Raw genomic sequence first — 112,288 nt, forward strand, 5'->3', positions numbered from 1 at the left:
ATAACCATAATAACAATAATAATAACACTAATATCAACAACTATAATACTAATCATAATTAAAAATATTAATAATAGTACTACTAATAACACTAATAATAATATTATTATAACAACAACAACAAAAAAAAAAAAAAATTAAACAACAACAATAACCATAAAAACCCTAATATCAAATTAGTTTAATAATAATACTAATCATATTTTTAAAAATAATAACACTAATAATAATAATAATAATAATAATAACAATAATAACAACAACAATAATAATAATAATAATAATAATATCAACAATAATAATAACAACAATAATAATAATACTAACCATAACACTTCAAAATAACAACAAAAATAACAACAAAAATAACAAAATCCAAAAAAAAAAAAACAAATTAACAACAACAACAATAACCTTAACATTAATAATAAAAACCTAATATCAACAAAATAATAAAAATTATCATATTTTTTAAAATATAATAAGCACAATAATAACAACAACAATAATAATAATATCAACAATAATCACCATAACACTTCAAAATAACAAAAAAAAAAAAAAATCCGAAAAAAAAAATAAAATTAACAATTTTATTAACGGGCCAAAAAAAAAAAAAAATTGGAACTTCCGCCCAAAATTTCCGGAAGTTCCATGGAGGATCCGCCTGGAATTTCCGGATCCTCCATGGAACATCCGGAAATTCTGGGCGGATGTCACACTTCCGCCCAGAATTTCCGGATGTTCCATGGGGGATCCGGAAATTCCAGGCGGATCCTCCATGGAACTTCCGGAAATTTTGGGCGGAAGTTCCTGGGATCCGAAAAAAAAAAAAAATACCTCGTCTCCACCATCGCCGCCGCCTACGCCCCTGCCACCAGCGCCGCCGAAGGTCCTCCCTCCGAATCTCAGCCTAATCCGCCTCGAATCACCCATTTTCTTTTGTGTTTATGATGATTGTTGTTTTTTTAAAAAATGAAGAACAATTTTGGAATTTTTTTTTTTTAAAAAAAAAATTGTTTTAGAGAGTTAGAGAGTAAGAGAGTTTGAGAGTAAGAGAGTTAGAGAGAGAAGTAAAGAAGTGAGAAATGTTGGTCGGGAAGGAAAAAACTGTATTTATATATTAGGGGTAAAATTGGAATTTCAAGAAAAAAGGGAGCGTTACCCGGTAAAATGGGAGCGACAAATAACAACACCCTATCTTTATTATACGAAGTTACCATGGGTAGTTTATAACAATATTTTTCTTTTTTTAATTATTATCTCCGTTTTATAAAATTTACAACGATTTATTTTAAGTGTGAGTGGAAAGTGTTTAATCGTTGCAAATAATATGAAATGGACGTTATACTTAGCTTGCAATTATACTTGTACCTCATGATTTTTATCAAATTTAAGGTTTAGACCCCGTTCACTTCACCTTATTTTTGCTGAACTGAAATTATTTTTACTGAAACAAAATTATATTTGCTGAACTTAAATTATTTTTACTGAACTTAAATTATTTTTACTGAACTGAAATTATTATTGCTGAATTGAAATTAGCTTTACTGATTTTCTATTATATTTCTTCTTTAAGAAAACTAAATTTTACTGAACTGAAATTATTTTTACTGAACTGAAATTAATTTTACTGAACTGAACTTATTTTTACTAAACTAAAATTATTTTTACTTAATATTATTTTTTTAAGGTGAAATGAACAGGGCTTTAGTCACATTAAAGCTAAAATTAATTAGTTAAAAAGAGAAAAGTGGTGTATAAAGTCTTAAGAAATGCATATAATAAGAAGCTAAAAGTTTAAATAATAAGTAGAAATAAAACATTAAATACATAATACGGAGTATATATTCATTGATATATACTCCATCTGTCTCTTTATTAGAAGCCTATTTCTCTTTATTATGTGAGTAATAAATATTAGAAATAGACTTATAATAAAGATACGGAGAGAGTAGTAATAATTTTATCATAAGTAAAAATGTTTTTGAAAAGACTTGTGATTTGGAACAAATACATATTTTAAAAGTTTTAATTAGTAACTCAAATGAAAGAAAACAACACAATCTCAAAGTTGCAAATAAAAAGTACATGGAATGATACTCAATTTACTTACTAGTATTAAGGAATTTTCAATCTTAAGTTGGCTCTAACGGAAATTGGTCCTATAATCTTATGATAGTATGACTCATCCGTAACACTAGATCAAATAACATTAGGAGACTTCTCACAAGGGGAGCTCATGATATTGATACAAAAATAAATAATAAAATTATTGCAAGGTACAATGTCTATATACGAGTATATTATAACTATCAAAATTATGATTGACATTAACTATTCAATCAAGTGGTTGATTTGCCTCATGATATACATGTCAATGCTCTCAATATTAAGGAGAAGACACTTTGTTCGTGATAGTATGATCGATCTGCCAACCAAGAAGGTAGTGATTGTCCATATGAAAAATATTTAATACATAAAATTCACTTAAAACTTATTGGTGAATCTAATATATAATTGTAGAGTAAGTGAATTAGGAGCCTCCAAACTCCAACCTAGCCTCCTCATTCACTCTCACCTAAAAAACTACTCCCTCCTTTTCCTTTAATTCAAAAAAAAAAAAAAAAAAGGAATATACATAAATACACCCAACTACTCATCTACTAACTACCCTTCAATCAAATTAATCTTATCTAAAACTAACTACTATAGTTTCAACTTCAAAAAAAAAAAAAAAAAAAAAAAAAAAAAAAAAAAAACAAAACAAAACAAAAAATAAAACAAAATGTAATAGACTAAATGTAGTTATATCAACAAGTCATCATCATTTAACTCTACTTTCATTTACACTACCCACACATACACTATTCCTTAACTATACATAAATTATTAAAGTTTAGATCACTACTATAGTATTCAATATCCGTAGTTAACCACAAAAACAACAAAAAAAAAAATCAACTTTGGGATAGAATACATTATTGTATTGGGTTTTATGTAGTGCGATTTGGTAAGCAATCATCTTTGCTTTAAATCTTTGTTTAGTTCTGATTATCTAAAATTTTAATTTTCTTTAAGTCCTTATAATTACTATGGTTCCATTTTTATGGTTTTATATTTGATTTTTCACGGTTATTTTGATTTGATCACTACCAACTAGAGATGATGAGGCAATTGAAAAACAAAAAAGGTTTTTTTTTTCTTTTTTTAAACAAATAAGTAACTGTAAATGTAATCTTATATATAATTGCAGAGTCGTTTTAACGAGAAGCCTCCAAAATCCAATGCTAACTCTAATTCAATCCCGCCTAATAACTCTAATCTCTCCAAAAATAAGTATTACTATCTAATTTTAAATTTCAAACAAAAAAAAGAAAAAAACACACAAATGCTTGGATGCAAACTGCTAACTTAAGAAGTACTACAATCCAACTAATATCGAACAGATTTCAAAAAAAAAAAAAATAAACAAATCCTTATCAACTGCTCGGATAACTAAAAACTTATACCCATAACCCACTTATAATTACTCTGGTTCCATTTTTATGGTTTTATATTTGATTTTTGAGGGTTATTTTGATTTGATCACTACCAACTAGAGGTGCTGAGGAATTGAAAAACAAAAAGGTTTTTTTCTTTTTTAAACGAATAAGTAATTGTAAATGTAATCTTATATATAATTGCAGAGTCGTTTTAACGAGAAGCCTCCACAATCCAATGCTAACTCTCATTCAATCCCGCCTAATAACTCTAATCCCTCCAAAAATAACTATTACTATCTAATTTTAAATTTCAAACAAAAAAAAAAGAAAAAAACACACAAATGCTTGGATGCAAACTGCTAACTTAAGAAGTACTACAATCCAACTAATATCGAACAGATTTCAAAAAAATAAAAAATAAACAAATCCTTATCAACTACTCGGATAACTAAAAACTTATACCCATAACCCACTAAATTCTCCATTCCATCAACTCTTGATTGAATAACTACACACTTACACAGTTATAGTATACCCACTAATCACATACTTTTCTGTTGCAATAACTCTGGTAAATCGAAGTAATTTGGTTGAATATATGCCCTAAAGATTTTTGATTAATTGGTTGTCCAAAATTGGTTTAAAATGCTTTGGGGAATTTCTATTAATATTTTGTTAGCTTAATTTTTCTGGGATTCTAGAATCTTTACATAGTATGTTTTTGGCTTTTAGTTTATGGGATTTGCTTATCCTTCCAAGTAGAGGTAACAATATAATTTACATATATTTTAACTTTATTATACTTTATTATATACATATATGATATATCATGCAAGTTTCATGTTTACAGATAAAGTATAGTTGTTTTTTCTGCTCTAAATTTGATGTGTGTATGTTTCATCATTTCATGATTTATTGATTTATATTTCAATTTGTTTGTGTAAGTAATCATTAATTATTTGGTTTTTTTCTACTATTATTTTAATATTTTTCCTAATAACACATACTACCCAAAAAACTACTTATTTAATTATATTATCCAATAAATTTCTTTTTAGAAACACCAATGTTACAAGGAATCCATATTATAACTGCACATTTTTTTCCCTAAATTATGTGCACTTCAATTTTTTAATTTCATTATAAGTTCCACTACTTTTTAATTTTCTTTTTTAATTTCATACATTCCTATCAATAATTTAAAATGTGAACACGTCTTTTTTTAGGAGGCCTACAACCGTTTTTTATTACCTCAAAAAAAAAAAAAATGTACGTCATATTTTTGTTTTCTTTTTAGTTATATTTTTTAATTTTAATTTTTTTATGTTATATTTTTATTTTTTAAATCTCATTAATAATTATAACCCGTGCATTAGCACGGGCGCATACTAGTATTTAGAAATTTAAAGCATGCATCATGTATATATAAAGCCAGTGTAAACTTAAGAAAAGAAGTATCAAGAGCCAAAGTGCAAAATCTTGTATCCAGCTTGTAAACGTGTATTTTATACAAAGGAATTAATTACTTCAAATCTCACAAATGTAACTGATCTAAATAATTTACAAGCATAAGGACGACAATATTTATGTATGTATTTTGACTTTTTGAGTTGACTAAACTTGTTGTCTACAAACACGCATGTACGTTACATATCAGAAATACATTGATACAACAACACATCACTAAACTTAAATAACAATCCACAAAGTACACTTTTGTTAAATATTTAAAAGAATTGAAAACCATTTTATTAAGGCCCTCATTAACAATAAACTATAGTAGATGACTAGATGAGGCACTAATTAACAAATGCAAGTTAAAGAAGTGAGACAACAAAAAAGTGTCTTTGACAAAAATGCTAATATCGTTTAATATCGTTCGTTAAGACAGCTGTATGATTGAGAAGTACAAGGAGTAATATATATGCAGTATTTTGATTCTGATTTCTGATAACTTAGCAAAATAAAATAACCTAAGATTATCAGAAAAGAAAAAGAAGCATGCATTAATTTATCACCCTTTTATAACTTGAAGAAAACTAAACTAACATTATCACGTGATAGATCACATGACTACCTCTGAGATTAATCAGATTATAGTAGTATTTAGTTAGTAGTTAATCCAATGGTCAGACTACAAACATGCATATAGTCAAACAAAGTAGCACATGATCCCACCTTCTTCAGATCCCCAAGAGTATACTAAGATTCTACTATCGGTATTTAACTAAACCTCTAATCACTTCATATGATTTGAGAGTGTATCTTTGTTCAATCAGCTTGATTTATACTTACTAAAAACATGAAAGTCCAATGTAAGACCTTTGTTCTTGTTCTTGTTTTTGCACTGGTGTTGCTGTCGTGGTCGAGTGGGGCGCAAGCGAGGTTACTTGGTGTCTCCTCTCAAACATTGAAACACCTTCGATCCGATACGAAGAAGCCCTTCAAGAAAGTAGACTCGAGTTTTCGAAGGATACCGCCAAGTAGATCGAATCCTACTCAAAACAAGTAAAGTCTGGTTTTAATTCTGATCAGGTCTTCAGAAAGAACAGTTGCATGCTTCTTAGTTGTCTCAGATAGTGTGTTTCTTGTTCTGTTTTTTTTGCTAGGTTGAAGCCTACCCTTCATGGATGAAGAATGAAGGTTTACAATCCATAGTCTATTAGTCTATAGTTTTGTAGAGTAGTATCTTTTTTGGTTTGTAATGGACAGCTTTTAGCTTACTGTATATGATGAGCTTTTCTTATATCTCTAAAAACAAATTTTCCTGATATAATATAGTGAAATACCACAATTTTGCTGTCTCAAATCTCTTATGCTTTTGACAACATTTTCTGATGATATTGAATTATACTCTCTCCAAGTCTCCATCCCAATTGTACATTAACAATGATTCATGACGCGAATACTTAGAGTGCATGCATTGTAGAATATGCTGTTAGAATTCTCAAAGCCAAGATCAACTAATTTAATTCATAAAACTTTCCAATGTCAAAATTTCCTAGATATTATTGTTACACAGAAAAAGGGAATTGTTACAAAGATAATTTTCTACAAAAACAATTACAATACAGAGCAACAAAATTGTAAGCAGATATAGCTGTTACAGCATCTGCAAGTTCAGGATTTGAGCTTCTTCTGAGAAGACTTTGACAGGTCATCTTTCTGGCGATGCTTACGCTTTTTCTTGTCAGCAGACGGTTTCTGTTCAACATCATTATCACCCAGTTCTTTACCCGATTTTTTTCTGTTTTTTATGCTTCTTTGAAGAATCGGAGCTCGTGAATGATGCCAAGACAGTGTCAATCTCTTGCCTCATCTTCTTTATATTCGTTTGCTGGGTTGCTTTCTTAGAAAGATCAGTAGTAGGAGGATTCTTTTTTTCCCAGGAAACACTTTCTTCTTCAACAAATTCGGCTAAAAAGTCCTTGTAAACAGTGAGTTTAGACTTCTGTCTAGATCTCCATTGTTCAGGTTGTCTTGAGAAACTGGACAGGAGATGATAATAAAAAATATATATATATATATATATATATATATATATATATATATATATTCAGGAGCCAAAAAAAGGTAGAAATGCATCGGTCTTAAAAATTTCACTTAAATGCTTGAGTTAAAGCTTAATCTTAAATTCACAATTTCTGAACCAGATGGTCCAGCATGCTTAATCAAAATCGCTTTGCAATTCAATGACGAGGATCACAAGCATCCAATTTTGACTTAAGAAGCTTAAGCTGATCATATAGATTGCAGCAACTGACTTTCCACTGCCACATACTTAAACCTTTTTTTCATAATTATGCTCCTTAATCAACCTAACATAATACTGCTCAAAGAATGATAGAAGAGCTAAGCAAGCTTACCCATCAACATCAAGATTCCTCAAGAGAAGAGGACCCTGCCTTGTCTTAGAAAGTTCTTTCTGTACACCAAGCATATCAGAGACTATCACTTCTCTCAATGGAACATCACTAGCATTAAAGCACTTTTCAACAGTGAAAGAGCCCGATGGGTGCAATGCAAGCTCTCCAAAATGACCCTTCAACCTTCATAACATATACAGAAATGATGTGCTAATCAGAAAACTGGCTGGCTGAAAAAAAACAAAATGCTAACTCTCCTATACACTTTGTTACTCAGTCTTCTATAGTTTCTCTTTGGTCACATCATAGAAATAGATAAAGTTAAACAGAAAGCTTCTTTATCATATTTTATTGAATGTAGAATGCAACGTCAGGGAACAAGTGGATAATTAGTTCAACAGAAAATAGGGCTAAGACTGTACTTGCTAATCAACTTCTTCTTCTGTTTTTCAGGAGCTTTTGAACCCAGAAACGCTTCAATAACACGTGCGCCTGCAGAATCTTTCAAAGCTTCCAGGACATGAGAGCTGTCCATTGATGTGATGCTTGTGATGTAAGGTTGTATACAGTCCTGCAATAAACAAGCTATACTGATTCAAGAACTTCACATACAAATTTCAGCTATGAAGGAATAAGGTTTCTTCCAAGTACTATGAAGACATAGCAATAACAATTTTTTAAAATCTGAAGGTTGTAAGAAATAAAAATGTGAAGTTATAGATGATCATTATATTTGCTACATTACTACTCATTTATGCTTGCCATAATTAACCCGGGAGAGGGGGGGGACTAATGTATCTTGACCTCCCGAGTCCTACTTTCCCTAGCTTAAAGCTAAAAACAGTGCTGCAGTTGATGTTTTTCTTGTTTGGGAAACATTGCAATAGATTCTTGAATCTTTCTGAAAAGAATTACAAAGTAAATACAATGCATAGCATGAGAGAAGCATTTTCATCTAACATGCACTATTTATTTTCTCCAGATACATAATAGTATGAAGAAAAGAAAGCAGGAGGCTACATACACTTGGATATTTAAATAGTGATTGCAGAATTAGAGAGCCCATAACATGTACTCTACAGCCACTTGTCCAGCTCCAGTTTGCTTTATCCTTGGAGAATAAGTAATTATCAAGTAATAGAAATCGAGGTACAATGCAATTCGGATCCTCATTAGCTATGATTACAGCAGCTGCAAGCTCCTTAGAGCACTGTCAGTCAAACAAAAAAAATAACTATAATCAAATCTACTGAAGCCTAAATAAATTTTACAGGAAGGAAAACCAAAATAAATTATTAGTGCACTGCTTAGACATAGTTGACATCATCATTGCTGCAGCTTGCTACAAAACTACTGCAGCACAACATAAGATATACGAGACGCTCTCTGTGAAGTTTGTACCTTGTGCTCACAAGCATGGTGTCTCTGACTTGCTGCAATCAAAGATGCAACAACGCCTGCTCTTCCCATTTTCAGGAGATCCCTCATTCTGGGTCCAAGCTCCTCACACATTGCACCTACCTAGAGGATAACATGAATGAATTACGCAAGGTATACAACAAGAATTGCTACAAGACTTGGCATATGTTTGAGGGACTCAAGAAACAAAATGACAAGATATAGTTATCTGTAAAAAAGTAGAGGATAAGATTTAAACATTAATGCACAAGCATTTTATGCAGCACTATTGTAAGTTTGTAACCAATATTCCATGTACAATAGAAAGTGACATACTTGATCTTGGTTTCTTGCATAAGATATTAAGGCTTGCACAGCAAAGTTGGCGTAGTGATGGCATGAAATATCATACAACGAACCCTTGAAGATTTTCATGAATATCTCATCATACAGAGTATCTGGAGCCACTTCCAATATGACCTGCAAAGTATGGCAGCTTTTTTCAATTAAAAAAGGAGGATGGAGGGAGAAATAAAATACACCCAGAAATAATATGTTTAAATCCTTCAATCTACCACCTGCAATAAACCACACCTTTGCCTCCTAAAGAAGCCCGAAACAGTGAACACTATTGGATTCTTTCACTCAATTTCTTCAATATATCTTATGAGCTTGCCTTAAACTGAACTGGTAATTTCTAATACAACCACTGACATGAAAATATGTAGCAAGCTGCACAACAAGACAACATAGGCCAGGTTGCTAAATCCTTTGATAACTATCACTGTGTCCAGCAGTGACAAAATGGGTACATTGCCATATATTGGGAAGAGGATGAGTATATAAAGGAAAGAGGATGAAGAACGTATACAGGAAACACTAAAATGAAGTAAGAATTTATTGGTTCTGTACCTTTACAAAATTACATTAAACTGAAAGTCTACTACAACTTAAACTGAAACAAAACCAAACAGGTAAAATCAGTTTCTACTCCCAAGCATGGGTGTATAAGAGGGCAAACTAGGTGGCACCTTCTTATAGCAGATTTTTCAGTTATTAGTCCAGATTTCTTAACTAAAGTTTAGTAACATTGCGAGTCACAAAGGATAACCAAGTCATTATAGTGGGTCTCTATCAAATAAGAAGAGTGGTAATTTTAACATTATTCATCTGTTTACCTTCTAACTTCAAAAATTTAGACAAAAGCTTAACATTTCAGTCACAAACTCACAATTCTTGATTGATCCAGGAAGGAAAATAACTTTCAATCAGAATTGGATCCTATTAAAATCAAAATTAATAACAGTGGTATTTGAAGCAGAAATTACTGTTCATGAACAAAAATCCAATAATTTTCATACATAAAATCCTACCTCCATCAAATGGCTAAATGCACTTTCTTTTACCAAATCTCTGATGTTCTGAACCTCAGTTGTCTCTATGAAGTAACTTTGATCTGCATTCTCCACATTGCAACCCATAATAACAGGAATGATACGGAGGAGCTCTTGCTCTTGTCCTGCTAACAACTTCAGAGCTGTCTGCACGGTACAGAATCCACAGAATTATGGAAAGTAGACAAGTATTCAAGTTATAGAGTTGTAACTAGATAACTCTAACAGAATCCTAGGCTATACAAATTTGCACAGACAGGTGACAAGCAGCCAACAATTGAAGCCGTATAAAGTTTCCAGCCTTTTGCATGGAAGAGTCAGGTTTATTCAGGCTACCTGGCCATCTTAATCAGGTTTCCACATAAAATTCACACCAAATCAAGTTATCCTACAAAATGGGACGATTGGATGACAAGATTACAAGAGCAAGAGGCCAAGAGGAATGAAAAAAATATGGAATAACTAGTACTTCAGATTATAATGCCTAAGGCTCTTGGAACATACCTGCAGAACCAAACTGCTATACTGGTCCACTTGTAGGGCAGCAATATCCGTTGCGCTACACTTTAACATTTCAGACACAACAAACTCGAGTAAATCTGGAAACCCTTGATGGACAATCAGTGTCTCATTCTTGTGCTCTTTATCAGAATAAAGATTCAACCTTCGAGATAAAACCGTAGATGATTTAGCAGAATGGAACTCTGAATCCAATGGTACTCCTTTGCATAAACATAGAAGACTTCGGATCACATGAGATCCATGACAGTTGCACATAACAACTACAGGTTTTCGGACTATTTCCTGGCAAGTAAAAAGTAGAATGATGCCTGTCAGTCAACAGAGAAATAAATGCTAACAAAAAAAAAAAAAAAAAAAATCCAAGACAAGTATTTAAGCTACAACCTAGGAAAAAAAAAAAAACTATGCACTACAAGATCTACTTTGCATTGATAGCAACCATGTTACCTCGCACCATAACAAATCTAGAGAGCATATCAGTAAGATAAAGAAGTATCATCAAGAAAAGGCAATAAAAAAATAATAGCAAATGACAAAACTAGAAAATCCTATTTGTTCAGCATAAGAGTAGAAATAAGAAGAATAAAAGAAATAAAAGACTACCTGGCATAGCAAGGTTAAAGTATCTTTGATTAGATTGTAGAAGTCTGCATCTTGGAGATGACTAGATAAAGAATTGAGAGCCGTTTCTGCAACATGAGAGCCACACCTATCTATAGCAATCCGACCAAAATCCTTTGCACAACTACGGAGAAAACCACAAAGGTGGTCCGCGTCACAGCCATCCAACAATGTTTGCATTGTGTGACTGATAATATGGTCAGTCGCAAGTTCCATTTCTTTCCCTCTGCTTTCCTCCAAAGCATTACCACATACAACAGGACGCTCCTCCAACTCTACTTCACCACTTTCTAGTACATTCGCAATCTCAGAGAAGTATTTCACTGTTTCAGCATCTATCTGCTGCCTATGTGTATATTAGACTCATGTTAGCATTTCAGTAAGCACTCAAAACACCAAACGAAATGGCAACAACAAGATACCACAACATTATCATCTTAAAAGGTGAAAAAGTATGAACAGAACAGACACCTGATATATGAGGTCTCAGCATACTCCGAAAAATCTTGCTTCTCTTGATATTTCTTATCGTTAAAAGCCCCATCAGATTCACTTCCATGGGAACCTTTAGACTGGTAACTCCCATCAGAATTTCCACGTTTCCCATCTGCCTTTCTCCGCATACTTCTACTTCCTCCCTGCCTAACAATGCCTACGTCTTCTCCAAATAACCGACAAGTCTCAACAACAGTATGATCCTTCGTCCTTCTAAGAGGTAAAGCTTTCGAACCAACAGCAACCATACGAACCCAAAGCTGCCACAGGACCATAATCAACAACAAGCATTTTAGCAAATTGACAAACCATAAGAAGTGTTCAACAATACAATAACCCCGGTTTCGGCGCATAAATTGTTTTAAGTTCTTTTAATGTAACTCTTGTTACCAATTGAACACAAATTTGGAAGCCTACAACTATACCTAAGTAATAAGTATCACCACACTCCTAACCTAACCTGCCACAGAACCATATTTCTTAATCATTTGAGCATTTCGGCGAGACAATAAGCATTCGCCTCGGCTCATGTGCTTAATTAGGCTTAAAAATACAACACATTAGCAACAAAATTTGACTCAATCAACAGATTAGGCTCAAAATATCACATAAATTCCTTTTCGTTTAAGAATATCAACGTAAAATGCACATAACAATGTTCTAGCAATTAAATTAACAACTTCAGCAATAATAATAAAATCTAAGCCCTAAATTGACTATACTGCCAGTAAAATTAATGGTATTGTGAAATTAAACCATGTATTGAGAAGGAAATTAATATTCGATGGTTAAAAGGAAGAATAAACATCATACCTCAGAAGTTGCTTCAATGGAGGAGAGAAAGCTCAGAGGCCGCTTCAATGGCGAATTCAGAGGACGTTTCAGTGGAAAAGAGAGAGAAGCACAGCGCAAGTGAAAAGCTTCAGGAAAATGGAAAGAAGGTTAATGATACGAGTACAGGGAAGGGTCAAAACCACACCCGAGTACCCGACCCACCCAATTCAAAACCCACCCAAAAAACATACGAGATAAATTTCGACTTGTATGAATAATTTAAACTTAATCTGACCCGACCTTACCAAACTCAAACCCAAAACAATTGAATTGACACAGTGAGTTGTTAGACACCGGTTTGCACGTGCGTGTCAGCCCACAAAAAGAATACACTTCCGTAGCCCAATCCAACACTAACCAAACAAAACTCTTAAATGTTAAAGCCACTCTTTAAGCAGGAATTGAGCAACAATTTTGTGATGCAGTCGAATCAATTAAATACTCGTAGCAATGAAGGTATTAATTACGATATTATCTAACAATTGGACCGCTCATGTAAAATGCAAAGTATATTACTTATTTTGTTTCAAATTAGATGACACTTTTTTATTTTACTTGCATTTGTTGATGTATATATTCAAGTCTAAATATCTCTAATTATTGTGTCATAAAAAATATCTCTAATTATCAATAAGTAAAAATTATAAAAGTTGAAATTTCAAAAATACATATTAAGAGATTTTTTCCAATGAAATCTCGCATGACAACTACGTTTTTTTTTTAATCTATAAATCACAAAATAATTCAAAGTAGGGTTTGTAAATAGTGTCAAAAATCAAAACATGTCATCTATTTTAGAATCGAAGAAGCATACAACAAGAAAAATGAAGAAGACTACTGGCTTAGGTCTTAGGATGCAATGTAAGTTATGTTTAGCTAGTTAATAATTATTTGAATAAGTAATGTTGATTTTGTGAATAATTATTTGAAGACTTTGTCGAAAAAATTAAAAAATGTGATCTCCAAGTAGAAGCCCTAGAAGGGACAAATGAAGTATGAAGTTTTTGTAAAAAATACACAACCTTATTTTTATCATGTCTTTCTAATTTAATCGAGTTATTCCGAATTTGATGCTTTAGGAAAAGAGAAAGGTATGCTTTGATTCTTAAAAACGTGAATTGTTTTATTTAAGTTTCTTTAGGTTGTCGGTTCCCAACTTTTTACTCTAATAATTTGTACGATAAATGCTTTTTCGACTAAAATAAGTTTTTAGTGGAGGAGGTAAAGCAAAAAGACTCCTTATTGGTTGTCCACAAGAGATTTTGTTGGATTATCCTAACAGAGTAACAGTTAAGTTTATAATTTTACTTTTAAAACATGGTGAAAGATATATGTAGGGTTGTATATAAGAAGGTAAAAATAAAAAGAATTGATAATAAACAAACATTTATTACACCGATATACTTGTAAATTGTCGATATTAAATTCCCAACTTAATACTAAAAAATGAATTATATTAAATGCTTATATGCAGCATTACCCTTATAACATTAACATTTCTAATTTATGAATGTTGTTATAACCTAGGTACAATAACGAACATGCATGTATAATTGTATAAACGTACCAACGCCACTTAATTGTCAACCATGCAGGCATGCATTAACATGTGGAATATGGATTAGAATTGAATTAAGATTGTAGCAAGATATTATTAATAGTTTATAACGGATTATTATTAAACCAACTGTATATAAGTAATATTAGAATTAATATCATTAGTACTTCGTATAACTCAATTATTTTATTAGAGGTTCTCAACGATGTTGTTTGACCTTGATTGATTCCTAAGAACCCAAAGTAGTATTTTTTATTAAAGTTTATTAAGGGGCTAAATTATAAAATTTGAACATGTATATGTATATATGAATTTATTCGCAGTATTATTTGTGAGATTTATAAATTCTTTTGTTATAATAATAAGAAATGGAGGTAGTATATTAACATAGTTATTATATTACCTTATTACGGATGAAGTATCTAATTAGTTACACTCAATTATTGATCCAAATATATATATTGAGCATCTTATTATGTCAATATTACTTTTGAAAAGTACTTTAAACGATCATAACATTCCTATAATATATATATCTCCCCATGTATACTACCTCTTTCCCATCAAAACAACCACAACCTTCTTATCCTTTTCTCATCAAACATTCAAGCTAGAGAAAAGCCATAATCATGAAACAATTATCTAAAAAACACAAGAAACTACTCTTAATAGGCCTTCTTTCTTCCCTCTTACTCATAGCCACCACTGTCGGTGTCGGCATTGGAGTAAGATCATCTCACCAAAGAGACAATAACAACCCTAGACTCACCCCCGAAACACATTTGGTTCTTAAATCTTCGTGTAGTAGTACTCGATACCCTGACCTTTGTTACTCGGCCATTGCTTCCGCTCCTTCCATCACCACTACGAAAATCTCTTCTCAGAAGGATGTCATTGCTGCTTCCTTAAACCTCACTACTCGGGCCGTGGCGCATAACTACTTCACAGTCGAAAACCTCATCACTACACGTAAGAATCTTACGATTCGTGAGAGGAATGCCCTACACGACTGTCTGGTTTCTATAGATGAAACCCTGGATGAGCTCAGGATGACCTTACAGGACCTCCTGAGCTACCAGCATAATAACAATAACAATAACAACAATAATAAACGCGGTAAGTCCTTAAAAAACTACGCGGATGATATGAAGACACTCATATCAGCTGCCATAACCGATCAAGAGACGTGCCTAGACGGATTCTCCCATAATGACGCGGATAGGCACGTGAGGGAAACGCTCCAAAGCGGGCAAGTCCACGTAGAAAAAATGTGTAGCAACTCATTAGCAATGATCAAGAACATGACCGACACGGATATGGCTGCCGCGACAACCACTAAGAAGAACTCGAGGCAGCTTTATGCTAATAACGATCTTGGTCGTCATGAAGAAGAGTTCGGTTGGCCACATTGGATGTCAAGTGTGGATAAAAGGATCCTCCAAGAGGGTCCTACAAAGGTGGATGCCGTGGTGGCGGCTGATGGGAGTGGTGATCACCGGACAATAGGCGAGGCAGTGGCGGCTGCCCCGGTAATGAGCAAGAAGAGGTATGTGATTAGGATCAAAGCAGGAGTGTATCATGAAATTGTGGATGTTGGTAAGAAGAAGACAAATCTTATGTTTATTGGAGAAGGAAGAACTAATACTATTATTACTGGAAAGAAGAATGTAATTGATGGCAGCACTACGTACGATTCTGCTACAGTTGGTAAGCACATAAAACTACTTCCTTTTTTTTTTTTTTTTCTTTTAAACTATTTGATTTTGACACTATTTACAAACTACACATTAACTAACTTTTGTGATTTATAACTATGATAAAACATAGTCAAATGGGTTCTTGTTTGAATTGTCTTAATGTTTATTTCATTAACATTTAATTTTTATAATTTTACAATGTCATAAATTAAAGATATTAATAATTAATAAAATAGTGCATTGAAAAAAAAAAAAAATAGTGCACGCATTGACATGTGTAATAATATAATGATGCCAACTAAATAAAAATAAAAATGGAGGTAGTATATAGGACTCGGTACTCCACATATCGTCCCCATGTTATATTTTGCAATTTTCATGGCAAAAAGAAGAATATGATGTTTTTTTCTTACTTTTTTTTTAAAAGAAGAATATAATAATGTGGATAAATAAATGGAATGTCATTTACTTTAAAATTTTCATTTAGATTGGTGGCATACCCATGCATGTATATATATTGTATATACAATGATTTAGAATAAAGTAGTACATTATTAGAGAAAAAAAAATTATATATGGTTGTTTTGCGATAAATGGAAGGATTGATAATTAAAGTATTTTTTTTTTCAATCACAATATTAATTTGGACCATTTTTTTTTAATAAATTTATAAGTGAAGTAATGTTCATGTGATGGAATCCTATTATATTCATCTTCACACGTACATGCATATATACTTTTTTAATAACAATTTTTTTTTTAATAATTTTGTTATAAAGATATTATGCTGCAATTAATTAAAAAATAATAGAGGAAACACTTTAATAGCTTGGTACAGGTTGAATCACTAGAGTAATGAGTCATTATCGTGCACTATTAATGGCTTTATTTCCAATTGCCTATTTCAATCCATTTAGCTCGAGTATGACACATGCTTGTGTTAATTGTAATTTATTTCCACATTTTGTCCTCTCTCTTTCTTATAATCAATTTTCGGTTGAATAGTATATAAATGGACCAAAATTTTATTCAATATAATGTTTGTACAATGACGATTTTTGACATGTATTAATGTATTATTGTTGAAATTATTGTACATATGGTTGAATTTTCTCACCTTCTTTAATAACAAGAAAAGTAGTAAGATTATCCTTGATTGAAAAATTATATTTTTTTTTTTTTGAAGAAAACTTGAAAAATCATACTTGCATATACTATTCGGCTAAGCTATTCCCATTCATATTTTATAAAAAGAAGTATATTTCATGAAAAAAAGAAATTAAGTTAATTATTACCTTAGCTTAAAAAAGAGAATCTCAAAAGTAAGACTCCATTTAATTTATTTCAAAGTGATGATCTTAATTGATTTTCATGTCTTATTAGTCCTTTTCACTACTTTAATAATAAGCTAGTTAATTGATGACGATGCTAATTAATTAGAATGTATCATCAATTAGTACCATAAACAAAGTTGCAAATTGAAAAAGAAGCAAACAACATTATGGAATTGTCACTATTACTCTAGACTCTCTAATAATTAACTTGATTGAGCATTGCATTGCAGCGATTAATGGAGAAGGTTTCTTGGCGCGAGACTTGACCTTTCAAAACACCGCTGGTCCATCAAAGCACCAAGCCGTAGCACTTCGTGTAGGAGCAGACCTCGCAGCATTCTACCAATGTGACATCTTAGCATACCAAGACACATTATACGTCCACAAAAGTAGACAATTCTACGTCAAGTGTCTAATTGCTGGCACGGTAGATTTTATATTTGGTAACGCGGCAGTAGTGTTCCAAGACTGTGACATTCATGCACGTAAACCAAATCCAAACCAAAAGAACATGATCACGGCACAATCAAGGACAGACCCTAATCAAAACACCGGGATTGTGATCCAAAAATGTAGAATTGGAGCCACTTCGGACCTACTAGCCACAAAAAATAGCTTTCCGACGTATCTTGGTAGACCATGGAAAGAATACTCTAGGACAATAATCATGCAATCATCGATGAGTGATGTGGTTCATTCAGCAGGGTGGCATGAATGGGAAGGCGACTTTGCACTTCAAACTTTGCATTATGGAGAGTATAAAAACTCCGGTCCAGGAGCCGACACTTCGAAACGTGTACAATGGAGGGGTGTTAGAGAACTTACTGATGTTGCCGAGGCTCAACAATACACTCCAGGGAATTTCATTGCTGGAGGAAGTTGGTTAGCCTCCACTTCTTTTCCTTTTTCTCTTGGTCTCTAATGAACTATTTTACCATTCAATAATTTGATTTGATTAGCATAAACTCGTACTTCGTGTTTGTTGTACTGTTGTGTTAGTAGTTGGTTGATTGCAAGGGTTAAGCGCCTAAGCTAAGGGAATAAATAGGGCATGTTTGTTTCTACTTGTTAAGTCTCTACTTGTTAAAGGAGTTGATCATATAAAATGATGTATTAATCTATTGATGTAATAGTAATGTTTGTTAAATCAAGATAGAAATGTTTAATTTTACAACTTGTTTATAATCCGTTAAAATGTGTAAAACCATTTAATGAATTGAATTGGAGCTTATATGTTGTTCAAACTTTATCCGATGTTGTAATAGTTAAGCCCTTTACAAAAATGAGATTAAAGATGGGCACGGGTCGTGCCGGCACGATTCCGGCACAGCACGGCACGATTCCGGCACAGCACGGCACGATTCCGGCACAGCACGGCACGGCGGCCCACCTGTGGGCCGTGCCGTGAACATCTGGGAATCGGCACGGGCACGGCATGAGGGGCGGCACGCTGATCGGCCCGTGGGTCGGCACGCCGGCACGACACGTGGCACGAGGGCACGACACGAGGCCAACCATAATTATACACTATTTTACAATTCTTGTATTATCGAACCTCGTATTCCGTATAATAAATGAAGTTATTTACCAATTATTGTACGATTTTTAATTATCATTAATTATTTGTATTATCGATTTATCGTACCGGCTACCGGCATATAATAAAATAAGTTATTCTTCAATTTTTTGTGTTTTCGGCTTATCGCACTCGTAAATTTTTGTTTTTTTTATTATATGCATTGTTGTTTTTTGCTAAATTAATAAAATTATTTATATAAACTTAAATATAATTAGATAAATAATTTATATAACCTTAATTAAAATAAAGTTGTTCAAAACAAAATATATTAACATTAACATAAACATAAATTAAGTTGTACTAAAAAATACATATATATTGTTTTTTATTTACATTTATTATTAAAAAAAATGGCACGGTTTGGCCCGCGGCCTAGCCCGGCTCGCCAGTCACGTGAGTCGGGCCGTGCCGTGGGCAGGGGTATGCCAAATTTAGGCACGGCACCGCGGCCCGCGGCAGCACGACACGGCCCGTTGCCCATCTTTAAATGAGATCGAGAGGGGCAAAGGATATAAGTGGATCCTCATGTGATCGCTGACATCTAACTTGAGTTAGTGATAGAGAATATCGATAGAATATTCTCCTCCTAAGTTTAGGATATACTTCGTATTTTGTATGAGAATTAATTTATAATATCTTTACATATATTGTTAGTTACCTAGTATGATAATTACTCTCAATGTAACCCTATATACTACTTGTTCAATGGAAATCACTTTGATTGAAGAATTTCATAAAATCTAACAGTTAGTAATAGCGTGAAATCCTTAGTTGATATTTTAATTACAAGTATATAGCTTTGAGATCATTAAATTACTTGTACAATATCTCATATACATATATAAGACATTAACACATTAACACTAAGAATGACATGTTCGTTGATATCTAACACATGAGTTGATAATGCATGAATTGCTTATGATAAGTACAACTATAGCTAGGCCGCCTATAGCTTTGAGATATTAAATTACTTGTACAACTGTTCGTATACATATATAACACGTACATTAACACTAAGAATGACATGTTCGTTGATGTCTAACACATAATTAAGTTCGTAAGTACAACTATATATAGGTCTATAGCTTTGAGATTATTAAATTACTTGTACAATTGTACGCGTACATATAACACGTCTAATTGTAAGCCACAAACACTAGTATATGGACAACCCCAAATTTGTTTCCGCGTTAATGCACTTCACTACCCATCCAATTTTCCAATTTGCAACTGTATGTCTGTTTAATGGCCCTATCTTCTAGCTGTTATATTTGTATCTACCCGCCAAAAACAGCAAAATCAGAAATCTCCCCTTCTTTTTTTCTGTCTACGTTATTCTTGCCTTGTTAGTGGTATATTAGTAATCTATCTGTTAGATTTCGGGAAAACTCCTCAATCTGGAGTGTGTACCATTGATCATAATATATAGAGTTTACAATGCTAGGCCTAATTACATTAGGAAACCTAGTTACGATAAACATACAAAATATACATTTAATATATCCTAATCTGCGACAAATATTATCCTAAATATAATATCTATCACACCCCCGCAGTCGTAGCGGGAGGAGGTCGTACGCTAAGACTGGATCTAAACTCCAGAAATAAATCTCGTGGTAGGCCTTAGTGAAGATGTCTGCAAACTGATATCTAGTAGGAACATGGAGAACCCGTACTTCCCCCAAAGCAACCTTTTTTCGAACAAAATGAATATCCATCTCCACATGTTTGGTGCGTTGGTGTTGTACCAGGTTGCCAGAAAGGTAGATAGCACTGACATTATCACAATAAACTATAGTAGCCTGCCGTAGAGGATAATGTAACTCAAGTAATAAATTACAAAGCCAACATGCCTCTGAGACATCATTTGCGACGCCTCGATATTCTGCTTCTGCACTCGACTTAGACAATGTGTGTTGACGCTTAGATGACCAAGACACGAGGTTGTCCCCAAGGAAACAACAATAGCCCGAGGTAGAACGCCGGGTATCGGGACAACCTCCCCAGTTAGCGTCAGTGTAAGTAATCAATCGATGTGAAGCAGTAGGATATAAATGTAAGCCGTGATCAATGGTACCCTGAACATAACGCAGAATGCGTTTCAAAGCTTCATAATGAGGTTCCCGGGGATCATGCATAAATAGACACACCTGTTATACCGCATAAGAAATATCTGGCCTGGTAAATGTGAGATACTGAAGAGCACCTGCTAAACTGCGATACAAAGTAGGATCCCGAAAAGGTGGTCCTGCATCTGCACTAAGTTTGGACTTAGTGTCAACTGGAGTAGCTGCAGGCTTACAAGAGGCCATACCTGCACACTCTAAAATTTCCTGTGCATACTTTTCCTGTGAAAGCAGCATATAAGAGGGTTTGCGGGTCACCGTAATCCCCAAAAAATAACTCAAAGGACCCAAGTCAGTCATAGGGAACTCAGTTTGCAACTGAGAGATAACTCCTGTACGCAACCTGTCAGATGAGGTAGCTAAAATAATATCATCAACATATAAGAGCAAATATGCCATATCATCACCCTGCCGGAAAGTAAAAAGAGAGTTGTCACTCTTGGAAATGACAAAACCCAATTTGACGAGAAAATTTGCAAAGCGTTGGTACCAGGCTCTGGGAGCTTGTTTCAAACCATAGAGAGCCCTGCGGAGCCGACAAACATGAGTAGGAGCCCTCCGATCAACAAAACCCGGAGGTTGATGCATATAAAAAGTTTCCTGCAAATCACCATGTAAAAAGGCATTTTTGACATCTAGTTGATGTATCGACCACTTTTTAGCCAAAGCTAAACTGAGAACAGTGCGAATAGTGGCCGGTTTAACTACCGGACTGAAAGTCTCATCACAATCCACACCAATTTCCTGTGACCTGCCATTACATACAAGACGAGCTTTGTGCCTTTCAAGGTCACCATTAGACTTGTATTTATGCTTAAAAAGCCACATACAATTAACAATATTCACCCCCGTAGGCCTAGGCACCAATTCCCATGTCCCTGTTTTAATTAAAGCATTATACTCATCATTCATCGCCGCATTCCAATTTTGGTCATTTAAAGCTTGTTTATATGATTTCGGAAGTGGAGATTTATGGTGAGGTGGACCCGAGTTTTGAACGGTAAGGTTACAATACTTTGGGTTTGGCTTAAATATGCTCCGTTGACTACGGGTGACTCGTGGAGATGGGGGTGGTGGTCGAGTGGGCTGCAAGGGGGTAATACCACGTAAAGGTGGTGGTGAATACCGCAATTGGGCTGCTGGGCTAAGAGGTGATGTGGGCAGAGGTGATTGTGGGCTACCCGCGGCTGGTGAGGAAGTGTCGCAGGTCTGTTGTGGACTGGGCTGGCCGAAAGTTTGGTGAGAAGGGCTCACGGGGTGGGCCGCTGTGGAACCAGCGTGCGCTGGCCCAGCAAGTTGGGGAGTGGAGTGACGGGTTGGGCCAGGGGAGGTAAAAGGATGGGCCGAGTGAATTTATGGAGCTGGGCCTGGGTTTGTTAGCTGATTTCGGAGTTAAGGATGAGAAAGTAATGGAGATTGGTCATCATACCCTAGAAACTCATAATCTTTGAGTTTGAAATTAGCTAAATTTTTGTATGGGAAGGTAGACTCATCAAACACCACATGTCGAGAAATAATAATTTTATTATTGGAAATATCAAGACACTTATATCCACGATGGTTGGAAGGGTACCCTAAGAAAACACAAGGGGTAGATTTTGGAGCTAGCTTGTGAGGAGTAGTAGCGGACAAGTTAGGGAAACAAAGACATCCAAAGACCCGAAGGTGATCATAAGATGGGTTAGTGCGAAAGAGTGCTTGTGCCGGGGTCAAGTTCTTTAAGGACTTGGTTGGCAAAATATTTAATAAATATGTAGCGGTCTCTAAAGCATGTGCCCAATAATTAGGTGGTAAGGAGGCATGGAATAGTAAAGTGCGCTTGACATTGTTTATAGTCCGAATCATACGTTCGGCTTTACCATTTTGGGAAGAAGTGTGAGGGCATGAGAATCTAAAAACCATACCATTATCTAGACAAAACTTTTTAAAGGGGTCATTGTCGAATTCACGACCATGATCACTTTGAAAGGATTTTATGGGTCTTTCAAATTGAGTTATCACATATTGTCGAAACGAAAGAAAACTTTGGTAGGCTTGAGATTTAGATGCTAAAGGAATTGCCCAAACATAATGAGTAAAATCATCCAAAAGAACCAAATAATATTTGTGACCATTACTACTACGAATAGGAGATGTCCACAAATCGGCATGAACAATGTCAAAAGCACAATAAGTTTTACTATTCAAATTATAAAAAGGAAGTCTAACATGTTTTCCTAATTGACAAGAATTGCAAAAATTGGAGTCAAGCAAAAATTGCAAAAAATTTTGAGATCTAAAACCTAAGCTCTGATACCATGTTAGATTTCGGGAAAACTCCTCAATCTGGAGTGTGTACCATTGATCATAATATATAGAGTTTACAATGCTAGGCCTAATTACATTAGGAAACCTAGTTACGATAAACATACAAAATATACATTTAATATATTCTAATCTGCGACAAATATTATCCTAAATATAATATCTATCAAATCTGCGATAAATATTATCCTAAATATAATATCTATCACTATCTAATTCATTAAAAATCCAAACATCTAAAAAAAATAAAAATGGATAGAAGAAAATCCTTTAAAGGATATGGTAAGGTAGATGAAACAGAAGAAGCAATATTCCAAAAAAAATTAAAAAAACGAAGCATAATCATTTTCATCTCCATCATCATCCTCCTCGCGGTCATCATCACTGCCGCGGTTGCAGGAGTCATAATATCCAGCCAAGGCACGGACGACGACGGCGATAAGGCACCTGCACCTCCTTCTCCATCTCAGTCACTAAAAGCAGTATGCTCAGTGACTCAGTACCCTGACACTTGCTTCACCTCTTTATCTCCTCTTGTCTCCAACTCTACTACTTTTAGTAGGTAGTCCTAGTACACTCTGTAGGCACGAAAAATTTATAAAAGTGCCACATCGGATATTATAGGGTCAAAAGTCAAAGTATTGACTCCTTTTTATTTGACTATTAATTAAACTTAATTATTTTGGGTGAAATAAATTAAATTAGCCCATTTTAATTATTTTTAATTAATTTGTTTATTTAATAGTGAAAACCTATTAAAATGGGTTAAACTATTATAAATGAGTCATATTACCTCAAAAGCCCAAAGCATATCTAACCCTAACCCTAGGGATATCTCACTCTATAAATAGAGCTCTCTACTTCATTTAGAAGAGGGGGAGAAAAACTGAGAGAAAAACCTAGGAAGAAAAACCTAGAGAAAAAACTTAGAGAGAAAAAGAGAGAAAAACTTAGAGAGGAAATCAAACAGAGAGAGAAACTTAGAGAAAACAAGGAGATCAAAATACAGAGAAAGCCTCTCAAATATTCAAAACCTTTCCAAAGAAATCTCTCATCAAATACTCTAAACCTCTCCGGAGAAAGTCTCTCAAAACCTAGAAGAACAACAAGCATTCGTCGTGCGTTCTACTCTAGAAGATCACCCGTGGAAGAGATCAAGCCTCGACGGCCCTCAACACGAAGGAAAGAAGGAATTCAAATCATCAAGAACACCAGTTCAACCTCTACATCAAATAGTCATTGATCGAGATCAAATCATCAAGAACACCAGTTCAACCTCTACATCAAATAGTCATTGATCGAGATCAAGCCTTGTCGGCCCTCAATCAAGAATACAAGTCAAAAGTCTACATCAACAACAAGTCAAAGGTCTACATCAACATAAGTCAAAGTTCTGCATCAAATCTTCGATTGAGATCAAGCCTCGTCGGCCCTCGTTCAAGAATCAAGTCAATTTGTGAATTGCGTTAAAGTCAAAGTGGAGATCGAATCAGAGGATAAAATTAGAGATTGTACCCAAAATTATCAAATTAATAAAATTAACACTTTGTTGCATTTGATTTGAGTCTATATTTTACAGATTTAAAATTTGTGTTTACACACTCTTCAATCTTTCTCTTCAAGTGGCTAAACACTCGGTTTCGGAGCTTCGTTTGATCCTTCCCAAGCACCCGAACGACTCCGTCTTGGCTAAGGCATTAAAGGATTGTGGTGAGTTGTTTGATGATGCTGAGGATCAACTCCGAGAATCATCGGAGTTGACATTGTCGAGTAAGAAAGGGAATGATCTTAGGACGTGGCTTAGTGCTGTTTTGACTGACCTTGATAGTTGTGTGGAAGGCGTGTCGGAGATCAATGGAACGACGTCGTTGGTTGAGGATTTACGGTTTAAGATGAAGAACGCTACTGAACTAGTGAGTAATAGTTTGGCTATTGTGAGTAAAGTTGGATCTATTTTAGGTAAGTTTAAGGATAATTCTAATAGCAACGTTCCTTTCCATTTAAGGAAACTTCTCTGGAATGATGGGAATAACCAGATGTTTCCTGAGTGGGTGGGGTCTGTCGAGAGGCGGTTGTTATTAAGGGAAGGTGAGGAGAAGGGGGGAGCGGACGCGGTGGTGGCTAAGGACGGGAGTGGGCAGTATAAGACGATAATGGAGGCAATAAAGGCGGTGCCGTTGAAGAGTGTGAAGAGGTATGTGATATATTTGAAGGAAGGAGTGTATGAGGAGAATGTAGTGTTGAGTAAACATGTTTGGAATGTAATGATGTATGGTGATGGAATGGATAAGAGTGTTGTTTCTGGTCATTTGAATTTTATTGATGGCACTCCAACTTTCTCTACTGCTACATTTGGTATGTAACATCTAACTCTAATTTTGAGTTGAACTTCTTAATATTGAATATTGATTGTATTTACATAATACATATACACATGATATATTATCACCGTTTTGGTTATCAATTTTCAGATTTTGGTATTGAATTTCATGTGTGTTATGTTAAATGTTAATTTAATTCGATATCAAGAAATTTAGTTAGTCATGACAAAAACATGCTTGAGGTCTATAATTATTACTTGAGCAATATATTTTCTAGATTTTCAGAGTCTTGTACAATTTCTTGCTCACAAGGCCGGATAGTACTCCATGTAAACTTTAGATAGACATACGTGAAGTACTTTGTAGATGTTAATAACACTACGTATGCTAGTATATGTTACTCCCTTCGTTTCATAATGTTAGTCCCATATAAAATCAATCACATAAAATAAGAAAATAAATATATTTAGAATCTAACATTAAAGTACAACATAATTCATAATTAGTTTACCTTATTTAAATTTTTTGATTTTTTATTAGGAAAACACAAGTCATAATTGTATAATTTAAGGTAAATATTTCATTACTTAGAGTCATGTCATCAAGAATTAATAAATTGACTCCCGTTTTCTTCAACAAAAAAAAAAAAAGTCATGCCATCAGTCCACAACCAATTAATTCCAAAAAAATCAAGTTATAAATGAAATATATTCAATATGGGTAGATCTTTTTGAAACACCCAAAATAGTATATGGGACTAACATTATGAAACGGAGGGAGTATTATGTTTTGCTAGGAAACTAATTATAGTTAATTAGTTAGTTTAAGGATCTTAATTTAATCTACTTCATTCAATCAGCTTACTGTAATTGACCATATTTTGGATCATTTATATGGATGTTTAATGAGTTAGAAGAAAGTTGAAAAGCAAATAGTGTTACGTTAAGTTGGCTGCAATTGAAGGCGATTAAAAAATGATTCATAGAATCATAGTATATTAGCATTAGTGAATGCCATGTGGTTTGGGTCAGCAACATTTTGTCAATTTTTTGGACATTATTATGCAACAGCAATCTGAAATGAATGTCTTCTTTATTTATGGCCGTGGCCTAAACATGTGCCCGTCAATTTACACTAGCCTCGGCAACGGGGTATATTTTGAAGGCGAATTTAAAATTATTAAATTGATTGGACGCTAACTAATTATCAATTAAATGCATTCTCATTTATACCTTTTATTTTATATTTAACATGTCATATTTTTCGCCATGTACCAAACAAGCGGCTAGGCCCCTAACTCATACAATGATTACTTGATTTTAGTATAATATACTCATTAGCTAAAGACTAATACTTTCTTTGATAATGTTAATGTATAGCTATTGCCGGAAAAGGATTTATTGCCAAGGATATGGCCTTCAAAAATACGGCGGGAGCTGAGAAGCACCAAGCAGTGGCCTTACGGTCTCAGTCGGACCAATCTATCTTCTACCGTTGCTTGTTTGATGGATTTCAAGACACCCTCTATACACACTCTTGTCGCCAATTCTATCGAGAATGCACCATCACAGGAACCATCGATTTTATATTTGGTAACGCAGCTGTAGTGTTTCAAAATTGTAAGATCCAGCCTAGACAACCAATGGCCAAACAATTTAACACCATAACGGCCCAAGGTAAGAAGGACGTTAACCAAAACACCGGGATCTCGATCCAAAAATGCACCATCTCGGGTTTGGGCCAGGTGACAGCCCCAACTTACTTGGGCCGGCCTTGGCAACAATACTCCACTACATTGGTCATGCAATCTGTTATTGGGCCTGTTTTAAGCCCATTGGGCTGGATAGGATGGGTCAATGGAGTTGATCCTCCTTCGACGATTTATTATGCTGAGTACCAAAACACTGGGCCTGAAGCTGATCTTAGCAAGAGAGTTGAATGGGCCGGGTTTAAGCCCGATATTACAGCAGATGAGGCCTCGAAGTTTACAGTGGGCAACTTCATTGATGGGAGTTCTTGGTTAACAAGCAATGATGTGGCCTTCGAGACAACATTGTAAACAGTAAACAAGACAGTTCTTGGTACCACGAGAGACTTATAATTATCTTTCTTTAAATTTATAATTAATCTTAATGTAAAAAAGAGTATATGCCTAAATTTGTAGTTGGATAACATTAATAACAATTTTTAAAAAAACTCATAAAAGTTGAGCTCACCAACTCCTAGAAATATTCCCTCCTAACTCAAATAACAGCCAAGTACAAACTTGCAAGCTGCAACCTATGTTATATGAAATCGGGCTAGCATTTACACAGGTTTGTGTTCAAGTGTCAGAATTGACAAAATTATGACATTTTTTCATGATTATAGTCCAAAATAATGTGTTGGAATATCGATAACTTGACATGAGTACTTGAGTTAAAATGAAAAGTCAATAATACAACTTGCAACTACTATTGTTTAAGAGCCAATAATGTCTCTTGGTGTTGTATCTTGATTACAATCATATCAAATATTATTGTAATCACTAATTATATTAATTGATTCTTGCATTTCATATAGTGAATCATAAAGATTGTATTACAATGAATATGATTCATTTTTTTTTTCTTTTTAATCCTCTTTAAACTTTTCAACATTTTTTTTTATCGTAACTCTATTACTGAGAATCCGTATATAATTTACCAACTTTTTCATAACATACCAACTTATGTCTCAAATTTTAAATCACGAGTGGTATCAACTTTATTTTGACGGCACTAAAACATCAACTTCAACTTCAACAATCATCTGTCAAAAAAACTTCAACAATCATCGCAAAGCTCACTCAGCACCTGGTACTTGGGGTAAGTACGTTTGTGGCCCCATTGATTTTGCTCCAAAAAACAGATACTCCCAACACCCGCTTGATTGCTTGCTCTACTTTTAACAAAACAGTCAAGGGTCACATTTCTGCAACATTAATTTGCGACCATAATGAGGAGATTCTTTCCTAAAAATTCTAAGTATTTGCATTTCATCACAAGAAGTTTTTCTTCTTCTTCATTGGAATCTTCTTCTGGGTTATTTCCTCAAGTTACTCTTCAAACCATTAATCCAAAGGTTTCATCTTTTATCTCCCCACTTTGAGTTTCATTATTTTCTTAATCTTTGTCTGAATTTGTAATTGATTGATGGGTTTTTGTTTATATACGCGTTTTATTTAGTGCATTTTAATATGATATGCTACTAATTTATGATAATTTTACCTCTAGGTCTTGAAATGTGAATTTGCTGTTCGTGGAGCCATTGTTACCCATGCTATGGTAAGCTGATTTTTATTATTATTATTATTATTATTTGTTTTTTTTAAAAAAAAACTTGATTACTGTTAGTTTTGACAAGATAGTTCAGTACTGTAAGTCTGTACTACTGTTATTCTTAATTGCTTATACGTAGCTTTCAATGTCTTGTTATTAGATGTCCATTATGCTCTCGAGTCTCGAGTAGACCTAAAGCTAGGTGATGAGTCCGATGATTCCAAATGAACATAAAAATAGCCTTGGTATACTCGAGAATATTTAGCATTTTGTACTTGATTTTGATGTATAATGTGGACACAACTATAAATTAGAGTGGTTGTATGTAAGGAGTAAAAGCTCTTTCCTCCATCTTTTACAAGATGGTCCATTTGACTTTTTACGCTATCCACGTAATTTACTTTGACCATCTTTGTTGATTTATCAGGAAAACAGTATAACCATATGGGATCTTATAAAGTTTATCTCAATGTATCAACCTTGTATTATTTTTTCGTATGGGTTAGAGTAATGCATTGATAAACATGCCTAAATCAACCAAGTCATATATAGTGAAACAGAGAAAATATAATGTAGGTTGCATTAATTGGGATTTGATTCAGAAAAAAAAAAAAGTTTTATATACAGTATTATTTTGTATGATACGTAGTATTAAATTAAATCTAAACAAAGAGGACATGTAAGATGGCTTTAACCCACTTCCTTAATCTATGCTCAATATTTTAGAGCTACACTTATTCTGAAATGGAGGGAGTATGATTAATTGAAATGAGTTAGATCATTTCTTTTTTGGTAGATGAGTCTGTTACAAAGTTGTTGCTTCTCTGATTGTGCTATTGTATTGCTTCCCGCAGAGGTTGCAAGAACAATTGAAGCAGAATCCTGGCTCTCTCCCCTTCGACGAGGTATAATCTAGTCTCCTTGCTTCTCCGATCCCTCTAAAGGAATTTCACATAAGCTACTGTTGTTAATTTGCTAATGCAGAGAGTAACTGAGTTGCTGTCGTTTTGTTAAGGGAGTTCATTTAGCTATGTTATAGTGCATATGCAATTGATTGTTTACCTCTAATCTCTTCAATGCCACATGTGTTATAGTCTTCTAGATGTATCTTGCATTGCAATAATATCAACAATTATCATGAGACTATCTCACCTTTATGGTCAAAACTTGAATACCACTTTTCTTTTGTAATTTTAGACTAATTAGCGGATTGCAGTACTTCGTGTCTTGTCTCAAGCGTGCAGCATGAGCTTCTCATTGCCTGTGCAGATAGTTGTCTGTAATATGGGAAATCCTCAATCTCTCGGGCAGCAGCCAATCACATTTTTCCGAGAGGTTAGTCACCAAAGTAAGGAGTGTCACTATCAGTTATACTATAAATCTATCATACCTTATACTTCGTAGATCTATTTTTTTCTCCATGTGTATCAGGTTCTTGCACTGTGTGGTCTTCCAAGCTTTTTGGATAGAAGTGAAGCACAGAAACTCTTCAGGTATTCTCTTTCTGACTTGATTTGGTTGTCCATATGCTTTTATATTTTCATTCCTTAGCTTATATCAAGTTATATAAAAAACCAAAACATGTGTGACTTTTTTTTAACATAAGCCAGGAATTTGTTATTATGTCTCTACGGAGTATTTTGTATAGTTGGTTGCTGATTTTAATAAACAAGGAGCACTTTTTTTTTCCCTCTCTTTATACGTTTTTGTATTAATTTGATTGATAAAATCAAGGCTAATTCAAACTAGTAAGGGGCTGTACGCCTGTAGTCGCTGTAGTATTTACACCTTTGTTTCTTTTATTATATGCAGTTCTGATTCAATTGAGAGAGCTAGGCAGATCCTGGATCAAATACCTGGAAGAACAACTGGTGGATATAGTCACACTCAGGTAATGATATGTTGTTAAAGTAGAAAGGAAAGAATATTTGAGGGAGAAGACTGTAGTTGTTTCCCTTGTTTGATGTAATAGACGGATGAATATAATACCCTCTTCCATCAAATGGACCAGGTGATTGCTTTTGTTCTTTTATAGTGCTCTTATGAATTGATATATGTTTACTATTCTGTAACGAGTTTTTGTTTGGCTTGGTGATTTGATAGGGTATCAAGGGACTGCGTGAAACAATTGCTTATGGAATTGAAGAACGTGATGGTTTCCCATCTAATGCCAATGAAATCTTCTTGACTGATGGAGCAAGCCCTGGGGTTAGGTGCTTTTATTGAGTCATAGACTAAAATCTTCCTGCAAGTCCATTTTATTTAAGATCAGAATGGTGGATTTATGTTGTCTTTATGTAAATATGTATAGGTGCATATTATGATGCAATTACTTCTGAGGTCCAAGCTAGATGGAATCCTTTGCCCTATTCCGCATTATCCTTTGTACTCTGCGTCGATAGCTCTCCATGGTGGAACTCTGGTATGTTTGCATTTTATGTTGAAATTTTTTAGCAACTCTATGACATTTCCATTTTTTCCCTGTTTGTATGTGGGTGTTTATGATACTAATCTGAAAGCAGTTATATTCCCCCAAAAGGCAACTTTAACGCTGATGTAATGTCTGAATTTATTTGATGGGAAGAAGTCTTCTTTGCCATTGACAGGTTCCTTACTGCCTTGATGAAGCAACTGGATGGGGTTTGGAGAAATCAGAGATAAAGAGTCAACTAGAAGCAGCCAGGTCAAAGGGTGTAACAGTTCGAGCCTTGGTTGTGATAAACCCTGGCAACCCAACTGGACAGGTGAGTTGAATCTGTTGATTTTTAACTCTTTTGTGAAGGATTGAGGATATAGTATTATGTGTTCTTCTATTGGAATATGAATTTTGGCTGTCTCCTTACTTGTTTGAGTTTAGTGACATTGTCTGAAATTGGCTGTTTTCCTTTAGGTTCTTTCTGAGGAAAATCAGCAGCAAATTGTTGAATTATGCAAGAAAGAAGGCATTGTGCTTCTGGCAGACGAGGTTAGCTCAAATTTATCCATTAAAATTTTGTATATATAAAGATTTATGTAATGAAAATAAGAGAAATATTTCTTAACCTTTTCACAAGTTCTGCATGATTTTTGTGCTCTAATAGATTAGATGAATCTCATTATTTGAGTTAAATTACTAATCACTTTTGGTGCTATGTCCAAAACAGGTTTACCAGGAAAATGTGTATGTTCCCCACAAGAAGTTTCGATCGTTTAAGAAAATTGCACGTTCTATGGGCTATCAGGAGAAGGATATCTCCTTGGTTTCATTTCAGGCAGTTTCTGAAGGTACCTTGCTCCTGTGCCTGCTGTGTTACATTTAAATAAAACCAAAGATTAATAAAGCTTATTATATTAAATAAGCTTTGGCCTTTCTTTCTATTGTGGCTCTAGGATATTATGGAGAATGTGAGAAAAGAGGTGGATACATGGAAGTTACAGGATTTAGTGCCGACATAGCTGAACAAATCTATAAAGTTGCTTCTATCAATTCATGTAACTCGAATATAACTGGTCAGATTCTCACCAGCCTTGTCATGAGCCCACCAAAGGTAATTCTTTCCATCAATATTTAGTCTTGTTCTTTCGTTCCCCTAAGTGATACATATTATTTTTATATAATCATTAAGAAAGACATATACTTATTAATATGGAAAATCTGCATACATCATGCAACCATCCCTAGGGTAAGGCTTACCTTCTACGAAGGCCTCCCCAATGCCTACTTTGACTCATCAAGCCTATTGCTACTATTTACACTTATTTTCTTTGGAAAATTAGCTGCAACTCTATTACAAACTTGTTTAAATGACCCTTAATCAACTGTCGAATATTATTTTGAGCAAGTCATAGTGTTAGAATCCATCTCCCTTTTGCGTTTGCTTTCTTTATTTTCATGCTTTCTTGTACTTTTCTTTAGATTTTCTAGGCTTTAGATTACACCATGATGTTACTACTGTTTTAGCGTTCACTGGGGATATATTCTATTTCCAATATATCCCTCTAATCCTCTATTGGGAGCAATGGTTGAAAAATGAGAATCAAAGATTCTTTCCTCAGCCCATAATTAATTTTGATATTGACCTTTTGTTTATTTCCCCTTTACCCTACATTATTGATGCTCTCAAAATGCTCATTCTCATCTTTCTGCCCAGCTTGTCCAGCTAAGCGCTCCCAAGCTCCTGAAACTTGAGTTCTATTCTTTGTACTACAACATAGCTTAAGCTTGCTACACGTTGCATTAGGGTTGCACAATTTCCAAACACGGTCATGTGTCAACACACAAATTGGACCATAACATACACAGTCGCAGCAGTTTGAATAGCATTTTCCTTACACTACTCTCAATCTAGTTCGAGAGTTAGTTATTCATTACATCTGGCCAAATTCTAAAATAAGCATGGCTTATGTAACCAAGAAATCAACCAGTGGAACACTTTGTAGTACAAGGAAAATGAGTTGAAATGGTGCTTAATCTTTTCTAGTTGGCAAACACATAAGGGGCTGGTATTATCAGCATATAATACTGCCCCTTTTGAAACCTGCATGGCATCCCCTTGGTGATTGATTATTGAGGACACTCATTCTTCGTCTTTTTTTCCTTTTATTTTGAGAAGGCCTGGGAATGATCTAATAATGTAGCTCAGATACCAGCTTATGGTGGGAATGATCTAATAATGTAGCTCAGATACCAGCTTATGGTGGCATTCAAAGGGTTCTGTGATGCCAATTTCCAACGATGTATGATAGTAATAGACGTATTTTGTAACTTTATTTAGTAGTTGAAGTCAATAACTTCTAGCTTGTGCATGCTAGGCTGCTAGCCATGCTTGATGATGCCAATTTGTTTTGAGCTATGGAAGGGACATCTTATTTTCTTCAAAATCTAATTTTTTTTAATATGTACTGTGGTCTAGGTTGGAGATGAATCTTATGAAGTGTATTCTGCTGAGAAAGAGGGAATCCTTTCATCCTTGTCTAGGCGTGCACAGGTAAATTCAAATTCTTGATTTCAGATACATTAAAATTATCATTGTATTTTTGGTAACTATATTTCGTGAATTGATAGACTTTAGAGGATGCATTCAATAGCTTAGAAGGTGTGACATGCAACAAAGTAGAGGGAGCCATGTACTTATTCCCTCGCCTTCATCTTCCCCAGAAGGCGATAAAAGCAGCTGAATCAGAGCACATTGCCCCTGATGCATTATATGCTCTTAGCCTACTGAAAGAGACTGGGATTGTCGTCATTCCAGGAACTGGGTTTGGGCAGGTTAGTTTTAAGGCGAGGTTTACGAGTTTTGTTCTTTTCATCTGGAAACCTTTTATCTAACAGGCCATAAAATCATAACTTGGAGATGGTTCTTAAAAAGGTGGTCTTGTTCACCCCCCCCCCCCCCCCCCCTTTTTCTTTTCTCCATTTTTTTGGGTTATGGCTGACCTTGTATGTATTGTGCTGTGTTTCAAAGGTTCCAGGCACTTGGCACATCAGGTGCACAATTCTGCTCCAGGAGACTAAGATCCCGGCCATTGTAAAGCGTATATCGGAATTCCACAAGAAGTTCATGGATGAGTTCCGTGATTGAACAAATCAAACAAACCTCTTATGTTGGAAGATACTATGAATGATCATTACTAGTCTATAAATTTCAGAACTAGCTGTGACATGCATGTGTAATTGATGTATGCATGTATCTAGTATTCTAGTGATGGGCATGAGCCATTAGCTAACAATTCAGGATTGAATTGTGAAGTCGAGTTCGATCTCAAAACATAGCTAGTTCAAATGTTGAATGATTTGAATTCAAATCTAGCATATTTGACTTGTAAGCTCATGAACGGTTCGGCCCAAAAAATTAGTATTAAAATTAAATAATACTTGTGTCTACAATTCTACATAATGAAATTAATCGAGACTAATGATATACAGACATTGGATAATGTATATAAGCTTTTAATTCATCTTCTAAAGTTCTTGGTTATTGAGTATGGAGTATATGCTTATTAGATGTGTCATATCGTATGATTACTTGATAACGACTTAGAAATTTATTATCTATATGAGCATTGCTTGCTACAGTCTAGAAAGTCCACTTCTTATATAGTTAGGCTTGATTATGAGTTTGGCTCAAATTCTTATGTGAGTCAAGCATGAACTTGAATTGAACTCCAAATATTCGAGTTGAACTCAAACTTACATTTCGAGTCGAACTTGAATTCAGGTGTTATATAAATAAAATTTTTAATTGAGCCAATCGCGACGTGAATTATTATATTGAGCTTACATATAAAGTACTTGCCTAAATCATTCAATTGCACTAACCTAAATCACTCAATTTCACACTTGTTATCAATTGGATTGTTGTACCGTTAACTTTTTTTTTAACTTAGAATGACCACTCGTAAGTGGGAGAGGGAGAAAATCAAAAGGAAATCAGTATTGGGAATATTTTAACTGAATACTTGATGATTTTTTACCAATGTTTAGATTATACACTCGAGAGCATGATGTGCATTATGTTTTTATAAATTTTTTATTAAAAATATATAGAACATGATTATGTCGTCCACAGTTTAAATATGCTTTCATTTATTATTTTGAAATGTATGTACTTATTTTTGTTTCCATTTAAAATTAGCATAAAATCTCAATAATACAAATATACAATATCTTGGACAAAAAGAAAAGGTACCTAAAAGGCTAAAAGTGACTTACATAAAAAATCTTGTATGACATAAGTGATGATTATTGACATTATAATAGCATAAATTCAATAAATTCAATTTTCACACATTCGATTTCCCTTTACCAAATTATTCTTCACATGAAACGGCATGAAAGTGAAATACACACAAACACATTCAACCAAAATTCTTCTATTTTAGCGTCGAAATTTCCTGTGGGCGGCTCAGAAAGCTACACCTTGTCCAATCCCAGAAATTTCTGAGATTTCGTGTCTGATTTTTCTAAGCAAAATTAAACCCACAGTTTCCAAATTTCTTTTCTTTCAAAATTTATTTGTAAATTAATTTAAATATTTTGGTCGGTTTTCTGGCAATTTAGCGGTAATGCGGAGATTCGTAGCAGAGAGAACAAAACATCTCATCAAGAGAAACTTTTTAAGTTCTTCTAATAATCTCAGTTTTCTCGCATCTCAGTCTTATTTCTTTTCTTCTTCATCAAGTTCTTCAACAATTGTTGATCCTTCTTCAATGGATTCTTCTTCTGGAGTTACTCTTCAAACCATTAATCCTAAGGTTTGAATTTTAATCCCTCTTCTTTATTTGATGATTTAATTGATTAATTTGATTGATTTGGCATCTGGGTTTTTTTATTTGATTCATTTGCATTAATGGGTGTTGGGATTCTTTGTTTTTGAATCTGGGTTTATGTTTTGTCATTGTTTTAGCTTCATTATATTGATGGGTGTTCTGGGTTTTGTGTTTTTTTTCATCTGGGGTTTAATGTAATTGGTGGAAAATGATCTCACACTATGATTAGTTTTAATAGTGGGACCAATGTTATATGCTTAGTACTTGTATATTATTCTGCTGCTTGTATGATGGAAGTATAAGAAAAAGATGATTTTGTGTTCAATGAGAGTATGAGACTTATTAGAGTATGATACACCTCCAAATCCATTGTAAACATCCTTGCCTTGTTCTGTTTGGGTGATTGAGACAAATGAGCTTGAAATGTGTATACTGTTTCATTAGGAGAATATCCTTTTTTGGTTGCTTTTAATCTATTGCTCTATACTGTATATTACTGGTCAAAGCTTTATTGTAATTGATAGGGTTTTTAACTTATGATGATGTATTGATCCTGCTAGGTCTTGAAATGTGAATATGCTGTTCGTGGAGCGATTGTTACACAGGCCGAGGTAAGAAAAGAAATGAATTGATTATTGTCATTTTAAAGATGATTTTTTACTGTTTTTGCTTGTATTCAGCTTCAAATGCCTTGTATAGCTCTCAGACCCTCTGGTTACATTAGTGAAGTATCAATATACACAAAACTGATTCTTGTTTCAAAAGTATTGTCATTTTACAGTTACAATGTAAAATATGATCATTTACTTCCGTGTATGATATTCTAATTGAATTCTAAACATGGGGGTTTCTTAGTAATGTTAGATTCCTATAATTCTCTTAATGTATGTTCAATAACTTTGAACAACTCTTGTTCTGAAAAAAGGGGGATTATCATCAACTGAAATGAATAAGAGTATTGCTTCATGGGTTGGTGTGTCTTCTGCAATACAATTTCTTTTCTGATGGCGCTGTTATATTTCTTCTTGCAGAAATTGAATGAACAATTGAAGAAGGAACCTGGGACTCTCCCTTTTGATGAGGTATATTTGTTACCCTCTCCTCCTTTCAAAAATAAAGATTTGACGATACGTACAGAACATTAATATCAGCAAATGTCTGATGCATATAACTATATAAGATTCACAAAATTGCCCCTAGGGTTTATCAAGCTATGTTGTGCTTTTGCAAATCATTTTCACCTCCGATCTTTTCAATGCCACCTGTATTATAGTCGTATAGATCAGCAGTTTAATGAAATGCAGACTATTTTTATGACTAAGAAGCATGTCATTGTGCTGACTCATCTATCTAATCCACCTTCTATGATAAAAAAAATTAAAAAGTTTGAATACCGCATTTCTGTCAAATAGAAGCTCACAATAATGTATATATCTAGTCTCAAGATTATAGCCTCAAGTCCTCAACATCTTTTTGTTTGTGCAGATACTTTTCTGCAATATAGGAAATCCTCAATCTCTTGGGCAGCAACCTATCACATTTTTCCGAGAGGTTAGTTTTTAAGATTGGGAGTGTCACTAACTGTTGTATCAAGTATCATACTTAATGTTTATTTTGATTTGGATTAGGTCCTTGCATTGTGTGATCATCCAACCATTTTGGATAAAAGTGAAACACAAGGACTCTTCAGGTATTTTCTTCGTAGTCCATTTTTTTCCCTAGTTTAGAACTGTCAAGGACTCCAGGCATATAATATGGAATATGTCTCTTGATGCTTTTTTTTCCTTTTCTTTTTTTTTTAAATAAAAATTACACCTAAGCCAACTTTGCTTTTTCTATAATGGTTAGTTGCTGATATTAACAGACCAAAAGCTCAATTTTGCTGCCTCGCTTTAGACTTGTTGAGCTGTTGATTGATCAATACAATTATACAAGAGCATTGCAATTTAATTTGGGGCTTTATTTTTTATATTTTCTTTGTTCCTTTCATTTAATGCAGTGCTGACTCAATAGAGAGAGCTTGGCAGATTCTGGATCAAATCCCTGGAAGAGCAACTGGTGCATACAGTCACAGTCAGGTGATTATTGGTTCTTAGTTAAAGAAAAGTAAACCAGAGAGAAGCAAGGATTGAATAACGGATGGAGGGAAATGTGCTATATTGTAGAATATTACTCTCCCCAATCAAATGGACCAATTGAATGCTTGTAGTTTCTTGATTCGTACCACACCCCCCCCCCCCCCCAAGCGCATCCATGTCATGCTTTTTTTCTTACTAAATTACTTGAATTTCCTTTCGCTCATCCCATTTGCACAAATTGTCAATTTTTACTCAATACAAGGAATTTCTTGTGCCTCATTGCCCTTAGGGGAAACAGTTTGAAGTCCATAGATGAATAATGCATACCTTCTGTAATGAATTTTTGTCTGGCTTGATCATGCAACAGGGTATTAAGGGATTGCGTGAAACAATTGCTGCTGGAATTGAAGCACGTGATGGTTTCCCAGCCAATTCAAATGACATTTTCTTGACTGATGGAGCAAGCCCTGGGGTAAGTTGCCTTTACTGAGTCATAGACTATGCTCAGACTTGTCTCTTAATGTTGTTAAATATAATGGTGAATTCATGTTTTTTTAAACCCTCTAGGTGCATATGATGATGCAATTGTTACTGAGGTCAGAGCAAGATGGAATTCTTTGTCCCATTCCGCAATATCCTTTGTACTCTGCTTCAATAGCTCTCCATGGTGGAACTTTGGTATGTTTACCTAATGCTAGAAATATCCAGCAACTAAAGTCATTTTGAATGGTTTCTCTGTTCAGAAACTTCAGATAACTAACTACATTTTGCTATCTTTTATGATAACAATCAAAATCAATTATATGCCAGTCTCACAACTTTACAGCTGTCATATTGTTTGAATTTGTTTCACGGGAAGTAATCTTATGCGGCATTTATAGGTTCCATACTATCTTGATGAAGCAACTGGATGGGGTTTGGAGATTTCGAACCTTAAGAGTCAATTAGAAACTGCCAGGTCAAAAGGTGTAACAGTTCGAGCCTTGGTTGTGATAAACCCTGGCAACCCAACTGGACAGGTGAATTGAATTTTTTATTTAAAAGATTTGACATTGACATGTTTATCTTCCTCTAGTGAGTAAACTTAGGAGGACTACTTAATTGCTGGTGCTTTGTGAGTTGTGACATATTGAAAATTGCCTTCAGGTTCTTGCTGAGGATAACCAGAAGCAAATTGTTGAATTTTGCAAGAAAGAAGGTCTTGTGCTTCTGGCAGATGAGGTGATATAGCTAATTATAGATATCTGTCATTATTTAGGCTATTTAGTCTATAGATAGATGCTAGATGACCTCATTTGAGTTTAATTTACTAACCAATTAGCCATTGCTTGTGCTATGATGTCTTAAACAGGTTTACCAGGAAAATGTGTATGCTCCTGACAAAGAATTTCACTCTTTTAAGAAGATTGCGCGTTCTATGGGACATGAGGAGAAGGATATTTCCTTGGTTTCCTTTCAGTCAGTTTCCAAAGGTGCCTTGCTCTTGTGCCTATTGTGTAATATTGATACGATTGATTGTGCTGTTTGTATTAAACTAGTTTGTCTCTCTTTTTATTGTGGCTCTAGGTTATTATGGAGAATGTGGGAAAAGAGGAGGTTACATGGAAGTTACAGGTTTCAGTGCAGATGTAAGAGAACAAATCTATAAAGTTGCTTCAGTCAATTTGTGCTCAAATATTACCGGCCAGATCCTCGCCAGCCTTGTCATGAGCCCACCTAAGGTAATTTATTTTCTTTCCGTTTTGATGTATCTATTCTTGTTTTTTGGTTTCGTTTGGTAATTAACAATACTCATTCCTTGTGTTTATTTTCCTTTCGCTTGGTGTGGGTGGGTGGAGAGAGAGAGGGATTGGGGGGGGGGGGGGGGGGAGTATATGCAAGCTACAGTACTAGTATATATTAATTACTACTATTTTGGTGACATTTGAAGGGCTGTAATGCTAACATTATGCTTAGCTTTGAAACTGATGTTAATTCTTGTATCTTTTAGTGCATTCTTCTTTGTTTCTAGAAAACGCTTTTCATGCCAATCTGTAACTTTTACAAGGATGTACATCTTTTCTTTCATAAACTAATATATATGCATTCCTTGTGATCTAGGTTGGAGATGAATCTTATGTAGCCTATTCTGCCGAGAAAGAGGGAATCCTTTCATCTTTGGCCAGGCGTGCAAAGGTAATTCAGATTCTTACTTTTAGAAATACTGATCATTGTATTTTTCACAAACTCACATTTTATTTTTTCAACAGACACTTGAGGATGCATTCAACAGCTTAGAAGGCGTGACGTGCAACAAAGCGGAGGGAGCCATGTACCTATTCCCTCGCCTTCAGCTTCCCGAGAAAGCAATAAAGGCAGCTGAAGCAGAGCACACTGCCGCTGATGCATACTATGCTCGTCACCTGCTAGAAGAGACTGGCATTGTTGTTGTTCCAGGATCTGGATTTGGACAGGTTAGTTAATGAGCAAGCATTTAAGGTTTTGTTCTACTACTGTTGGAAACTTTGAATTACCAAACAATATCATGTACTCTGGCCAAGGTTAGACAAGTCCTTACAATTACAATAGGGTAACTTTAAAAAAAAAAAGTTATAAACCATTGTAGTTGTTTTCTGAAAATTGGAATGACTTGGTGGTAAAAAAAAGTTTAACTTGGAGATAATTCTTTGAAAGATGGCTTAATTCTCTCCCCTTTTTATTTTATTTCTGGTTTATTTGTTACGGATGAGACGTTGACCTTGTATTGTGCTATGTTTTGAAGGTTCCGGGCACTTGGCATATTAGGTGCACAATTCTTCCCCAGGAGGATAAAATTCCAGCCATTGTTGAGCGTTTAACTGTGTTCCACAAGAAGTTCATGGATGAGTACCGTGATTGAGAACCTCTAACAAACTTGTTCTGTCAGTCATTCCTGACCCAAAAGTTCGGTGAACTCACATGGATGTAGTTTCATGTACACCATTGTTTTGGGAACTATAGTCAGTTTGATTTTACTCTCACACAAAAATCCTGCATTTGTGCAGTCAAAGCTATTTTTCTAGGTTTCCTTAGCAACATTTAGCATCATGGTTAGTTATCAGGATAAAAAGAGCATCATGCTTGAATAAACTTTGTTGGGTAAAGGAAAAGGTATTTATGAGCATTATCAGCAAAAGTTCCCTTGAATAATTAGTGTTATCTTGCTGCCCTGTACTTCTTTCTTTCGTTCTTTTTGTATAACAATGCTGATGTGCTCAGCAGGATGACAAGGTCGGTGAAGGGAACTTCTGCTCTTAATCCTGATTTGGGTATTAAGGCTTGAACTCTCGACTTTGAGGTTTGATGTATATCACTGTGAATACCTTCATTACTCTCTAAAAACAGTGCTATTGAGGACTGAATCGGCTTGCAGCCTGCTGGAATTCAAATAGGTTTGCAAGATTAAACTTTACATTGATCAGTTCTTCAGAAACAGTTCGCAATTGCTTCAAATTTTAAATCTCGGGTAGGAAACTCTCATTGCTTCATTCCTTCGTAATTACGACTTAATTCTAAACAATTACTCCGTATATTGGAGGTAATGTTTCTTTTCTTATACAAACCTATGAAGTATATTGTATCACAGATTTATTGTATTACAGTATTAATACTAGTTAAAATTAATGTAATTTGACCACAAAGTAAAATGTGGCCTCTATCTCAGCCTCTCAGGTATGGAGATAGTAATTTTTAAGGCAATAATTGGCTCTCATACATTTTCTTGTTTGAGCTCTAAGCCAAATGTGCGTGATATGACACAACACAAGGCTCGGGTGTTATCTATAAATGGGCCCTATGTCAAATTGGTAAGAAAACTTTTCTCAAAAATGGTATGGATTTGCATGTACCTACATGAACATCAATATACCTATACTAAAGGCGAAATCAGAATTGACACTTGTCATAACCTGGTTAAAAATTTTCCCTCCAAAAGTTTTTTTTTTTTTTTTTTTTTTTCCCAAAGCTTCTTAGAGAAGTATTTAATTTAATACTTACTTTACAATAATATTTCTTTTCTATTTGGCAAGTATATTCATTCTTACACATTCAACAAAGATTTATATATGACGGGAACAAAGTCATATAATACAATAATGTAATATTATCTATAACTTTGTAATGTAATCCATGGTTATTTTTATTAGTCGTGCATGCATTTCTTCCTCTGTTTTCTTTAAAGATTCAAAAAAAATTGTAATTACAGAACTTTCATCCTATTTTGCAATTTGATATTATTTTTATAGTAAAACAATTGTATTAAACTAATGATAAATATTGAAATTACCGTGCATGGCACGAGATCTAACCTAGTAGCTATATAAATTCAAAAGACTCGGCCAACTAATTACTAATCCATATAAAGGTTTATATCTCTTAACTTTGAGATTGTGATCGGATTAAACCATTAGGGTGTTCTTTGGGTTTGAGATTTGTTACCCTCTCTTCTCCTCCCTCAACTTGGATCAGGTTAACCTATGCATATTATCCTTTTGGTAGAATCTACTAAAAAAAAAACATACGGAGTATTATTTGATAATTAGATACAAGAAAAAAAATTAATGCGTTATAGTTAGGCAGCTAACATTAGACAAGTTATCGAAAGTTATAGTTAGGCATAATAGTTGAATTATAATTATGCACATGAGGTCTACTCTACCATCTACATAGAAGACAACAAGAATAGGAGGATTTTAGCAATCTAGTAGCTCTCCACTTCTCCAATGTTATGATTTCTTGGTGAAAAGTCTAAACAAGCCAACCTAAATAGAGAAATTATTAAGAAAGCAAGTAATTATATAAACATGATGATTTTCCTTAATTAGCTTTTATGTATATTATGTACAGTTTACTATCTCTAGGTCTTTACAATGTACAAGTAGAAATCAAATCAATGTCAGTGTGTTTTGGACTTATTATTTTGTTTTGTTTTGGGTTCCCTGCTTATGTTTCTTGCATATGCAACACAAATCTTACACCACCTGACCTATGAAATCCTTTTCTTTCTTTCTTACCCGTGCAATTTACCTTATTATTTTCCTCGTTATTTTTTTACGTCTGTCAATGAAACTTTACTTTTAGCATCCTCATTTACTAAGTAATGCTTGTATATTTTTGAGATGATTAAAATAGCAATATTTGTTATGAATTTATGATTTATTGATTTTGTTTGTCATCGTATATGTATTACAAAAGAAAAAAAAAAAAAAAAAAAAAGTAAAATAATCATATATGAATAATGTAAAAGTCAAATTGAATGAAGTTACTGAGTAAAAAACAAAGGAAGCAAAAGGGGTGTTAGCACATTGTCTCATTATAAGTTTACAACAACAAAATGCTCATGAAATATTGACCTCTTGTTTTAAGATTTGAGAATTATTTGGGGTGAATTCTATTAGAAAATTAGGTCTTGAATCTTGTACTACTTTCATTTTGCTGGTAACATCGCTTTCTTATTTCTCTTTTAATTGACGTTGCAATTCCCAATGTTCACAATAACCTCTGTGCAACGATGTAGTCTATGCCTTTATAGCACATTATGTCTATACCTACAAGGCTACAATTATTGATATTGGATTACCCTGGATATACTTGTTCTTATCTTGGGTAAGAGTTTGTTCTGATTAATTGAATTGAGCTGAAATGAAGTGAATTGATTGGAGCTGAACTAAACTGAATATTTTATGAGAGAAGAAAATTAAGATAAGAACTGAACTGAATTGAACTTATTAGAGCTGAACTGAACTGAACTGAAAATAAGATGAAGAGAACAGGCCTAAGTGAATTTAATTGGTAAGAAAAAGTCCTTATTCGTTTGAGCTTCTGAGCTTCCAACACATTGCAGAGCAGTGTAGAACAAAGCTCAGTAGAGCAAAACAGCTCAAAAAAACAGGACTTTATTCGTCAAATATATTGAATGTCAATTAGTTTAATACAAGTAAAGTGTTAAAGATGTTAATACTTATAGTATATATGTAATGAAAATCTCTTCTAGGAATTGGTAAGAATGATGTTGTGAATTTTTGAACCCTGATATTACGTATAAATGATTTGTGACAATTACTAATTTTATTCAAGTCTGATTTCCTAGAACAATAGTTTATTTGCTATTTTTGTCAAAAAAAAAAAAAAAAAAAAACTAATTTGAATAGCTGAATGTGCTATTATTAATAAAATTTATCAATACTAATATGACAATTGTTAATTGTGGTCAAGTTAGGTATAGTTGGTGAAAAACTTAATTTGTAACCTTGTTAGGATCGTCCTTATTATATATATAGAAAAAAAAAATTGTACTCGTATTAGGGAAAGACATCTACGGAGTATTGTGAATAGCCGAATAGGTGTTGGAGCTAATAATGTAAATAAACAAAAAAAATTCATTTTTTTTTTATGAATGTTGGTTGTTATTATTATGACTACTAATTAGAAGTACAAGGGAAGCAGCCACATGATACAATGTGAGGAGAGAGATGGGAATTATGGTGGTGGTGGCTCAATATCAGCTTCTGGGCTCGTTCACTGGCTTTCCTTGTTTGCTCAGAGTGCTCAAGCTGGGCAGCTACTCTCCATTCCTCGGCTTTTCGATGAACTATTGCCATTCTTCTCATCAATTTCTCTTCTAAATCTGACCTCATTTTCTGTATTTTCACCTGTTTATTTGTAGCCATTCAAACATGTTTCATGAATTGCTTGAATAGTTGAATATAAAGTAGATATTTAAGGAGTAAAAGCAATTTTAATAACATGCATAAACTAAGAGAGGGAATATGAAGTGAGAAATATGTTTTGGGATAGAATGACTATTGACTAAATAACAATCAATAATAAGGTTCTGGCCAGATAATTAAGAGTTGTTGAGCTCAAAAATATAAAGCTAAGCTCAACTTGAGCTCAAGCAAATCAAGATCAAATAATGTGCATGCTCTGATCAATAGAAAAACTTTCAAGTTACCATATTCTGATTTCTAATACTTGCTAATGTTTTAAGAGTTTCATCACGAGTATTTTCAAATTTTATAGTCAAGTCACAAGTCATAAATTATTTTCTTTATTGAAGTCACTGCACGTATATCATATATGAGTCTAATAACAAGTTTTTTTAGTTGAGTGGAAGTCAAGCTTTGATCAAGCCAAACTCAAATGATTCACAAGCAGGATATATAGGTTCTTTTCACTCCTAGAATAGTAAAAATGGTCAAAACATGTCTTCTAAATTTCTATTTGTAGCACTTGTGTTTGGTAATTCGAGCTTTTTTTTTTTTTAATAACTAAATCCTCCATACACGTAGTAGTATATATATTCAATCGATACAAGAACTACCTCACATGGGAGTACACAACTTACAATATAAAAACAGCTGTCTTTAGACTCTTAACATGGAAGGTCTCAAGTTAAAGTATTCATAGTTGCATGACTTCTATTGCTTAGAGTTAAAGTATGATTTTGAAGGACCAATTTAATGTAAAGTATAGTTGGATTTTGGAAGGTACTTAGGAAGAAAAAGCAAGAAAGAAACCAATTTTAAGAAGGATGAGAATTTTATTTTATGAGGAAGGATATTGTTTGCATGCTGTGCTTGGCTCGAGATGGATAATGCATGCTCAATAAAATTAAAAAAAGAAAACACCTTAAAACACAGTCTTCAAACTAAATCGCAGTCAAAATAATACAGCAACTTAACTAATACTTGGGATTTGGTGTTTGTTTATTAGCACTCACACAAAGCTACACTTAAACTTACAGTATTTTAAATAATCTCCTAGTTTTAAGACCTAATTTATGGCGCTAAACAACAAACTCGAAGCAATAGACAAGATGACGAGCCATTGCTTTATGTATCTGTCATTCTTTCCCCGATCCCATGACTTAGGACCGGGCTTTGCAACTGTAATTAACCCGGGTATTTGTTTGTTAAAACCTCTAAAAAGCCAGCATTTTAGCCACCTATGCGACTTCTCTCAGAAAATTACTCCAGCAACAGGCATAAACTTGTCAATCTGCTTACATACTTTTATATGCACTAAATGATGGATGACTGATGCTTAACAACAAATATCGAACTTCTGGTAATTCCCGGGTGCTTCAAGAGCGTTTTAGGAACATCTCTTGATATAAGGAAGACCCTTTTAAGTTTCAGCTTAAAACAAAAACAATGCCACATATTAAGGGACCAAAGATTAAGAATAATAGTAATAGTACCTCTAATTTTCTCGATTGAGCTTCTGCTTTGGCATTTTGAAGATTTAACCATGCTTGAATTTTGGCCTCTTCTCTTTGGTACCTTACAAAACCCAATTCATCCAATTTCAATAAACAATAGTAATAAATCAATTTAAAACCAAAACTTGTTACTCCTTAAATTAATTAGTTTAACTCACCTAAGACAGAATTTAGTCTTTTCCTCTTCTTCCCAAGCACATGCTCTGGATTCAGAAACAGAAACACTCCTCCTCCCAATTTCAAAATGCCTTAAGCTCTTGGATATCTCCTCTTCCTCTTCTTCTTTGGTGCTCCAATTAGTCGTAACCGAATCGAATTGGGCTGACCCAATTTGGAGCTTGGCAAGGTGGCACTCTTGTAGTTGAGCAATGCTAATTGCGCTGGTGGGTTGGTCCATCAAGGCTAGTGGACCGGAACGGCTAGCCGGAGTATTGTGCCGTATGGGCGAGGTGCTCTTGAAGGGTGTGGGACACCTTGAGGTTGTGGAGCTGCCTAAAGGAGTCATTTCAGTGCCAAAATCTCTGTGTTTCACCTCCTGATATGGGATCACTTCTGTACATGCATCTGTCATAGCCTTATTATTGTCAAGTTTGTGACTTTTGAACAAAAATGCCTCTTGTGTAGGCTCTGAGTATTTGACATTGGTGACATAAGGACTCATTTCATCTGTAAATTTGTCTGCATTTTTTACAACACTTTTGCTGTCAAAATTATCAAGAAATAGATTGAAAAACCAACAACAAAATCAACATATCAAAAATGGGGATTAAAATATTGACAAAATCACAGTTTTATTGCAGATTAATGTTCAAATTACAAGAAATATCCTTCCTTTGTTTTTTTTAACCTTTTTGGATTATATTAACAATAAAAATTGGGATTAATAACTTCATCTCATGTAAATTAATCTGCATGTTCAGTTTCATGACAACATTCGATCCAAATTGTTTCTTAGGATGAAAAAAGGAACAAATAACAAAATTAATAACACAATCCATCAGAAATTGAGCAAAATCATCAAATTCTACAATAATCAGCAAGAAAAGTTCCCTGAATTCTGGAAAATGGGTGTTTCAATTATGAAGCATTCATAATGGAACAAAAAAAAGTGAATTAAAGGGAGGGAAATGATAATGGTTTAAAAGTACCCAAAAAGTTCAAACTAAAGAAAAATGACATACCTTTTAGAGGCAAATCAGCAGGAATTATGACCCCATTGAAAGTGATAGCTGAACTCAATTGCTGTTGCTGTTGTTGCTGCTTCTGATAATAATGGTGGTCCTCCATAGAAGTAGCAGCAGCAGAAGCAGAACAATTAATAAACTTTGGCACTATCTTTTCTTCCTCAATTACCCTGAATTTTTCTGCAATTATTTCATTTAATATTGCCTTTGAATTTGAACCCACCTCATTTTGCTTCATAATCATACTATTTCCATGAATATTATTATGATTATGATTATTATTATGAGGATTGAAAGCATGATGAGCAGGGGATTCATGGCAAGAACCACCTCCGCTACCGCCATTGAAAAGCCATTTTTCAGCATCATCCCACTTAGAAGGAACACTTTTTCTTGCAACACTGAAGCTAAAAATAGGTCTTCCTGGTGTTGAAGGTGCCTCCATTTTTCTTGGCATTGAATTTCCAATAATATAATCTCTTCTTCTTTGAGCTGATTGAGTCCCATTGCTAGTATTCATTGGTAATGACTTTACAAAATCTGATGTTTCTTTCAGATTAAGCTTGCAAATTGGGTCTACTGCATTATTATTACTGTTTAATAATGCTTCTGCAAATGGGTTTGTCTTTGTTTTTCCTTCTGATTCCTGCATTGAAAAAATTTGAACTTTTTCAGACTAACTTGAGTAAAATCATGAGTGAAAAACAAATGATTTTTTAAAAGAAATAGTAAAGAATGAGGTAAACCCAGAAAAGAACAAACATTTGAGTTTAACTTGGTTTTTCTTACCATTTGGGATGGTGCAAATATAGGTGTGGGCTGATAGTATTTTGGGGTTGTGAGATCCATTTTTTTGTTGTGATTCTTTGGAGATGAAAATGGTAGTGACAAATGAATAATACTCTGGACCTTTATTATCTCGCTATGGAGTATTTAAGGAGAAGTGTCTTACGGGATTGATTAAAACCTTATACGGCATAACCCGGCCCAACTTAGCGGACTAGGTCCTTGTTGTGGGGACTAGGGAGGTATTTGACCACCCAAAGAAATACTGATGAGAGTAGTTCAGTGATGCAGTAGAATGATGTGTTTCTTCTTATAAAATGGGGCTTTTATCTTTCCTATTGTAGTGATAATTGGACCACCTCTTTCTTTCTGGCTTCTCTTGCCCAAAACAACGTAACAGTGAAATATTAGTCCTTTGGTTTGTGCATGACAGTCAATAGAGAGAGAAAAAGGAAGGAAGATTAGGAGATATAGACAAAAATAGTTTAGGTACTTGTTAATCATATCATAAATGTGTGTTTTGTGAAAAGAATAGGGTACTTTGGAAAGAGGGAAAAGTAACCCATGAGTAAAGACAAAGGATGAAGAAAAGAGTGTACTTCTTGAAATTGTACTTAGTAAATGATTTTATATTGTATTAATGATTTGTTTACTCTTTTGAGGGAACATTGTTTATACTTGTACTGTGGTATTAATTTTGAATGATGATTGATTGTACTAATGCAATTGTAATCTCTAATTTTGCTTCTACTATGGAGTACCTTAAAATAAGACGCATCATATATAGGTGAAAGAAGCTCAGAGTTTTGCAAGAAAGTGGACTCTCCAATTTCCCATCTGCCCAAAATGTTCTTTTATGCTTCTAAACTACTCCATATGTCCTCAAAAATGCACTTCTGAAAACATACAGAGTACTTCGTACTATATGTATAAACTCTCGGGATTTATAATTACCTTCAATCTATACCGTCTTAACCTCTTAGGTTGTAAATGTTATGTAGGAAATCTAGTACTTCATTTTAAGCAGTTTATACAACGAGTCAAATATAGCACTACAACACATCAAAAATTCACCTTCATTCTATGGTTAAAAAGTATTCACACAAATGACAAATAAAACTTCGTCACAAGGGCAGACCAAAACTATACAGGATCTCCTTGCTTGACATGAGTAAGGTTGGACCATGCCATAAATCCTAGGCCTCTTTTATTGTTGTAGCCTTCTCCTTTTAGCATGGCCTATATCCTCTTTCCCTACTCTAGCACATTGTCATATGACTCATATTTAGGGGTGAGTAAATCGGATATCCGGTTAAAATTTTAGGATCCGGATCCGGAATTGGTTGGGACCGGGTCTTAAAATTTAGGAATTGGAATTGGTTTCACGGGGTACCAATCCACGGGGTACTAGTTCCAGATCCAGGTACCCACTTATATACATAAGCATTAAAATATAATACAAATCATAATATTTTTTTGGTTTATTTTCACCTTTAGCGTTTAATAATTATATTTTCATATATGCATTAAGCTATTTTATTTATGTTAAATATTAATATTAATTTTTTTTATTTTACTAATTAGCTACATTCAACATATTTTTGTTTTTTTCAAATATATTTAGTTTAACATATGTTGGGTAATCGGATACCCAACCGATTTCGGTTCCAAAAAATTGAGAATTAGAATTGGAACCGGTTGCAACCGGGTCCTTAAATTATTACCTAGAATCGAAACCACCGGGTCCAATTCCAGTTTCGGACCCACCGATTCCGATTTCAATTTCGGGCATCGGAATTTTTGCTCACCCCTACTCATATCCTCCCATTTTCTTTTGTTTGACCCGTTAGACTGCAATTAACTTCATACATTTCTAAGTTTTAACTAGAGGAGTGTAGATGAGAAACAAAAAATGGTGAGACTGAATGTGGTGGGTGTGATAATATGTTGTAATTTTTTATGGAGTATATGTGAGTGATTATTCTTATTATGAAGTAAATTTAAATGAATAAATTGTAAAAGAAACTGGGACAAACATTAAGCCAATAAGGGATAAAATGATTGCACAAGTTAGATAATGTACATTACCTAGCATTGACAAACTCCTACTCAATCCTACAATGATGTAGATTCAAGATGTCTACCAATTAGCATAAATAAATTATTGTGAGACAATCTTATTCGAAATATCATATTTCCCCACCACGGGCGCGATTAATTATACAAGTATTACAAATAATGCATAAAATATGAATTGTGAGTTGCAGCATATGGGCACATATGACTATGAGTTACATACTTACATTAGTAAATTACCCAACTCAGTTCATTTGCATAGTCTAGGGAAAGTAATACAAAATACAGTGCTAGAGAGACGTAGGTGACATGTTCAACAAATACTTGTACTGTTAACCGTATATAGATACGTGTACCAAGTTTTTAGGGCTTACCGGTGCATATGTTCTCCTGAACATTTTGACAAACACCTTTAGAGCATGATGTTTGGGTGAATTCTGTGGAATTTAGAAAATTGGGAAGCAGTGATTTGGTGAATTTGGATGGAATTTGATTGGCAATTTTTTATGGCTTCAATGTTTACTCTCTGCTTGATGATTTCATTGCAAATGCTGAAATTTTCAGTTCACACTTGTGAACCCACTAATCTCGAGTCTCGAATAATTCTTTTTGGCATTTTGTCTTGTTGATTCTCAATAAAATATTGAGAATTTGAGATCAATTAGGAAAATTTGTCAGAAAAAACCTTTTAAATGGCTCATTTTGCAAGAAAAAAACCTTTTAAAGCATTCTTTGTTAAAAAAAAAACCACCACGGTCAATTTTTTTGTTGCATGAAACCTGAGCTAACTTTTCCGACATTGACCAAGATTTTCTGGCGTTGACTCCCTTATTTTCCTACTTGCTGCCCTTTATTTTGTTAATTGCACTCCCCCTTTTATTTCTTCTCTTCATTTTCCCTACAAAGCAGTTCATCAGTATTCTCTCTCTCCTCTCCTCCATGAATGTTCTGTCAAAACAATCACATCAATTTGGGTTTTTCTCTCTCTCAGCTCGCCATTAATACTTGATCAATAAATTGAGGTAAGTGTAAAGTAATAACTTTTAAACTCGAAAATTGCCCTTGGGGTTTTTACTGTGCTCAAGACAAGCAAAGTTGCCCTTTTTTTTTTTTACTGTTTTCAATGGGTAAAGGATGAAGGAAGAAGACGCTTGAACACAAATCAACGTTCCCCAATTACGTAGTGAAGTACAAACCCAGGTTTGTTCTTCATTTGCTCAATTTGCGTCTAAATTGTTAGGTTTTATCACCAAAAATCAACTTAAATCAAACATAATTAACCTAATTGTTGTTGGTTGTTTGATGATTTTGAACTGTGATGGCTTAAATATACATGCAAACTTCTTTGGATTGCTGAAAAATTTGATTGGAATTGTGAAATTGTTGCCCTAGATTATTGAATTTTTGGAATTTTGTTTTTATTGCTGTGAAATCAATAACTGTAGGCTGCGAGTGGGAAAATAAGGGAGTCAGCGCCAGAAGTCATGGTGGTTTTTTTTAACAAAGAATGTTTTAAAAGGTTTTTTTCTTGCAAAATGAGTCATTTAAAAGGTTTTTTCTGACAAATTTTCCGATCAATTATGATATTTTGAGAATTTAAAATGTTTACAAAGGTAGCCTATCAAGGATCGAACTTAATTAAAAGAAATTGCTTCCTTCGCCTCCATTTGTTTGCTTTATAGGTTAGATGTGTTTTTGAGCCTGATTTGATTTATTGAAGTGAACTGAGGTGAACTGAATAGGGGGACATGTTATTATAAAATACTTCCTCCGTTTCTTTTTAATTGACACGTTTTTATAGTCATGTTTGTCAATGCACAAATTCAATCATTAATGTCTTTAATTACCGATAAGCAATAATTATGAATTTTTAATATTTTGAAAATATTTATTGTGATGAATCTAACAAGATTTCACGTGACTATATTTTTCATTACGTATAAAACACAAAGTAAGGTAAAGGAGAGTGTGTGAATAGTGATAAAGTCAAAACGTAATACTCCATCCGTTTTTAAATACTTGCTCCATTTCTCCATGCGTGGAGTTTTAGGAGAAATTGGAGAAAGTAATAAAATATGGAGATAGTGGGGTAGGTGGAAGAATAAAAAATTATAAAAAACAAAAGAAGTGGAGAAAATTAGAAGAGAGAGAATATGAAATTAATAAAATATGATTTATATTGGGTCCACTAGGTGAGAGAAATGAATTACATATTGTAAAAACATTCCAAATAAGGAAATGAAACAAGTATTTAAAAACGGCCGAAAAAGAAAAGTGGAGCAAGTATTTAAAAACGGAGGGAGTATTAATTATAACTTATAAGCGATGATCCAACCAAATTGATTGTAACAAATATGAGGTTAAAATTATAATGGGTTATTAATATGTATATGTAATACGATAGTGTAATACAACTCAGTTTCAGAAGAAAACAATAGTAATTTAGTATGAAGAGAGTCACTACTCACTAGGTCGTATTTGTCAAATGCTCCCTTTTCTTTTTTAAATACTTGCTCCATTTCTTTATGCGCGGAATTTTAGAAGAAATTGGAGAAAATATTAAAATATAGAGGTAGTGGGGTAGGTGGAAGAATAAAAAATTGTAAAAAGCAAAAGTAGTGGAGAGAATTGGAGTAAAGAGAATATGAAAGTAATAAAATACTCCGTGATTTATATTGAGTTCACCAGGTGAGAGTAATGAATTAAATGGTGTAAAAGCATCCAAAATAAGAAAATGAAGCAAGTATTTAAAAATGATCGAAAAATAAAAGTAGAGCAAGTATTTAAATACGGATGGAGTACAAATCTGAGTACCTTTAAATTAATATTTAACTCTCTCTTCTATTTCAAAATGAGACACTTACATGTATTTTTTTGAAAAGTTTACCCTCCAACACTATTAAAGTTAGTATTTACGAGAACAAAGTTTAATACTTTAATGTATTTAAGTTTGGTGAATTAGTGGTGTGCATAGTAAAAAAAAAAACTTAATCATGGGCTTTTTATATGGAAGATCGATACAAATCATGCTCATGGCCCGGTGACACGGTACATGGACTTGCACGGCCCAGTTCGTGCGGTCGTGCCTAGCTATTAACGACATTATGATTTTTTTCTATACTGTTAATGAAGAGAAGAACTTGTTGAAAATGGGCGCCAAATAATCGAACAATCTGACACAGTTAAGAGAAAGAGGGTGGAAGAAAGAGAGAGAATTTTTCTGGGTGTTTAGTTTTGATGCTTAATCATGGACTATGACCTGCGCTATTATACACGGCTGTTACAGTCCTACAATGGCCGCCAAAACTCCATTAATCAAGTTAAGCAGATTCATCTCCTATTCCTCAAAAGGGGTATTCTTAATTCCGTTTTAAGTATCGGAAATCGTCTTATTCAGGTTTATGCAAAATGTGGTATTATGAGGGATGCAGCTAAGGTGTTCGATGAAATGCCCCAAAGAAACTGCTTCTCATGGAACACCCTTATTGAGGGGTTTATGAAGTCAGGGAACATAAATAAGTCATTAGAGGTTTTCAATGCTATGCCTTTTAGGGATGAATTTTCATGGAATGTTGTTATTTATGGGTGTGTGAAATCGGGCGAATTGGGTTTAGCTAGGATGGTTTTTAATGAGATGCCTAGAAAGAATGGTATTGCTTGGAATTCGATGCTTCATGGGTATGCTCGTCGTGGGTGTCTTACAGAAGCTTTGAGGTTGTTTAAAGATATGAACTTTGATGGTGCTGAATCAGGGAAGAGAGATCCTTTTGTTTTGGCAACAATGGTTGGTGCTTGTACTGATTTGATGGCTCTTGGTTGTGGGAAGCAAATTCATGCTAGGATCATTATTGATGGAGTGGAATTCGATACAGTTTTAGGAAGCTCTGTTGTTAATTTGTATAGCAAGTGTGGTGAATTAGACAATGCTAAACATGTCTTTAAGTTGACAAAAGAAGCTGATGACTTTTCACTTTCTGCTTTGATTACAGGATATGCAAATGTGGGTAAAATGGATGATGCTAGAAGAACTTTTGACAGTATTGCTAATCCTTGTGTTGTGGTTTGGAATTCGTTGATTTCTGGTTATGTTGCTAATGATCAACCTATAGAAGCCTTGGCTTTATTTAACATGATGAGGAATAAGGACTATAAGCCAGACTGCTCTACTTTTGCTAATGTGTTGAATGCTTGCTCGAGTATTGGTGGTGCTCATGAATATGGTAGACAATTACACAATCATGCTTGCAAAGTTGGGGTCTCTACGGATGTTGTTGTTGCTTGTTCCCTTATTGATATGTATTCCAAGTGCGGAAATCCAAGTAAAGCTTGTAAATTCTTTGATGAGCTTGAACATCATGATACTGTCCTTCTTAATTCTATGATCAATGTCTACTGTAACTGTGGAAGATTGCAAGATGCCAAGCAGATCTTTGACAGTATGCAAGATAAATCCTTGATCTCTTGGAATTCAATGTTAGCAGCTTTTAGTCAAAATAGTTGTCCCCTTTCAGCTTTAGATCTTTTCTGTAAGATGAATACGCTTGAAGTTCGAATGGACAAATACAGTTATGCAAGTGTGATCAGCTCCTGTGCTAGCATCAGTTCACTTAGATTTGGTGAGCAGGTTTTTGCAAGAACTATTGTTGTTGGCTTAGAAGCTGACTTGATTGTCTGTACCTCACTCATTGATTTCTATTGCAAGTGTGGTTTCATTAACTTGGGTCGGAAGTTATTTGATGAAATGGTCAAATTTGATGAAGCTTCTTGGAATTCAATGTTAACGGGCTATGCTACAAATGGTCAAGGAATGGAGGTTTTAGATTTGTTTGCTTCCATGAGACATGCTGGAGTTCAGCCAAATATTGTTACTTTTACTGTAATTCTATCTGCTTGCAGTCACTGTGGATTGATTGAGGAGGCCAGGAAGTGGTTTTATATGATGAAATCTGAATATAACATAGAACCTGAATATGAGCATTACTCATGCATGGTTGATCTATTGGCTCGAGCCGGTTGTCTTGAAGAGGCAACAGCTCTAATTAGACAAATGCCATTTAAGGCAGATGCTAGTATGCTGTCTTCAATTCTGAGAGGGTGTGTGGCCCATGGTAACAAGAATCTGGGCAGAGAGGTTGCAGAGCTAATGATTCATCTTGATCCTGAAAATTCAAGTGCTTATGTGCAACTATCTGGAATATTTGCTACTTCAGGTGACTGGGATGGATCTACAGAAGTTAGAAATATAATGAGGACTAGATGCACTAAAAAGATTCCCGGTATTAGTTGGTGATGTGCCTGTATAAAGTCATATGTAAGTGTTATCAACTGCCTCTAATGACCCCTTGATTGAGATACAACTTAGTTACTGACTAGTTTCACGGGCATCTTAGAGCTTTGGACGAATATCTATGTTTTACAGGAATCTAGAATATTTGATTGTTAAAATTAGTGAACTATAAATTGGATGTAACTTAGCAGCAGCAGGTATACTATGCTGGAAGCCTGTGTATACCTCACTGAAATAATTTACAGAGTAATGGATAAATTTTTGTCGCTGTCATTCTCTGCACATATGATGATTCTTGTTTGAGAGTATGTGTATGCAAATAAACATGAAGGTGAACAAACATCACGATTGGCTAGTGGCCATCTTGTTCATCTCATCGTTTTTTACTTCTGTGGATATATATGGATACACTAATGAATTTCATAGATTCATCCAAGCTTCGACAAGATGAGGTGAACATTGGAGAGAAATGATTTGGCTAGATCAAACACAGTAGCCTTGAGGAAAGCTCCAAGGTGTAACTTCATCTTCAGCTGGTTGTGATGGTGATTTCATAATGGCCTGTGGCTGGAACCAGCTGTAATACATATTAATGGCTTCTCTCAGTTTGGGAAATTTAATCCAATTGAGGTATTTGCCTTCTTTTTCTTCCTCTAATTTTTCATTTTATCTTGGTTAAATGTTCTAGTTTCTTATGTGCCTTGATGAAACATGAACAGAAATTATATACTGTGTTCTGTTATCATGAGTAGCTAAAGTCACTGGGATGTCATTTTAAAAAAAATGTGGATGTAATATGAATACGCAATCTTTCAGAAGGTCCCCCCCCCCCCCCCCCCTCTCTTTTTTTTTTTGGTTTTTTGGCAATGATCTTTTAGAGACAGTCAGTGTTGTGTATCCGTGAATGATTGTTGCTTTCTGAGATTGCTATTCCTTGATGGTTACTTCAATTTTCATAATTTAATTTTTCCCTAGAAGAGTGATCTTTGTTCGTTTTGGAACTTCTAAGAAATATATGTAGTGAATAGAGTTTATCTATGCAACTTAATATGGTATAAAGAAAAACAGCAGAAAGTCTAGACACCTTCAGAAATTTTAAACTTAGAATATTACACGAGTAATGATCCATTATGCATGAGTCTGGTCTCCATACCTTCACCCATCTTTGGAGTTGCGAACAGTCAGAGGTTGATGCCCTGAACTTTACCATGATCTCATAAAAGTGTGCTTGTTGCAGGAAGTTCTTGGTACTTGGAGAGCTTGTAGTTTCCCTAAATCATTCTGGCACTACTTCTTGGTCTGGTGGATTAGTAACAGCAAAGACAGCCAAGGTAACTACTATTGTTATTGTCACTGAACTATAAGAAAAGAAGATTCATGTCTTGATTTCGCAAATGCGTCTACTGCGATTGCAGTTACAGTATGATGGGGTTTGATACTCCTCCCTTAACCTGCATTTATGAATGTACAAATCATCTAGTAGCTCTTTTGGGTCTGGTGACAAGATGAATTAAGACACTTAGATAGGCTTATCTTCAATTTCCTCTTCTTCACCTTAAATATTTAGACTTGCTGCTTATCAGCTTATTGGTGATAGAAAAACAAAGAAATCTAGCCCTAACCTATTTTATCAGCATCTTTGACTACCCATATTATCATCTTGTGTCTTGTGACTCAAAGAAGTCTTGTTTTTGTTCCTTATTATTAGATGGTCTTGGCCTGATGGCCTCTCGGGTGACACGACCTCACCCAATTTATGGAACAGACACACACCAAGTCACCCCTCAATTAAAATAACAAATCTCCCTCAGTAATATAAAAAGTCCCTCAACAATCTAAGTCATCCTTTCAGCGACATAAAAATGTCAATCTTACGTGGTATAATAAGTCACCCTTCAGCCATAACAAGGCACCCCAAGACTAGTACTTGTGACTTTGTGAGACTGGTCTCAAATAAGCTTTTGTGCTATACTAAATAATGCATTACTGTATAAGAGTTTTGTGTCAAAAAAAAAAAAAAAAAAAAAAAAAAAAAAAAAAAAAAAAAAAAAAAAAACTATGTAAGAGTTTGATGAGGCCAAATTTGACCTTCTGAAAGAATTTCTATCTTAGTTTTATACACATATAGTCTTTATAATTGGTTCCTGTAAAATATTTGACTTATTCTATACAAATATAGTCCTGAATAAGCATGATAAGGAAATCTAACATAAAGTAATTGTAGATGTTGTGAATGATAAGGATTGGATGGTTGACGTAGTTATAATAAATGAGATTGAATGAAAATATGCCACACATTGAAGATGATTCCTTTGTCAATTGTCAAATCTGCTGCTGTACTATTACACAACATCATCCTACTGATGACACTGATTAGATTTAACGGTAACACACAGACTGAAGTATCACGCTCTCAAATATCATGATCCCAATACCTCCCCTTCTCCCAATCAAACTAAAACAGAAAAAGAGATAATTTCACCATTTTTGCTCTAAAATCCCTGATATCTCTTGTTGTCAATTATCTTGTGATGTTAGGTTCAATTATAATTTGCCATATATCAATTTCAAATAATGTTATTTTTCTATGTGTCTAGTTTTGATAGGGATAATATGTCATAAGTTGACGATTTTAGTAACGATATTATATTATCTTATTATTTCTATTATCAGTAATTTTAAACACCTAAAATTAGAGCATACTGAGACTAGAAATCAATACGGAGTATCTTACAATCAAAAACCTTTCCCTTGTCATGGTCCCCACACTAATCTGATTTTTAGGGGAAGAAACAAAACCATCAATTGGCTGTTTCAAATAATTAGATACCAGAATTCCCTTGTTTACCTTTACATATTGGTATTAACTCTGATTGCTGTTTCATGAACCCCAACACATACCTTATCGTACTAAGCTACTAATTTATTAACACGTTGTAGCTAAAATATTTCCAGGATCATTCACTTATGAATCTAATTATCAATATAAGATAAATGACTTTCATAACTAACGTGATGCCAATTTGCTTAAGGGGGAGATTTCCATTCAATTATTGATAATAAGCTATGTTTAATATATGTCAAGTTGTTCCAGCTTCATCTTGTTATTAGTTGGTGAACTTAGTATTTAATTTTACTTCTTTTTCCATTATTTGACAACACTATGATCAGTTTAATATAAGAGATTAGTTGAATCTGTACACATCCGGTGTTCCCTGCCAGGCACGTGCATGACATGCGCGATATGCACCAATGGGAACATTGTTTATTTAGGTACTCCTAAGTCCATGTAGTAATTTTCCCTCTCCTTTGACTTTGCTTGTGGTGGATGTTCATTTGGTGGTGGTTGTGACGATGATTGTGGGTTTCTGTTTTTTTGTTTATATAGGTATTCTATCTCATACTAGAGTTAGGGATGTGTCCAAAAGTTGACATGAATAGAATATACAGATCAGATAAGATAAACTGTAAAGCTACCAGCAGTACATCTTATTTCAAACATATTTGAGAGGAGCTTAGGCCAATTGATTGAAGACAATATGTGGCTTCTCCAACTAATGAAATGACTTCGTCTGCACAAACAGCAACAGTTAGAAGATAAGCTATGTGGGGCCCTCTTACTCTACATAATGGACTATGATTAGACATTATATTAATGATTCCTTCATCATAATGCGTTCTTAATATAAGATTATACCTTATATTAAATTAGTTTAAGAATTGCATTTGCCTCAACTTAGAACTTCTAATGTTCCTTGTTTTCTAATATAAAAGACCCCACTTCTGAGTAACATGCTTATACTTCCATTTCTGCTGCTTCTCCCTCTACTGTTTCATATTGCTGTTGTGCTTCTCTTTTCTGATCTAGTAAAGAATCAATGGCAGCCATAAATGGCTCCTTTTCACCCCATATTGTAATTCACCAATCTGCTTCTTCTCTCAAACAGCCTGTTTTTGGAATGGTGAGGCTTAGGAAATCTATGCTTCCTGTCAAGAGAGCAACCAAGCTGCAAATTAGATCCTCCGTAAAAGATCAGGTTCGATTTGCATTTCTTTCTCCTTTGGCTTCTTTCTCATTTATCCTTTCACTACTTGATCCGTTGTTTATAGCATATAATGATTTGATACATTATTTGACTGGTATTACAGGTTTTCGAAGATCATTCAAAAGGTATAATTTGCTATAAAGATGACAGAGGGGAGATTATATGCGAAGGTTTAGATGAGGGTCCTCGTATACATTTGCAGTATCCTCCAACACTTGTACCAGTAAGGTAAGTTCATCTTTCTTAGCAATCTGTGAAAATTTCAAGTTTGCGTTATTATCTTATCTGACGGATGAAATTATACAGGGATGATGACAGTATCCTAGATCGTCTTCAGCAGAGATGGCTTCAGATTATGGATGGAGAAACTGCAAACTCTAGTGACCTGCTTAAAAAGTCTTGCAATGGATTCAATACGCTGCATTGAAAAAATGCAAAACAACACTAAATGATCACTTTGTATAAATGTTTTCTTAATTAAGACCTGTTAGTTTTCTCTCTTTTACTTTGCGACATAAAAATAGACCTTATGTTAAGCTGAAAGGACTTGGTCATGTAATTCCTACTTTTACAGGATGTAAATGAAGACTCCTACACCATGTAATTCAATATATATGATCATTAAAATGGATCATTGTTTTAATAACATTTTCAGATCAGAAATCATTCAGACATCTCCAGATCTAATCTTCAGCAGGGTCTATACTAAATACATTTGTATTTTACACCAGAATGGAATATCACTTCTGTATGTCTTTGTTTTCTAATTTAGGAATAATATATGGTAAAATTAACTAAACAGAACTTTCCTAAGGGTATGGTCAAACCAAGGATCTGAAGAAGATTGAGTATCTTTGACAGTCGATACCGTATATTTTTCCTACAATATACTGATGAAGTGATGAATCAGTCTTCTTTGCCATTTCAGAGCTTTATAACAAGCTGTAGTTCCTGCATGTGTATACTTGAACCAAGAATACAAACCTCCCTAATTGCTACCACTCTACCTTAGAAAGTAGAAAGTTCTGATTGCGGAACAGGTTGGAGCCATTATTTTGTGTCAACATCGCATTTACATGATCCGTTCATTTGCTAATCTGGATTCTATCTTCAATATCATGTATGGAGATCAACCTAACAACATTGTTCGACTTTACCTCCCGTGAGGTTGAGGTTCCGCAACTTCCAGAGCCATTTCAGGATTAAGTGCAAGTTACTTTCTTTTTCTAGTACAAGTATTTACAAGTGCAAGAATGGCAAGACTGTCACCCCTCCCATCTTCCACCTGAATGACAGCAAGATCAAGAATTTTGTGTTAAGGTCCTGTACTCCTGTGAACTCCTTCCGAAAGGTTGATGTCGCGAATTTCGAAGTTATCCCGTCATCTTTCATTGAAAAAGAAGGGGCAGGTGTTTTTGTGATAGTAGCCAGACAATGTTACGCGGTAGTTCAACTATTTGGGTTTCTGCACTTAGTTAATTCTATCTGTATCTACTAACTCCCTTCCAAAAGGGATTGGAAAAGAAAGCATCAATGGAACAAAAAGATGGAATATAAGCATCTTCACAATCCCTTTTAGACCGATTTGTAGGCTGTGGGCCAAAATGTGCAACCAATAAAAGTGCGTATACACTCAGGAATACATTCAAAAAATTGATCTTGTGAAACTCTTCTATACACTGTACCAAAAAAATGTAGCAGTTCAATTACAGCTTGTAATGCTAAGGCACCCGAAAAAAGGGGACGAAAAAATAACCATATACAGCATTCAAGACATGGGATTAGCTAACAAATATATACCCCCCACATGAGACATTCAAAACCTTCAGTTTGCCTGCCTTTTTCATGCATCTTTTTTCATTAATGATATGATCTCTTGTTTTCTAAGATCCAAGATGACTAATCAAATTTCACTAACCAAAAAATGAGACACCGGAAAAATAGGCGGATCATGTTAACCAAAAGGTATGGAAGACATTTAGCCTCAAAGTTACCTGTTTAGACCTAGAACATTTCGATTCACAGACTTCAATATATTCACGAGTCATGTTTCACGACCCACCTTGAGCATTTTCGTCACAAAGGTTGCTTTGCGACTGGCTTGATATATTAGTTGGCGGGGACCAAGTATCAGGAACCATGAGAAAATATGTAGTCATGGCTTTACGGAACCTTTTCTTATACTGCTTGGGCGAAATTACTGTTGGAGATACATTCTTGGGACCGCCGAGGATTCCAGAAGCCTTCACCCATGTTTCCAAATGTTTATCCCAGGTATATTGTCTCATGAAATCAATGATCCCAAGAACTAGTTCATGCTTCTCTTTGTCAACTCCAACCAGCAAGGAATAATCCATTACGTCAACAGACTGCATCAGCAGCAACAAAATAGTGAATAGCATATAAATGCAAAATTTCAATGATTAACAAAAGTTATAGCCTTCATTTGGTTTGCATACCAAGTCCGAAGGAAGTAACAATGACAAAGATTACCATCCCACACTAGTACAAACTAACTAATCATTCGGCAAGTCAACAAGGAACCGTTCACTAGCACACTCTTCCTCCTCAGTAGTTACACATGGAGCTTCAAGGATCATAAAAAAAATCAAACATAGTAGAATATCCTTCCTTTGTGAAGCTTGAAATTCCTTCTTTTTCATCAATAAAAATAAGACTTAAACCTAGTTTGTAATTATGCTATTGTGAGTTTGCGATTTGACAAGTGCCAGAGCACATGTTTAAACTTCTGTGTTACATGACTCTGAAAATTGTTTATATCCAATATAGAGGATCAAGTGCCCAATCACATTGGTGGATCAAGGTGCAAAATGAGGAATTCAAGTAAGACGGACAGAAAGGTATAAATGTAGTGGAGGAAAGTTTTTTCAAAAAAGACAGGACAGATTCACAGAGAATTTTAAGGTATAATAACAAAAAATTCACTGTATTATTTCGGCACACATCTTATTTCCTAGCCTTCCCTGCACTTAAAACCTCCTTAGCATTAACTCATAAGTAATACTAGCTCTATCTGAAAAATATGAATGTACTTAAAGATCAGAACTTTGAATGTAAAGCCATCAACTAACTTTGCATCTAAAATTTCAAGTGTTATGCCTGTAAGAAACCTTATGTTAAAGAAGGAAATCTGGTTAACTTACAGCAAGAAAAGAAGTGTCATTCCACACTGCCCTCTCCAATAAGCGCTTTGCCTTGTTGCCAACAAAAATTGGGGAGGTAGGCATTGCTTCAATAAGATTTTGATCTAAAAGGACCTTATTACTACCACTGGAATCTGGATTGTATCGTGATCTTGAGGAGCCTTTCAGGTCATAAAGCTTTGTGACATTTCTTCTATACAAAAGATTCTCCATGACCAAAACATCCATCTTTGATTCCTTACCTCCTTTAAGATTCTTTGTGGTAACCTGCAATAGATAGCCAACAGATGAATAAGTAACAACACTATACAATGTAGCTTTACAGCTTAAACCATGCATATGCACAGCAATAGATATACAAGAACAATTGTGGGCCACCTCTATGTATTAAAGGAAAAAATTGAATCATACAGAAACGAACAATACTAAGCTCACTACAGCTTAGAAAAGATAATCCAGATACACTTAGAAAAATATACTAAGCAACCAAAGCAGAGGCTAATCATTAATATAATCTAGCAAGAAAAAGATCTTATGAATCATCAACATTCATTAAAAATCTGCAGAGAAAGAAAAAATATCCAATCAGAGCAGATGTTGGAGACTATTACTACATAAGGACAAAAGGTTCTAAATACATTATTCCCAAGTACTATAAAGTCTGCTCAAACATATATAATGTAATCAGCAAACTTAAAGCGTCAAAAATACCTGATAGATGCCCAAAATTTTAGCTAGGCATGTTGGGCTCTTTGTGTCTATAGCTTCCATAAGATACTTAAAGTACTCAGGAGCAAATGTGATAAATGATTCAAGCTCCGTTTTCGTAACCTGTTTAATGATAAACCTGTCATCCAAAGTTTTAGCGAAAAAGACATTGCTTTTACCACCCTGGGCCCCCCATTTTTTACAGCGACTTAGTGATCTAACATAATAAAGCTCAGATGGACAGCAAATTTTCCTCAAGGCATCAAAGTGCTTTGCATAGTAACAAGTAACAGTATATTTCACTTTATCAACAGGGCCATCAACAGTAAAAGCAACTCTTATGTGCAATGACTTTGTGTACAAAAGCGGGTCTGACATGAAGGAGTTGCGTGCACCCGATGTAGATAAGATGCTATCATCTATTGAAAGACTTCTATTTGATTCGTTCAAAGAGTCATTATGTGAAACAGATTGATGAAAGCTGGCTGATTCTGCCGCTGGCATCGAAGATGCAGACTCAATATCTTTAGGTTTTTCCCCATCATCAGATAATTGAGTGTGATAATCCTTTGAGATCAATGCATAAGAAATTATGCTGGTTGGCTCATCATCATAAATTGGAATAACAGGGTCATTTGAACCTTCAGGCAGAAGCCACTTAGCCCCACCTTGCAGCCCCAACTCCTGAGCTGATATGTACGTGGAATTACTTAACTTTTGAGTATTTCCAAGAAAGTTCTTATTTACAGATCGATAAATACTGAGAAAAGGCATTCCCAACCAGCTTATGGTGTCTTCCGCACTATCTGAGCCTTTCGAGTTCGTAGATGCCCCTGGTGAAGAAGATGATGTTGCCTTGGCAACACCCTTCTCTTCAACTCGACTCTCCAGCGCCAACCTCTCCGCCACAACAGCCAATGAAGAATCCACCGAAGATGACCCCATCAATGGCAAGCTGTTTTCTTTAGTCCCAACCCCTGAATGAGTTTTACCTGTCCAAGCAGCATCAAGCCGGTTAAGGGTATCTATAAACTGACTGTCAGATGCTGCCCTTCGAACAGTTGATCCACACTCCAAAGGATCAGGCGGTTCATAATTTCCAGTGCTAGGACTGCTAGCAGAGAGGACATCTTGTCCTACAAAGTCACGGGTACGATCTGGACTAGCTTTAGAGTGAAAAGCAGTCTCCAGTGGTTTCACAATATTCACAGTTCCATCTTCCAGATTGGAACTCTTAATAACTTTTTGGTCTGCAGGAAGGGCTTCACCACTGGCAGCATTAACAAGGCGCTGATCCCATATGTAAGACCGGAAGAGCAGCTGCATCCTTAATCTATTAATTTCCAGGATATCATGAGAAGGATGACCCTTTTTCACCTCCCTGTTAGACAATCTCTGACGCATTTCCTGCAAAAATTAATATAATCATCTGACTAATTATTATTATTATTATTATTATTATTATTATTATTATTATATATTCCACCACAGAAACATAAACGCATTGGAATTTAGCTATTATCAAAGCACATCCTTAGATACTAATGTGGTACAATTAACCACAATACAATGGTACCAATAGAGCAAAACACAAGCACGCAGTCTACGCAGAAGATATCTCATCTACTCATTGTATGAATGCAAGATTATAAACTCAAAGAGTGTTGACAAACAGATGATGAGGGTTCCTTAAATTAAGTATTTATTATTTCCTTTCTCACTCTTTAAATGTCGATCACATGAGAGGTTTATAACAGAAAAGTGCCTGACATACAATTTTGGTGACATTTCAGAGGAATCTGCAAATAATTCCACAAAAAGAGCAAATGCAAATAATGCTGGATATATTACCTCAAATCCGGTCATCTCATTTTGCAGAAGTCCTTCAAGTGTTGCAATTCTTGATTCAGAGGAATCTATACCAGCACCCAATCCACCATATGTTTTATCCGCTACTTGCCTAACGGCATTGCGAACCTCATAAAACAAGAGATCTGCTCGTTCAAGAACCTAAAGCAAAGACACTTCAATGCACAATGAAAAATGTAATTGTGGGACAGAATCTTTGAAATATCATCAACAGCCATACCTCATCTGCTTCTTTCTGTATCCAGTCCTGAATCTCATAGTTAAAATCAACTTTAGCAGGTGGAACGTATACAGAATAAACATCAATTGATGCATAACGGAAACAAGCAACCATTTTCCCACACCTACGCAAAATGAAAGAATGTAGGTTGCATTGTTAATTTGCTAAAGGAAAATAATGTCAATAAGATGGAGAAAGGTTGCTAGAAGAAACAATGGGAAGCAATAAATTTTCACAGGTACTGATAATAAAAGGGAAAATTATATTCAGATAGATACCAGGATTCGATCCTGGGGCCTGCCAGTGTGCGTGACTGCACGTGGAACTCAAAGTATTGCCATTCTGACTAGATTGCAGATGTTGTCCTAAATCTATTTATCTGGGAGGCGACTTAGAATATAGCTAGGCCATAAAGATGGGGGCTTCCATGGTTCAACCAGCCGCACCCCCCCCCTCCCTGCTGGCCCAGGCTTTCTAACCTGGTATTCTCAACAACACATGAAATTGGAACTAAGTTTCTAGGAGACAAAATGGAACCAATATCATGCTATGAACCAGACAGGAGTCACACAAATGTCAAAAAAATAAATAAAAACCCCACAAACAACCCAAACATGAATGAGCCCTATCCGAACTAAGTCAACCAAAATCAATCAGATAGATGGTGATTGGATCTTCTTAAAGTTACTCAGCAATAGACCAAAATATGATCTGAAGATTAAAAAACAGCCAAACAAAACCCAACCCAAATCAACATTTCATTGACTCATCCTAACCCAAATTAAATTAACACCAGCTACATTTGACTAACCTATGTGCTAGGTCTCTTCAATCCAATAGCACGATGAGCAGAGCCCAGAAAATTATGCATATGACAATATTATAAGCTGGTATGGACAACTCTATATAAGCAGCATCTCATACAAGAAAGAGACAAGTAGACAGCTATTAGTAGTTGCATTTATAACATACCCATAAAATCGAAGACAATCCCTGTGTAAAGAGTGACCACAACTAGCAACCCTGCTTGCTGCAGCATGATTTGAAAAGCTTAGTTCCAAAAATTTCCCAAATGATAACCCCCACGCAGCATCGGACATCACAACTCTTCGAGTTGCAGGAGGGAAACCATCAATCCTTGGACAGCGCAGACACCTGTGCCACATCCATATCTTTCCTTCCCTTTCTCCAGTCAAAAGAATCTCTGACAACTTTTTAACTGATATTGTGAGTGTGCCTTGCCGATGGGTGTAACAATGAACATGTGCATCAGCAGGCATGTCACAGGAGCGGCACCTGTAGTTCTAAAGTCATCAGGAGAAAGTAATATCAGATTTTGCCATCAAGTCACCACAAAGATACTCCCTCCGTGTTTAAATAAGTGTTACAGTTTGACCAAACACACATGCCGAGACATGACTTTGACCATTATTTTATCTAATTATATGTTAGTAAAATTTTAGGAAAATTGATATTATGAAAGTATACATTATAACAAATCCAACAATGTAGTATACAATAACATTTGTTTTTTATATATTAGTAAATTAACCAAGTCAAAACCATTATGTGAATAGTGAAAAAAGTCAAACTGTAACACTTATTAAACACGGAGCGAGTATATGTGCATGCAAACAAATGCAATATTACCTGATCAAATAAGTGATCTTGCAAAAATCGGCCTAAAGGTTTATCGAAACTACCATAGTATTTGATCCTAAACAGGTGAGACCTTTCACACACTGTCCCCTTCCACACACATCTTGATGATAAGGAAACTAAGATGCTCTGAACGTCAGATGATGTCGGAGGGAACTCCTGTTTCAAAGAACCAGGCTCGGTCTGGGCAATACTTATAGCATCTTGTTGGCAAGAGACAGACTTGGAACCTGTTTCATTTAAGCCAGTCATATTGTTCGAATTACATGCATCCTCAGCAACAGATTTAATCTCCTTCGACCCTAGTGAGCCAGAATTCACTTCTTTAGGGTGAACATGTGACACTTCACCACAAATAACTGCAGAAGCATCTTGATCTATAAATTCTCCTGCATGCTTTTCCTTGACAGATGCTGATAGAGAAGCAACCTCACCACACCAAAGCTCTGAGCTGGAGACATTGATTGAAGGCTTACAAGTGAGATTAGTGGCACTGCCACAGATAAGAGAGGATCCAGAATTTTGAATAGTGGTGTTTAAAGGTAAAGACAATGTTTTTGTCAATTCTGTATCTTGCACGGTAGTACCACCTAGAAAGGCAGTGGTAATAGCATTCATTATTTGGGGATCTCCAAAGTTTTCTTGCTTCTCATGTACAGGAATTGCAAAACCAGGTACCATTGAGATAGACCGATCGATACTTAAGGATTTATTTGGAAGTGCTACATTTAATGATTCGTTAAACAAATGCTCAGGCAAGGAAGCTCCTTCATCTGCAAGAAAAGATGTCTCCAGAGCCAAGTGATATGCAGCAAAAACTCCATATTGCACTACATGCTTCACCTTTTTCAGCTCATCTCTATTTGCACCTCTAAGTAAAATCTAAAACATGAACCAATAAAAATATTTAAGTAAATGATAATCCAAAAATCATCTACTTTGGTTTCTGCATAAGAATATATATAAAGAATAAATTGGTAAAAAAAAATTAGCCACAAGCAAGTTAAAATGTCTTCCAACCTATAGTCATATCAACATAAAGCAGACAAATCAACAGGCAAAAGTTCCATGTACAGCACAAGTTCACCAAAATTTCCCATCTGTACACTTCTATGATGAAACTTGGAACAGACTTCTTGAGATATTAAGAAAATAAATTTTCATAGCTTTTACATTAACAAATGAAATACCACAATAATATTTCATAAAAAGGTTCTCTGATTCAAGAATCATATAGGAAGGCTTAGAAGAATAGGCCACACTAATCATAGTATAAAAGAATTTTGCTGTCTCTCAGTCCAAATCATGTATGAAGATGAAATCGGATTAGGGACACCGTTATACCACAGCCACCACCAACAAATACACTAAAAGTCAGTGGGTTTAGCTACAAAATCGATAAGTAGCCCAAGAGAAAATTTCTTGTTCACGGACAATGATAAAGAGTAACAAGATGATAGTGCTACTTCATTTTTAGCTGTATTCATTTAATTCAGAGCTATAGTCCTCGCTAATTTCTAATGAATATAACTAAAAAGGAACCTGGTGTAGCTTTGGACATTAGTCATTGGACAGTTCTGTACCCCAATCAACAATTTGACCCACACTGAATACTAAAATACATTGGAGTTTAAGAAATTTTCTGATCTCCAAACAATTGGTAGGTCATTGCATCAGTTTTTTCAACAAACAAAAAATTAAATCTTTGTCATTGCAAGCAAGACAACTCCAAGATGAAAATGCTATAATCCAAGGCTCAAAGTTTCATGCTAAAAAGAAAATGTTTTGGGCTGCTATTCCAGCATACTTGAGTTAAGTCAAAAGGTATAGTATAGCAGCAGTATATCAGGACTTACTGTGAAACCAAGTGGCTTTGGACAATCTTCAAAGTACATCAATGTCTTCATCAATTTTTTTCCAGCTTGACCAGCAGAGCCATAATCTTCAAAACACTTCTCTACATGAAAAAGGTCGCAATATCCCATCTTTTGTCCAGAAAGATGGTCAATTGAGGGAACAATTTGAGCTCCTGTGCAGCGTGCTATACGCTCAAGAAGTGGTTTCTTCATATTGAGAGCAAGAGAAATGTCCTTTTCAAGAATGTATTCTTGTGCTTGTCGAGAAACTGACTTCTCTACCAACAACACGTTAATGTGCTGAGCTTCAATCTTTGCAACTGCCATCTTCAAATGATCCATTTCCTGATGAAAAAATAAATAAAAAAAATTAAAAGGGGGTCAGAGAAAATCAGCAATCAAAGTATCTCATTTGCCATTTAAGTAACACATTCCAGGTTACCCTGACACAAAAGTAGAAAAGATTTTCAAAACCTGCTGCAGAAGAGTATCAATACTTGAGAATAAGTTGGAAACCCGCTGATATTCCAGAGCTCCACATAGGATCATGAGACGAGGCTTCTCGATTCTTGTTGCCATCCGACGATGTGCAACATTCTTTTTACACACAATTCCTTTGACAACCATACTAAGAGCAACAATACCAAAATTCTGCATCAAGAAGTGATCAAAAAGAAAAAGAAGGATAGAAAAAAGCAGAAGTGCGACAATCTTAAGGAGGTATATTCCACAAAGATATGCATCTTCTTTCATTAAGCTGATAAAAGTGCTTACCTCTCTGAGCGACATCCACTGGCTATGCATTTCACCTTTACATAACCTCCAGGATCCATCCCCCCACCTCTGCTCGTGTCAGGTTTCAGTAGTGTAGCAACCTCCCAGGAAAGACCAGTAATAATTTCTAGCCAACTCTCTTTGTTGTCGTCATCAGTTACTGGAATGTTCTCAACCTGCAGAAGTTGAGATACCAGAGCCCTAAAATGTCCATCAACTACATTCTTCATAACACTACTCTGCTCTTCAACAGAGCTTTCCTTTTCATGATACTCATCACTACCGAAACTGCTAGACGTGTGCAGATGTCTCCACCCTCCAGAAGCATCTGCATCATCATCATCATCATCAAATAAACCAGAAATTCTATCATCCTCTTCATTCTCAGGTTCAGGCGGAAGCCAAAGAAGTCCATTGTTCTCAAAATCAACAGGCTCAGTGTTAACATCCTCAACAGCACAAAGAGATGAAGATGCTTCACATTCATCACCAAAATCATTATCTTCTTTCTTCTTAAGTTGGTGTACACCATCATCTTGCACATCATAGCTGCCCTGGAAAGCCGAACAACTCAAGCCTTTGGTGTCACAATAACCCATTTCGGGAACCTGATCATGTGACTCATAAGCATTTTGCATCGCATTGATTTCCAATGTACCATAGTAGCCATTAGCCTGTGAACAACTAGTTGATTTGGAATCCATATCATAAACACCAAAGAGATCATCATCATCATCATCACTCCTATTAACCACAAATTAATCAACACATCAACCACTATATCTACAAGGTTTTGCATCATAATGTTGATAGTGTTAAACAATGCCACAGAGTAAGAACATTATCATTCATGGGGAAGAAGCATTAGCAGCATAAAAATGAATAAATAAATATGAGAGAGAGATCAAATTTCTTTTCAGAAATTCAAAAGAAATGAGTAATATGTAGTATAGCTCTATTAATACTTTTAAAGGTCCTAATGATTATTTTAGAGCCCTGTAAATCTGAAAAGCAAGTCAAAATACTGATATATGACATCTCAAATCACAGACAAGAATGAGTAAGCAATTGATCTTTTTTTTTTTTTTTTTTGGGGGGGGGGAGAGAATGGAAACTCAATCTTAAAGAGGCAGACAAAAGTTGCTTGAAAGAAATGAAGCTAATAACAGAATACAATTTCCTCCAAAAAAAAAAAATAATAATAACAGCATGCATAGTAGAACCTGAAAACAGCACAAATTTACAGCAACAGCGCTTACTATCGCGGAAGGAGTCAATCCTTTATAAAGAGCAATAAGGAGTAAAGGAAAGTGGACAACAAATTTAATAGGCAAAACCAGCAATGAGACAAAGAAAAAAGGGTTCAAGATGACAATTTGAATAAACTAATCAACTGCAAACATTATGGAACTTCTTCAGCCAGAAAGGAGAAGGGATTGAACCTGTTTGTACCCGATCCACATTGATTAACAGATGAATCATCTGCATAGGGGGCAGTAAAAGTGCTCCTTCCTGATCCCTCAGTGCCCAGGACATCTACAGACAGATCCATCAAAGCTGATTGATATGGACTGTGAGAAAAACACTCAGAAGACTGTTCACAGATACCAACTGACATTGAACAAATAGAAACATTGCTACCATAAGCAGATTCACTAGAAGTTGAACTGGCATCACTAGCTGCTGAGAGTGAATGATCAATATCGTGAGACCCATAAGGGCCACGACCAACATTAGCTAAACGCTGCTCCTCTTGCCTGAAACAATAATTACACGCCCGAACCTTCTCCCATTCACCCAGCAAATTACTGGGATCAACACTACGAGCTGGAACTGAATTTTCTGTACATTTTCCACAAAAGATTCGACCACAAAGCCGACAATGGTGTCTACGATTGAATATTGTAAACTGGGCATCACACTCATAGCATACCCTACAGCTATGGTCAGGCATCCAAAAGGACCTCGACACATTAGCAGAGTTGCTCTGCCACGGGAGCCATGCCTTCAGAATACCAAATAGATCAAAGTCTTTCTTGTTTGATTCCTCCATCTACTGACAATCCTCCTTCCCCACTCATTGTGCAATGCTCATTTGAATGCAAAATGACCAAATGGTCACCTCACATCAAAAGGGCAACACCTTCAAGTGGGGTTGGAGGAATGAACTCCAATTCGCCTAAAATCTAATTAATCCAACAAAATAGTCCAGGAAACAATTCAAACATCCCATACACAGGCAACAGTGCCAACATCAAGCAATGCCCAAACCATGCTATCGAAAGACTCAAATGCCAAATCCCAATTACAGAAGTAGGTCTAGAATGCACCACCAAGCCAACACTGTTATCTCCTCCCAAGCTCGCGAACCAAAGTAAAACCCGAATCAGAACAAACTCGAATGCAGATTCTTTAACAGTATCAGTTCAAACTTCTACAACCTGTGAACACAATTAGAGTCCCACAACTTCAATTTACTAACACGTCAAAAAAAATAACCCTCCCCCAAATCCTTGATCTCTTTTTCTTCTTGTGCTCTTTCAATCTCAATCTCCCAAATATGTACCCAGATGCTTGAACAATGTAGCTATATAATCAAACTCATTAATAAGCAACTACCACAATCAAATTGAACACAAAAACCCTAAAATTCTCAAACATGCAGAAATTAGAGCTTATAAAAACAACACCCACATACCCAGAAAATATAAGTTCATATAAACACGCTTACTTACAACATGCAATCAAAATTCCAATCTGTCATCAATCACTTCTTAACACGGAATTCATTAGATAAAAATCCCAACTTCTTAAAAAAATCCAAAAAAAAAACCACTCACGCAAAATAATGATTGATTAAAAAATTCTCAGATTATTGCCTAATAAATTAAAATTCACGTCATCAATCAAATACAAACACAAAAATTTGGCCTTTCTTCAATATAAAATTCGAAAATGTATAATTACAGAATAAAATAAAGAATTATAAAATGGGAAAATCATATAATTATGTATACCTTGATTAAGATGTAAATAATGATCGCCGCCTTCCCAAATTATCTCATTTTCTTCTCCTCAAATTGCATGATCAGCCCACTTAATTATTTACAGAAAATAAAAATTATAAGAAGGTGTGAATTTCAAGGAATTTGACGGCCAGCTATGAATTAGCAAATTCAATTCCACCCATTACGTAATTTTCGGATCAAATTCGAGATTAATAATGAGTAGTTATTTAATTATTTACTTGTAATTTAATTATAAAAAAACCTGTTTTTATAAATGTTTGGCTTTCCCTCTTCTTTCTTCTTCTGTTTGATGTATTACAGGCTGCATCAATTTTCAAATTGTTTTTCGTTTTTGTCTTTTTTGTCTTTTTTTTCTTTTTTTTTTTTTTTTTTTTTTTTTTTGAAGAATTTGTTTTTTGTTTTTTGTTTTTTTGAAGAATTTGTTTTTTTTTTTTTTTTTTCTGTTAACAGAGAAAATTGAGAGACCGTGAGAGCGAATGAAAAAGAGTGTGCAAATAGCAATTGTTACGAGTTTTCTACTTTTAAACATGTCCATTAAAATGGTAGTTTTTTTGCTCGTTACCAAACTAACCTTGCCAAATATTACATCGGCCAAACTTGTTAATCCGAACAATTTGAAATTTGTTTATACTCAACCTAAATTACTTTTAGATTAACTTACTCCGTGGTAAACTTGTCAAAACATTTATTACAACAAGATTAAGATTAGTTTATTTAATGAAAATTTTTAGTTATCTAAAATTATTGTAAACCAAGTTTAAGCTTTCTAGTTTAAAAGGGGAGAAAGGGTAAGTAGAGTGAAATTTTTTTTTTAGGCCGAAACTCCTCAAGGGCCAACTCGGTATTCTGATCTGGGTTAGCAGGCTAGACAATTTGAGAGAGTAGAGAGAGGTGAGGGCTAGAATTTTGTGTTATAAGAAGCAAATATGTTTCCAAAGAGCATAGTCCAGTAATATTTATTTCAATATGAAACGAACTTGTAGAACATCAACATATATCTAGTTTGACGCATAATACAGAGTACACGCATTGGAACATCTGCGCTAATCACGCCTTTTTGGATAACACATGAATTTTGTTGGCTTAGGATTGTTTCCATTTGTCAAACTACACATTGTGTTAAATAAGTGAAGCTTATGCAAAGGTTAGGGAATAAATGTAGACACAAATGTTTGAGGTAGGTCAAAAACGATTTTATGAGTATACTAGTACATCATTTTTCAGAAATACCATACTAATACATAGATTAATAGTTGCCAACCTAGAATAATTTCCCTGAGTTTATATTGTGCGTCAAAAAAAAAAAAAAATACAATTAAGCTATTAAGAAAAGTGCGTATGAATTATTTATAACCACACTATTTACAATTCCTCCTATATTTTAATCTCATGGTCTTGTTCTAGACAGTATGATAAATAGACGCTGTAAAAGGCACGAGAATTAGATCTTGTGAAAAGTGTAATACTAGTATTCCATATCAAATTCATTAACTACTAACCATATAATCTTTGACTACAAAAAAGACAGCAGGAAGCCTGCTAACATCTCTTCTTGTAGTATAAATCAAAGTCAATGGACAATAGTTGAAACAACCCACTAGTCAAGTAAGCTAATACAATTTGTCCGTCAAGTCAACTAGTACAAATCGCTATTAGATATCAAATCACATCTTGTAATTCTTATTGCTATAGGGCCATAGCGTATTCAACCGTGTTCCTCAAAACCGATCCCATCTTTGGAATGCATCACTTCAGCAACATTCATTCACCGTATATATATTCTATCTAAAACAAAGACTATTCAATAGAAGCCATAAGAGTAATGATTAATATAAAAACCACATACTATAAGTCTAAAATATTAAGAGGTTTATGGTATAATCCAAAGGGAAGGAGAGAGAACTAAATAAAAGCATAAATAAATCATTAAAATGCATGTGAATATCCGATCATCTATATGGGTTCCTGTCATCTTCTAATGCAACAGCCAGCCAATCATAAACCAGATAAAATATAAACAAAAGACTTAGATCTAGATTCAGCTATTAACCACATGCAAGAACATTATGTTTTATGTTAGAAGCATCTCTAATCATCCCTCCTATTTGCTACAAGAAATATTAAATCAACTGACTCTAATTTAACTGAAGCTAGACTAGCAGTATCTACATCAGTAAATCACACAAAATCTGATTTCTACATCAGTAAATCACAGAAGCTGATTTCGGACTCATCAGAGTACTACAAGGTAGTTCTAATGTTCTGCATATTCAACGCTTTGGAAGCGTCATCACAAGAGCATTGATAAATCAAAGGAGATGCCTAGAGAAAGCGGCTATCCAACAGCATGCAGCCTGGCAAGGGGTCATAAAATGCATCCACATTATTTACATTTTGGTGTGAGGATTGAACCTTGGTAAACTTAGGCAACAAGACTTTGAACACAACAATAGCAGACTCAAATCTATACATGAAGGAATTGAAAGAGCAAGAAATTGTCCAGCGTAGCTATGGGACTCACAGTTCTCCATCATTACCGTTGTTATTGCCTCTAACAAGACTAACACCTAAGGACAGGACATATGTATTATATACGCATTCGTTGCACTCGCAATCACAGAGTAGCTACCTTAATACTGTACTTATCTGCCTAAGTTTGGGCTCCTTTCACATCTCTGACAGAGTTCAGAAGGTATTCATGTATTCTAGATCTGAAATATCTTGATTCCACTTTGCAACCTTAATCCTTCAACAGCAAATAGAAATATAGAACATAACTCCTTAAAACAACCCCATAGTATAACTTCAAAATTAAACACCAGAACTAACTCACTAAGAGCAGTCCAGCACTGCAATCTCGCATAAGCAAAACACATATTCAGCATGCAACCTGGCAAGGGGTCAAAAAATGCAACAGCCTTGTTTACATCTCGGTGTGACTATAGCCCAGTAAACTGAGGTACAAAGACTTATCTTTACATATCCATTGTTCATGTGTTGAAACTGCAAATCAAGGTGCTTTAAGACGAGAACGTATGAGAATTGAAACAGTCAAACATAGTGCAGCGGAATGATGAGATTCACACTTCGTCATCATCACCATTGGGCATAGGCATTGGCCTAATGCCTCTAACAAGACTAACACATAAGAAACAATAAAGAGAGACCATTCGTATGCATCATTGCACTTGCAGTCACAAAGCATCTGCCTAAATATGAATTCTTTTCACATCTTTGACAGGTAATTGCACATATTGTAGATCAGAAACCTCTTAATTCCAATTATTTTCGACCTTAATCATTGAAGTGGCAAATGCAAATCACATAATCAGCAGTTCACTATGACACAATTACATAAAGCTATACAGTAGTAAAACTTCAGAACTACGAGCAGTCGGGTACTGCAATCTCACATCAGCAGAACATATTTTCAGCTCAGCAGCTCAGTATAACAATATCACATAAAACATCATAATCAAACTTCAAAGCTAAACACCACACACAACGATACGAGCACCGCAATCTCTCCCTGTCTCCCCTTCCCTCCCTATCACATTATCACTACAATGTTACATTCGTTTTTCAACAGAGAAAACAAGAACAATCTTTTAAAAATAGTTGCAGCTGAAATACAAATCATGCAAACATGAAACATGTCCAACTCAATAACATCACTAGATCAAACTCGGGTTTTCAAGCACTAATATAGTCCATTAAAAATTGTAATAATTCGGGTTTACAAGCTCAAAATCACATAACCCACTCTGTTTATCATCAAACCCAGATTAAAAACATTCATCAGAAATTCTAAACTGGAATTTTCAGTTCTTTTTTTTTTTTTTTAAAAAAAAAAAAAAGGGTTAAATGGTTAAATTAATCCTTCCAATAACAATAATATAGAGCAACATCAATCTTGTCAAGTTGAAACTATCACAAGCAAGAGCTGGTTTATGCCCCAAATTTCAATTTAAGCAGCTGTATAACTTACTAATTTTGGCAGTTCTTAAGCCAATTAGCTCGGCCAGCTGCTAATCTAATTATTTTACAATTTTAATTATAAAAAAAAAAACAACCCCCAATTTCAGAAAAATCAAAATGCAAAAAAATCAAAACAGCAATCATAGATTAACGATTATAGATAGCAATTAAAAACCAACGATCATGTATAACAGTTAGAATTCAACGATTGAAAATAGCAATTTGGAGATAATTGCGAATTCAAAACTGACCAATTTCATTTCAAACATGAATTTTCCCCAAATGAAGGGGTAGGGTTTGAATTAGTGTGAATCTTTGTGTGTTTTAGGGTTTTTGATTGATTGCTACTCGTAGATGGATGACAACTCCAGAAAGTGGGCTTTTCGTTACTCAGTGCATGTTATGGGCCTTTATTATATTGGGCCTTTCCTGCATGAACCTCCCAAACCTCTATAAGACTATGGCCTGTTTAGTAATTAGCAGGTAACTGATTGATATAACTGGTTATATTACTACCTCCGTTTCTTATTAGTTGCAACTTTGGGGTATTATTTGTGAGATATAAAATATTCCAAAGTTGCAACTAATACGAAACGGAGGTAGTAGCTTATTTGACTAGCTGGTTATAATTAGTTGATTGCGTAAAAATGTTTGGTAAATAGCTGTTAATTGTTAGCTGTTTTATGTATTTAAGAACCAAATAGCTAATTGTTCAATAAGCTAATTTTAAAAAGTTCTTATTTACCAAACACCCAAATTAGCTAATTATTCAATAAGCTAATGAGCTTTTTAAAATTAGCTTTTTGAGCCCAAAAAGCTCTTTTAATAATCTATTTAGCAAAAACCCAAATTAGCTTTTTAATTTGGTCAAACCTCTAATTTGGCAAAATAAGCTAAAAGCTCTTTACCTGTTTGGTAAAAAGCATTTTGAAAAGCTTTTAGCTTATTGAACACTGTTAGAGGTTTGATCATTTTAAAAAGCTAATTTGGGTGTTTGGTAAATAGCTTTTTAAAAGAGCATTTTGGGTCCAAAAAGCTCTTTTTGAAAAAGATCATTTTAAGAGCCTTTTGCAATTAGCTTATTGAAGAATTAGTTTTTTTTGTGTATTAAATACAATGAACAACTAATAATAAATAGCTATTTACCAAACACTTTTATACAATCAGCTATTTACAACTAGCTAGTCAAATAAGCTTCTACCTGATTGATATAGCTGATTATATTAACTGGTTTGACAAACAGGACCAATGTGTTTGACAATGAGCGTTTTGGAGACAATGGGAGATTGTAGAGGTTTTATGAAGTTTTGAACTCTTTAACGGATTTTTTTTTTTTTAATCACAAGGGCGAATGATCACAAGGGCGAATGATGAGTTTTGAACCCTTTAAAGGAGTTGTACTATGTGTATCTTTTTTCTCATTTGTACTTTAATTTTATAACAATAGAATTTCAAAGAAAAATCATCATTAATTTACGTCAATGTCCACTCCTTATCATTTTTTTTGTTTGTTTGAACTTATATTATACAATATACATATTGCTAGCTTTTTTTTAATTTAGTATTACAGAATTCAAATTTATTTTTTATTTTTTTTCTAATTTCTTGAACATGTTGTAACTTATGAATAAAAGGTGATAAAACTCATCTTGTCGCTATTATGGATCTGTTCTTTTCAACTTAATTTCAATTCAATTCAGTTCCTAATTTCCTTTTTCATAAATAATTTAGTTCAGTTCAGTTCAGCTCATTTCAGTAAATCAGAACAGACCCTAAGTCATAATTAGTTGAACATAATGAAGAATAAATGTGTGTTTTGATTGGTTGAGAAGGCTTTGGGTTTGCAACTATTAGGTGAAGAATATTTTGGACAAACATATAAGGGGCAACAGTGCATAAAATATAATTAATAAAGTCATACTTCTTTGCTTATACCTGTATATTAATTCCATACTATTTTCTCTATTTTCTTTTAGTTCAATAATCAATACTATTACTCTTCAAAAAAAAAAATCAATATTATAATTAAAATGAACGTTTGGATGTGCAACCATTACCACAAACTAGACATTGCTATAAAAATAATATGAAGCACTCCCTCCCCCCTTTTTTTTCCTTTCAGTTTATTCACTTTATGACACTACTACACACTTTCTAATTGACCGCAATATTTTTTAAACGTAAGACAATATGTTCAAATTAAATGAGATTTTATTAAAATCGTCTCAATATTGATCAATTTATTATAATTTTTATTCATGTAAAATTAGAGATAATTAATGGCCATATTTGTCCATTGGGAAACCAGGGGCAAAAGTCAAGCAAACTGAAAAACTTTAAAATAAAAACAAAAGAGTAATATACAAGATTGAAGTTTGCAAGCTCTAATATGATCAAGGGCATACAAGACTATCACAATTCGTTGACATTTCATCAAAATTGTGACGTAGCAAGATTCATTTAATTAAATTTTTAGTATATTATTTCCTTCTAAAATATACTAAATATTAACGCCCACAAATATCTAAAATCTCCCTGTACTCATCAATCCAATATATTATCGTTACATTAGTAATATCAATTTCAATTCAACAAAATAATCTTATAAGGTGACGCACAGTTTACAACCACATATTTTTTATTGAAAAACTACTAATACATTCATGTATATAAGAGTTTGAATGTAATTTATTGGCGTTGCACTCATTCATAAACAGGTGAGAAGTTAACAAAAAATAATTCAATTACGAGTACTACTTTATTAATACTCCCTTTTCCCTTTGCTTATAGGAAATTAGGAAGTAAGTTTGCCCTTTACGTATAATATGAGCAAGCAAAGGCGTATAGACGATATAGTATTTCAAGGAATTATATTACGTATTGCCCTTTACACATCGATAGAGGTATATAGTTAGCCAAAAACATGACGTACATACGTAGAAAGTTTCATTTTAATTAGTAAAATAGTACATATATACATGCACCACTTTGCTTATTATTTTTAGTCCGAGTAATTAACACCGGTTGCACGCATCGTCACACAAATTTTTTGTCTCGTATATGGTTTAGACATCATTAGAAAAGGTAATGCTCACATCTCATTAATATCTTATTAAGTCCTCACCATGTTCTTTAAACACTAAAAAGTAGCTCAAAAATTGTTACAAAATTCAAATGTTAGGTCATTTTGTTGTGCTTAGCCAATGTTATTTATCGCAATTGTTATTAATTACTCCTACTTGATCTCTTATCCAAATAAAGCAAGTAGTAAAGTAGGTAGAATGATAATGTTATTGTACTTCTTGAACGTAGATTTTGTTTAGTTTAGTAGCTACTTGTTTCTTCCATAAGTTTCAGTTGATAATTAGTGTATACACTAATTAAACTCAGCTCCAAGGATTAATTATTGTTTCTTAGTTAATACTCTGAATTGTTAAGTGAATTAAACGTGAATATATATATGATTGAGGAATTAATTATACTCGAAATAGTGAGGGAAGAGAACAAGGTTGATATACAACTAATACGGGCATCGATCTCGATAATCAAGCAAGCCAACAAGAATTTCAAAGGTTTGTGCAATGTCCACAAGGTTGATCATATAGACCGGGAGCTTAAACCAAGCCTACATCCTCGCAACCGATGTTGCCACCACCGTTTTACTATTTAGTTTTAATATGATTATTTTAATATAAAAAAATCATAAAAAAATCGAGTTTTAGATAGATTGTTATTGAAATAACTACCACTGTCTTACATGAGTATATTTCGGATTAATTTTAAAAAGTTATGTGAGAGTTCAATTACCACATCGGATGCATATATATTTGATTGCTAGCTTCCATGTATTAATGTAATATCAAAATCATACTTACATATATAATAAGCCTTTAAAAGTGGATTCTTTGTCCACTCTCATGAATACATCTATCCACCCTATGTTCTTTAAAAATCAATTGAACTACCCCAAGATATGTCATACTAATTGTTTAATTAGTGCCCTTAATTATTATCTTAGACCAAGAGAAACACTACCTGTCATAGTGTCACTAATAGTATTGCACGTGTATTGATCATGCTTGTCAACTTAACTAGCATGCATCTACTTTGGAGATTAAACATTAAATACTTGTATTATCGAATTTGCTAGAAGATTGATTGATTACAAGTTAAAGTTATAGTTTGGTCATGCTTAGTTTAGTGCATGAATGGATTCCCTAGCTATTTCTTAATTAAAGTCTCCTCTTATCCAAACTAAATAAATTTAAGATAGATAATGCTATAGTATCTTTTTATAATTAATTCTTATGTTAATCTTTATTTTTATGCCTAATTTAGTTACAATTTAAGCTAAGGTGCTCTTCCAATTCATCATATTCTCATTCTACTATGATATATAATGTTTTTGGTTTCAGTTTCTTGGTGGATTATAGTTTTGACATACTTGAATTATTTGTGGATATAATTTTAATTTGGAATGTATAATATGGTCAGCAAGGGCAATTTTCTGTTAATATAAAGTAGTACGGATTTCTTTGTTATAAGTAGAAACGTTTCTAGTTATTAATAGAATGATTTCCTATATTAGTAGGTGAATATTACACCTTGTTGCTAATTAAACATAAATTATTGTTCGAATAATTTATATTCCAATCGAGTAATCAGGCATTCAGGCTTATGAAGTATAGAGCCAACCTTACCGACACTATTACTACTTGTAGACGTTGTAGTCATATCCAATACTTAGGTCTATCATATGTAAGGCCATTTCGCCACACCTACCTCATCTATTACGGCATGTTTGACAATATCTTTTTAATTTTTTAACTAATGCAAAACATTTTATATTTATGCATGTAATAGTGTTTGGCAAAGTAATATAGCTATAGAGGTTGAGGATACTAACATACTATTTAAGTTTTAAAGTAGCGTCTTACAAAAGCTAATTGGAGTATTCCCTTATTCAAATTTACTACGTTGTATTTTACTATTTCAATATATAGTTATTATTTGCTAATAAACACATTCACCATATACATCTATGTTAACAACTATATCTAAAAATTACTATGGGGTACTTATAGTTGAAATATAACATCTACTCACACAGCTACTACTTACTACAACTAGTATTCAGAATATACCCTAAACTGGTTTCTACTTTCTACGTCTGTACTCCGTAGTTAATAGTAGTGATTATCTAAACCTTTTGTCATCAATTTTAATCCCCCAAAGTAGTAATAGCCAAGTGATCTATATAAAGAAATTTGCGATGGTTAGATGATAGAGACAAAGTACATGATATTATGATAGCACAACTATGAAAAGATATATGTTTGTAAAATAAAAATCATGTCATATACTACTTAACCTTTTTTTTTTTTAACAGACTATTTACTACTTAATTATGCATATGGAGTTAAGACAACGTAATAACTAATTCTGATCGAAAAGAAGTATTTTCTACAATATACTTAGTACTCGAAACGTGTATATATCAATAAGTAATTTCATACAAAAGAGCTAGCTTAGCTTGATTAGTCCATATCATCTTGGAATGAAATACTAATCAGCATAGCTTAGCTTGGATATTAAGTACGTAATCTTCCAAAAATCATGGTACTAGCTAGTAGCTATATACAAAACAATGCTATTGGAACAGAAGTAAACCTCTGAACAAAGCTCCTATCACAAATTATTTTATTACTACATCATCGATTTCCATATACATGGCACTTGGGTGACTTGATTTCCACAATGTAATAGTGGATTGCCAAAGCAATTAATATAATAATACGTTGTATAAGTACATGGAGTCACTAAGTTTGATAAGATTAAGACCCTAGTGTATTAATTAAGCAAATTCGACCGCCTTTGCTTATATTATATATAATCTCTAATTCATGATTATCTTATACTAATTTTTAATTGGTTATTAACAAGAAGTCAAAAATGGGACGTAGCTTTCAAACAATAAAGAAAGTGGAATTAAAACCATGAAATAAAAATAATTATTTTAGCAAGCTATAAAAATCTACTTGGCTAGCTACCCTTATTAATTACTCATAGTATTTAAAATAACATAAATGCATGGATGCTTACATGTAATACACCACAATGTAAAACAAGAACCACCTATATATATGCTAATGATGATAATTAGTATTTGTTTAATTATTAATAGATAATTATATAATTAGTGTTACCATTTCGTTAATCTTGATGACACATTCTTGACCACGCAATTAGAATTTTGTTAATTTTGTTACTTGTATACTTTTCATTAGTTGGTGGACAAATTTTGTTGTGTTGGCATGATGCCTATTTTGGGGGTGAGGGTTAGATTCTACAACCGTGTAGATGCTTATTGGCTGGCTACAAAAAGCCAAATTAGAGGACCTAAATAATTAATTTGAGGACCTAAATAATTAATTAGAAGACCTAAACAATATATATATTAATGCTTGAAATTAAGCTTTGGGCGGCAGCCATATTAGGTTTGAACTAGACCTCCTAGATATTTAAGGGGTAGATTAAGCTTAATGCAAGACCAATCTAAGGGGTGTATTAAGTTGTTTTCAATAACTGGCCTTTATGTTGAGCCAGGTAATATTTGATGGCAGATAATATGCTAGCTAGCTATGCGCCGACCAAGAGCACATAACATGATATGGTGTTTCTGTTAGATCGGAGCGTTCAGGACTACACATAAGTTGTACACTTGTGTCGCGTGAGGCCAATGTGTGTCCCTTGTGGTGCACACCCATGTCAGGCTGGGTCACACGTTGACCTCACGTGTGCTTATTAGTTTTGTTCTCTTTACTATGTTTGAGAAATTTAATACTGTATATCTTAGTTGACAATTACACTCTAACATTCAATAAAATCAAAAGGTCAAAATGGACTATCTTAGACTTGATTGATAGAGAATATTCATTGATTATTCTCCTCATAGATATAGAAAATAATAGTATATTTATACAAATAATAGTATTTTTTTTGTGTGTCCAAAACATTAAAATTGTTATACATTGTAACCTTTATAAATATTGATTTGTTGAATACACTTCAATCCAAGAGTTTTACCCAATCTCACAATGTCTTTAAGAAAAATAAATCAAGATACATTATTCCAAGTAAACAAAACACAACCTTAGTCGCGCGTACACGGCGAACTAGAATGCATCATGCATGTGGAACTTAATTTTGGTGTTATGTCGGTATATAAATTGTTGCTTATAGGCGAGATCTTCCAATTAGTATAATTGAGAAATATAAGTAGTTGAAATGTAAAATTTATTCATTTTTTTATTTTGTATTTGACTCTATAAATTTTCAAACTTTATACTAGATTTTTTTTTTAAAAAAAAAAATAGATGAAACGAAAACAATCTCAACTAATTTAACTACTTATAATTGTTACTTTGCTATTAAAATAACGTGTTCAGCTTTATTCTCATTGTAATTTGAAATTAATGTGCCACATTCTGACATACATGACCATCTATTAAACAAATTTACCAAGTACATTGTAATTTCATATATTTGAGTTAATACAATATCTAATTTAGCTCTAATATATGTTCAATATTAGTTTGTTTTCCATGCAATTTGATCCTTTTTTTTTTTACCTCACTTAACCCTGATTTTTTGATTTATTAGGAAATTAAAAAAAAAAAGCAAGATGGAGTAATGTAAATAATAAGTATTCTTCTATGTTTTAGAAAGATCGATCTTACCAGGCCATTGAAACTTTACGTGTACAATTCTTTAATACATCTATCCGATCTATGTGTCTATTTCTACAAGCAAAATTGATTTTTACAAGGCGTAATGAATGATTTCATATATTTTTTAGATCCAACGAAGATACGAAGTACATTACTGAATGAAACATCTGCAATTTGATGAGTGTGGGTGTATCAGACCTGCATCTGATGTACTACGTATAAAAGATTTGATGCTTAATTATATTAATCAACTCTATCTTAAGAAAATATTCCTTTCTAATTTTATAATAAAATACCCTTAATATTATGTCAGCATGTAGATGTACTTGTTAATATATAATTCATTTTTTAGTGATCTTTATAAAATTTCCCTAACTGATTATTGATAAATTTAATACTCCATACTAAGGGCATATTCATATTTACTGAACTGAGCTGAACTGAACTGATTGGAGCTAAGTTGAACTGAATATTTTATAAGAAAAAGAAATTAAGAGCTATACTGAACTGAACTTAACTGAACTAATTGGAGCTGAACTGAACTGAAATTAAGCTAAAGTGAACAGGCCCTAAATAAACACAAGATATGTTGATCGACATCAACTACATTTCTTGAGAAATTATCATGTATGATTTGGCTTTTAACCAAAATGCTTCTCCGTTTTTAAATATATATAAATCTCTCTTCTTTTTTTTTTTCCTTACGCACGATGCCATGATATTTGAAAAAAAGAAACAAAGGATATTGTTGTTAAAAATCGTATGGTTTTAAAAGTGAGAGAATTTAGAGAGGTTTTGTTGATAAAATTAAATTAAATTTAGGGAGGTTCTAATATTTTGTTTTTAAAGTGGATGATGATCTTCAGTTCTTCACCCTGATGAAAAGCAAGACTTTTAAGAATGTTATTTAAAGACAATAATATAGTGATAAATGAGACTTTTATTTATAGACATATGAGCGAGGTAAATATAATTTTAAAGGGTATTCAGTTCATATATAATATTTAGATAATTGATGCAAAAATATACCAAAATTAGATCTGCTGTAAAATAATAAAATACCAAAAAAAAAAAAATGACAACTCCACGCCTTGAATTTTGAGTTAGGAAATAATACAAGGTTGAGAATCTTAAAATAGAAGAAAAATTAGGACCTAAGATTAAGAAACAATAACAGCTAATAAGGATGAAAATACATAATAAAATAACCAAAAAAATTGCGATGAAGAAAAGATCAATGATTTATATTCTAATTAACAATATTATTCAAATCCTAATTACTTGGTCGTAAATGATTCAAGTGCAATATGCTTAATTCCTTCTTAATTGCCAAAACGTACGACCCCCATGAGTCTTCTTTATACAATGAAATTCAAAGGAAGTTGCTTTCATGAGTGTGATCTATAAAATTTTTTAAACCAGAAGCAGTCAAATATATAATATAATTAATCATGCACAAACTTTATATTATAATTTTATAATATGGTTTCATACTTTTACCCTCCTCATGCACTACTACTTACCAACGACCCTTTTTTTTAACTAAATCTCAAACACAAAATGCCATTAATTCCACCATTAAAAACTAGATATCTTAAACTAATCATTTGACTTGCGCATAATTAGGTTGCTTAAAACTTTAACACTTATATAAAATGCCCTCACCACAACTAGGAATAAACACACCAATTATCCCTAACTCTTCATCTACTTGTTAAAACTTAACAATAATTTTCATACATACATTAAACTTTTATCTTAACAACAAAGAATATGTCAATAAAAATTCATCCCCATCAACTCGCGACACCATTAGCAACTCCGGTTTCTGATCTATCAACCTCGCAACCGGATGATCTATCGCTCTCCTCTTCGGGAGAAGGAGAGATCTTCACCATTTGGATGAAATCGCTCATTCTTGGAGGTAAAGGTTGTACCGTTTTCGACTCGAATGGTGAAGTTGTATATAGGGTTGATAATTATTCTTCTAAAGGTTGTAATCAAGTTTTCCTCATGGATTCTCAAGGCCGTGTTCTCCTTACAATCCTAAGAAAGGTAAATACCAAAACAAATATTATTTCGATAAAAATGAAAAAAAGGATATTTTAGTAATTTCATATATGATACCGCGACTTCACTAATATTGTTTTTGTGTGTGATGCAGAAATTTAGACTATTGGCACGTTGGGAAGGATATAAGAATGAGAAAACAAAGGGAGAATCATGGTGGTTTCAAGTGAGAAAGAGTTGGAAAATTCCTAAAATGCCCTTGGGAAATGAGGTGGTGGTGAATTTGTATCATGATAAAAAATCACCCGCATTCAAGATTGAGAAGAGCAAAAACGACTTAACATCATGCAAAATTGTAAATAGATTGGGAGGTCTCATTGCTGAGGTAAAAATATTAACATCAATTTTTCATATATTCATCTAATTAAATTATTTCAACATAAAATTAAATTCGTCACATATTATATTATATGATACTACAATACAATCATCTTATATTTTGTTGTTAATATTATGCAGATGAAAAGAAAACAATCAACGGGAGGCGTAGTTTTGGGAAGCGATGTATTGACATTAGTGATCGAGCCTAATATCGACCATTCTCTAATTATGGGATTAATGGTTGCATATAATCTAATTCACTGTAGAATGTGAAGACTTTTTTTTTCTCTTTTGTACTTAAGGATAAAAGTATAGATCGAGTGCCCAATGTTTTTTTTGGGGGGTTTTGGGATTATGATCCGATTGTAGATACTTTTTTTTTTTCTATCTTGGACAGTTGTTTACAACTCGATGCTGTCAAAAAAAATACTGAGATGTAAATAACATGGTTTTTATCCGACTTCCATGATTTGCATAATTGCATATGAATATTGTTCATGTACGTTATATCATGTATATACACTCCTAATTTTGATTTCAATCAATGTTTGTTGTCTCTTTGAATTCCCGTTTTTGTTTTCGTTTCCATTGGCCGTTTTTGTTTTTGTGCGCCGAGCAATGATTTCAAGAAACACAGCTTCATGATGGGATCATTCTTTTCCTTCTTGCGTACTTGTTGATGATCTAGTAGTAACATTGCTTTACGTTACAAGTTGAAAATTTACAAACAATAATAGATAGAAATTAAATATTATCATTATTATTATTATTATCATCTAAAGGTTTACATCAATTTCTCCTATGATAACATTACTACCTTGCCAAGAATTTGAATAATCCTAACAAAAAGAGTGAAAAAATTTCAACGTACAAATTTGATTATCCTTGTTCTTTGAGTACATGCTCATTACTTTAGATTTATTTGTTTGTTTAATTTGGGATAAGGATGCGTGGGTTCAATACTTCAATCTATTGTAATTGGGTCCACAAAAAAGAATGTCTCAAAGGCCAAAGAGAGATTATTATTCTCATTCCTTAGTACTATTAAAGCTAATGAGGTATTTGCTTTTCACACTATGTTTATAGTAATACTGATATGGTAGCTTAGGATATAATAGTACCTAAACAAAAGAAAGTTAGTTTTGATTTGTTTGTATTTTAGTTGTAGTTTAGTTTTAAGTCATTAGATGGCCTTGGCTTTTGAAGATATGTTTGCCTCCTTTTGAAGGCTACAAGAAGGTCTCTTCGGTTAGTTGTACGGTCAGGGATTCTGTGCCATGGTAAAAAAAAAATAGAAAATTTAAACCCGTAATCCTTATTATGACTATTCTGTTTTACTCTTGTCACTTGACATTGATAAGGTAACTTGTCATTTGTCATTGAATGACCATGACTTGCCAAAGGTAGGCTCAATTTGAAATAATTTTTAGCCTTTAGTAAATACCAAGTATAAGAGGGAAGAAGACTTACTTCTCTATAACAATTAACAAGTATATATTGTAGCAATTAGCAAGTGAAGTTATGGATCAAATACCAATTAGAGCAATATAAATATACAATTGGAAAATATGTGTATTATATTATTAATCTTACAGCCCAAATGCCCAATTGATAACACAATTTTTTCTCATGTCTCCTTCTTTTCCAACACTACAATCCACCATTGCAAGTAGCTAAATATGGTGTTACCACTCCTTGAAAATTACATGTCCAACTTGTCGCGGACATAATTAATTTCCCTCCTAATTCCATGGCAAGTTTCAAGTGATACAGAAAAAAATACTATTAGTTCTAAAAACTTGTCCCTCTAAAGCTACTCTGTATTATATTTCATTTAAAAGGATAATTTTGGCTCGAAATCATAATCTACATAGTCCTTCAAATATTTTGAAGATCATCTACTCGATTTTCTACCGGACTATTAAATGTTCAAAGTAATACCCCTCTCCACTTTGGTAATTATTGAAGTTATAAATTGAAACAATTCCAACAAGTATATACTAATCTATAAACACTAATATTGATCATTGTGCGAATAGGGTAAAATGTTAAACCGAGACACTTATAAAAAAAAAAAAAAAAAAACAAATGGAATACAGAGTATACAAAATAATCGGAGTAAAGTGGGCCTTTTAAAAACAGCGGCCCAAACAAACAGAGCCTAAAGCTCAATCTTACGTGGCAAAATTATCCATTTTTTCTTTTCATATTTCCAGAATCTGCAATTTTTATCATTTTTCTCCATTTTCATTATTTTTATTTCTTCACTCCGTCGAATCCGAAATTCCGGCCCCGGAAAATTCAACTATTCCGACGAATTTCGAATTTATTCTCATTAATATTTCAATTTAATCAAAACAAATCAAAATTTATGCAAAAAAGAAAAAACAAAAAAAACAAAATAGTAAAAAAAAGTGAATAAATGTGGTATAGATCTCCTTCCTTCATCCTTGATAATCAAGCACAAGAAAAATTATTACTTCAACAACAACAACAACAAAACGACGACGTTTTGAATCCACCACCACCTCCTTCAATGTCGGAAACTTCCGTCCTAAACCCTAACCCTAACCCTAATATTTCGGCTTATTATCAAACAAGGGCGGCTCATCATGCTGTTGTTACGAGCGATTGGTTGGCGCAAGCTCAGGCAGTCGTTGCCGGCGGAGTTTCCGGCGAGGTTACGGCGGCGGAGGTGGAGGATGGTTGTGGGGTTGAGAAGGGGGGAAGTGTGGTTGAGGAATTTAATAGTTGGCGAAAACAGCCTGATTTGGCTGAGGCTGTTGCGGCAATTAGGGCTTTGGCTTCTGTGATTAGGTCGAGTAATGCTACTACTATGATGGAACTTGAGATTGAGCTTAAGAAAGCTTCTGATTCTCTTAAGGTAATTTTTTTGATTTGGTTTTGTCATTTGTTTTGGGAGCTGAATTTAATGTTGTAAGTAATTTATCTGGGTTTAAGAAATTTGGGGTGAAATTCTCTTTGATGATCATCATGTACTCCCTGCCTTTTTGTTCAATTGATAGTTTTGGATTGATGGGTGATTTTGTTGATTAATAAAGGGTATGCCTTTCAACATTTACTTACTATATAAGTTCTGAGTAATGAGAGATAGGGAATGTAGGGCGAAGCGAATTATATGTTTCAAATGATTTTATTAGCTTTAGAATTTGTTGAGGAATGGGGACCCTGTTAATGGATGTTTTTGATTTATTGTGACTTGTATAATTGACAATTAAGTTGGTTCTGCTACATGCTGTGTGAAACATTGTATTTTCGGGTTATTTGAACATGAAGTGAATGTAGGCTTATGTACAGGTTTTGTATCTAGCATCAGTGCATTACATAGTACTATGTTGGAACAACTTGTTTTTCTTATAAAATTGATCAAATGCAGATGTTTGAAGTGATTGCTTGTTTTCTATTTTATGTCATGGGGAGTTGCTTGAGAACCTTGTAATGGTTGAAATAGTACCTAATGGATACTATTGTTGAGCTAGGTGTAGCCTTGTTTGTTTTAGTTGTTACTTTCCGGTGCCTTGTTAACTGAAATAGGATTTGAGATTGCCACCCCCTTCTCCATGTCTTCTAATTCAATCCATTTGCCATCATAATATTTCAGTCATGGGATGCAACGTCCATCTCCTTAACTGCTGCTTGTGATCTGTTTATGCGATATGTAACCAGAACTTCTGCCTTAGAGTATGAAGACTTTAATTCCGCTAGGTCTCGCTTAATCGAGCGTGCAGAGAAGTTTGGGGAGATATCTTACAAGGTGAGTATAGCTGTCAATGAATTAAAGAATATTTTAAGGTCATGAGGTGGAGAAACTAGAACAATACAATTGAGTTCATTGTTGCAGGCACGTAGAATCATCTCAATGCTTAGCCAAGATTTCATATTTGATGGATGCACCATATTGGTTCACGGTTTCTCTCGAGTTGTCTTCGAGGTGTTGAAGACAGCAGCGCAAAATAAAAAGTCCTTTCGTGTTTTTTGCACAGGTTTTCTTCTTATCATGTTACTGTCCTTTAGATTTAACTTTTCATTGCCTTGAGCAGGATCTACTCTCTGTTCTCAAACAAGTGCACAAGCTGAACTGCTGAAGTGTAAATAATGGCCAAACAAACTTATATAAGTTGAATTTTGAATTATAGGGTTGTTATGACTCAAGTCTTTGAACAATTTCTTCATCCAATAACAGAGCCAAATGTGAATTAGTTCTCAATTGCCTTGTGGCTATTCAAATTTTTTACGTTTATAAGATGCACCTATGTTGAATTTTTTTTGACCCCGCATCAGTTATGGTATTGTCGAACTGTTTCAGATCCTCATGCCAATGTGTGCTAATACTAATGTGTGGCAATTTTATACGAAGTGTTATTTAGGTTTTTCATTTTTTTGTTCAACTTAAAGAATAAGATTTGTCTACCTCTGATAGCTAAATCTGTCGTATATTACTCATGAGTTCACGCTAGTGGCAGTAATTTAGAGAGGCTTCAGTATTAATTTTAATTCTGTCCTGAGGTTAGAGTACTTGGGAGTGTTGGGATGTATGAATGTGCAAATTGTCAGTGGAAAATTTCTAAGGAATATGTTTTCTAGGATTTATTTGTTCTGTGGTCTCCGTTTTGACTATATTGGGAACTTATATGAAGGGGTTTATACCAAAGTAACTTCTTCTCTTACCAAAAGTAGATTCTATGTACTTTGTTTATGTATGTGTACATATTATTGCATTTTTTGTTAGTGGCCTTCCTTTGTTTGCTTAATTTTGCTTTCTTTTGTTTATATTTTTTAACTTCCATTGTGTTAAAATTACAGAGGGAAGGCCCGACAGGACTGGATTACGTTTCTCAAATGAAATGGCCAAGCTTGATGTTCCGGTGAAACTCCTAATTGACTCAGCAGTTGCATATTCTATGGATGAGGTTGATATGGTTTTTGTTGGGGCCGATGGAGTGGTTGAAAGTGGTGGCATAATTAACATGATGGGAACCTATCAGATTGCATTGGTTGCTCACAGCTTGAACAAACCAGTTTATGTTTCTGCTGAAAGTTATAAGGTATGTTTCTCTCAACATCTCTGTAACTTGTGCTCTGACGGTGTTTAGGCAAGGGGTGTAAGAATTATGAGATGTTCTTCTGCATGTGTTAATCACAGTTTAACTCTTTAAAAGTGCCTGACTTACTAGTAGTATCTTAAATAAATAAGCAAAGCTTTTCTATGTTAGCCTATTACAAAGTACTTCATAGTTCATATATACTGAGGTTTTGAATATACCGAGCTTTTGAATATGGGTAATTGGGTATAGCTGTATGACAAGGTAATGGGATATTTGCCTATTCGGAGTACCATTATTGATTGAGTAATTTAGGCTAAAAATCACGGTCAAAAGGTCTGTATGGTTTTGGATAAACATTTTCTCTTATTGGTATGAATTTTCTTTTTTTTTTTTAGAGGTATGAATTTTCTTTTTTATGTTTTTTGAGGTATGATTTTTTTTTTTTTGGCTTCCAACTGTCTTGTTCCTGCCTTTGCAGTTTGCCCGTCTCTATCCTCTGGATCAAAAAGACATGGCTCCTGCCCTCCGCCCTATTGACTTCGGTGTGCCTGTTCCATCAAAGGTTGAGATCGAAAAATCTGCCCGTGATTATACACCTCCGCAATATCTGACTCTTCTATTTACAGATCTTGGTGTCTTGACACCATCTGTAGTCAGCGATGAGCTTATTCAGCTTTACCTGTAGTTGTGCCTAGATTGGATTTTGATTGTTGGGCTCCACCAATGTATCAGCGACGCATTACTCTTATTGTAATGATAAAATCCCACATAGGGGTTTTGAGTTTTGAAATTTTTGGTTGAAATTTTTTGGTCATCAATGATATTGTTGTTATATATTACAAACATTGTTACTGCTCTCATTAATCATCAAAAAACAATGTCAACATTTGTGTATGAAACATTCATGAGTCGTGAGTCTCGTGAGTCGTGACTATGTATCCTCTGGGGATCAAAGTATTAATCATCTTCCACATAAATTAGAAGCAGTCTGAATTATGGAAGCGAAAATGTGTTTGATAGAGAAGTATATATAAATTGAATTGAGAATTGACAAGATAATTAATATAAATGAATACACGATTGTATGTGGCGGAGAATTACAGAAAGGGTGGAGAATTACAAAAAGGGTTTATGTATTTGTGTTTGGCTCTTTTTGTCTATTTGGCTTCTTCTTGTTTTTGTATATGCCAAACTCTTATCTAGCTTCTTTTCCTTGAGTTAACCAACATTACTTGAGTAATGTGTATTATTCTAGAAGATTATGCATGAGCGAGGGCTGTTGGCCTATTGTGACCTTTAACCTGTTGTTCCTAGTCCCAAATTAGGCCGGCCTGTTCAAGTTTGGACATAAATTGAGGCAAATCAATAATTCTATTTTTTGATACTGCGTATTAATTTTCAAAACATGACATAGATTATACCAAAGTAATAAAGTTTTAAAGGTAAATATTACTACCTGTCAAAAAAAAATAAAAATAAAGAATTACTTCATAGTATTAAAATCAACAAGTACCCTTGATGTAAATGTAAAATTTACCAAGTTAAAACAAATCCAAACACACAAGTATTGTTAAATATTGAGAATTGTCCCGCAGTCACGATATCACGAACTGAGAACCTAAGCATAACTATGATCTATCCTTGTTTATTGTAAAGGAGTTTCCGTCTTAGCTCTGCCACATCAACTTCGTCAAAGTGGTTCTCCGGCATCCAGAATCCAGTCGTAGGATCTCTCATCCAAAATACTTCTCTTAATTGTTTGTTTTTCATCGGAAAATTAATTTCATTTACTTTCTCACTTACATCGGATGCCTTGTTCTTCAATACAGGACCATTACTAGCTATAATCCTTATACTACCATCGCTTGCAGCTGATGTATACGTACGTCTACTGCATAATTTACACACAAACACAAAAATTATTATATGCACTGATGCACATGCATGCTACTATTAATACCAAGTAGTATCTTTTAAGTTTAATCTAGGAAAACTAACACGACCTAAAGTACTACCTGCATTACGCCATTACATATTATGTGCAACTTTTATGTATATATATACCTCCGTTACGTATTAGTTGCAACTTTGGGCAATATTTGTGAGAGATAAAATATTCCAAAGTTGCAACTAATATGTAACGGAGGTAGTAATAGATAAAGATGATAACACATTTATATACTCATTGTTATATGTTATATTTGAGTGTTTCTATCATATTTTCTCTATATATTTAATCTTTTAGAGCTATATCTCTTTATATTTCGATGTTGCTCTCATCGTGCTCTCTTTCTTTATTTTGTAGGATTTACGCGTAAAAGAGCACCTTTGCAAGCTAAGTGAGCTAGGAGCGTGTAGGAGATTACGAGCCCAACATCATATGGTCATATTCCAAGCTTGAAGTTGTTTTCGAAGGAGTTTTGTGTAGAAATTGCCTAGCCTTGGCCTGGTCGTGGCTTGTTGCATTAAGCTTTGGCCTGGTCGTGGCTCCTCCTTTTATGCCCAAGAGAAGCCTACCAAGATCAGTAGACACCAAGGGTTGGCCGTGGCAAAGTCCTAGCAGCTTTGGGTAACCCGTGGCTATCACCTGACGAAGCATCGAAGCCAAGTTTGAGGCGGTTTGGAAGACCTATTTTAGGAAACTTCTTAACTTATTCCTAGGGATATAAATAGGCTTTGGTTAGGCATATTAGAGGACTTTTTGGACTCGTTAAATTGAGTTGAAGAATTCTACAATTCCCTTCAATTTTAGATTTACTTTGTTCAAGATTCTATCTTCAATTCCATTAATTCAAGTATTTCTTCTTTTCTATATTATTATGTCTTTTGATTATTTTGTTAATTTAATTATGAGTGAGTAGATTTATATTCTAGGGTTAGGTTGAACCCTAGTTATGAGTAATGCATGATTTCCCCCAATTCCTTATTTAATTAGATTAATTGCTTTGCTTATTGAATTGTGCTAATTTATCAATGTTAGGTTAGACGTAATTTGATATTGATTGAACCAAGTATCTTATTTATCAATGGAAGTTGAGATTAGATGGTTTGATTAAATTCAATAAGGGCATGAAATTCTCCATGGAAATAGGTAGGATGGATTGCTAGGATTGAATGGATGTTGAGTTTAATGTCTCTAAATTGCATGATACCATGGAAATAGGTTTGATTGGATTTTAGAGAAGCCATAAATACTCGGAAGGGGTTTATTGGTATTTTTAAGGGCACGTCCTTCCTTTGAGTATTATTATTTTGATTAATTGGGGTAGGGATTTATCTTTGCATTATTCATACTAGTGGTGATACTTAACTCTGGATGTTTTTATTAATCGAATTATTTCATCTTGATTCTTCTTGTTTATTTTGTTTAGAATTAGATTAGTTGAATATCACTACTGATTGGTTACTTGCTTAGTAGTTACTTGAGTCTAATTAATTAGTTGAACCATAGTCTCTTGGGATCCGACCCTTACTTGCCCGTCTACATAGTAGTGGTCTTGTTAGGTTATTTTTGTTAGGTACGCGACACGCCTATCAAATTTTGGCGCCGTTGCCGGGGACTAACGGTTTCATTCTAGTTATTCGTGATTCGTTTTTACTAAGCATTTATTTTGTTGCTTCGGCTATTGTTCCTTATTTCTTTGATCTTCCATTTTAGTTTCTTTGTTGCATGCAAACTCGAAGTTTAGGTTCAGATGATTTAACACCTTTTGATTCTGAGATCGAAGCTACTGCAAGAAGACGAAGAGGTAAAAGGAGGAAAAATCGAAATACAAGAGACATGGTTGATCCAGGAACAAAATCTCTTTTGGAGTATGGCATTCCGGATACAACAACCGGATTCCTCTCTAGTATTGTTAGACCACCTGTCACCGCTCAGAGTTTTGAGTTGAAACCCCAATTCATACAATTCATTTCCAATGACTCTTTTGCGGGCTTACCGAATGATTGCCCTGTGACTCACATTGATAGTTTCTTGGAGAAGTGTGACACTATGAAGCTCAATGGTGTCTCTGATGATGCTATTAGACTACGCCTCTTCCCTTTTTCACTAAGGGATAGGGCAAGGGAATGGCTACGAGATGAAGGTATTGGTTCTTTTGATACGTGGGACAAGCTTGCCAAGGCCTTTCTAGTCAAATTCTTGGGGCAAGAGAAAACCGCAAAATTAAGGAACGAGCTATCTACTTTCCATCAATCCAATGACGAATCCCTATATGAGGCATGGAGAAGATTTAAACGATTGCAAAGACAATGCCCTCACCATGGTATTCCAGAGTGGATGTTGATCCAAACGTTCTATAATGGTTTGACCAATGAGTTTCGCATATACATTGATGCTGCGTCTGGAGGTTCCATCATGACTAAGAATCCAACCGATGCGAAGGATTTGATTGAGAAGATGGCGGCTAATGATAATTACCATCCAAGGGGACGAAACGCTATCAACATAGGTAATAAACATGATGTTGATGCTCTAACCATGTTGACTAGTTCTGTGCAGGCACTAACTCATAAATTCAATCAACTCCAAGCTGAGTCCCCTCGACCCTCGATGGAAACTTGTCAGATGTGTGGATTGCAAGGCCATACTGCACGGGAGTGTCAACCCAATTATGATGGAATGACGATTGAGCAAGCTAATGCTATTTATACCACAACCTCCACAAGGCCATTTAATGAAGGGTGGAGAAATCATCAAGGGTTCTCATACAAGAACACTCAAGCTATAGCGAATCCTCCATCACCACCCGCTTTTCAAGCAAGGGCACCTATCAATCATCATCCCATGCACCAACCACCACCTCAATCTTCAAATCTTGAGTCCATTATGGAGAATTTTTGATGGGTTTCGAGGTGGGAGGGGATATTCCCCCCTTCCCTATCACCACCACCAAAAACTCATCCCCTCTCCTTTCCTAACCTCAAAATCCACCGAAAATTCAATTTTGTCTTGTTTAAATCCAACACCCCTTAATGGTTGTGTTATTACAAAATAATCCAAATGTTGTATTATTAAAAAATAAAGGGCCAAAAAGTTGTATTATTAAAAATCCAAATTCGACAATAGTTTTTTTTTAAAGAATAAAATAGAATAATGTACATTAGGTTCTCGGATTAGATGTAAGTATCCATTTATTGTTAGTGAAAACATCCGAGTTGTAAAAAAACAGAGCCAAATGCAACCACATATACGGATATACCCATTTTTGTTTTTAAGTCAAACTAGTCTTAAACCCGTGCGATGCACGGCGGTTTAATGCATGTGTTATAATAATTATTTTTGTATTTGTATTTTTGCCTAGTATTTCAATTTTGTATAAGAACAGTAGAAAATATTTTAATAGTAGTGTTAAATTCAAAAATCCCTAGTTGCGAAATGCATGAAATTAAACCAAAATTCTAAAACTCCCACTAGTTGCGAAATGAGACAAAATCATATTGTTTGTTTCCTATGATTATCGAATTTAATTGAACATCTATTTTCATAGAGATACTTACAACACCCTAATCCCATTAAAATGTCAAAAACTTCTATATGATAGAAATATGGAATCCATCATCATAATTATGAAATTAATACATAGAGCAACAAACCAAATTAGAAAGAACAATCATGCATGGTGATAAACTGATAATAATGAAATTTGTTTCTCGCCAAAAAAAGGAAAAAAAATGAAATCAATTCAGAAAAATGGGATAAGCAAGACTTGAAAGGAAACCAAAGGAAATATTAAGCATTCCTTTAGTTATTATAAACATGGTCACATTTAAACAGGTAAACATCCTTGTTCTTAGATTCAAATGCATATAGACTTTGATTAAAAAGATAAATAAATAAATAAAATAATATTGTAGAAAAAAAAACCTGACAACCTTATACCTGGAAAACAAATCTTAATTTTTTTTTTAAAAGTAGCAATTTCCTACAACAATTGATGTCAAAATAATACAGTAACACATTAAGAGCTTTTTATGAAGTAGTGAATGAAAAATTTATCAAATTAAGAACTTAAAAAGGAACAAAAGCCTACAAAAATTGATGTCATTAAAAATTACGAATCAAGACTGCTTAAATAAATCAAGAACCAAAATAACAATTAATCAATAAATATACCTTGTTCTTCACATTCCTAATGCCCTTTTAATTTCTCGATATTTTTTTAATCTACTGGTAGATTGCCTGAAAATCGAAGTATGTTGGAGTTTTGGACAAAATTTAAACACAAAAAGTGACTGAAAATATGAGAAATTAAGGGGAAAGGACTTTTTCTCAAAAAAAAAAAAAGGGGAAAGGACTAACCTTGAAAAATCAGGCTGATCGTGAGGAGGGATAAAGAGGATTGATAAGGTAGCATTTAAGATTTATTTGTAAATATTTAATGTAGGAATTCTAATAGCAATAGCGTTGTTTGGAAAAAAAAAATGCAAAGAAGAGAGAATTGAATGATTTTTTTTTTTGAATTATAAAAAAAACCTAAAATTAAAAAGGGCCACGTGGCACTTTAGACTTTCTTCAAATTTTCGTGTTTTAAAATAGTATATAGATTAGCCAAAAGCTATGAAGCTGAATGATTGATGATTTTCATGCACTATTGTAGAAATTCAAGTTCAAGAGAATAAACGTAAGAACCTAATAAAATATTCTAGGATATTTTATATTATCTTGTCACAATTCCTAAATTTAGATTAGCGTTTCTCTTACTAGTGTTACTACATAACCTCACCTCCACACCTTTAATTTTGATTTCTTAATGATCTTCGATCAACGCAACTTTCCTTCACAATCAGATTAGTGAGAGTAAAAGTAATAATAGAAATAACAAAAAATTTAACACGTATTGTATGTCTAATTATGCTACAAAACTTTTACTGAAAATAATATAAACAACTAATTTTGTTTGTATTAAGGAAGGTATTTAAGGTGTTAGTGTCACTGTATAATATATTGTCGCTCTTCAAGTCCTTTGACTTTGTTTCTGAATGTTTGGCGATGAATATGAGTCTAAAAACTTGTTTATGTGATAGAGTCAAGATACGAGATACCTAGAATGATAAGAGAAATGAGAACCGAAAAGAAGTTAGAGACTAAAAGATGAAAAAGAAGCTGGAGAAGAAAAACAAAATTGTGTTGAGAATACTCAACTAATGACGAGAACAAATTAGAACCTTCCAACCGGGGTGGATCTATGTTCAAGGTAATAGGTCAATTGACCTACTTATTTTTGTAAAAAAAATTTTTGCTATAAATATTTAAAAGATGAAGAAATAACAAGTTGTTTAATATTGAATTAAAAGTGATATAAAAATATGATTAATCTGCCTATACTAATAATTATATGAGTTAATAATGTGCAATATAATATATATGTAATGCCATGTAATTTGTTAATTTATAAATGATTATAATATAATTAATTTAACTTTGATTTAATTTGAACCAACTTATCTGAAAATGCTAGATTCGCCACTGCCTCTCAATCCTGAAGAATAATTTTATGGGTTAATAATGTGCAATATAATATATATGTAATTCCAGTCATGTAATTTGTTAATTTATAAAAATAATTATAATATTATTAATTTAATTTTGATTTAATTTGAACCCACTTATCTAAAATGTTAGATTCGTCACTGCATCTCAATGTCATTACTGAATACCCATAACATCTTCTAAATCAAGCACTTAAGTTGCATTTTATCATGAGCCAAGCATTTAAGGTGCATGTTGCAAATAATATTGGTATTAATTAAGAATGGAAATATACGAATCTACTTTTTTATGAGATGAGATAAGATAAGAGCGTCTAGGTATTATAGATGTGAAATAATTAATTTACTACAGTACTTTTTTGTTTTTTTCGTGCTAATAGATTTGTGCATAGGAGTTGTTCATGTCACTTTATGCATTCTTCTATATTCGTGAAATAAGAGTTTCTCAGTTTAATACATAACTAGTCTAAATGAACAAATTGATGTGGGCTAAAAAGGTTCATTTTTCAGATTAATTTAAACCGTGGTTTTTTTAGTGAAAAAAAAAACCCGTACAAAATTATCCTCTATCAGTGTTTTATAAAACAAATAATAGGATAATCTATAATTATACTAAAGTAACAACCATTAATGTCAGCTTTTCTCCAAAACTATACACGTGTCAACTTATTATAAAAAATTTTCCCGCCAAAAAGTTTATTGCATGTTACAAAAAAATAAAATAAATAAATAAATAAAAATAAAAATTATAACATGATAATTTACATACATTGTATATAATTAAATAAGTAATTTAAATTAACAACACTAAACTACTATGTCCTATAAAAGTGGGATATGAAGGATATAGTTGTACGTTTTTCTAATTATCCTTTTGTAATGTATCATTTATATTGTCCATGTTATACTTACTGTATTTATCTCAATTAATTAATACTCCTATTTTCATGTTATAATATTTGACCGTGATATGCGGCAATCTATTTCTCGGTTTTTTTTAGAGTCGGTAAATGCAATTGTATCTTCGTAATATTGTCTCTTAATTTTTTTTTTCTTTGATTTTTTGATTCCCTGGTAGAATATATTGTTTGTAATAAAAGCCTGTCAAGAAAATTTGGTGGAAATATGTAACTTGGAAGGTTTTTTTTATTTATTACAAAGTATTTATTTATTTTCTATTTGTCAGCATTTTATTGGAATTTAATTACTACCTCTATATATATTATAATTGCATCAAAGAGTTATTAGTTTTTGCGAGACATAAAATATTCCTTTGCTGTAAATAAAAAGAAACGAGATAGTACCTATGTTCTTCAATTTATCACAATATGTTTTTTGGTGCTAAAATTGTTGAAAGTTGATAAATTGCATATTAATTCTTCCAGTTTCTAATGAAGTTCATTTGATTGCTTTGATTGTAGAATATGATGTGCTAATTTTTCAAATTTTGGGCTGAGTGGTTGGGGTTAAATTGATTCAAATTTCATTTGGAAAGTTTGAGCATTCTTCTTTTTCTTATTGGGATTTATGCAATCTTTGGCCTTGTGACCAAGTTTACCACACCCATAACATTTACCCTTAAACCTCTTTTTGTGGCTTTGGTTGGAGTCATCATTAGTACGCTTCTTTTTCTTGGTTTTCAAAGAACCTTCAACCACATTGGCCTTGGAAGACATGATAGTGTTACCACCGGCTTCTCGGTTATCCTCTTCGATTCTTAACCGAACAATAAGATTTTCGAGTGACATATTCTTTCTCTTATGTTTAATTCTTAAAATCTTTCCAAGATGGTGGCAATTTTTCTATACAAGCAGCCACTTGGAAAGACTCACTCAAAGTCATATTTTCAGCATGTATTTCATGGATAATTAATTGGAGTTCTTGGACTTGACTCATTACAGTCTTACTATCCACCATCTTGAACTACAAAAATTTACCAACAATGAATTTCTTCGAACCAGCATCTTCTATCTTATACTTATGGTCTAGACTTTCCCACAATTCTTTTGCCGTTTTAATCGGACTATACACATAATAAAATGTGTTGTTAAGACCATTAAGTACATAATTCCGACACAAAAAGTCGGAATGCTTTCAAGCATCTATGCCGGCGACCATGTCTTTGTCGGCCTCTCCATCCTTCAACTTAGGGACTTCCTCTGTGAGGAACCTTGCCAAGTTCAATGTAGTCAGATAAAACAACATTTTTTGTTGCCATCTCTTAATATCAGTCCCATTGAACTTTTTTGGCTTTTCCCCATAGGCAATGGAGTAACCAAATTGGAGTTTGTAGCAATTTCTATCACAACAATAGAAAAATATAATTAAATAAATAATCATATGCAATACACTAAAAGGAAGTTAATTAAACAATTACAACCTTTACCTAACCAAGAAATTGTTAAAGTTTAAGCAACTAAGAACAAAAATAAAACATCAAAAATTGAGTAATCATAAAAACTTCAATTCTTAATATTTTAACACATGCAAATCCCCAATTGCATCAAACATAAATGGAACAAGTACAAAGTTATTACTAAAAGTCAAACTTTAGAAACTATATACTTTAAAAATTGTCTTAAGATTGTTGAAGATACTACACGGTAGTATTAAAAACCAAATAATATATATCTAATATATAAAACAAATTAAACATTACACATACCTTTATACTTGATTCAAAATGTAATTATTATAACCCAAGCCCAACAAATCACGTTGTGTCCTTAAGACAATTTTGCTCCCTCTACGATACCCAAGGTTATTAAGCAATTGTCTCCCTATAAAATGGTATTGTAATCATAAGAAACCAGCGAACAAACTAGATTAGAGTAACCGCAACTATATGCATGTACATTTAGAGAGAGTAATCATAAACTAATACTCCACTCCTAAAACAAAACAACCAACAACTATTTATAGACAAAGAAACATGGATGACAAGGTGCAAATTAATGAAATGACATAATTATCCATTATAACTAAAGAAGAGTTAATGAAATAACACAACTATTCACATTAACAATCATCAATGAAAAGTTACAATTATCCAAATATACAATCCAATAGTCATACAACACAACTCTACATTAGATATGTAATTCTTCATTAATATAAAAAATATTTATAAAATAAATATCCAACATCTCTTTCATTCTATATTAATTGTGGGAAGAAATACTACAATAATTAGATATAATTGTTCACTTAACTAGGTTGATTTGGTGAGATTTGGGGAAGATGGAGATTGATAATTTCACCAAATCAACGGCAAATTTATAACTCTGATCTTGAGTAAATTGTTGAATATTACTAGTATACTACTATGCTTTTTTTTTTAGGAATGATGGAATGCTTCTCTTTTTTACAAAGCAGTTGATTTTTTTTTTCCATACTGCATTGATTTATTGTTACAATTCTTCTATTTAAACAAACCGTGGTTATGTGTTCTTATTGATCTATGTTATGTGTTCTTACTGTGTTGCTAATGTAAATGCAATGATAGGGATGCAACCCGCCACCAATGGATATGGCGGGGACGTTGGCGGATATTAGTGCGTTTTTGTAAAATATGGGTCACTTTTGTGAAGAAAAAAAAAAGTTACTTTTGTGAAAAAAAAAAAGGTTTACTTTTGTGGAAAAAAAGGGTCAGTTTTATAAGGAAAAAGGGTCACTTTTCGCAAAATGTTCGATGTACAATAAAATTATTGTAAACCGGGGGCATGCAAAAGTTTTTGCATTTTATAAGTGTTACGTCTAAATGGTTTTCTTAATTATTACTCCATACGATTTGTTTCAATGGGTATTGTGCAGAAAACTCATTATTCGCGTGCATGTAACCTTAAGCACTTACATTAGCATATACTCCGTATATACTCTTCTTAGTACGGAGTATGTAGTAGTACAAGCATACGCCATAGCATTATGTATGTGGAAGAATTTGTCTGATGGAATCGGCAAAATGACCATAACAACACTGTAAAATAAAATAGCACCGCCAATCATTTAATTCTAATCAATGAAATCTATTACAAAATAGCACTACTAATTCATACTCTTGTTAAATCAAAGTATAACTAACTATGATCTATCCTTGTTTATTGTAAAGGAGTTTCTGTCTTAGCTCCGCCACATCAACTTCGTCGAAGTGGTTTTCCGGCATCCAGAATCCAGTCGTAGGATCTTTCATCCAAAATACTTCTCTTAACTGTTTGTTTGTCATCGGAAAATTATTTCCAATAACTTTCTCACTTGCATCGGATGCCTTGTTCTTCAATACAGGACCATTACTAGCTATAATCCTTATACCATCGCTTGCAGCTGATGCATATGTCCGTCTACTGCATAATTAACACACAAACAAAAATTATTATATGTAATAAAGGTAGTAGCTTGATTTATACCTAATTTATTTATTTGACCTAATCCAATCCGATAGGACTATAATGGATTATTTTCCAAAATAAATCAATTCAGCTTTGATAAACCATCTTAAAACTACACCATACAATTTTAATTTAATTTTTTTATATTTTTGAAACAAATTTTAATTTAATTGACTATAGTACATACCCATATCATATATGATGATTCGGATATAATCTTGAGGGGTCAATTTTAATTTAATTGACTTGGCCACTAAGTTACTGTGAGGAATATATTAATTGTCGATCTCTAATTAAAAACAAAAAAATTAAAATAACGCAATTTCATACAAGTTTTTTTTTTCATCTAAATAATCTATCTACTTAAGATTTAGTTATGATATTACCAATTAAACTAATTGTAGTGACTTTATCATAATCATAATTCAAAAAACATTTTCTATACAATGAGAGTACATAAATAAAATAACATACAATCGTGAGTAAAATATAACTTATGCAACTCACCTCAAAAAGAAAAGGTTGTTCCGCATGATCACTGAAAGCCTACCCATCATATTTGGTTGATCTTTGACGAGGAAGAGAGGATGATCGATTGAACAAATTCTAGAGTTTTACGTAGGGAAATCTTTAGTGTGTAAAGTTGAGGTTTAAAGGGTGTTACGATAATTAGCAAACCAAGCTTGATTTATTCCTCCACCATCATAAGATATTTATACAAGAATTGCCTTGAGCCACAAGGACTAAAGTCTATCTAACTTAGGAAGTTTATCATACTTACCTAAGATAATACTAACAATATAGCAATTATTTATCTTTGCCAATTAATAAGATATTACTAAGATATTATATTATCTTTTCCTAATACCCCCCCTCAAGTTGGAGCACTTGGGTCAAAGATGCCCAACTTGCTAAGTAGGTAATCAAATTGTTGTTTTCCTAGTGCCTTAGTAAATAAATCGGCCAATTGCTCGTTTGTACGCACATGATGAGGAACAATCAAACCTTCTTGAATTGCATCCCGAACAAAATGACAATCCACTTCGATATGTTTTGTGCGTTCATGAAATACGGGGTTTTGAGCAATATGTATAGCCGCTTGACTATCACAATATATTGGTATAGCACGAGGATGTTGCACACCCAAACTCAAAAGTAGACCCCGTAGCCACTTCAGTTCCATAGTGATGGCGCACATAGACCGATACTCCGATTCACCTGATGAGGTTGCCACCGTAGGCTGCTTCTTACACTTCCACGCAATAGGTGAATGACCCAAAAAAACAAGCCAACCCGAGACTGAACGACGCGTTAAAGGACACGCTGCCCAGTCCGCATCACACCACCCTTCGAGCGTGAGGTTGCTGTCCGCACTCAGCAATATCCCTTGTCCCGGTGTACTCTTCAAGTAACGCACAACCCGGATCGCAGCATCCCAATGAGCTTGTTGAGGAGCTTGCATAAATTGAGAAAGGACATGAACGGAATATGTTAAATCAGGCCTCGTCACTGCCAAATACACTAGACGACCAACCAAGCGTCTATAAGGCTCCGGATCTTCGAGGATAGGGCCATTTGCTCGGCCTAATTGATGATTTTGCTCCATAGGGGTTGCTGCCGGTTTTGACCCTAAGAGTCCTGTCTCCGAGACGATGTCAAGTGCATATTTGCGTTGACATAAGAACAAGCCGAAACTACTTCTTGCTACCTCAATGCCAAGAAAATATTTTAGCACACCCAAGTCCTTCATATGGAAGCAAGAACTTAAGTAATTTTTGAACAATTTCAAAGCTGTAGAATTGTTCCCTGCAACAATAAGATCATCCACATAAACAAGAACATTGAGGTGAACAGATCCATTTGTGTAAGTGAAGAGAGAATAATCCGAGTAAGACTGCATAAAACCATATTTTTTTAATGCCGCAGTCAATTTGGCAAACCAACATCTAGGAGCTTGCTTGAGGCCATATAGAGACTTTCGAAGACGACAAACAAGGCCCGGTTCATCGGTAGAAAAACCCGGAGGAAGCTTCATGTAAACTTCTTCATCTAAATCACCATGTAGGAACGCATTGTGAACATCCATTTGATGGAGCTCCCAATTTTTGGAGGCGGCAATGGCGAGAAATGCACGAACTGTGGTCATCTTAACAACCGGGGCAAAAGTTTCATCATAGTCAATGCCTTCGGTTTGGTGGTTACCAAAAACAACCAATCTTGCTTTCAATCTTTCAATGCTTCCATCAGAGTTATATTTAATTTTGTACAACCATTGACTCCCAAGAGCCTTCTTTCCGGGAGGAAGCTTCTCTAGTGTCCATGTGCCATTGGCTTCTAGAGCACTCATTTCCTCTTTCATGGCCATCTTCCAACCATGATCTTGCATTGCCTCTTTGAATGATCGAGGCTCCTTCCCTCCTGTAATAGCTGCAACAAAATTTCGGTGTTTTGCAGAAAACTTATCACAACTAACATAATGTGCTATAGGATACGGCATACCTGAGGGAGGAGTAGCAATTGGATTAAGTGAAGCTTCGGATGGACTATTTCGCGCCACATGAGTATGAGTTACAAAATCACGGTATTTGGTGTTGGCATATTTAGGACGATGACCACGCCCCATTAACTCGGGGGCCGTGGTGTCCTCACGCTGATCAGCCCCTGCTGCTGCCGAGGTGGGGGAGGCAGCCGTGGCAGGGCTGTGGTGTTGCGCAGCCACCTGCTGCGGTGAGGGAGGGGTGGCTGGGTCCGTAGGCTGCTGCCTAGGCTGCCCCTCCTCACTGTCGAATATGGGTGGGATATTGTCACAATTTTCCCCCATATTTATTGTAGCTTGTATGCCATCCGTAGTAGTATCAATGTTGGTGCTTTCGGCATCCAAATAAGGGTAAACGTCCTCAAAAAAACGCACATCACGTGACACAAAAAATTCCTTTTTATCTAAATCAAATAAATACCATCCCTTCTTCCCAAAGGGATACCCAACAAAAACACACTTCCTACTACGGCTTGCAAATTTATTCCCTTTCGCCTTTTGATTATGAGCAAAACACAAGGAGCCAAACACACGCAATTCACTAAATAGAGGTGGGGTTCCAAACAACAATTCATAAGGTGTTTTATTGTCTAAAAGCACAGAAGGTGTACGATTAATAATATGAGCTGCCGCAAGAGCACACTCTCCCCAAAAATATATTGGTAACCCCCCCTGAAATCTAAGAGCACGAGCAACATTGAGAATGTGTTGGTGTTTTCTCTCTACCCTCCCGTTTTGTTGAGGAGTGCCTACACATGAGGTTTGGAATATAATACCCTGGGCAAGGAAATAATTTTTCATGCAAAAAAATTCGGTACCATTATCACTCCGGACAATTTTTATTTTCTGAGAAAATTGTCTATCAACCATGGCAATAAATGACATAAACATCTTAAACACCTCAGTTTTATCAAGTAGCAAATATATCCAAACGGCACGAGAAAAATCATCTACCAAGGTTAAAAAATAATGTGCACCACACGAGGAGGGTTCATCATAGGGTCCCCATAAATCACAATGTACTACTTCAAAAATACGAGAAGCTTTATTATCACTTAAAGGAAATTTGTCTCTAGTGTGCTTAGAACGATGACACACTTCACAATCTTTATTTAAATGACCACTAGAATTGCTTAAAAAAGGAAGTAGCTTTACAACTTTTTCGGAAGGGTGGCCCAACCGCTTATGCCAAAGTTTTAGGGTATCTTCAACTGAAATAGCCGCAATCGATTCCTCCTCCCGAAGATAGTATAGTCCATCCTTAAGATCACCCGTTCCAATCACCTCCCTCGTGCGTTGGTCCTGTATAGTACATGTTAGAGAGTTAGTTGTGACTTCACAATTATTAGTAGAGCATAATTGTGAAACCGAAATTAAGTTACAATTTAATTTAGGAACATAAAGCACATTGAAAAGAGTAATTTTTTCCGTTATTTTCACAATTCCTTCTTTCATGGCTACTACGTTTTGACCATCTGGTAAGCCAACATTGCATGAAGGAACATCGTGCACATCCAACAAACAAGATAGATCACCGGTGACATGATGAGAACACCCAGTGTCGATAATCCACTTACCGTTCACTCGATGAGATGGTGTTGAATTATTACCCATGACTGCCATGACAGCCTGCCACTGCTCGGCAGTGAGGTTCGGGAAAGGAGCAGCAGCACGATATGGTGGAGGTGGTGGGGTGTCCCCCATTGTTTAAGGTATGATTGAAAAAAAAAAAAAAATTTAGTTAACCCGCTCCGATACCATGTTACGATAATTAGCAAACCAAGCTTGATTTATTCCTCCACCATCATAAGATATTTATACAAGAATTGCCTTGAGCCACAAGGACTAAAGTCTATCTAACTTAGGAAGTTTATCATACTTACCTAAGATAATACTAACAATATAGCAATTATTTATCTTTGCCAATTAATAAGATATTACTAAGATATTATATTATCTTTTCCTAATAAAGGGTTTAAGATACACATATTAATAAACCTTTGGAAGGCGGTTATTCTGTAATCAAACTTTTATCAGGAAAAGGATTCTTAATTTGTTCAGTTATAAAAGGAAAAGTTTTTTTTTTTTTTTTTTTTTTTTTTTTTTTTTTTTTTTTTAAAGGAAAGGATTCTTTATTGTTTGTTTATTTTAAAACAATACTCCGTATTGTATAATAGAGTTTTTTCTAATTCACCTGATTTATTTTCACTTATCACTTATTTTCGTTCGTTGTAACTTAAAGTTAGATAATCTTTATCAAAATTTTTTATTACTGAACTGAACTAATTTGATCTAAAATAGGTAAAAATAATATGAACAGAACATGCTCTAACATACAACTATACAAGCGTGTTGTATGATTAATAGCTCACTTGGTGTTGAGTATCTCCGTTTTTAAGATCGTCCAGCTAACTATTGAGTCTCATCCTTAACAAGTATATATATTTAAAATCTTTTATTTATTTTTGAAATCTCATCTTTAAGAAGTTAACATCTACTTATTCCCCACTAGGACAACAACTTGTCAATGTTTCTGCTTTTCAACAAAATTAAATTTGATACACCTAGTTTTGTTTTGTTTTTTTTTTTTTTTAAATGTAAATTAGACTTGATCGGATCGGATAAATTTAAGTATCCTTGTTGGTGAAAACACTCAAAGTTGTCCCAAAAACAGATGCCAAATGCAACCCCATATGTGGATATACCCTTTTTTGTACTCAAGTCAAATTAGCGATGAAAGGTATATGATTAATGATACCCACGAATAGTTGTAGAAATTTTAGAGTATAACGTAAGAACCTCATAAAATATTATAGGATATTCTATATTGTATCTTGTCACAATTCCTAAATTTAGATTAGTGGTTCTCCTTACCACGAATAAAACAACATAACTTCACTTCACTTCAGACCTTAAAACGTACTGATTTTAAACACATCAATATTAATATGTTATAGCTCATTGTGGAATAATAATTGGATATTTCATTTTTCTTACTAGAAGAGTTAATTTTTAAAATATAATCATAGTCGTTAAATTAAGGTAACGTAGTCCAGTAACTTTATGAATTAGTTCTCAAATAAAGAAAAAGTAAACAATTATCAATAAACAATAACAATATACTAAAAGACACACCATCAATGACACGTGTCATGTTCTGGTGTGTCTTTAGTTTTTTTTTTTTTTTTTTTGAAAAAAATTCTATTTAGAAAACAAATTAAATCTTTCTACAATTGCATACAAATTAAAACAAAAGATTTTGATACAACTTTTTTTTTTTTTTGGAAAAAGATTTGATATAGCTTTCCACAAAAAACATATTGACAACTATAACTAAAGCAAAAAAAAAAAAATTCTTAACATAATTTGTGACATATGGGCGATATGACCCTTTTTTTTTTTTTTTTTGGAAAGACATATTATGTACTACATATGTTTATTACAACAAGATTATACATTATTTTCTTGATTTTTTTGTAAACTTATGTAATAGAAGCTACAAGCTTAAGTAATAAAATACGAATATCAAATCAACAAATGATACTTTTGTCATTTCTTTGAATAATTTATGATTAAAATTTCAATCAATTAATACTCTACGGATACTTTAATAAGATTTGCCAAAAAAGACACATATTGATTATTGTTAGTGTGATATTTTCCTATCATTGTTGTTGTTCTTTAGCATTCAATTGATATAAATATAACATAAGAAAGTCAAAAGAACTAATAGTGTTAATTTTAAAAACATCCATTGAAAATTATCATGCATGGCACGAAACCTAATCTAGTTTAAGGAATTTTTGTACTCCATAGGTTGCTAATCTTGCTAGTGTATGCCAAAAGCCAATTAAGAAATTGAGCATAGTGAAGTTGGTGACTGAACCAGAACCAAAAGCCCAATGGAGCATTCAGCATTTACCCATGGTCCCATGCACAAGCTCATGACAATACAATTACGTAGTAGTACAATATATTCATGGGCCTCTAGCTTCTTTATTATATTGCCTTAGTATTTAATAATTAACTAATTATCTCATGTAACCAATGTTATTAAGGTTTATACCTTTTATACTACCTCTATTTTCTTAGTTGACATTATTTTACTTTTATTATTATTCACAAAATATACTTTGACTAATTTTTGTGAGTTATAGCTATGATAAAACATACGAGTAGTCAAGTGGAATCTTATTTAAATCGTCTCAATGTCTATTTTATTAATATCCAACTTTTATAATTTTACAATGTCGATTAATCATTAAAATAATGCATTGAGAAGCGTGACAAAAATATCAACTAAATAAAAATGGAGGTAATAATACTTTATAATTGAATTATTATTTGAAAAAAAAAATGCCAATAAGATCGTCTTGCAAGACAAAACGAATAGCTCAATCGAAATCATCACAAAGAAAAACTCAAAAACATCATCATCACCAATTACACAATTACACTAGACCAATAATTGCTAAATGTACTTTGCATAACTCAATATATATATATATATATATATATATATATATATATATATATATATATGTGGCTCATATTTTTTTCCAGGTGGGTAAAAAAGTATCTTATCCAACAGTGGCACTTCTGTACTGTAGTAAATAATACTCCGTAATGTTTAACTCATTCTCAATCCTTATTTTGATGAAAAAAAAGTCATTCAGAGTCTTTGAAAATGGAGTATTTAAAGAAACATTTTTTTTAGACCGAGACTTTTTTTTTTTTTTTTTTTTTTTTTGACACAAGAGACCAAGAGTATTTAAAGAAACTTAGCTTAACAAAAAATGATGAAAAATAAATTTGTACTGATAGTTTTGATATTTGGTATTATACTAGTCGTTGGAGCACGCGCGTTGCGCATGCCCCCCAACGGGTAGATAAGGATATTTCGGGAAATTGTCTAATCGAATATGCACGTGTGGCTTTGTTTCGGTTGTTTTATATCAAGGTTGTATACAAACCTCAGCCTTTGATTTAGTTCATGTAATTGTATTCGTGTAGAGGTGTATAGATAAAAGGCATCTTAATACATTTTGTAATAGTTTTGCTACTCTGTTGCGGACCTCGTGATGTTGTAACTTGCTATTTTGGGTTTTGTTGTAAAAATGTGTCGTTTTACTTATTAAATTATGGAAATTTGATATACTGCGTGAGATTAATGCTATTGCGTAATAATGTACATTTATTCGATATCGCTATGTATAGGAGTAAAGATGTACAACACATTGGCGTTGACAAATATAAAATATGGATAACACATGTATGTATAGATATTGTTCATGTATGGAATTTTCCGAAAAGTTACTTTCTATTTCTGGAATTGGTAAATGTACGAATAATGCTGCAATATGTTTTTATAAAAATCCAAGGTTGTATTTGGAAAAGCATTTGGGTTGTATTCTTTCTAGATGCTATCATGAGTGCTGTACTTGCTGATGAGTGGTCAGTCTTTATCTTGCGTGATTCATAGTCTTTGTTCCTATTGCGTCGTTCTGTCTTCCATTCCTCTACTTATTCTCTGTTTTTTTTTTTTTTTTTTGGGTTGGGTGTGTGTATTGTAAATAGTTCAGTGCTCTGTGTGTCTAGGTTCAAGAGTGTGTCTAAGAAAATGGGAAGCACTGATAGCACTGCTTCATC

General features: G+C 33.9%; 10 protein-coding genes, 1 non-coding gene and 1 pseudogene across 12 annotated transcripts; 8 read left to right on the plus strand and 4 right to left on the minus strand.

Moving 5' to 3' along the window:
* Positions 1-6,429: 6,429 nt before the first annotated feature.
* Positions 6,430-12,700, minus strand: LOC145570187 (pumilio homolog 23-like; annotated as a pseudogene). Its single transcript, XR_014096405.1, has 11 exons — positions 12,595-12,700; positions 11,758-12,041; positions 11,269-11,632; positions 10,648-10,947; positions 10,123-10,290; positions 9,086-9,229; positions 8,753-8,872; positions 8,376-8,561; positions 7,774-7,922; positions 7,352-7,534; positions 6,430-6,973 (listed from the first exon to the last, which is right to left on the minus strand). The product of XR_014096405.1 is annotated as a pumilio homolog 23-like (transcript).
* A 1,979-nt stretch (positions 12,701-14,679) lies between these two features.
* On the plus strand, positions 14,680-18,378 carry LOC145570188 (pectinesterase-like). The gene is made up of 2 exons (XM_081629206.1): positions 14,680-15,880; positions 17,435-18,378. Exons 1-2 carry the CDS (start codon positions 14,803-14,805, stop codon positions 18,124-18,126), a joined length of 1,770 nt encoding a protein of 589 aa, XP_081485332.1. The 5' UTR covers positions 14,680-14,802; the 3' UTR covers positions 18,127-18,378.
* A 5,089-nt stretch (positions 18,379-23,467) lies between these two features.
* LOC145570754 (pectinesterase 3-like) lies at positions 23,468-27,700 on the plus strand. Its single transcript, XM_081629898.1, has 3 exons — positions 23,468-23,778; positions 24,796-25,571; positions 26,917-27,700. The coding sequence occupies exons 1-3, from the start codon at positions 23,468-23,470 to the stop codon at positions 27,594-27,596; spliced, it is 1,767 nt and encodes a 588-aa protein (XP_081486024.1). The 3' UTR covers positions 27,597-27,700.
* Positions 27,701-28,513: 813 nt separating this feature from the next.
* LOC145570755 (alanine aminotransferase 2-like) lies at positions 28,514-34,397 on the plus strand. The gene is made up of 15 exons (XM_081629899.1): positions 28,514-28,639; positions 28,792-28,842; positions 29,691-29,741; positions 30,106-30,171; positions 30,268-30,329; positions 30,649-30,727; positions 30,940-31,044; positions 31,148-31,258; positions 31,443-31,580; positions 31,727-31,801; positions 31,980-32,100; positions 32,206-32,363; positions 33,729-33,803; positions 33,881-34,084; positions 34,281-34,397. Exons 1-15 carry the CDS (start codon positions 28,514-28,516, stop codon positions 34,395-34,397), a joined length of 1,539 nt encoding a protein of 512 aa, XP_081486025.1.
* A 1,209-nt stretch (positions 34,398-35,606) lies between these two features.
* LOC145571829 (alanine aminotransferase 2-like) lies at positions 35,607-41,765 on the plus strand. Its single transcript, XM_081630865.1, has 15 exons — positions 35,607-36,069; positions 36,645-36,695; positions 37,116-37,166; positions 37,570-37,635; positions 37,713-37,774; positions 38,084-38,162; positions 38,530-38,634; positions 38,730-38,840; positions 39,044-39,181; positions 39,309-39,383; positions 39,514-39,634; positions 39,729-39,883; positions 40,263-40,337; positions 40,412-40,615; positions 40,924-41,765. The coding sequence occupies exons 1-15, from the start codon at positions 35,881-35,883 to the stop codon at positions 41,038-41,040; spliced, it is 1,599 nt and encodes a 532-aa protein (XP_081486991.1). The 5' UTR covers positions 35,607-35,880; the 3' UTR covers positions 41,041-41,765.
* A 4,436-nt stretch (positions 41,766-46,201) lies between these two features.
* On the minus strand, positions 46,202-48,404 carry LOC145570756 (uncharacterized). Its single transcript, XM_081629901.1, has 5 exons — positions 48,375-48,404; positions 47,583-48,231; positions 46,560-47,079; positions 46,381-46,462; positions 46,202-46,318 (listed from the first exon to the last, which is right to left on the minus strand). The coding sequence occupies exons 1-5, from the start codon at positions 48,375-48,377 to the stop codon at positions 46,202-46,204; spliced, it is 1,371 nt and encodes a 456-aa protein (XP_081486027.1). The 5' UTR covers positions 48,378-48,404.
* Positions 48,405-53,550: 5,146 nt separating this feature from the next.
* Positions 53,551-56,356, plus strand: LOC145571830 (putative pentatricopeptide repeat-containing protein At1g77010, mitochondrial). Its single transcript, XM_081630866.1, has one exon. It carries the CDS (start codon positions 53,695-53,697, stop codon positions 55,735-55,737), a length of 2,043 nt encoding a protein of 680 aa, XP_081486992.1. The 5' UTR covers positions 53,551-53,694; the 3' UTR covers positions 55,738-56,356.
* A 3,111-nt stretch (positions 56,357-59,467) lies between these two features.
* LOC145571831 (uncharacterized) lies at positions 59,468-60,446 on the plus strand. The gene is made up of 3 exons (XM_081630867.1): positions 59,468-59,771; positions 59,884-60,008; positions 60,087-60,446. Exons 1-3 carry the CDS (start codon positions 59,613-59,615, stop codon positions 60,205-60,207), a joined length of 405 nt encoding a protein of 134 aa, XP_081486993.1. The 5' UTR covers positions 59,468-59,612; the 3' UTR covers positions 60,208-60,446.
* An 822-nt stretch (positions 60,447-61,268) lies between these two features.
* LOC145570189 (1-phosphatidylinositol-3-phosphate 5-kinase FAB1B-like) lies at positions 61,269-73,398 on the minus strand. The gene is made up of 12 exons (XM_081629207.1): positions 73,048-73,398; positions 71,473-72,471; positions 70,031-70,774; positions 69,731-69,884; positions 69,257-69,601; positions 67,392-68,282; positions 66,714-67,045; positions 65,742-65,865; positions 65,504-65,662; positions 63,656-65,059; positions 62,945-63,211; positions 61,269-62,149 (listed from the first exon to the last, which is right to left on the minus strand). The coding sequence occupies exons 2-12, from the start codon at positions 72,081-72,083 to the stop codon at positions 61,832-61,834; spliced, it is 5,349 nt and encodes a 1,782-aa protein (XP_081485333.1). The 5' UTR covers positions 72,084-72,471; positions 73,048-73,398; the 3' UTR covers positions 61,269-61,831.
* Positions 73,399-86,513: 13,115 nt separating this feature from the next.
* Positions 86,514-87,495, plus strand: LOC145570191 (protein LURP-one-related 11-like). The gene is made up of 3 exons (XM_081629210.1): positions 86,514-86,822; positions 86,932-87,162; positions 87,297-87,495. Exons 1-3 carry the CDS (start codon positions 86,541-86,543, stop codon positions 87,429-87,431), a joined length of 648 nt encoding a protein of 215 aa, XP_081485336.1. The 5' UTR covers positions 86,514-86,540; the 3' UTR covers positions 87,432-87,495.
* A 1,905-nt stretch (positions 87,496-89,400) lies between these two features.
* Positions 89,401-93,116, plus strand: LOC145570190 (uncharacterized). The gene is made up of 5 exons (XM_081629209.1): positions 89,401-90,042; positions 90,781-90,933; positions 91,021-91,162; positions 91,983-92,224; positions 92,703-93,116. Exons 1-5 carry the CDS (start codon positions 89,581-89,583, stop codon positions 92,907-92,909), a joined length of 1,206 nt encoding a protein of 401 aa, XP_081485335.1. The 5' UTR covers positions 89,401-89,580; the 3' UTR covers positions 92,910-93,116.
* Positions 93,117-96,389: 3,273 nt separating this feature from the next.
* On the minus strand, positions 96,390-96,496 carry LOC145573366 (small nucleolar RNA R71). Its single transcript, XR_014097411.1, has one exon. It is a non-coding gene; the product is annotated as a small nucleolar RNA R71 (small nucleolar RNA).
* Positions 96,497-112,288: the final 15,792 nt, after the last annotated feature.

The sequence above is a fragment of the Chenopodium album genome, chromosome 12 (genome assembly GCF_948465745.1).
Source record: "Chenopodium album chromosome 12, dcCheAlbu1.1, whole genome shotgun sequence".
NCBI classification, from domain to species: Eukaryota; Viridiplantae; Streptophyta; class Magnoliopsida; order Caryophyllales; family Amaranthaceae; genus Chenopodium; species Chenopodium album.

What these genes read in the sequence shown, in the direction of transcription:
- LOC145570188 (XM_081629206.1), top strand. Translation starts at nt 14,803, where the DNA reads ATGAAACAATTATCTAAAAAACACAAGAAACTACTCTTAATAGGCCTT. An exon ending in GTACGATTCTGCTACAGTTG is followed by an intron (nt 15,881 to 17,434) that starts GTAAGCACATAA and finishes ATTGCATTGCAG; the next exon opens with CGATTAATGGAGAAGGTTTC.
- LOC145570754 (XM_081629898.1), top strand. Translation starts at nt 23,468, where the DNA reads ATGGATAGAAGAAAATCCTTTAAAGGATATGGTAAGGTAGATGAAACA. An exon ending in AACTCTACTACTTTTAGTAG is followed by an intron (nt 23,779 to 24,795) that starts GTAGTCCTAGTA and finishes TATATTTTACAG; the next exon opens with ATTTAAAATTTGTGTTTACA. An exon ending in TTTCTCTACTGCTACATTTG is followed by an intron (nt 25,572 to 26,916) that starts GTATGTAACATC and finishes GTTAATGTATAG; the next exon opens with CTATTGCCGGAAAAGGATTT.
- LOC145570755 (XM_081629899.1), top strand. Translation starts at nt 28,514, where the DNA reads ATGAGGAGATTCTTTCCTAAAAATTCTAAGTATTTGCATTTCATCACA. An exon ending in CAATCACATTTTTCCGAGAG is followed by an intron (nt 30,172 to 30,267) that starts GTTAGTCACCAA and finishes CATGTGTATCAG; the next exon opens with GTTCTTGCACTGTGTGGTCT. An exon ending in CAGGAACTGGGTTTGGGCAG is followed by an intron (nt 34,085 to 34,280) that starts GTTAGTTTTAAG and finishes TGTGTTTCAAAG; the next exon opens with GTTCCAGGCACTTGGCACAT.
- LOC145571829 (XM_081630865.1), top strand. Translation starts at nt 35,881, where the DNA reads ATGCGGAGATTCGTAGCAGAGAGAACAAAACATCTCATCAAGAGAAAC. An exon ending in CTATCACATTTTTCCGAGAG is followed by an intron (nt 37,636 to 37,712) that starts GTTAGTTTTTAA and finishes GATTTGGATTAG; the next exon opens with GTCCTTGCATTGTGTGATCA. An exon ending in CTTTCAGTCAGTTTCCAAAG is followed by an intron (nt 39,635 to 39,728) that starts GTGCCTTGCTCT and finishes TTGTGGCTCTAG; the next exon opens with GTTATTATGGAGAATGTGGG.
- LOC145570756 (XM_081629901.1), bottom strand. An exon ending in TGCTGATTTGCCTCTAAAAG is followed by an intron (nt 47,080 to 47,582) that starts GTATGTCATTTT and finishes TAAAAAATGCAG; the next exon opens with ACAAATTTACAGATGAAATG. An exon ending in AAGACTAAATTCTGTCTTAG is followed by an intron (nt 46,463 to 46,559) that starts GTGAGTTAAACT and finishes GGGTTTTGTAAG; the next exon opens with GTACCAAAGAGAAGAGGCCA.
- LOC145571830 (XM_081630866.1), top strand. Translation starts at nt 53,695, where the DNA reads ATGGACTATGACCTGCGCTATTATACACGGCTGTTACAGTCCTACAAT.
- LOC145571831 (XM_081630867.1), top strand. Translation starts at nt 59,613, where the DNA reads ATGGCAGCCATAAATGGCTCCTTTTCACCCCATATTGTAATTCACCAA. An exon ending in GATCCTCCGTAAAAGATCAG is followed by an intron (nt 59,772 to 59,883) that starts GTTCGATTTGCA and finishes CTGGTATTACAG; the next exon opens with GTTTTCGAAGATCATTCAAA. An exon ending in CCAACACTTGTACCAGTAAG is followed by an intron (nt 60,009 to 60,086) that starts GTAAGTTCATCT and finishes GAAATTATACAG; the next exon opens with GGATGATGACAGTATCCTAG.
- LOC145570189 (XM_081629207.1), bottom strand. Translation starts at nt 72,083, where the DNA reads ATGGAGGAATCAAACAAGAAAGACTTTGATCTATTTGGTATTCTGAAG. An exon ending in TTGATACTCTTCTGCAGCAG is followed by an intron (nt 69,602 to 69,730) that starts GTTTTGAAAATC and finishes TTTTTTCATCAG; the next exon opens with GAAATGGATCATTTGAAGAT. An exon ending in AAGATCACTTATTTGATCAG is followed by an intron (nt 67,046 to 67,391) that starts GTAATATTGCAT and finishes TGATGACTTTAG; the next exon opens with AACTACAGGTGCCGCTCCTG.
- LOC145570191 (XM_081629210.1), top strand. Translation starts at nt 86,541, where the DNA reads ATGTCAATAAAAATTCATCCCCATCAACTCGCGACACCATTAGCAACT. An exon ending in TCCTTACAATCCTAAGAAAG is followed by an intron (nt 86,823 to 86,931) that starts GTAAATACCAAA and finishes TGTGTGATGCAG; the next exon opens with AAATTTAGACTATTGGCACG. An exon ending in TGGGAGGTCTCATTGCTGAG is followed by an intron (nt 87,163 to 87,296) that starts GTAAAAATATTA and finishes AATATTATGCAG; the next exon opens with ATGAAAAGAAAACAATCAAC.
- LOC145570190 (XM_081629209.1), top strand. Translation starts at nt 89,581, where the DNA reads ATGTGGTATAGATCTCCTTCCTTCATCCTTGATAATCAAGCACAAGAA. An exon ending in AAGCTTCTGATTCTCTTAAG is followed by an intron (nt 90,043 to 90,780) that starts GTAATTTTTTTG and finishes ATAATATTTCAG; the next exon opens with TCATGGGATGCAACGTCCAT. An exon ending in CTTTCGTGTTTTTTGCACAG is followed by an intron (nt 91,163 to 91,982) that starts GTTTTCTTCTTA and finishes TTAAAATTACAG; the next exon opens with AGGGAAGGCCCGACAGGACT.